Here is a 143226-nt window from a genome sequence, read left to right as displayed (position 1 = left end):
GTTTATACCGTTACCAAAAAAAACAAAAAACATCGGCCCATAAAAATGAAAAATCACCATCGGCCCACCGGGCAAATGCCCGGTATGCCCGATGGCCAGTCCAGCTGGTTGTAACTAAGTTTAAGAATATAATCCACCCACTGTTATCATCTTCAATGCCCTGTACCAACATAGAGCAGAGCAGCTATCTGAACGCTACCCCAACAGAGGTTGATTATCTTGTTAATAATAATTTTACCTCCTCACTACATATGACTCTGGATACTGTAGCTCCTGTGAAAACTAAGGTCTCAAATCAGAAGTACCTGACTCCGTGGTATAATTCTCAAACACGTAGCCTAAAGCAGATGACTCGTAATCTGGAGAGGAAATGGCGTGTCACAAATTTAGAGGATCATCATTTAGCCTGGAGAAATAGTTTGCTGCTTTATAAGAAAGCCCTCCACAAAGCCAGAACATCTTACTATTCGTCACTGATTGAAGAAAATAAGAACAACCCCAGGTTTCTCTTCAGCACTGTAGCCAGGCTGACAAAAAGTCAGAGCTCTTTTGAGCCAACAATCCCTTTAACGTTAACTAGTAATGACTTCATGAACTTCTTCACAAATAAAATTCTTATCATCAGAGAAAAAATTACCAATAATCATCCCACAGATGTAATATTATCTACAGCTACTCTTAGTACCATTGATGTTAAGTTAGACTCTTTTTCTCCAATTGATCTTTCTGAGTTAACTTCAATAATTATTTCCTACAAACCATCAACGTGTCTTTTAGACCCTATTCCTAGAAAACTGCTCAAGAAGTCCTGCCATTAATTAATTCTTCGATCTTAAATATGATCAACCTATCTCTAATAATCAGCTATGTACCACAGGCCTTCAAGCTGGCTGTAGTTAAACCTTTACTTAAAAAGCCATCTCTAGACCCAGCAGTCTTAGCTAATTATAGGCCAATCTCCAACCTTCCTTTCATATCAAAAATCCTTGAAAGAGTAGTTGTCAAACAGCTAACAGGTCATCTGCAGAGGAATGGTTTATTTGAAGAGTTTCAGTCAGGTTTCAGAGCTCATCACAGCACAGAAACTGCTTTAGTGAAGGTTACAAATGATCTTCTTATGGCCTCTGACAGTGGACTCATCTCTGTGCTTGTCCTGCTAGACCTTAGTGCAGCGTTCGATACTGTTGACCATAATATCCTATTAGAGCGATTAGAGCATGCTGTAGGTATTACAGGTACTGCACTGCAGTGGTTTGTATCATATCTATCTAATAGACTCAAATTTGTACATGTAAATGGAGAGTCCTCTTCACCCACTAAGGTCAATTATGGTATTCCACAGGGTTCGGTGCTTGGACCAATTCTATTTACATTATACATGCTTCCCCTAGGCAGCATCATTAGAAGACAGTTAGTTTACGAAAGTGTTTTGTGTGTTTGCTTAAGGTGAAACTACATGTGAAGTTTACAAAGTTCTTCAAGTTAAAGTTCACATATATTAAGAATGAAAGTCAAAGGTGGAAACTAATGTTAAATAAGTAGCTTTAAAATAAACACTGAAATATTTACAGTTTTATACACAAGCGCAAACAGCATGAAAAGATTTTTCTTTTACATTTTTTGTTCTGACAGTGCACTTGTGGCTTGCAATTTAGTTTCCACATGTACACAGTTGAAAGGTGTTGCACCTATAGCACAAAAGCTAGCAGGAGAAAGTAGCATGCAATGCTGGATGGAAAGTCAGCTGGGTGGGGTAGTTTCTTTTTTGGTTTTTCTGAACAAAGAACTCAAGAATAAGACAACTCAATTCTCAGATGTCATTAGGCCAAATACTAATAAAGAAAAATAAACAATGTAATTATTCTTATAGCTGTAAAAGTTTAAATAAGTCATTAAGCCTTTTTATGATTATGAATCTATAACACTAAAATTACAGTACCTTGGTTTAGTAGGTGTAGTAGTCTTTTACAAAACTTCAGATTAAATTAGGTTTATGAGATCCAGTGATAGTGATATTTATGTTGGTATTCTTTTGACGTTATCCAGCACACAGATTCTGTGATAATGGTAGGAAAAGTGGGACTGACTGTCCAGGACAGCAATGGTCAAAAACTTAAATGTAAAAAACTTAAATGTAAAAAAAACCCAATTGAAACAAATTAGTCAAAACCCTTTAGTTATAAAGTGACTGCACACTGAGAGTCTGATATTTCCCAGAGAAAGCAAAATGGGGACATCAAAAAAGAAAAGAAAGAGAAAGCAAACTGAAGGGTGTTAATCTTTAACAACTGACTTCCCACAGTTTGCTTTCTCTCCTTTTGATTTCTTCTAAAAGAAAGGTGAGCAGAGCACAACTAACAAGTTAAGAATGGCTTAACTGTTGTTCAAGACAGTGAACCGAAATCAAATGTGACATTATATCTAGCGAATCTAACATCAGTGTTACAGTTCCATAAAAACAAATATGTTTGGACATTTAATTAATTTTTCACAGTTATGCTGAAAATTGCACTATTTACAATCATTATAGTATGTCTTGATGATCTGTTTTCATTTCTGATGTGCCTTAGCTCCTTGATTTTACGTTTATACTCCACTGAAGTCTTACACTGAGACGTTCAGCTACATGACCCAGTCTTTTAGCATTGAATCAGTTCATATTAAAGTGCACTGCATCATAGATGGATTCATTTCCCACTCAGCAATTCAATCACAATCCCTCTATATCTGCTATGGGAAAGTTTGATTTCTTGATTTGTTTTAATCATTTCTTATACATTCATTCTCAAGAAAGTATATTTACTTTTTGTTTGGACAGAATGTTAATGCTCAATAATGCTAAAAGCTACATCATCTACATCAAGAATTGTATCCAAAATTCCTAAATTCTGTCTGCAGGAAAGTTAATCAGGAGGGAAGAGACATTAGCCCAACCTATGACAACAAGGACAAATAGAGTAGGTGCCTCGGAGGGTTGATAAATTATATTAAACATTTGTCTTTTAAAAAAAGAAACGAGGAATGACTGTGGTTTATTTTTTGTTGTTGTTGTTTGCAAATCTGATTGGGGAAAATAATTGTTAGTAGCATGGTTTTCAAATGTAAGGCCAGTAGTTTAGACGAGTGTTTAAATCCAATTTAATAATTTTAATAATTTAATTTAATAAGCTACTTGGATGATAAGAACAACAACTCAGAGGATCCTTGTTCTTCTTCATCATTAAAGAAATGAACACTTAGTACAGTGTTGGAGGCAGTTTGAGAGACTGAGATGCAAAATCAAACCCAAGACAGATGTGAACAGGTTATAAGGAATAACAGACTCTGAAAAAACACACACAAAGTAATCCATGTGAACACACAGAACTTTTAGGAGAAAGCGATGCTCACCTTCCCTGCCAATTTCTCAAAAAACATTTGTGGTGAACCTAAAAAGTGCCCATGTTGCACTTAAAAGTTGTGCACAGGCAATCATGTTGGGTGCATTATCAGTGATTAAACATGTGATCTTGTTCTGTATCCTCCATGAATGCAGAAGGACTCTCTTGATCTACTTCAGGTGCTAAGCTGTGTGGGTCACAGGAAATTTAGAGAAGCCCCTGCTAATAACGAAGGATGAACCCAAACAGAAAACTGAAGACAGAGCATGTTTTATAAATTAAGACATCAAGTAAGGCTGATACCAGAAAACAAGCCACTACTCTGGTTTTGTGGTGTGAGATGCAGGGCAAAGAGACTCCAGCTGTTTATGAATGGCAAGGTTTTGGGTGGTTTTGAAGTAGGGCTGTGGGTAACTTCCCATCTGTTATAGACCTCCAGCTGCTGATTTAGCTGTGGCTAAACCAAAGACAAACAGAGCTCATATTTTTCAAAACTATCTGGTGGGCCAGTTTGGAGTCTGGGCCAATTCTGGTCTAGATGCCTCGTGCTTGACACCCCTGATCTCGATGATTGATTCCCAAAGTGTGGTCCAAGCCTATTACGAATGTTGTCCTGCTCAGCAGCAGTAATAACAAACCCAATATCGGGGAAAAACGTGTAACAAGCACTTTGGTCAGCTCCATTTGAGGACATGCATGCAGAAGTTGCAGTATGTTGCAGTACACTGCAGTAACAGTAGAGGGAGATATTTTATTTCAAGCCAACATGAAAATAATTAAAGCATTTAATCATACATTATTAACACATTCCCAGCTTAAGAGTGTCAGACACTAAAGACTCTGGATTGCACTCGTTTTTTGCTCACTAGTGAGTTCCTGGCTTTAAACCAATGTCTGTATTGCTTTAAACATATTGTCTCCCCCTGCTGGTAATGCAACATGGTCAAACTAGAAAAAGTTACATTTCCTGAGAAAATGCAGTGTGAATGCCTTGTAGTGGAATCTGCTGAAAACAGCAGAAGAAGTAAAACTATGTGTTGAAAGGAGGTGAAGAAACTGAAAATTCTGCTGAAAACAGGTGAAGAAGCAGAATGATGCTATTCAAAAGGTGTAAAGAAGCAGAACGTTGCTCTGAAAAGAGGTAACAAAGCTGAAGTTTCTGGTAAAAAACAGCTGAAGAATCTGGAATTTTTGCTGAAAAGAGGTGAAAAAAAAGAAAATTCTGCTGAAAAGTGGTGAAGAAGCTGTAATTTGTGTTGAAAAGAGTTTAACCGTTAACTGAAAAAATTGTTTCCATAAGCGGGATTTAAACTCAGGCCTCCCGGCTGCTCATCTCACTGAGCTAAAACACAGCTCAACCCGGCAAGCAAAATCAGTGACCACACTGATAATGTAGCCCATTCATTTCAATGGGCAAAAAATTGCATAAAAAATTCAATATCTCAAAAAGTATAGAAGTTATGAGCACCAAAAGTCATAGCAGAAATAGCAGAACTTTTTACGATTTGAAAATCGGATAAAAACTGCGGAAGTAGTTCCACGGCAAAAAACGTATGGAAGCAACTAGAACAAGAAAAAGTTGCATTTCCTGCGAAAATGCCTTGTAGTGGAATCTGAAAACAGCAGAAGGAGGAGAACAATCTGCTAAAAAAGAGCTGAAGAAGTTGAATTTTGTGCTGAAAACAGCTGAAGAATCTGGAATTTGTGCTGAAAAGAGGTGAAAAACTGAAAATTCTGCTGAAAAGGGGCGAGAAGGCTGAAATTTGTACTGAAAAAAGGTGAAAAAGTTGAACTGTCTGCTTAAAAGAAAAGGCTCAACCAGGCAGCAAAATCAGTGACCACACTGATAATGTGGTCCATTCATATCAATGGAACAAAAAAATTGCATAAAAAATTTAATATCTCAAAAAGTATAGACGTTATGAGCACCAAAAGTCATAGCAGGAAAGAGTAGAAAGAGCGGTGAAAATAGCACAAAAACAGAGGAAGTAGTAAAGTGCCAAAAAACGTACGGAAGCAACCAGAATAATAAAGTAAAGAATAAAGAGAAACAGGAACTCAATAGTGTGAATGCCTGTGAGGCAGGAAACTGAAAAGAGATGGAGAAACTGAAGATTCTGCTTAAATGAGCAGAAGAGGCTGAGATTTGTGCTGATAAGAGGTGAAAAGGCTGAAAGTTATGAGCACCAAAAGTCAAGCCGGCATAAGCAGAAATAGCAGAATTTTTAAAAATTTGAACAGCGAAAATCAGATACAAACTGCGGAAGTAGTTCCATGGTGAAAAACATAAGGAAGCAACTAGAATAATATAGAATAAAGAGAAACAGGAACTCAAAAGTGTGAATGCCTCAGTGGCATTCACACTATTGAGTTCCTGTTTCTCTTTATTGTGTGAATGCCACTGAGGCATTCACACAATAAAGAGAAACAGGAACTCAAAGAGAAACAGGAACTCAATAGTTTGAATGCTACTCACAGGTAGGTAGAGTTACGTATTTTTTTTTATTTTTTATAAATAAATAAAAACTGGTAATAGAAAGTGGTCACTTGTGTCCCAGTAGCAGGTTGGTCAAACATTGGTCTTCCCACTTTACATATGACTTGTCAGCTTATAGCCAACAGCCTGTGCTGTTAATGTTTTTTGAATAAACTTTTACAAAAATGCATCGCTTTCCTGTATATTTTGCTTAGAGTGCAGATTTAAGATTGGGTGAGCCCTATGGGATTTTCATGGGCTTTTTAACTATGTCTAGCCTTTGGGAATAGATAATCTATATAGTTCTTTCGCCCTGCCGCTTCTTCTTTTGCCCAGCATCCTCAAATTTGTTTTGAAGAACACAGTACACAGCTCTTTATGAACCACCTTGTTGGTTAGAATGCCCTGATCACTATACAGTTGTACAATGAGATACAGAGCATCTCAGTGGAAACATTTAGGAAATGTATTTCTTTTCTCATTTTATTGATTATTATTAACGCAAAAAATTATTGAACTCTACCTACCTGTGACTAATTTCCAACTAAATTTCTGTTGTTACAATGCAGTATCACGGAAAATGAACTGTTTACAATCCAAAGTATTTAATTTTTATATTAATATTATATTTTAATGGGAGATTAAGGCGGGATTATAAGTGATTAAATTACAAATTAAATCAACAGAAAAGCCGTTAAGGGGGGAGGGGGGGGAGGGTATTTACTTATTTATTAAAATAAGTAAATAACAAAAGAGTATATCCATTTGCCAATGCAGTTTAAAACCAGAAATAAGTAACTAGATTAACAAATGTAATATTGAACACAGATTTTAATCAGGCATTTTATATGAGACTTGTATTATCTTTTACAGTTAATTATTGTGTGTTGATGTTCTTTTACCCTTTCTATTCTACCTTGCCTTCAATACTTTAGGGAAGTCTAACAGTAATACCTAAATACAAATTATGGCTAATGCACGCTTGGAGATAGGCAGTGGTTGTGCAGTGAGGTGTGTTTTCGTCTCCCGTGGGCTGTTTGCTATAAGAGCTCACATCAAATCTTCCCATCACCAGGTTTCACGTGAACACTGACATCAAACTTCAGGCTGAGAGCTGCGTGATGGCCACGGCCGCGATCAACTCCTTACTGAACTACAAAACAGAAAAATATATTGATACAAAAAACAAGGGAGTCGGAGTTTTGCACAGACTTTTTCAGTTATCTGTTCTTGGTTACATAATAGGGTAAGTGCATTATTACTAGGTATAATTTCCTGTATATGTGATTGCTTAATGGGTTAACTTTGAAAACAGGTCACTGAACAAATATAACAATAGTTTGGCTTTGTCTGTAGCATGTCTTTTGCATTCACAAACAGACTAAAACAATACATATACATTTTTAAATGAGTGGTTCAGTGTTTGGTTGTATTAAATAGTAGGCTATTCGCACATTACACGCATTTATACTTTAAATAAGTAAGCAGACCTAAAAATAAATTGCTTTGAATGTCAGGATCATGACCTGCTGTGCGTTTGAGCAAATACCACAAAAGGTTTCTCTTTCACTTTTTATTCTTTTGCCTGAACCTATGCGCACTTGTGGCATGCGGTTCAGCATCTCGCTTTACCCGACACAATTCAAAGGTGTTACCTGGGACACAACAGGGGCGGAAAACGGAACACAAGGGGTCTATTCCTGGCTTACCGATAACAGCCGAAAACAGCACACAGTAATCTTTAGGGGTCATGTGGGTAGAATGTAGAGAACTGTGCATATAAGTCTGCACAAAACAATTTTTATAAAATTTACTAAATGAAAAGCACAAGGGACAATTAACTATCAAAATGAAGCAGAAAGTGAGAAGCGATAACTAAACTACATCAAGTTCATTGCCCTGGTTTTAGTCACCAAATGTATCTCTAAAATTGAAATGGCTGGAATTTGAAATCTTTTTAAATGTTGTAATGAATTTTACATATTTTATTGTTTCATATTTTTTGGTAAATGTCAATACCTTTATACATTGTTGGGCTATGTGCATGAAGTCTAATTGCCAGTGGCTTAGCAATACAGGAAAATGTTGGTGAGAGCTTGCACAGGTACATTGGTGTGCTCCCCGATTGTGTCATTGTGGTGATATAAACTGCTGTTTCATCAGCCTCAAACACACAGGTGTCCTCCAAACGTTCTCATTGTCTCACAGCACATCCTCTGAGAATCACTGGTCCCACATTCAATAAACCCTAATTTTACTTGAGGTTAGTATTTGTAAGCTTTAAGTTTAAAGTTATACACATTGGTTTGTGGCTGACCTGTAATTCCTCTCCTGCATGGTAACATATTGTTTGCACGGTAGCAGAGAAGTGTTTTCCTCACACCTCTTAACCCATTTTGTCACCTCCATCATCATCATATGAGTGTGTATGTGTGTCAGTATTCATGATTTATTTTCAGCTCACAATATACAGTATGTAAACCCAGAAGACTCTCTGGGTTGCCTGCCTGATAGCCATCAGCTAAGAAGAAGAGCCAAACAAACAGCCATAAAAATGTGCTCTTATAAATATTGACCGAAACCAAGAGCAGGGTCTGACACTTGCAGGGGAGCCTTTTGGTATCATGCAGCATGTGCCATTTTTAACGGTCGAGTTCTAGTAAAATAGAAAAAGCACAGACATGCATCCATTTAACACCCTTGGCTTCATTTGACTTTCATATTCACCATGTTGCTAGAATATAGAAATCTTCTATTTTAGATTAAGATATTCTTGGATGCTAACAAGTTCTGACTGCATTAAATATACTGAAATTTACTTTTTGTGTTATATTTGTAAATTCTGACTTTGTATCCCTTATTTTTGACTTACATTTACATATGTATTTATCATTTAGTTCGATATACTATATCACACTTGGTTCTGTGTTGTGTTTTTTGTTTTGTTTTTTACATTGCCTCTGTCCTTTTTTTGTTCTCAGAGCCACAAAGTGCTTAATGGCCACTGTAGTGTTGACGAGGACTGTAAAAAGGGAAAGATGGTGGAGTCTGGTCATGGTGAGAAAGAAACATCCTGATATTAAATCAGTATTGTGAAACATGTCTGAATCAGAAACTCTTTTCACATGATCATCTAGATGTTTTTAAACAGGTTTTTTTTTGTTGTCTGTTGTCTAAAGGAGTCATGAGCGGCAAATGCATAAGAAACAATGAAAAGTCCAATGGGACCTGTGAAATCTTTGGCTGGTGTCCAACTGAAGAAAACGTCGAATCACAGTGAGGACAAATTTGAAATGACCAATCCTCCTTTCTCTCTGCACTAACATGCACAAACATTCAGGCAAATCACGTGTAGTTGTCATTTATCGGGTCAGCACAACAGGTTTGGCACTAAATCTAAACTAAGGATGTCCTACACTGAGACACTCAGCTTCATGACCCAGTCTTATAATAGTATTGTATCAGCTCACATTAAACAGCACTGGGTCATAGATGGGTTCATTTCCCACTCAGCAATTCAATCACAATCCCTCTCTATCTGCTACAGGAAGGTTTGACTTTGATTTGTTTTTATTGTTGTCTTATACATTTATTCACAAAAATGTATATTTACTTAACATTTTGTTTTCACAGAAAGCCTTTGCTCAAAAATGCTGAAAACTTCACCATCTACATCAAGAATTTCATCCAGTTTCCTAAATTCTCATTTTCAAAGTAAGTCCTCTTTAACATTTACAACAATATCTCCTTGTACTTGCTGACTAGCTGGATATTGCTGTGTGCAATAAGCAGTTCACATCCATAAATATGTGTTTTTCTTAACTCTGAGGTCCAACATCCTCAAAACAACTGATCAATCCTACTTGAAGAAATGCAGATATGATGAGAAGCAATACCCCTACTGCCCCATCTTTCGCCTGGGAGACATTACGAGAAGAGCTGGATGCAACTTCCAAGACATGGCCACACTTGTTAGTATTACATTGTATTTTCTCAAGATTGTGTTAATGTGATATAACCTCAAATGTTACTTTCTAACACACATAGAGTTTATACCCCAAAATAATTATGATGACTGAATCCATGACTTAAAGGTTTTTTTTAGTTACTGTTATTAGTCATGACCTTTGCTCATTGTTCTTGGGAGAAATTGTGAGACAACCGAAACATGTCCCACTGAACAAAGTTTCTCATGTTTCCTACTTCATTAGGTACAACTGTTCAACTGTCCCAAATCATTCCACTTAATGATTTGGGATCATTAAGTGGAATATCTAATCAGCCAATTACAATGCACCAAGTCAATCCATTTAGGAATTAAGACATGATCAAGATTACTTTCTGTAGTTCTATTCCTTGATAGCCACAGTGTACCCATTTTCTGACAGCTTCTTCCAGCAGGATAACGCACCATGTCACAAAACTCTGACAAAACCTGATCTCAAACTGTTTTTGAACATGGCAATGAGCTCACTTAACTATAATGGCCTCCAGTCACAAGAGCTAACAGAGAACCTGTGGAATGTGGTGAAATGGGAAATTAATCCCCTTGATGTGCAGCTGTGTGGTTCTGTCATATCATGTGGACTGTTCTCTGTGGAATGTTCAGTGCCATGAAGAATTAGTTCTTCGTGTTCTGAAGGATTAAAGGGGTCTGATCTGGTACTAGCAGGATGTAGCTAATGTTTAACAAATGTTTTCTATACAGCTGTGAATGAACGCAGGTAAAACACCACTAATGGAATGCATACAAGTATCCAAATTTGAATACATGTATAAAAATAAAAATCTTAGAATAAGCATGTTTTGGCTGTTTTGTTAGGGTGGCGCTATTGGCATTGTGATACAGTGGGACTGTGACCTTGACAAAGGCACCTCTCACTGTAATCCAGAGTACCAGTTCACTCGCCTGGATGCCACTGTCTCCAACAAGAGCATCGCAACAGGATTTAACTTCAGGTGAGGCTCACTGCAGAGCATCTTTGTTGGCATGGTGCACAGACATGTAATCATCTTTACAACTTATGAAAGGAATAAAGAACCATAACCATTCTAAATTACCTAAAGGTTATTTATGTTTATCTTTATTTTATTTTTTATATTTTTGTTTTCTTCTCTAACAGACATGCAAGATACTTTAAAAATGCTGCTGGTGAAAGCTATCGATCTCTATACAAAGTTTATGGCATACGATTTCATATCCTGGTATATGGGAAGGTATGTACAATGCATCAGTGACAGAATGAATGCATAAATGGTGCCAATGCATTACAATAAGATAATTTATGTAATAAAGCCAATACATATAACACCAATGCAAAAATATCATTATTATTAGTAGTAGTAGTATCCTCTCTTCTTAGGAGAGGGGTTATTAGGAATGATTTGAAAAGAGCACTGCAGTCTTTGCTCTTTGAACAAAAATAAATTGTAATAAACTCCTATTTAAAAACATCTCTTGGGTTTCTGATCTCCTCCACAGGCTGGAAAGTTTGCCATAGTCCCCTTGGTCGTCAATATTGGTTCAGGACTGGCTGTGATGGGAGCTGTGAGTATCATTAATAATTAAATCAACATGATATTAAATGAATTGAACAGCATTTTTTTACATATATATCACAGAATTGAATAAAATTCTTTTCAACAGGGAACCTTCTTTTGCGACATTGTCCTCCTTTATTTAACTACGGGGAAGAAGTCTTACAAAGACCAGAAGTTTGAAGTCTTAAAGTATGAAAAGCAACACACGAGTACAGATGTAGACATTTCTTAGGTTTTTTTCCATATTGAAAGGACCACAGTATGTGTGTATAGAGAATAATGAGCTAGGATAACTTCACATTAGATTTTTTAAAATACATATATTTAATGTGATATATAATTTGAATAGTTTGATTGATTTAATAATTGAGTCCAATAACATATGCTATGTAAAATCAAGACATAAGCTTGTGTTTTGGGGTTAATTAAAAGCTATTATGGTCCTCACAGGACATAAAACATGCTTAACCTTAAACATTTCCAGGAGTTATGCTGAGCCCTACAACACTGATAATCACTTTATTACAAGTTCCCAGTTTCATTTGTAGTGAGGTGTTTTCATAGTGGTTTATTACTTGTTGTTAATAAAAGGTTCATCCATTGTTTTCATCTGAAAACGCTCCGCGTCCACACTATCGTTTTCAGTCGTTTTAACAGAGTTCCGTGCCCACATTTAAACGGCCGAAAACGCTGTTCCGGTACTGAGCATGCGTGAAATGCAAGATGATTCGATTCGACCTTCCTTATTTTTGTCTGCCGTTTATTTACTTTCCGGCTCTTTGAAACGTCGCGGCAAAACGATGAGGAAAACCACAGAGTTTTTTTAATGGACTAACAACGAGGTGGAGTTGTTGCTGCGAGTAACACAAAAGTACAAAGTTGCAAAAGCGAGTGAGAATTAAAGAAATTGAAGAAAAGCTATCTGGAGCATGTACAAACTGATATTAATCTTTAATAGGGCCGTCAAAGCTGAGAGCAAACAAAACAAATACTGTATAATGCCCTCCGCTATCTTATTTAATTGGTCACATGACTGCATCACATGACTGAAATGCGCCATCGTTTTTGAAAAGGCTCCGGGTTCGCTGTCCACACTGCGACGCGAAAACGGTGTTTTCAAATGTATCCGCTTTGGAGAGCGTTTTCAAAACACTGTGTTTTCCTTCACAGAAAATGCCGTCTCAGTGTGGACGGAAGGTCAAAACGAAGAGAAAAAGAGGCGTTTTCAAACAAAAACATAGTGTGAACATGGCCTAATACTGCAAGGTCCTTAAAGCACTAGAAAACACCACGTGTAAGGGAAAACTCTCTTTTAACAGGAAAAAGGTTTCTGGCAGGGCCAGGTTTGGGTAGGGGCAGCCATCTGCAGTGACCTGTTGGGGGTGAGAGGAAAGAGAAAATAAGAAAAAGACAGTATAGGACAAAAGGGACAAACACGCACAGGGAAAGAGAAGGCGAAAATCTAATTCTATGCTGCAGTGATATGTAAACACTTGGGGAGTTAAGGAACGTGAGTATTGAAGGAGTTGTACAGCAATCTGAGCCCACTGCAGGATAGCTGAGTCATGGTTCTTAATGTGGTACTTTGAGGCCTTTAAGATATGATTGGGGCCTGATTCTTCAAGATTTTATAAGTCAGAAGGATTTTACATACAATGCTGGATTCACCAGGGAGTCAATGAAAAAAGTTAATATTATAGGATTGTTATCGCTTTTTCTTGTCCCTGTCAGTGCTCTTGCTCCACTGTTTTGGATTAATAGTCCAGCCTACAAAAAAAAAAAAGAATTTATTTCTATTAAATGGAATTGAAGTGAATTGAACAAGAGCTTCAGAGAACACAAATCCCCACAGAAAGAAAGTGGTCATACGAAAAACTTACATCATGCTGGCGCCAGCCCGGCGCCAGCCCGGCGCCAGCGTGATGTAACAGAAATGCTACATCAGCCTGCTTTTATAACAACACACCGATGTCTGACCTTTAACCTATGACCTTGAAATAATATATACTATAATTTTTCTGGGTCAACATTGACCTTGGGTACTAACAGTGAAGGTCAAGGTCAAATGCTTAGCCAACCTAGCTACACATGAAGTTTGAAGAAAAATTGTTTGTAATATCTGAACTGAGCAAAAAAAGAAAAAGAAAGAGAAAGTCTGCAGTCATTCAGAACAGTTGGTCTGTTTATGCTTGATTTTCATTGTTAAATATTGGACACCTCATGTATGAAATGGGCATTCAGTGTCATCTTCTGACACTATTGTTTTTCATACTTTATGTGATTTTGAAAAACTTCAAATAAAGATGTTGAAAAGAAATTATGTGTTGTTTCTATCATACCTTTTAGTTGCTTCCTTGATGTGATCTTTTGTAACACTCCTATGTACACATCTACACACAGTGGAGACACTTGCACAGATGCTGTGTGACAGTTGATCAGTTCTTGTTTATAGATTGTGTAAATATTGCAGCACAGCCAACGTGAAATGCATTCCTTCCTTTTTTTCTCAGATAGGGGATTTAGTCAGCCAGCTGTCGGTTAATATAGTTTGTTTATTCATGGTGACATCATTGATCATCATTGACATCATTTTAAAAAGAACTTTCTGCTGAACAAATAACTTTTAAACCTTAGCTGTGGAAGTGCATTTTTAATGTATACTTCATATAGATGAATGATAAATTAATATATGTGTGTGTTATTTTCATTTAGAAAATGACAATGATTTGATCTGACTTTGTATTTCTATTTTCCTTTATAATTTAAAACATTGTGGATATAATGTAAATAATGCAAATAGTATTACAACTACTGAAACTTCTTATGTTAACATAACTATGATAATGTAACTTTGTTAATGTAATTGTCAGAGTAACAATATTAAATACTTTGTCAATATTAAAAGTAAGAGTGTAATAACACAAACACAACATTAAGGTTTTTGGCCCCAAACAAACCGACTTAGACATAATTTCTCTGATTGAATTAGTGGAAAACACACTAGTTTGCACCTCCTCAGTGTTGCCTACAGATGTCACCAAAGGACAGCTTCACAACTGTAGCTTGCACAGTAGCTCTGTGAAGGTTCTCAGTCATCCAGGTCACGTCCAGGTAAGAAGCTTGGAAAGAAAACCGTCTGGACCTCTTCTTTCCAAGCTCCTTTGACCTTGCACAGTATGCCTAAAAGATAGCAATGGTTGCACAGCTGAATAATGCTTTCTGACAACAAAAGACAAAAAACGCTGTGTCTAAATCTCTTTCAAAAGAATACTGGAAAGCACTGTATAGGAGACTAGTAAAGCAGGACTTTGATTTAATAATAAAAGAACTCTACCTCCCGAACTAACACAAATATTAAAACAAAGAATAGCAGTAGGGCGTGTTTGCACTGAGAAGCCAGATTGTTCAGCTCCTCAGACCTGAGGAGCCCAGATGTCATCCAAAGACCAGGAGGCGCCACCAGGAGCCATTTAACACAGGACACCTTAAATAAACTGTAGGGGGCATCAAATAAATATTAAATAGTGACAATAAAAAACTAGTTGACATAGTTCATTCATTACATCTCGTTTGGGCTACTGTAATTTGTTATTATCAGGAAGCCTGAAACCTACCTGAAAAGTTTGATCCAAAATGCTGTGACAAGATTATTAACAGGAACTAGAAAGAGAGAGCATATTTCTCCTATATTGGCTTCTCTTCATTGGCTCCCTGTTAAATCCTGAATCAAATTAAAAATCCTTCTCATCACATCCAAGGGTCTTGAATAACCAGACCCCATCTTATCCTAATGATCTTATAGTACCATATCACCCCATTAGAGCATTTTGCTCTCAGGCTGCAGCAAGGGCGTAGATTTGGTTTTGGCATTGGTGGGGACGGATAATTCAACCACTGAAGTCTGCCCTGTTTCTTTTTCTATTTTTTCCCTTTTTGTCTTTGCTTCTTGATAGAAAAAAAAAAGGAGTAATATACTTGCCTACATATGCTATTCTACATGCTTTTAAACTATTTAAAATTACAATTCATAGTTTTATATGTGAATTATATAATGTTAAATTACTATTAAACAAATGACTGACTAAGTATTTTAGACTTTAGTTTACTTCAGCCATATTCCATATAAATCAGATATCATACAAAAATAAAAAATAGCTTCAAATACAGTCATGACAATAAAAGAATATGACTTTAAGGACTTAACAACATTACTTCAGTTATAGTACACCAACATCTCTGATACATGAGCACTAAGGGAACACTGAATGACCTGGTGGTTTTTGTCCATAAAACTACTCATCTAAGATTTCCACAAAGTAAAAGATCTCTCAGCAAAATTATGCAACATTTTAGGCGCACTATTGCCCCTGTTACAGCAACAGACATGGACTACTGGTGTCCCACACAACAACTCAATGTCCACTATGTGAAGGAGCCAAACACACGCCTGCTCCTCTCGTTAACTGAGATAAACTGCTGGCATATTTGTTTTACATCTATACTGTCCAGTCTCTCCTGGTGGACATGGCACACCGCAGCATTGTTTAAACTCATTTGTGTCATTGTTGACCTTAGCCATGTTTTTAGTCTTCTGAGAGCACTTAAGCTTCTTTCAGCCTCAGTACATGTGTTTTATCCTCAGATTAAAATTATTATTATGTGCTTGATGTGCCTCACCTTTGGCCCTGGCTCTTCTCCTCTGACTGCACTAGGACATATTGCCACCTGATAAAATAACACATTGATTCGTGCCATATAAAAAGTGAGACATGTCAATTCAGATTCTTTGTCAAATATACACTAATAAATCAATTTACATCAGCAGCCTAACAATTGTCATGATAATAAATACTAGTTAATCTATAGCACCGAATCATCAGTCAGTCACCTGTGACCTCACATCTTCACCTCTGTCTGAGCTACAACATGGCAGAGCTGCCTCTGTCACCTGATAAATAACAGTGAGACATTCCACATACATGCAGTCACACATGTGCTTCAAAAACAGTAATGAACCACCAAGTCATCATCCAATCTCTCCTGTGATCTTGTATCACCATTACTCTCTGAGCTTTGTGTTGGTTCTTCTGTCACCTGACAAATAGGACATACATGACAAGAAGAATAAAATGTGTAGCTGCTTCAGTGTTTCTGTCAATTTGTGCAGATCTTGACTCATCGGTGATGTTTGTAGGGTGAGTGCATTTTTAAAACAATTTGTGCAAACTGCACTACAAGGTGGAATATTTGCAAAATCATGACTACCTCTTGATATTTTGTCTCAAACATTAACTCTATGAATATGTCAGTACCATTAGGATGAAATTATTGTGTCACCAACATTTTAACGTTAGACATGTAATTTTAACAGCCTCTGTAAACTAATATCCTGGCTTGCTCGAGGCTGCCGTTTTCTCTGACAGTTTCAATCAAAATTAGAAATGCTACTCTGAGACTGGGATAACTAATAGTGCTGCCTGTTGTGCAGTTAGTTTCCAAAACACATTATTCATGGTTACATAAAGTTTTAGACTGACGTGGGCCAAAGCCTAGCATAGCCTGTAACGTTATTATGGCGGACACATTTTATGAGTGAACTTGGCTTTAATTGACTTACAGGTTTCTTTGAAAAATATTTTCTTATATCCAGGTTCTTCCTTTTTGCTGCCATCCTCCTTGCCGCTGCTAAAACTAAACAGAGCTCCCTGAAAGGCACAGCCAATCACATTGGCCATATTTGTCACATGATGTAGGACTCCAGTAGAGAACGTAATTTAACTCTTTCTGCTCCACTGGGTGAATGAGACGTTGACAGATCGTTTTTTTCTTTCTGTCGTTTTTCTTTACTGGCAGAGATCAAATTATTGGTGGAGACAATTCAATAATCGCTGGATATTGGTGGGGACATGTCCCTTCCATGCCAAATCTACGCCCTTGGGCTGCAGGCTTACTTGTAGTCCCTAGAGTAGCCTATTTAAAAGTAAAATGGGAGGCAGAACCTTTAGCTTCCAGGCCCCTCTTCTGTGGAACCAGATCCCAGCTCGGATTAAGGAGACAGACTCCTTCTCTAATTTTAAGATTAGGCTTAAAGCTTTCCTTTTTGATCAACCATACAGTTAGGGCTTGATGCTGTTATTTTTAGATCGATGCATGGAAGTCATGATGGTGATCACTCTACCTGTGAGTGGAGTTGTGGAGCTTTTTGATCAAACTCTTATATTGTCTGATACACAATTCTTTGCTAATTTAATAATGTGATAAAAACTTAAATCTCTACATATTCTTAATGTTGATAATGACAACATGACAATCATGAGACAAACCTTTGCACGTGTGTATTTGAGGTAAAACATCTAAGACCGATAAAAGACTTACAAATAGAGAAGTTACCTTTGCCTCGTTCTTTGATATACATAAATAATTTAATTATGCTTTCTATTTACGAAAAAATAAATCTCACGCTCATGTGTTGGTTCTCATATTCTAAGGCCTCAACCCTCTGTTGTCTGTAAGACTTGTTCTTCATAAAGTTGAGAAGGACAAAGACACAAAAATAGGTTCCCTGTTGAACAGAATTTTATTCAGTTCTGTGACTTATGTAATACTGTCAGCCTCTTTTAATAACATGTTTAATTAATTATTAATGTAATTGTCACTCAAATGGCTTTTGTATAAAAGAGATTAATATTTAGGTTTCTGCAGTTAAAATATTTTTGTTGGACCATATTGTTAAGGTGTGTTTTCTCTTGTGTATGACAACAATTTTTGTTGCCCCGCTATTATCGCGAGGTTTGGGCGTGTTTATAAGAAACTGTGAGGCCTGCGGTTCATCCACTAGCTGTACAAGGTATTTGTTATAATTGTGTTGTAATAGTCTGCAAATTTGTAATGTATGGTGTTCACCAGTAGCGGTTTTAGATACGGGCGACACGGGCGGTTGCTCGGGGCGGCATTGTGGTGGGGGGCGGCATCACGGGCATCGGCAAAAAAAAAAAAAAATGCTCGTACTCATGCTGCCCGACGTCAGCCAGCGCATATTGGGAATGGCATAGGCACCGATTGGTTTTCTGTCGCCCATTTCCTGGGAGTAAGGGCGCCCTTCGTCTGCGAGGTGCGCCTGCTGCTTGTGGCGCAGAGAGGAGAGGGCGGGGCGGCGGGGGATTCTCTGACCGGCTGGAGCAGCATCTAATAACCAACTCACAAAATAAAAACAAACCAACAAACACGCCAGAGGGAGTGTTCGCCCAGTGCGCCAAACAAGCTAGGACCGCCAGTGGCGTTCACATTACTTTATATGTTAATTTCAGAACCCACAAGACTATACTATTATTTAGCAGAGTGAAGCTGACCCCCCACCCACTTGAAACGTAAAGGTAAATAGGCGGAGCGGTTAGTGCTACGTTTGTGCAGATTTGTGCAGGTAAAATTAGCGTTTGTGCTGCTACGGTTTTTGAGATATTAAACATTATTTTATAGGTCATTCAAAGGTCACCATCCCCCCAGACTGCTCCAAAACAAACCAAAATGGTCTACTTTTTTAGTGCTACGTTTGTGCTGATTTGTCCAGGTAAAATTAGCGTTTGTGCTGCTACAGTATCTGAGATATAATGATTTTAATTATTGCGGCCTACACTGTATAACACCAGTGTCTGTGGCAGTGAGTTTCAGCAGCTGTGGAGTTTTTCACTTTTTCTAGGCTTGCTGCATATTAACTTTTATTAGTTTACACTTTAGTAACACAATTTATTCAGCGCAAAGGTCAATATTTCTTTTGTTACTAGTGCAGAAACGTACACAAGGTAGGCTAAAGTTTTTATTTTTTCTGTGGCAAAACTGAGTTTCATGTGAAGTGATTCACGTATACCTAAATTATTATTATTTTTTACATACCCAGTTGGCCTCTATGATTTTGTTTTGAATTATATATGTTCATTATTATTATGTAGCTGTCTCAGAAAAAATGAAGTGTTTGCTTTGATAGGTTGTTACCTACGTGTAGAAAACTGAATATTCCACAGCACCTAGGCAACATGTGGCTCACCGGCCCCTCCACTGTGGCTCTTATAAGTCTTATAAGTCCAAGTCCAAGTAAGTCATTTTTTTATTATAAAGACAACAAGAAAGGGTTCTGTTAACAGTTTGTTTTTTTTATGAAATATCTGCATTGACTATTCACTGAATGTACAAGGCTTTTAAAAGTGATTTAATGTTTCTTAGGTTCAAATCTGTTTACTGTAATTTTCAAGTTGGTTGCCCATCTTTCCTAATTTTCAATTATTATGGAAAGGACTCACGTAGCTGGCTTCATTTTAACAAATACTTTTTTCCGATATAAAGCTTTGATGATTCATTGTCTTATCAAATCTAAAAATAAGCATTTTTATTTACATTTCCATAGCTTACACGACACAACAACTCATTTTCTAGATATTTATAGGCTCTTTCTTTTTTTAGGCTCTAGACAGGTTTTGTAGCAGCAGGGGGAAAAGGGGCCCTTTGAAATGAAAAGGATGCTGACACCTGACTTAAGAAGAGTGGTGTGTGACGGTGCAGTGGTGCGACACAAGAGGTCGCTATCACACAAGCTCACCACTCACAAGCAGCCAAGCACAATAGCAACAACGTTATATAACTGGAGTAAATTGGAAATTAACAAAGGGCAGTGTTAAAAGTAGAGTAAGAGTGGTTTAAATCCACAGCGAATTTCTATAACACATCTGTCAAAGGTTACTTAATTTCTACTGTACTTCAAAGTGATGCTTTGTAGTTTATGAAAGTGTTTTGTGTGTTTGTATAAGGTAAAATTACATGTGAAGTTTACAAAGTTCTTCAAGTTAAAGTACACATATATTAAGAATGAAAGTCGTTATAGCTAAAGTATATAGTAACAGTAATGCCAAAGTAATACTCAAGTTACGTATAAGTTACAAATTTAAAGAAGTATTTTGAAATCAAAGCTTAGTGCATTGACTGACATTTAACTAGACTCACAAGATGGCTGACAATGATCATGAAGAGCAATACTGCTGAGCAGATTACAGAACTATATATAATATAACTTCCGGCACCACTCCGAGCTGGCAGCCAGCATCAGCAGCTCCGACCTGACCGAGTCCTTTTTTCTCTTTAATATATGCTTCTTTGTTGTTCTTGTGTTTCTTGTTTTTGTTTTTCTATTGTGGACTGCTGTTCCCCACAATGGAGCTCAGAATTCTATGGACAATCGTGTTCTTTATTACATTTTTTACCGCATCTGTGTCCAGAGAGCGCGTGGAGGTCCGACCTCCCATTGTTTTCAGCAGGGATCAGCTGTTAGCCCTCTGGGCCTCCGCTGCCCTGCCTACCGCCGAGCAAGCCAACATCCCCTGCGAGGTGAGGAGGAAGAGACGCGGTACTCAGGCCGGGATCGGGCGTCGCAGTAAAGTTAGGAGGTACTGGCCAGCAATTCCATCTATTATTATGGGGAATGTGAGATCTCTCCCCAATAAAGTAGACGAGCTGGCGGCTCTTACCCGACATCAGAGGAGCTACAGGGAGTGCAGCCTGATGTGCTTCACAGAGTCGTGGCTAACCGCGCTAACTCCAGACTCACACGTAAACATGGATGGTTTTCATCAGATCCGGGCCGACAGAACAACGGAGAGTGGAAAGAAGAGAGGAGGGGGTCTGGCTGTGTTTGTGAACGATAGATGGTGTAACTCTGGGCATTTATCTATCAAAGAGACGCTATGCTGTAAGGACATTGAGCTGCTAGAGAGAACCGCGAGAGTTTACACACGTTATTGTGATAGCTGTGTATGTCCCGCCCTCTGCTAACGCTGCAGCAGCCTGTGAGGTCCTGCACACTGTAACCAGCAGACTCCAAACACAGCACCCTCAGACCCTTTTCCTGATCTCTGGGGACTTTAATCACATCTCCCTGTCCTCCACTCTCCCCACCTTCACCCAGTATGTCACCTGCCACACCAGAGACAATAAAACATTGGACTTATTGTATGCCAACACCAAGGAGGCATACAGCTCATCACCTCTCCCTCCCCTGGGGGGCTCAGATCACAACCTGGTTCATCTCCAGCCTGTGTATAAACCTCTAGTACACAGAGAACCAGTTGTGAAACGCACAGTAAGGAAATGGTCGGCAGAGACTGAACGGACTGTTTCCGTTCTACTGTGTGGGACAACCTCTGCAGCCCCCTGGAGGATGACCTCAACAGCATCACAGACTGCATTACGGATTACATGAACTTCTGTGTGGACAACACCATACCCAGCATAAAGGTTCGGTGTTTTTCTAACAACAAGCCATGGATAAATCCTGAAATTAAGGCTCTCCTCAAGGACAAGAGGAGAGTCCTTATATCTGGAGAGAAACAGGAGCTGAGAGTTGTCCAGAAGAAGCTGAAATGGAAGATAAGGCAAGGAAAGGAAAACTACAGGAGGAAGATGGAAGAGCAGCTGCAACAGGACAACATCAGAGAGGTTTTGAACAGCCTGAAGACAATCTCAGGACAAAAACCAACCCCACAGGGTGCAGGAGACTTGGGCTGGGTGAATGACCTAAATAAATATTTTAATAGGTTTGATCAACCACCCACCCCTCCCCCAGCATCGTTCCTGGGGAAAGTACCACAGCTGTGGAAGACATCCTGTGTGGTATCGGTACCAAAGACCTCCCATCCCAAGGACCTCAGCAGCTACAGGCCGGTAGCCCTGACATCACATCTGATGAAGACCCTCGAGAGGTTGGTTCTGAACCATCTGTGCCCCCTGGTGAGGTCTTCATTGGAGCCGCTGCAGTTTGCTTACTAGCCTGGCATTAGGGTGGAGGACGCCATCATCTACCTCCTGCACCGAGCTCTGACTCACCCAGAGAAGCCTGGAAGCACTGTGAGGATCATGTTCTTTGATTTCTCCAGTGCTTTCAACACCATCCAGCCACGACTTCTGAGAGACAAGCTGGAGCTATCAGGAGTGGACCGCCACATGTCCAAGTGGATACTGGACTACCTCACAGAACGCCCTCAGTATGTGAGGACAAAGGGCTGTGTCTCTGATATGCTGGTCTGCAGTTCGGGGGCCCCACAGGGAACTGTGCTGGCACCGTTCCTCTTCACCCTCTACACTGCAGACTTCTCCATCAACTCCCCACGCTGTCATCTACAGAAGTTCTCTGACGACTCTGTCATAGTCGGCCTCATCACAGGTGAGGACGACTCAGAATACAGACAGTGGACTCTGGACTTTGTAGACTGGTGTCAGCAGAACCACCTGCTGATCAACTCCAGGAAAACCAAGGAGTAGGTGGTGGACTTCCGGAGATGCAGACTCACCACACTGACACCGGTGAACATCCAGGGAGTGAACATTGAGATAGTGGACTCTTATAGGTACCTGGGTGTTCACCTGAATAATAAACTGGACTGGAGCCACAACACTGACGCCCTTTACAGGAAGGGTCAGAGCAGAGTCTACCTGCTGAGGCGGCTGAGGTCATTTGGAGTACAGGGAGACCTTCTATGACTCTGTGGTGGCATCTGTCATTTTTTATAGTGTAGTATGTTGGAGCAGCAGTTTATCGGCAGCTGAGAGGAAGAGGTTGGATAAACTCATCAGGAAGGCCAGCTCTGTTCTGGGATGCAACCTGGACCCAGTGCAGGTGGTGGGAGACAGAAGGACTCTGGCCAAAATAACATCTCTGATGGACAGAGTCTTCCACCCCATGCATGTAAATGTTGCTGAACTGCAGAGCTCCTTCAGTGACAGACTGCTGCATGCTCGATGCATGAAGGAGCGTTTCCGCGGGTCCTTCCTCCCAGCAGCTGTCAGACTGTACAATCAAAACTGCTCCCAACAAACATAGATGTTTACATCTGCACTGTAACTGCAATAATTTAATCAACCGATTCGCACTACAACCTGGGTTTGCCTCTTATCTGTAGTTAATTTTATTTAATTTAATAATTGTACAGTACTCTGTTTATAGTAACCATTGTCCTTGATGTAAATATGTAAGAAAAAATTGTGTATGTTTCTGTTCCGTGTCCTGTGTACTGTTTATTTGTATATGTGTCTTTCTGGCTGCTGTTACAACCAGATTTCCCCTTGTGGGACAATTAAAGGATTATTCTTCGATTCTAACTACAGACTGTTTGTAAAAGTGAAAGAGTAAGAACACTGAAAAGGGTAAAGAGATCAAGAGGAGAAACATTCAGAGCGCGAATTGAATGAGGTGATTAACAACATAATGTCACCTGCAGAGATGTACAAACCATTTATGAACAAATACGCCAAAGGACACGCTGGAGAGATTGTATCTCTCGGCTGGCCTGGGAATGCCTTGGTGTTCCCCCGGATAAGCTAGAGGAGGTGGCTGGGGAGAGGGAGGTCTGGGCTTCTCTGCTTAGGCTGCTGCCCCCTGCGACCCAGCCCCGGATAAAGCGGAAGAAGATGGATGGATGGATACACCAAATACAAACTGCAGATTCAGACGCAAAGCGCAAAGTAGTGTACTTCACTTTCCTCATTCATTGTTAAAAGAGCTGAAAAACAGCTACAAGGAGACTTTGCAGATAGTGATTAAGAGCCATGGCCAGATGTTGGGTCGTGCTTAGGATCTCAAAGTACCAAATCAAGGTCAAAATCAAGAAGGTCTAAAAGTTGTTCAGGTCAAACTGATGACCCTCTAAAGTTTAAAGTCTGGCAGTTGTCATTTGAAACCATGATTGAAAGAAAAAACATTTCAAAGAATGAAAGACTATTATCTCAGGAAGTAACTCGGTAGACCCACAAAGAGAGCAGTTGAAGGATTTCTCCTAGTGGACAGAGATGAAGCATACAACTCAGCTTGGGAAGTGCTGGAAAAGCTATTTGGAGATCTTTTCACTACAGAAAACGCTTTAGAGACAAACTTCACAGTTAGCCTTAAATAAGCTCCAAGGATGGAAGTGAGTTGAGAAAGTTTGCTGGCTGTGCAGCTGTAATGCCACAAATAAAATCATTAGATGGAAATTCAGAAACTCTTGTTGGTTGACGACAAGATGGAACCGCACAGCTATGAAAATTTGTAATGAATTTTCCATCAGCTAGCCATATGGGAGGTATCTGGGAACGCCAAATTCGGACAGTATGAAGCATACTAACAACAATGCTAGACAAGTCCTCAAATAGGCTTGATACAACTAGTCTAAGAACACTCCTTTACAAGTCAATGGCATCATTAACAGCAGACCGTTAAGTGTGGAGTATCTTAATGATCCCTCGGATCCGAAATCATTAACTCCTACTTACATATTAACGATGAAATCTTCAGTCATTCTCCCCCCTTCCCGGACGGTTTTGCAGGGAGGATTTGTATTTGAACAAAAGATGGAAAAAAGTATGTCAGGTTGGGTGTCAGACGCCACCTCTCTGGGGACATCTCAGGCCCTCCAAGGTTTGGAGGCCTATCTCCCCCTACCACCACTTCCCCTGCCAGTGGCGGACTCCCTCAGACATCGGTGCGTTGGTGGTTCTTTGTGTCCAGGGATGGGCGTCCAGGTACACACCGGCTCACGCCCCGAACCTTTATCGGGGCCTGGAGCCTGGGGCTCGCTCGGGCCACTTCGGAGGTGGGGTGCCCCCGGCCTCTCGGCCTGGGGCTCGGTCACTCAGGCACAGCTGGCTGCTGGCGGAGCTCACGGGCGCGTCACTGCAACTCCCCCTGGCTTCTGCTCCGCGGCTGCTGAGTGAGCCCTCATCTGGGACTCTCCTCAGCTCTTACTGGGACAGTAGCGTGGCTGCCCCTCTGTTGGTCTTCCTTGGTCTCTTGTGTTCTGGGGGCCTCTGGATGTCTGGAGTCTTGATCTCCTCCATACCTGCTTCATGCCCTGGAGGACGGGGCTGTGGCCCCCCCACACCCTCTAGCAGATCATTACATGAAGGAACCTTTTAAAAAAAAACAAGCGCGTCCATGCTCACAGGTGTACACACGGGTGATCACACCCACAAACTACACCCTTTTTGGCTCCTACCTCAAAGCACACTGTGTTCTGTTGATCTTATGTGCTGCACAATAATGTTTAATATTTAGTATTTACTGTCATATTCCCATATATCATTGTGATGTTGTTTATTCTATTACTCTTGTTCTCTTCTGCTTGTTTTCTTTTTTCTTTCTCAGCAGGTGATCCAGGTGATTGATATATGCATTTTTTTTCTTTTTTCTTTTTCTGCCCGTTCTGTTGGTTTTTGTCTTTTGCCCTTCTCCCCCGTCCCTCTTCTCAGCTGTTTCTCTTTCCCTCTTTCTTTCTCCCCTTCTTTCCCCCAGTCAAGTCTGTCCCGTATTCAGTAAGTGAAAATAAAATAAACAATAAAAGGTGAATCAACTGGACCATTACGGCAAGCCTGGGATGGTCAATTTGCTAAAGTAAATCCGTTGGGCATCTTTCTTTGCCTTTAGACAACAATTCTGATGGCAAAAGAGCCAAACGGGACAGGCAAAAAAAACAAAAAAAGATGGAAAAAAGTACAATTTCTAGCAAATGATTTTTGTCCACTTCTAATAGCTAAAGTAGGGGTGAAGAACTCCAGGCCCTTAGGCGAGTGTCCTGCAGGTTTTAGATATCACCCTGGGTCAACACACCAGAGTCAAACGATTAGTTCACTACCAGGCAGCTGGAGAACTTCAAGATATGTTGAGCCATAATTTAGCCATATAAATCAGCTGTGTTGGATCAAGGATACATCTAAAACCTGCAGGACACCAGCCCTTGAGGCCCCCCACACCTGAGCTTAAGTGTGACTTTTAATTGTCACATGCTTCAGTGCATCGAAAGTAAGCTGTACCAACTGGTTAAAACCAACCTTTTTTTGTCCCAGTCCAGCCCTGCTCAAAGAGAATCAGATAGATCATCCTGTTAATATATGTTTTTAATGTTGTAAAACTTTAACATTGGCATGTATGAGGATCGACTCACTTTGAAGCCTTTGAAGCCACTACATGATTTTTTATTTAGCTGTGAAGTTTGCTGCTTGGTGAATTCCTACTGAGACGCAACTCCCCAAATATGGTCACATTTGGCTTATGTTCCTATGGGAACACCTGAAATGCCAAACTAAGTGCTTTAGAACAAACAGACTGGTGATGCTTCTGTTGCTGTGTCCATCGTTTGTGCAGCCTATTGTCTGTTACATATCATAAATGTTGTTTATTGTATGTTGACTCGCGTTTAGCTCACATCACTCTTGTGTTAACCGTTCAAAAAGCCTTACAAAGCAGTTGACATGATTAAACTGAACAGGCTGAAAGCTGAACGATAAAAAGTCCAGTAAAGAAATTGATTTTAAAAATAATCTTTAGAAAATGACCCCCAAATAGTGTGCTCTCATTTCATAGTATGAATGCACTGCAGAGTTACCTTGAGCACTGGGTGATAAGAAAACAAGGACAAAACTGAAAAGGTGTTCTCTCGATGTGGGATATGTGTTTTGAAATACAAATAGATAGATCAAAACTAATCACAGATCTCATCAGAGAAATCGAAAGGTAAATATAGCAACACTGATAATAATTCATAGTAGCAGGTTGAACTAGACTTTAGGAGCTCTTATACACGCTGCAAAAAAAAAAAAAAAATCCACGTTAATCTGTTACTGTAAAAAGTCTTTCGCTTTCTTCTTCTTTGAGACAAAAGAGTTGAAACAAAAACATCAGACATAATTTACTGGCACATTTATCACAAGGAAGTGCATGACTGAGTTGTAGTTTGGTATGTGGTGTTTTAGTATAAAAGTACCTGAGCGGGAGGATTATCCACATACCATCTGACAACATGAAGGTCCTGCTGCTTACGCTGCTCTTCGTGCTGCTGTGTAGCACCCAAGGTGAGGCCTTGTCATTCTAGCTTATATTCCATTTTAAAAGCAAACTTCTGATTGGGCTAGAAAATAGGTTTGATCTGAGGGAATCATTTGATTACACCTGGACTTCCTGACTGAGATGAAGGCTGTTGTCTTAGTATTGTAACATGTTTTGATGGATTTTATCCTTTTTTTTAATTAGTGCTCACTCTCAATTGCTACATCTGTGTGGATGAAAATGACACAAGCTGTAAGACAGAGACAGTTTGTCCACTGTCAGCGCAGTACTGTAAAACCAGCCTGAATGGTGCGTAGGATTTGTTTTCTACTTTCATTTTGTTTGTTCTCATGTTCATGATCTAATATGTGCGCTCATATATCATGTAAAATAATACAATTCCAACAATGGTGTGATGGTATAGTGATTGTATTTTTATTTTTTATTTTTAAACAGGTGACAGAATTTCTCGATCATGTGAGGAGTTCTGTGCTGAGGACTATTTCACAACCTGTTGCAGAGAGGATTTGTGCTAGGCCTGAAGCACCCCTCCCGTTCACTTTCACTTTCTGCTTAATCAAATACAATGAAAAAAATGAAATTACATTAATCTGAATGCAATGTCATTTGTTTATTTACCCAAACGGAATCTATCAAAATCACGCACACTTGATTAGAGTTTGACTTGCTCTCATTCATTATGATCCCAAATACATGACTGGAGATTACGGTCATGGATTTTCTTGTATTTTTTTGTTTTTCTTAATGAATAGATGTGGGAAACAGGGCGAAACACACCCACACCCTCTTAATCCTTTCCTGAGTGACTTAGTGGGTCAGAGCAATAAGCAATGCTATGTGGGTCACTGTCTATCTCCACTGTAATAAAAGTTGGACTATTTTTTTAAACTGCTAAAAAAAAAAAAAAAACATTAAAAGTTGTTGTCTTAATCTATTTGTTCCAGCTGTCTTTTCTTACAGGGCACAAGTGTCTTGCCTGTTTCACACATTAAAATCTTCATACATTTTCACACGGCCCCATGTGGCCACTGTAAGACTCCCTCACTGGTTTCGTTTGGGTGAGGTGAAACTGAGCTGATAACCACGGACCATAAAACGAACATCTCTTTTTAATGGTTCAACATGAGGTCTATAATGATTCGATGCTCAAATGATTTAAGATTTTTCATTTAATCCTTTTTTTTTTACATGCATGTAAACACAGTCACACTTGTGGTTGGCACAGGTCACTCGCCTAGCAGCATTCACGCATCCTGCTTTGTTTTCAGATATGTCAGACCTGTTGTTGTTAAGAACCCACAGTATGCAACAGGCCAGACTTGTTCTCAGAAACAATGCACTGCTGCACTGTGCATTGTTTTGTTGATGGAGAGATAAAAATACTGCAGAACTGTATACAGACTAGAAGGCCATTTTAAAGAGGCTCATTAAATCATGGGAGGTTGGCTGAAGTCAGCCACGAAGTGATTATGTGGTTCATTTAGGACTTGTGCCACATTAAAAACCATTATTACGCTTACCTTGCTGTGCAAAAGGCATAACCACCACAACATCTGACACTAGAAGACAACAGTGACATGACTAATCGAAATGAGCTGAAAGGCAGCAAAATACATTTCAGCATCACGTCGTTTTCTTTGAAGTACTTCTTTTATTTTCATGTTTGTGAAAATATAGGTCATATTTTTTAATCTCTCCAGCTGTTTTCTGCTCTGCATTAGAGGAGCTCAGACAGTATGATTTGTGGATTAAAAGAGCACCAACTTCACACTTCATGTGTTACAACTTAGTGCGCTTTGAACCACTCCAGAGGGATGATCGATTAGTCTCTAGGTAACAAAAAACAACAAGAAGAAATGCATTGCATGCAAAAATAACCTTATATTTTTTGTGCCTCACCACAAACTGATATGTGAAAACTTTCCTACATTTATTGTGGTTTGTCAAAAAGTTACTTTAAATATTTCAAAGCTGTGGAAAAATACTTGCCTGCAACTGTTGCCCACACAGGAAAGAGCTGTTACTGATCACGTGAGAAATTGTGTGCAGCGCGCTCAGTGTAGTGTTTGTTTTATTGTCTAAAAACCTGCCTGAGGGCATGGTTGTCACAGATGAACAGTCTCCTTTCAAGTGCATTTTTTTCCACACATTACATTCCCTTTTGCTATGCTGTCTTTAAATTCCTAACTTGTTAAGCCAAGCACAGATATACACATTGTTTTACCTCACTACATTTATTACCTTCAAGTTCAGATTTTAACACATACAATGCACATGTATTTAAATAATCTCCCCATAACTGTGAAAAATAAACTGCAACTTCAAAACTACTCCAACTGCTACATTAAAGCACAGCTTACATATACTTAAAGCACATATAGTTGCCATCACATCCATGACAGCATACTGTAAATAGTATTTGATGTAACTTTATGTAAACAATCTGTTTATGGGCCTGTGTAATTTGACTAGTATAAAGATGCAGGTGGTTAATTACTACATTACTACTACATTTGGTTTCAATTTTGTATTAATGCTAACTGATTACAGCGTTACAGATAGATATAAAACCTACATTAAATTCCCACTGATGTAAGGAGGAACACATCTTAGCACTTAAAGCTATAGATGATGATGACAGAAAGTATTGAAATTCCACTACTTACCTTGCATCATGGCAGAGATTAATGCCTCAGTTTGCATAATAACAATAAAAAGTCTTGAATCTGGGTTTTTGTGTGTTGCCTCAGAATCACAGGATATGTTTTTTTTTTTTAAATATATGTTTTAAAGATTACCCCAGCAGGTCCAGATGTTTATTCTTGCACTCCGTTAATCAGCTCAGTGTGCCCAGATTTAAACCATGACCTTTATGATCAGTCCAGTGTATACAATGTGCACCGCTGGAGTAAAGTGGATATAAGAAAATGACTTTTCCAATAAAACGCATGAAAACGCTGCTTATACATTCATATATTATTGATCTCAAAAACTAATGTCATCTCTAGTCAATTGTTCTTAATGGAATGATTAATTTTACCTTGATTTTACCAGTGATCCTCATAATTATTGATTAATATTTATGATTGATAATATTATTTAGGCAAAAGACTTTTTAGTCTTAAGTCTTCCTAAGTTGCCTTTAATGAGGAAATTTACCTGTAAATTTTTGTTTTTGTAATTTCACTTAGGTCAGAATAAATAAATAACATGGCTGCTCGCTGCTTCCCTACTGGAAAAAAAAGAAAAGAATCAAAACAAAGACAGAGTCTGCTGATCCACCAATAGTGGGCTTGTTGTCAAGAGTGAATCCTGCTTTAGCTGCTAGAGTAATGGTGGGCCATCTATTGGATTAGTGGAGGGATTTCACTGTGGTATTAATCTGAGAAGACAGCAGGCGACCGAGGCTGGCCTCAGACTGAGCTGTTGTGTCTTTCAGCCTCTGGCTTTCACTCGGCTCGCTGTTTGTCCTCCATCTGACGCACCAAAGCAAACTGAACCCGAGACCTCGCAGCCAACATGAACCTTTTCTGCTTTTCTCTGGTAAGATGCATGCATTTGTCTTCTTTACAGAACAGTCTGTGTGTGAGTCGCAGAGTAAAAGAGAAACTTGAGTTGCAAATCTGAGGTTAGCCACAAGAAATATATCGTGAAGATCAATAAATAACACACTATGCATACCTAAATGTGTGGGAAGCTACAGAGTGTCTATCTAGGTTTTTAATCGCAGTTTTCCTACAAAGAAGCAAAACATGATGCTAAAGCGCGGCACTAATCTAATGAGAATGGTTGCTGCTACATCTTCTCGGTAAATAGATCATTGATAACCTGCTGCAGAAAGTTTGATCATTAGACAAGTCCTCCTGACACCGACCTTGTCTTCTTATCTTCCTTTGTCTGAAAACTTTAAGCTTTGTTTGCCATAAAGTTTTAAGCAACATTTCACAGCAGTTCTTTTATTACAGTATGTATTTTGAAGCCCTGGTTTATGTATTACTGACTAATTTCTTTATGCCTACAAGTGCTGTTAAAAGTGTTTATTAATGAAGCCACAAAAGCTAAGATAAGAAGCAGGAATACACACGTGTGCACAATATACACATGGGTACCTCAGATGCTCCTGCAGCTGTCATGCTGCACGTGGGGATGTGACATGTGGGTTGGATACTTTAAACTTGTCTCTGCACAGATGTTGGGGATGTTTACAAATGATCAGACTGATTCAGCATTGCCTAGAATCTCTAACGGATGTCGCACCTTTTAACCACTCTGCTCAAATAGCACATACAGCAAGTTTTCGTGCTGCCCGTTAACCCAGGTAGAAATCTAGAAAAGAGAAAAAACAAACACAGCAGCAAAGCAGCAGCATCTCAAAATACACACTTGTTCCCCTGCAAATACAGGAACTTACACTTCATTTGGAAGCTTTTTGTTTAAACCATTTTGCACTACATCTTACATTTTGAGTACTCTGTAAAGACCTGTTATTGGCCCACAGTCATATGAGTCAGGGATTGATTTTCTAAAAGATGGAGGACTCCAGTTCTGTCTCAGACCACTCATTAAGAATTTTGTGGTTTGGTTTAACCAGGAATGGTTGAGTAGAGAAAGAATACAAAATCAATACTCTGCACTATCTTTTATCATGTACACCGATGAGACGTCACAGTACAGTCAAGATGAGCTGACGAGAGAAATTGGTTATGCGTTCCTAGAAGGAATCCCAACGAATCAAACAAAATTTAATCCACGCTGAAATCAGTTCTGTCGAAATTCCCTCATCCATGGTTGACAAGCAAATTTAAAGGAGCTTTGGAGCAGCATTGGTGACATTTCCCTGCAGTCATATCAAATCCTCATAACTACAATTTTCATATTTTGCATCTGATTACAATGAAATGCAGATTTATGTGCTGGAAACATGGATGGAAACAGATGAATTTCATATCCGGCTGCCAAACTGCAGCCCTCTAACAACTGTGTGTCTTTTTGTCTGTCCACTGGGCATCAGGAGGGATCTATGGACAGCCTGTACGAGGCGGTGCAGAGCTCCAGCGACGGCCCACCACAGCCTGTCCCGAGCCGCTCCTCCAGCCGCTCGTGCAGCCGCTCCTGCAGCCCGGCAGTCTTGCTGAATGATGGCACAAAGTGGCGAGGCTCTGGAAGATCTATATCCATGGTGTGTGTCATGAAAATCTCGTACATTGAAGCATGTTGTACAGACTGTGAGCGGTGCGGGCTTGTGAACAATCATGACCAGATTGTATGGGGTCACGGCCTTGAGGAGCTGTGACATGTAACCAGATTGAACCTAAAAAAAATAAAGCTGATTATTAAATGATGAGCAGAGCCAGTTGACAGCTGCCTCTGAGGCGAGGCCAAATGTTCAGTTTCAGTGAATCTCTACATGAATCAGCTGGAGGATTTTGTTGAATGTGGCAAGTTGCTCATTTAGTACAGACAGCCTTAAATGCTTTGTTTTCTTTCAGGAGATGCCTCAGACGCAGAGAGCCAACTCGAACAAGAAGAAAAGAAGGTGAGCTCAGACGTAAATTACTCAAGAATGTTAAGATCGTCCTATATGCCCCACATTACAATGCTTTAAGCTCGAAGCTCAATCTGCTCTATCTCCACATATTATGTATGTCACTCCGCTTCGAACGGACAGGAAAATTGTATTAAAAACATCAAGTAATCCTGGAAGGAATTAAGGCTTCTGTTCGTCTAGTGCGTGCTGTGGCCTTATTTCTCTTTCTTTTGTTGGTCGAGCGTGCAGAAAGCATAAAGCTGCCCTGCCAGTGACAGAGCTTTCGCATTGAGTAATAATATGGCTTGAAAGGCTCCCTGTTTATTTTCGCTGTGGGTTAATACTGTAAATCCTTCCTGCAGCAGAGCAGAATAAATTGGAATGCTGCGCTTAAAGAAGAGGGATTGACGTCCGTAAGACACAATAGGAACCAAAAAAATCTATAAATTGTTCAGCTTTGTTGACAGAGAACTGTATTTTGAGAAGAAGGACCCTTCACACTGTTGGGCCAGCAGAAGGCAGATTACGGCTTTGGGCTAGCTGGACTAAGCGGATTCAAGGTCAACACCTTTTACTCCCTTGGCCTTTCTTTGGACAACGTACAACTTTGTTGACGCTGTAAACGCATAGAAAGATTTAACACAGTGGACATCTGCACAGCATGAGTCTGCAGTCTTGTGGTCATGTTTTGTGGTTTATGTGCTCCATAGTTGCCTTTTTGAAGTCCCAGGCTCTTTACTTTGTGTTGTGAAGAAAATAATAATGTCTAATTTGTTTTAAATAAAAATAATAATCCAAGATAATGAAATATTTCTTTGTTATTTTACTTTTAGGACACATATATCCAAATCTGCATCAGATAATGAAACACTAGGTGAGTATAACAATTTCTAAACTTCACTTTTTATTAGTGCTAAAGTGTAACTTGTGCATAATGACTGTTTACAACATGTGTTACAGCCCTGACTCCCTTTCACAAACCCTGAGGTAGACTGCGATGAAATAAATGTGTATTTTGGAAGCTTCTAATATTATTTATATTCAAACTTCCAGCGAGCTACCAGGCTTTATGTCCGTGTCTCATAATGCTGATAATGATTTTACTATCAGTGGCTTCCATTCACCCCAACTTTTCGCTTTAAAACCTCCAACGCTCGTCTCTCTCCACGGCAGACACTCCCGGCTGTAATACTGCAGTGTGGCAGCATGCCAGGAGCAGAGAAGATTTAGTTCACATCGCCAACAATCACAATGAAGGTAAGCAGGAAATAAAGAGGCTAAGCTCATCTAAAGTTTATGCCAGCACTCATCTGGAGTCCCAGCAGGACGCTCAAAGGCAGGGTGGGGATTTCGAACCCAATTCAGCATTAAAAAATGACCCCAGACTATCGGCCACTGTGATCTTAAATGGGCGGGACCATTGAAATTCGCCTTTCTGTTAGTATAAAGTAATTTATCAGCCCATTTAATCTAAACCCTGAGATCTCTTAATATAAGAAGAAGAAGTGCAATTTTAGCAAACTGTCTCAATTTGTCTACATGAAAAAGAAATGCTGATGCAGTAAATGGAAAAAATGCTGTCAGCACAACTCTCTGTGCTCGGGTTTTAGGAAATAAATGAATACAAATAGAGAAAAGGTTCTGGATGCTCATTTGTCCAGACTGTTAATGGAAATACCCAGTTCTTTTTGGAGAGTTTCTATAGTAGATCATTCAATTGTTTACCTATTATTTAGTTACTTTGGTGTAGTATGAACAGCAATGGAGGGAGGTCTCTGTCAGCAGGACAAGCTGTAAAATGTAGCGAAATTCCAAAGATGTCCAGTGGGCCAGATTGGAGTCATTTTAGGGCCTGACTCTGGTCCCCAGGCCTTATGTTTAACATTGGTCGGGACAATATGCAATGATGTTGAAAACAACAAGTGAGAGAATGTTTAATTTAATTCTAAGATTTGCTAATCATTGAGGCAAATTCCTTAAAAAGTCCTCAGGTGTACACATTGTGTTGTTGCAGAGATGCGAAAGACGAAACACAGGACAGAAACCAGAGGTGGGAAAGGAAGTCATCATTCTGGCACCAAGAAAAAGGAGAAACAGACCTCAAGCCAGGTTAGAAGAGTAGTTTCACTTTTAGACTGTTTCACTCAAAACCCTCTCTGCAGACATGTTTCAGTCATGCAATTTGTAAACATTATAAGCACCGACACCACCACCTGATGTGACTTGCTGAGAGATAATACAGTGCAGATGGTTCAAAGAGGGGTGCACCTCTCTGTGTAATCTCTGGACCACATGGCAGAGAGGGATGTGAAAACTCTGTGTGTGCGTGCGTGTTTAGAAAGGTTTAAAGGCCTCATGCCAGGTTTCTCAGTGGCCAATCTACCTATTGCCATCATAGTTAAATGAAAACAAAGCATAGCTTGCCAAAACCGGTTCAGCAGCATTTTTCCTTCCTCAAAACACATTATGACAACACTGACATTGTCACATGATCGCTGAGCGCATATCTGCAAAGACTTATAATGTTTACAAATCTTGCAATCCTGTTATCCTTTGTTAATCTTTGTGGGTACCACAGCGGTATCAGTTTGGTTTTAGGTTTTAAGACCATTTTGTTCATTTGGTTGGCTGGTTTTAATGCCTACTCTGAAGTTTATTGCTCCCAAAAGGCTGATAAATCTGTGCCAGCATCATGTTTGAGCACCTTCAACACACCACAGCAGAGCATTTAACAGCACCGACACCACCACCTGATGTGACTTGCTGAGAGATAATACAGTGCAGATGGTTCAAAGAGGGGTGCACCTCTCTGTGTAATCTCTGGACCACATGGCAGAGAGGGATGTGAAAACTCTGTGTGTGCGTGCGTGTTTAGAAAGGTTTAAAGGCCTCATGCCAGGTTTCTCAGTGGCCAATCTACCTATTGCCATCATAGTTAAATGAAAACAAAGCATAGCTTGCCAAAACCGGTTCAGCAGCATTTTTCCTTCCTCAAAACACATTATGACAACACTGACATTGTCACATGATCGCTGAGCGCATATCTGCAAAGACTTATAATGTTTACAAATCTTGCAATCCTGTTATCCTTTGTTAATCTTTGTGGGTACCACAGCGGTATCAGTTTGGTTTTAGGTTTTAAGACCATTTTGTTCATTTGGTTGGCTGGTTTTAATGCCTACTCTGAAGTTTATTGCTCCCAAAAGGCTGATAAATCTGTGCCAGCATCATGTTTGAGCACCTTCAACACACCACAGCAGAGCATTTAACAGCACCGACACCACCACCTGATGTGACTTGCTGAGAGATAATACAGTGCAGATGGTTCAAAGAGGGGTGCACCTCTCTGTGTAATCTCTGGACCACATGGCAGAGAGGGATGTGAAAACTCTGTGTGTGCGTGCGTGTTTAGAAAGGTTTAAAGGCCTCATGCCAGGTTTCTCAGTGGCCAATCTACCTATTGCCATCATAGTTAAATGAAAACAAAGCATAGCTTGCCAAAACCGGTTCAGCAGCATTTTTCCTTCCTCAAAACACATTATGACAACACTGACATTGTCACATGATCGCTGAGCGCATATCTGCAAAGACTTATAATGTTTACAAATCTTGCAATCCTGTTATCCTTTGTTAATTGAATCTCATTACTATTAATGGTAATGAGATTTTCCTCACCCATTCAACTCTGCCTGTTTGTAGTAGTCCTGCACAGCTCTCCCCTCTAACAGAGAGCAGGCACCCTTGCTATCTGTCTCCTCACAGATCTAAACTAGAAGTCAGTGGACCAGCTGAAAGAATCTAAACTCAACCCCCTAAATTTTCCATTGCTCTCATCAAGCCTGTTAAACACTCCCTGCCAGAAGGTCACACACAATGAATCAATGTTAAGGGGTGTGGGATATTAGAGGTTCTGGAATGAAAGTGTTTAAATGGTGAGTGTGTGTGCATTTGTTTATCTTTTCAGAGTGTCCATGCCAACGGAGTGGCAACAGAGTCCAAAGCAGCTGTCAGGAGAAACCCCAAAAACAGCAAGAAAGCAGGCGGGAAAAGTGGGAAAGAAGGGACAAAGAAAGCAAACAGCTCCAGAGGTAGGAGCTTTCACCAACATTAACCATCATTTCAAACTCTTGGTTGCACCTTTATTCACAGTGGTTAACACAGCAATCAGCTGTTTAATATTTTAGACCGGACACAACCCCAAATGGCTTTGTGTCTCCTTCTAGAATCAAACCAGGTATCTTTAGCTCGTTACGCAAACGTGTAAAGCACTATAGTATATTTAATACAAAAGAATTAATGTCTAGTAATCATCAGTAAATTTAAAATGTATTCACGGTACAAATTACATGTCGGAAGATTGGTGGTTCAATCCATGTCTGCATGCTAAAGTATCCTTGAGCAAGACAGGCTACTGAACCCTGAGCTGCTCAGGATGCATTCATTGCAGTGTGAGTGTGTGTGAATGAGTAAATGAGGCAAGCGCACACTAAATGACAACTTTAACATTTAATATAGTGTTTTATGCATTGACATCATAGCTGATAAAAGTAATACTTGCATTATGATGATGTGAAAACATCTAACACTTCGTGTATCTCTTAATCATGACCAAAGGTTTTTGTGGTTTTGTAGAACAGGTTTCATTCTTGCTGCTGTTTTCATTCCCAGAGGGTCAACTTTAACTGTTTAGTCAAAGTCACTGATAGCGCACCGGACATCCTTTAGTGTCGCCACTGTGACCTGTTGTAACAATAGTGACGTTGCTCCTAACTTGTTGCATTTTAAACCAAACCACAGTCTCTTCCTGAACCTATTTAAAACACTAGTGAATAAAATTCAGTTTTTCAGCATTTACTCTAACCTTCACCTACACCCCGCTGCCTTAAAACAAAGATCAGAAACATTGCTTACAACTTTACAATAGTAAAAGAGTTTTTTTTTTTTTAATGATATTGTTATTTTTAAATCTTGCCTTTGTCCTTCCTGACGTTTCTAGAATTTCTATGACTCTATGACTAAGAAAGATTTTGGCTCAAAATAGCAGAACAGCTACAGTTATGTGGCAACTCCAGTTAATGCCCTTTAAAAAAGTAATCAACTTTAAATTCTACTTCTGCTTTTAAGAGTTGCAGCACCTTCAAATTACGTGTCTGCGGCATCCTCACACCTCTCAGAGGGCCACAGCGGTTCAGGATGTGAGGGTTACAAAAGCCAAGGACATACTACACATACTCTGTTTGGCCAACCTCCTGTTTCCTCCTCTCTTTTCGGTACTGCTTCGACATGTAAAGTGATCCTCACAGTGAACTGTCTCATTTGACTAAGTCATTTCCAGTTCAGTTTAACTCTGATGAGGGTTAAACAGCAAATCATTGCATCATCTAAGTTAAATAAAGTTACACTTGAGTCTGATCCCAGTTTGAGAATGGTGAGAATTGTTGACTGTAAGTCAATTTTTTTCTTGTCCCCTCTCTCAGTGTGCTCCCCACCTGGCATGATGAGCCCACAGATGGGACACCACTTTCCCGAAGTGCCGTACAGATCAGACAGGAGGCCCTACCCGGGTAAATTCTCCACCCTCCCCTCTCAGGAGAACACAACCCCAGGCCGATGCACTGACATGGCCAGCCTTCCCGGTGGAGCGACGCCCACCCACCACCAGCGGTGGAGTAACCCTGCTGACAGCAGTCTAGCCTGGGGGACCGTACAGCACACCTGCCGCAGGCCTCTAACAGAGTATCGCGTCTACTCCCATGACTTCATCACGGCGCACGTGAAGGAGTGGGAAGGAAGACAGGAGCACCGGCAGGTAGTGGCCCAGGATGGTTGCTTGAAGCAGGACTGTAAACCTGAGATTCCCCCAAGGGTTCCGCGATCTATCACTGATGTGGACCTGTCCGAACCAAATGTAAGTTTCATGCTGATTGCCACACAGTACTGAGACTGAACTAAAGAGCAGTGAACTAAAAATGGCAACAGTTTTTCAAGGTACTCAGCAGATTGGTTGTCCCAAGAGAACTTCCTCTGAGTGTTTCAGCTGCCTTTCGACCCAGGCTGACTGGATGACGCTGAGCTGAGGGTTTTGTGGTGGACATGTGATCAGCTGTAGGATTCATATCTGTCTTGTCACTCAAGATAGTTGTCTGTGGTTTGTCAAATGCAGTCGAATGCATTTAAGACCAATTAGGTGCCTTGCTGATGACATTTTGTGGTCTATGAGAATTAATTCTGGTCACTATGTCAGCGCTATTGACATGTCCCCAGCCTCCTCCCATACAGAACATTTTGCATTTTCTTTAAAAACGTCTCCTACAGATGCTAATATTGGTTGAACATTGAGATGTAGGTGTGGAAATTGATGACTTTGTGGATTTTCCTCATTGCGCAGCTCATTGCTAACATCACGCAACGGAGTGCACATTTGCACGCACATGACATCTCTCAAAGCTTTAGACTCTAAGCGATACTCGGTGAGCACGTGTGGCGTGTGAGCCATGTGTTACGCAAAAACAGTTGTCAAAGCCCAGGATGACTAGGGAGAAAATTGTCTGATGAAAACAACCATCCAGTGCAGAGATGACAAAATCCCCATGGATCTGTGGTGTCATTCGTTCTTAGAGTCAGAAAGTCATTTAACAGAGAATAAATCCCCAGAGGACTATAAACAGAGATGGCGCAGGGTGTTAAGACTCTATCTTGTCCTTTTACGAACTTCCCGTGAGATAGTGATAAGAAAAGAAAACAATCAAGTGAAGTGGTTTTAATTTAATTTCCTCTGAATTTGCTTATTTCTTGTTTTGTCACTGGGGAAGTTAACATTAGCTCTGCAGAACTAACAGTGCACACAATGCATGTCAGAACAGTTTTGATATACTTTTGGCATACAACTGTATCTCAACAAAATATTTCAATGAAGATAGGGTGGATTTTTTTTTTTAAATCAGACAGGAAACCACTAAAGTAAGAAATTTAAAATCTTGATCTAGAACAAAATGAGTTTCTTTTGTTGTTGTTGTTGATTGCAAGCAGCAGGATTAGACTGAGGTTTAGGTCTGCAGAATTCCCTTTTCCACAACCGACCGCAGTGTAAACATGACAAATCCCCAATGTGGCGACATGAGAGAGGCAAGGTGGAATCCTGTGGAGGCTAAAAACTCCCTCACCTTTTCTGATTCAGTGGAAACACTATGAGTGTGTGGGTGTGTTTGTAGATAAGAGTTTTGTAACTTTTATCATTCGTCACCGATTTTAGAAAAAGGGTGACTTGTTTTAGTGTATCCAAAAAGACATAAAGCCAAAAAACCCTCAGTTCCACACCAAGAGGGGAGGTCGACCGGAAGGTATTTCGACACACCAAAGTTGCCACTTTCAGCTGTTCCTCTGTCATAAATCCACACTTCCTCAAAAGCGTTCTGCCCCACATTAGGAAATGAACTAAGAAGAATAATTACTCCAGCATCATTTACCGCAACAGAGTTCCCCATTGCTGATAAAAGGGAAAATTTGAGGTATATTGAAAGAAGAATTGAATTAAACAAAAGAGGTTTTGTCTTCTTTTTATTCCTGAACTACATAAAATAGCTTTCACTGTGAAGCTTTTAGCCTCATTGGATAATTGAACCTGAGTTGAGTGGCTACATGTATATGATTGTGGCATACTTATGCACAGTTACAGACCAACATGGTGGTGTGGCTCACCATCAGCGTCTAAAAGACGAGTAGCAGATACAAGACAGATGTTTGAACAAGCAAATGCCACATTTATAAAACTGAAGTGCCGCTATTCCTGGAAGTGGTTCTAGTTGTTTCGCTGAGCCGGCCACAAAATGCACACATAAGCATTCGTATTTTTCCCCTTTCAGAGCTGCACTGAAAGAAACAGTGTGAATTGCCTCACATCCTGTGCGTTCTAAGGAAGTGAGCCAGCCAGCCCATCAGACAGATAATCTGTGTGTCAGTTAACACTTCTCTGTAGAGGAGTACAGCAAAGACAAGAGCAAAGGACTAAGATCCGACTAACACCTTGAAAGAAAAAAAAAGGAGTTAGAAAATGTTACAGAGGGCTGCATCTAATGTGTCAGACAAAGCAAGGAGCAAACCAAAGGTGGGTGAAAATAATTATGATCAAAGCTTCAGGGTCCAAATTTCACTTGTGACATCGACTCCGTTACAAATTTGTAGAAGATGAGGCTCAATCTAACATCACCAATTATTGAATTAAAAACTACAGTCTGCTGGGAGCAGCGCGATGTTTTTGGAGAATATGTCACAGTTCATTTTTTAAATGGTGAAGAAAGTCTTTAAAATAAAACCTTGATTTCTGCCAGTGTATTTTCAGTCAGAGAGTGCACTCAGAGCTGCATTAAATCAGTCTGCACAGGGCTGTCTAGGAGTATGGAGCTCATATTTAACCAGGATTTCCAGGGATTATTCATTTATATGATTATTTTTGGTGCTGTGCTGGGGAGATGATGGAGGCTTGGGAGAGATTAGGCTGACTATTAGTTTTATGAAAACCTGGGGGGGGGGGGGGACTGAAAGAATTAAAATTGAGCCAGAGCAGCAACGACTTGTCGTGTCACCAGTGCGCTGAGGGTAAACTGGTTTTATCAACGTACTTGTGTATTCGTTTAAGTTTAAAACACAAGCTCTCATTTAGTGTGTACTTGACTTAAAATCCTAGATTTTAAAGGAAGGGGTTTTTTTCTTTTCTTGTTGGTTTTTGTCTTGTCCTAGATGTTTTAAGACTGTTAAAAGAAAAACTGATTATATTTGGCCTGTGAAATCTCGGGTCACAGCACGATTGTGCTATTCAGACGTTGTTTAGCCGTCTTTGTGTGACATCTCTTTTTACCCTTCCCCACAGCGCTCCACAAGCTTTGGCAAATTTGAAGGTCTCAGACATCACTCATCACAGGCCAAACCGAAGGAAAATGGAACCGCTATGGTTTGTAGATGTGCTTGTTTTTCACTTTTGTAACCCTGATGTCAGCAAAATTTACTTCAATAGCAATAATAGTGTAACCGATGCATGAGACTGCCATACTTAATGCAGGTTTTTCACTCATACATTAAAAAGCGGACTGAAAGCGACACACTGGATTTTTTGAGAACAGAAAAACATGTTGTCAATACTAAATATAATTGTAGAATTGTAGAAAAGAAAAAGAGTTGGTGTTTTGTTTTTGTTTGTTTTTATTTTAGGTCGTATTCCTTAATATCCCCGTTCAGTTTGTACTAAACCATGTTTCTTCACACAGGTCACAGAAGAATGTGAAAGTTCAGACCCAAACAACTCAGCTGGACTCCGGAAGAAGATGAAGGAGATTTCACTGACCATGCGCAGAAAAATGGGCAAAAAACATGCCAAGTCTTTATCCGAGGAGACAGTGAGTCGCTGAATCACTCACACACACTTTTACATCAATTAACCGAGCACTCTGATAAGGTTTTTGACCGTTCACATACACACATTAATGCTTTAGTTCTCCAGCGCTGTTTTATTCTAAAGAATTTGTGCGCAAGTGATCAAAAAGTCCCTCAGCGTGCAACAAATTCGAGGCCACGGACATCACTTACTGCAAACCTGCTCTGTTTATCACTTTCATCTCCTCTGAAACCACATCCTCAAACTGTGACGCGGTTGTTGGCGATATTTAGATGACTGTTTGCTGTCATCTGCATCGAAAAGTGTCTTCCTGCAGTATCTGTGTTTTTCTCAAACAGCGATTGAAAGATAAGATGTTTTGATTAGCTTTGGAAATTTCATAGCCTACACCTCCACCTCCACTTTTACATGGAGTCGTTCGAATAGTCTGCCTAATTGTGCACACTCCGTCCCTGTTTATCTGTTTATGTAACGTTGCTGCCTTTTAAAACCGTGGGCCTTGTCGTTTTTTTTCTTTCCTTCAGGGCGATGACACAGACAAAGAGCCAGATGCAGAGACAGAAAGCAGCCCTCCAGCTGAGAAAAACTCCACACAGACAAGCAACTCCTTGGAGAGTCTTTACAGTGGCCAGAGCTCCTCCAGTAAGTATCTGCTCATAATGCACACCCAGACATAGTGAATAAATGTGTGGTGTTAACCAGTAATACACTTAGATGAGTGTGTAATCCTCCTGTGCTGTGTTGTGTTTGTGGGTTCAGGTGGTGTGACCAGTGAGTCCAATGGCTCTGGTCAGAGAGACAGTCTGAGGCTGGAGGAGGACGGCTCGTATCACGGACAGTTCTGTGGCCGAGCTCGAGTCCACACGGATTTTGTTCCCAGTCCATATGACACGGACTCCCTCAAACTCAAGGTAACTCTCCATGTCCACGCTTTACATGGACATGGCTGTACTTAGACAGGGAAACATCTGCAGTAACAATGAAGCAGTCTCAACCATCTTTTAATAGATTTTTTTTTCCAAGGTTGGTGACATCATCAACATCATCAGTAAGCCTCCAATGGGCATTTGGACAGGCATGCTCAACAACAAAGTGGGCAACTTCAAGTTCATCTATGTCGACGTTTTGGTGGAGAAAGAAGAAGAAGAGGAGACTCCCAAAATCAGACAGCAGAAGCTGTGCAAAAGACCTCGACCTAAAACACTGCTGGAGTTACTGGAACGCTTGAATCTGGAGGTGAGGACCAGATCTGCTCACCTGGGGTCTTTTGTCTTAGTTTAGGGGACGAATCACAAAGTTTTCAAAGACTTAGTCATGACAGCAAAACATTTAAAGATTTGTGCTTTAGTTTTACAGTCGGTGGTTGCTCTTGTTTTAGGAATATGCTTCTGCACTGATGCTAAATGGCTATGAAACAGTGGAGTCCCTGATGCACCTGCAGGAGAAACATCTTATAGAGCTGAACGTCAAAGACCCAGAGCACAGACAGAAGCTACTCACTGCTGCTGAATACCACTACACAGAAGGTCAGAAACACACCGAGCAATCATTGTGACTGGTTCTAATGCTAACAAGTAACAATATGCAGCACTTAGTCAAGGGAGATACTGCTTCATAAGAGTTCACTCCTGAAAAATGAACATTCTGAAAAATAAAAATAAAGATCCTCTCATGAAGGTTTCAGTATTCAGAAGTGGGCTGCACAGACTGGCTCGCAGCAGAGATGCAGGAGTCAGCAAATGAGACTAACAATTTTGTTAGCAGGCTCAATCGGTGTTATGTTAAGCCTGAAAGTAACACCACACTGAATGTGAAGCAGCTGTAAATACAATACAGTCTTCACAGAGACTGTATATTAAAGAAGCTAATAGCTACCTCACTTATTGTCAATCACAATTTTATTTAATAGCACATTTTATTATACACAAACTAAATGCTTTTAACATAATAGAAAAATACATAAAAACCTAAACCTTTGTTTCCAGTCCTACCCTTTATTTCCTGTCTGTAACCCGTCCCAGCAACCATAAAACAAAGAATAAAAACTGTACAATTGGCTCTCGTCTTTTAACCAGCAGTCATGAGAGTTACATTTTCTGAGTAAATAATAACTCTGTGTGTGTGTGTGTGTGTGTGTGTGTACAGACAGCAAAATCTTTGTCCAGTAATTAAATACAATTACATCCCTAAAGTCTTTTAAGCAGCATGTGGAGCTGCTTTGTTTGATTATGGTTAAAACATGGTAGAATTTACTCATTAGCCAATCAGAAGTGAGCATTCAAACAAACAGCAAGATAAGGTAAAGACTGTATTAAATAAAAACTCTCTTTTTTAAATTAAGAAAAATATTTTATATTTACCATAAATATAAAATGAATGGAAGTGTAATTCTGTCACTTTATTTCTGTGGGACAATAAAAAAGGGTTCACTCTGTAAATATGTGGGTAGAAACAGGTAAAGGCTGAGACATTTGTGCCGTAGAGAATAGAAATACATCATGCACACTGTGAGAAGCTTATTGGTGACTTCCTGTTACTTAGATAGAAAGTGCTTAACATGACAGAAGGTGTTCCTGTAATCTGAAGTCTGGAAGCAGTCTGACTGATTATCAGAAATCCCTGCATGAATGAAAGCAAAACTTTCCAAAACAATCCAATATGACAGTGGAAAAACATCCACAGGCCTTTTTTGTGGCTTCGTTCATGTTTTACTTTGTGTAATTTAAGCAGATGTGCACAAAGTCAAAGTAAATGTCAGTGTAATTTCTTTTTTAGCTCGGCTTGGTTGACAGTGAAACTAAACAGATGGCAGCTGCTGCAGCGTGACCCTGCCAAGCTCACATTAGACACCAGTAATTTAATCAAGCTGAGCTAGATTAGTCGGATTAGCGGCTTCTGTTAGTTAGTTTAAAAAACAATGAGGAAGAATATTTTTGCAGTTTACAGGAAAAAAAATTAGGTGACATATTTTCTTCTAGAGTTTCCTGCTTCAAATCATATGTATTTGGGTCATGTGACAACTCACCAGAACATCCTCTGGTCTGACACCAATAAGCAACATTTGCGATAATGCGTCGCTATCATCGCAATAAATCATATTAAAATTAAACGGTGTCACCCTTCCGCATCTAAATATGGCTTCAATTCTGCAAAGTAGTACAGATTTGAATATTATGACATTTAATTGAATTCAGTTTGGTTTGTGGCTGCAGGTGATGATGTCAGGGATGCGGAGGAGCTCAAATCTTCCCACAGTCTGCAGGAGGAAGACAGCGACTGTCCCAGAGACTCGGGCTGCTTCATCCCGTCAGAGTGTTCAGACAGCAAGGAGGACACAGAGCCCGTCACAGACGCCGTGGAGTCCTAAAGCACATGTTTGTCATTTGTATACTTTGATCAGAGTTTAAGTTGCACATTTTCTTATGACTTTGATGAAAATGGTTTTAAAAGACTCATTCCATAACTTTCTGAAAATGTCACAATTGTATCCCTTGTTCCAGTGAGGGAACAAGGGATACAATTTGCTTTGTATATGCTAAAGCTTTCTAATGTGGAAGCTTTAGCATATACAAAGAAGAGACAATATTCTTAACTTCATATTATCTTTTTGTCACTTTATCACTATGATAGGTATAGGCATTGAGTTTTGGCAGTAAGTTGCCAAAATTTTGTCACATTAATGTCATTTGTATTTATTGCATTCTAAATCTTGAATTGTTTTTGCGTGTAAAGCTTTTATTTATCACAGCTGCATCATTTTGACCTTTCTTGTTACGTCTGATCTCTGTTTAACTTTCGGTCTACTTTCCTTTCCTGTGATTTAACAGCTGTTTGTATATTCAGATCTTGTCTGTAATGCATACTCTACAGATTGACAAGTATACTTTTTTCTGAAAGTGCATTTGAATGAGATTGTGTGTGAGAGAGCCTGTGTGTGAGCATTCCTGTGAAAAGGAGCATTCATTTATTTTCAAAACTTTTTGTAAATAAAGCATTTTAAAAATAGAGTTAAATATGTGGTTTGTGTTTATTTAAAGACTCTAAGTAATACAAGAGTACAGTCTCTGATAGAGCCAAGTCCACAAGTACATCTGTACACACGGATTGCACCTCTACATGAATTTAGCTTAATTACCACTAACACATGACCCTACACTGTGTTCACTGCATCATTCCATGTTTGGCACTGATCACCACCTGCACTCATATCTATCTACTTAGCACTTTTAATTCTTATGCTTATTTTTATTTTCATGTCTATTTTAGCTTAATTTATGACAGTATGTTTGCACTGAAGCACCGCAGCAATTTCCTAATGTTGTAAACCTGCTCAACATTTGGCAATAAAACCCTTTCTGATTCTGATTCTGATTAAATTAAGGTCTACTTTTAATAGTACTATTGCTAATACTACTACTACTAATAATAATAATAATATTTAGTTAATAATTAATTTATTATATTTTACTTTTATTTGTTCATGTTTGTATCGATTGACTAATTTATTTAATTAGTAATTTATAAATAAAAAAATAATTGTTTCGCCTTTCCCTGATTGGTTAACCTCGTGCATACGTTTCAAAATGCTCCCTTTGCGGTTGGCGTTGCTAGCTATATGGGATTTGTAGTACAAAGCGGCCGATTTCTGGGTTTCTGGTAGCGTTTGCGTAAACGACGTAAACTACATTACCCAGCATTCCCCACGAGCCGTGCAAAGTTGACGTGTATTTTGTTGGTGAACTGAAAATTTCCCGTTTGTCGTCATCCAGTTGTCAAAAGCCGGACACGGTTTCGACACAGCTTTTAATACATTTTTTGTGAATTTTAAGCGTCCGTTGACTTCGTAACGGCTTGTGACGATGGCCGGAGAAATCTCCATGATTGGTGAGTAGAAGCATAGCCGTTTTAGGGTGCTAATTCATGAGCTAATAATGGTTTGGTCCACCTGTGATGCGCGTGCTGTTACCGTCCTACAGGTTCGGTGATTCTGGCCCTGTTCTTGGCTGGCTACCTGGGTCAGCAGTACCTGCCTCCCCCAAAACCCAAGGTGATCGGTTTGGACTTGGGCACCACCTTCTGCTCCGTGGGGGTCTTCCACCCGGGCAGCGGGGAGGTGGAGGTGATAGCGGATGAAGAGGGGAGGAAGAGCATCCCTAGCGCGGTCTCTTTCACCACCACCGCGGTGCTGGCCGGACACGAAGCCGTGGACCTAGCTGACATCAACCCCCAAAACACCATCTACGATGCCAAAAGGTTCATCGGGAAGATTTTTGAGCCAGAGGTCCTAGAGAAGGAGAGCGCTAGGTACCCGTTCAAGGTGGGTCATCCTGGGCTGGGTTTGGAAAGTTTTCAGCTCAGACAGGCAACCAATCTAGCCACCTTTCCTAACTATGTGTATGCAGTGATATTAGATCCACACTTTAAAAAAAGCATCCTCTCATCCTTCTCTTGCCATAGGTGATAAACAACAAGGGCAGTGCAGAGTTTGTGATCTCCACCAACCACACCTTCACCGTTACCCCAGAGTTCATCGGCTCCAGGCTGCTGCTGAAGCTGAGGAAGATGGCTGAGCGACAGCTGGGTGTGGTGGTACAGCAGGCCGTCATCTCAGTGCCTGCAGAGTTTGATGAGAGGCAGAGGGACTACACAGCGAGGGCTGCTAACCTTGCTGGTCAGTTTACTAATGAGTCTCAAGACTGCACATAATTAAACTGGGTTTACAGAGAGCTTTACCCAGTCTTTGAATCCATTACAGCACTTCTTCTCAGGCATCATTAAAAACAACTCGTACCCCACATTAATGTTAGAAGTGTGTGCACGCTAACTCTTCCTTCGCTGTCTTCCAGGCTTGGCAGTCTTACGTGTGATCAACGAGCCCACGGCTGCAGCAATGGCCTACGGCCTGCACAAGGTGGACGTGTTTAACGTGCTGGTGGTGGACTTGGGAGGAGGGACTTTGGATGTGTCTTTACTCAGCAAACAGGGAGGCATGTTCCTCACTAGGGCAATGGCAGGTAATGTGCTTCACAGCTCCAGAAATAAAAGTTTGGTATAGTTGTAATAAAGTTGCGATAGACTAGCGACCCTTTCCAGGGTGTACCCTGCCTCTCGATAAACCCCACCATTCCTGACTGTAGAATATAATTTTAAAACACCATGGTAACAAACAAGCAACGTTACATGCTTCTATATACTCTAGAACCTTTTTTTATGTTTGTCACACTTAAGTTTCTGATCATTTCATTTATTTATTTATTTCACACTTGGTTCAACAGTTTCAGCAGTCATCAAACAAATGTAAATATTAGACAAAGATGAGACAAGTAAACAAAAAAATGCAGTTTCTAAATGAAGGTGTTTGTTATTAACGAGGAAAAAATACAAACCTACTTGGACCTTTGTGTAAAAGTGATTCCACCCTAACCTAATAACTGGATGGGCCACCCTTAGCAGCAACAACTGCAATTAGGCGTCTTTTACAGCGCTGTGGAGGAATTCTGGCCCACTCATCTTTGCAGAATTGTTGTAATTCAGTCACATTGGTGGGTTTTTGAGCATGAACCATCTTTTTAAGATCATGCCACAGCATCTCAATCAGATTCAGGTCAGGACTTTGACTAGGCCACTCCAAAGTCTTCATTTTGTTTTTCTTAAGCCATTCAGAAGTGGACTTGTTGGTGTGATTTGAGTCATTGTCCTGCTGCAGAACGCAAGCATGTTTCAGTTTGAGGTCATGAACAGGTGGCTGGACAGGATGTTTTGGTAGACAACAGAATTCATGGTCCCATTTACCACAGCAAGTCTACCAGGCTTCTGAGGCAGCAAAACAGTCCCAGACCATCAAACTACCACCACCATATTTTACTGTTGGCGTTATGTTCCTTTTCTGAAATTGTGTGTTACTTTTACGTCAGATGTAATGGGACACGCACCCTTCAAAAAGTTCAGCTTTTGTCTTGTTAGTCCACAGAGTATTTTTCCAAAAGTCTTGGGGATCATCAAGATGTTTTCTGGCAAAACTGCGACAAGTCTTTTTTTCTTTTGCTCAGCAGTGGTCTTCGTCTTTGAAATATGCCTTGCATGCTAAATGACCTCATGTTTGTGTGTTTATTTTTAAAAAGCTGCATAGCTGCTGCTCTTCTGACTACCAAATAAGTGACTTACTGCATCTTGTGGTTCAAAGTGGTGTTAGGTAAGATTACAGGAGTACTGTGTCACTGTTGTTGTGGTGTCACCTCAGAGAAACGTTACGCTAAGGGTGGGGTGGGGGTGGGATGGGGCATCGATACAGCATAGTATTGCGGTATTTTGTATGGCGACATTGTATTGATACAGGGACATCCATATTCAACATTTTATTAAATAAATGAAAAGAATTTGGGAAGACTGTAAACAAGAGGGCTCACCTCGTGCACTCCTGAGATGATGTTAGCCAAGCAAACTTACATGCAGTCCACTCGAATGTGTTAAAAACTATCCAACTAGCTTTGACAAATCTACCTACTTGTTCAAAGCAAGTTAACAGCTCAGCCACTCAATTAAAAATAGGACAGCAACTTGTTTATGTCTACAAAGAAATTGGTGGCTGCCTGGTGATTATATTGAATATTTTCACATTCTACGACATATTATAACTTGTGGCGACTACATTTTTTGGGTGTTGCACATTCCTGACCACTTTTGAACAAAAGGCAGTTGCACAGGTTGTCTGATAGGAGGCAACCTTTCTGCAAAACAGTTGCAGTCTGACTTGGACGGACTGCAATCACTTTGAGAATGTTAAAGGTTTGCAAATAATTGTATCATTTCTAAATGCAGACAGTCTGGTTGAGTCTTTGGCGATGAGCACAACTCAAGGGGACTTGACTCAACTGGCTGTCTGCTGAATGTAATCTTGTTGTATTTCTGCAGAACAGGATTCCTACTGGCAACCACTTGATACTCAAAAATCCCATCTGTTTCAATCATTACTCGTGAATGGCTGCAGAATGAAAGCACTTACTCTTTTTGATATACTCTGTATTGTGACAGTGTTGTATTGTGTATACTGTACCTCTATACTATCAGTCTATAATGTTAAAGGACTCTTTTGTTTGTTTGCTTTCAGGTAATAATAATTTGGGAGGTCAGGACTTCAGCCAGAGGTTGCTCCAGTACACAACAGAGCGAGTCCGGCAGGAGTTTGGAGTCCCACCCACCCTCAAGGAGGACATCCACCATCTCCGGCAGGCTGTAGAAGCTGCCAAGCTCAACCTGACCCTCCAACCTAGCGTAACCATCCGGGTGCCCCTGCACCTTCGCACTCTCGACAGCTTAGACAGCTCCACTCCGCCTCCAGTTCTCTTCCAGGCCGTAATCACTCGCACGCTTTTCGAGGAGCTCAATGAGGACCTCTTCCAGAAGATTCTGGCACCTGTGGAGACCGTGTTAGCTGAGGGTCACTTGGACAAGGAGGAGGTGGATGAGATCGTTTTGGTTGGAGGCTCCACCAGGATCCCGCGAATTAGGAGGCTAATTAGTGAGTACTTTGGAAAGGAGCCCAACACATCAGTGGACCCTGACCTGGCTGTGGTCACCGGCGTGGCCATACAGGCCGGCATCATGAGCGGCTCCTGGCCTTTACAAGTCAGTGCCATAGAAATACCCAACAAAAATCTGCGCAAGACGAACTTCAGCTAATCTCTGTTCCAGTGTTTTATTAGTATTTCATGCTTCTTTAATGCGCTTCTTTAACATCTGCTGATGGGAGGGAAAATAAACACACACACAATAAACCCGTCACCAAAAAGCTTACGATGCACAGCGGTCCTTCTGCTCGGTTGTGGAAATCGAGTGGACATCAAAGAAAGCAGACGGTGTACTGAAACAACATTCCTCTACAGCGACTTGTAACATCAGAGGTGAACCGTCTGGTTTCACATTCTGAGTAACAGCTGCTTTTGTTGTGCGCAAACTTGCAGTAAGACAGTGTCTCTGTCACGTATCTGCTGCACCGTTCAGCTTCAGCAGTCGAGGCTTAGTGGCATCAGATACTTAACTTGTGTTCAGGGAACAGCCACACCTTTCGAAAACATCAAGACTAGCCAGTACTGCTCTAGCTATTTATTTATTTATGTGTAAATTGTGTGGGTCTGATTGTGTTCGTGTGAGAGAGACAATGCGTGTAGGTGTTTAATTGACCTTTAATTTGAGTTCTTAATTATGGACATGCCTTTCAAAGGAGCTGCTACATTGTTTGACCTGCTCCCTCAGAGGCCTTCGTCCTGTTCATAATTTTGTAGAAGTCACAGCAACTAAGTGAGACCAGTTAAAATGTGTCCATATGCTTTTAAAACACTCAAATGTAGTGTAACTGTGAGGTGCAGAGTTCAGTCAACAGATGAAGGTACGTGCTGTGGAAAGCCTTCGTTTTTTGTTTTTTGTTTTTTTACAGTACTGTAAATCATTAGCATCGTGAGAAAAATCCACATAAGGTTATTTGCCTTTAAAAGGGACTGAGGAAACGTGCTCAGTGTTGCACTTTAAGGACTCCACATGTTGACCAATGAGACTTTTTTGTGCAATAGAGCTGCTTTATTTAAATATTTGGGAGGACGGACTGCTTTTGCTGCTGTAGTTCAAGATGAGGATGACCAAAGCGTCACTCATCGGTGCCTTGTGTGTTTGATGCTGAGAAATGTGTTCCTGTCACATTTGGATATTTAAGAACGTGTTTGAACGAGATACAAGAAATTTTTGGTGTATATCCAATTTGGAAGTTCATCTCTGGAAAACAAACAGAAAAGCCGCTCTGATAGTTTTACTTTATTTCGACCAAGAATTCAGTGTGCCCACATTCCTTTGAAGTATCGCAAACTGTTTTTCCCCCCCTGTTGTAATTCATAAATAGGTGTATTCACACCTGCTTTTGTATTTCACATTTTGATGTGTTAGAGCCTCCAGTAAAGATACTGTATGAATCATTTCAATTCCTAACAGGAATAATACCAGGATCTATTTTTATATTGCAACTTTCACCAAGTTTAAGTGTATTTGCCTGAAAATGTCAACAGTCTGCTTTTTGACCTATTAAAAATGAGTTTCCGTCTTCTTCACTGTCCTTTCCTTTTGCAAAGTCAAACTTTTTTCAGTTTTGTATTTATGACTGTCGGGTACTGAGGTGGGGTGATGCAGATGAAGCTCATGTACTCATCTAAATTTTATCTGAGGCCTCTAATAGAAGGCGGAGAAGTTCAGAGAGTAGATGAGTGAAGCTGTAATACCTCCCATTAACATAAATACATTTAAGCTCTGACATACATGAGTTACTCAAAATAACAGTTTCACTTCTGCCAAGTGACCTTTACCAGATAACTTAAATAACCCTTTTTAAGATCTTAATGAGGACACTGCACCCTTCTGAGAATTATTGAACCTACACGCTTTACACTTATCCAGACAAACATGATTTCAAAAGCTGTGCAAGAGAAAAGGGAAATATAACCCAAAACACTTTGTTTTATTTCATTCCTTAAGACTTTAATTTAGAGTTTATAACATTTGCTTCTGAGGCACAGTAATACCCAACATAAGAAAACACAAAAAGGTAATCATCTCTTGACCTGTTCTGATACCAGTCGTATCCCTTAGATTAACTTGCAGCTTCATTTTCACATTTGGTGCCCACTTCATCTACCTCACAGCGGTCAGTTTCACAACAGCAACCAAGCTTTAGATGCATTTTGTTCGTCTGCACTGAAATACCACAAGACTTGACTGCTGTACTTGAACTCAAAGGCTGTACAGGAAGTGAAATCTAATAGGACCAGACTATTGCTAAACTGTCACGTAAGTTCAGATGCCTTTGTGGGCTAGAGCATCTCACGCATTAATCACCTTTTACATACAATTACACACTCAGCACTGCACACATTTATATACCCAGTCAGAAAACACATAATACACATTAAAAATGTACATTCACCATTTACCATAAAAACAGGAGCACAAGTCTCCCCCCCCCGGACCATTTAAACCAGGTGTACTGGGAGCACAGCTCACATGAGTCAGTAGAAGGGATACTTAGAGTTACATGCATTGGTAGGACAGCAGGGCTCTGAGCCTCTATCAAAATAATTCTCTTACATACACCATGTGAGTTTGTCACCTGGAGGAGAAGGCAGGACTTCTGTAAACAGCTTCTGAATTTTTTTTTTTTCTTTTCTATTTAAATATAAATATTACTGTTGGTAAGTTTACTATAAACTACAGCATAGTGCTGCCAGGAGGCAGGATACAATGGGCTGTAAGCTATTAGCCCCATGCTGCGACAAAGCCACAATAAAAAATAAAATTCATCTGAAGAATATCTGATGGCGCTTAAAAGAATGAACTGCTTTGGGAAATTAGCTCAAAAGAAATAAAGAAAGTTGATCTTTGTAAAGAAACAGGCCATGGGAACTCAGAGGAACATTTGGAAGTGAGAGGAGGAGGAGACAAAATTCAATCAGTACAAAGTGCTCTTTGAAATTGTACAGTATGTGTGAGGGGGAGGAAAAATAGTACTATTTACAGAGTATACACAAGGATACTGCAGTCTGCCGGTTAATCGGGGCAGCAGAGGCAGAGAGACACTTTTACACTGATAAACTGGAATGACGGGATCGCCGAGTAGTGTTGTTTTCATCCTGTGAGGCGAGATCACTGGCTGATGCCCTGATTGGCGTAGTAGTCGTAGCTGTCTCCATAGAGCTCCTCGGCACTGCCAACTCCGTTCCTCACCTCTGGAGGGCGCCAAAGGACAAGAAACAAAACAACTTGTTTCAATGATACATTTCCAGCTCTTTCTGACCTCTTCTCATTTACACAAACATCTTTCCCCAGCAGGTTAACAACACTGAAGGATTGGAAAAATGATAAAGAACCACAAACAGCTGGCACTTACATCACTCACCTTTGACCTCCAGTACCAAGGGCTGTCTACACAGACTGGGACATGATTTTCCCCTGGCAGGATTTTGGGGGAGGACAGATGTGTGAAGGGATGGATGGATGCAGGTATGATGATGGGGAAAAAGGGCAAAGTAGGCAGAGAGGTGGAAGGTAACAAGGGATGCAACGGATGAAGGGAACAAAGGAAGAAGTCACTGCTTGTGAAGGATGAAAAGGTGCTGAACATCACACGGAGGATGTAGGAGGGAGGCTGTTACTGGGGCTGACCTTCAACATGGAAGAGAGGAAGAGGAGGACCAAGAAGATTTACAGACACTCAGATGCATGCTGGGATGGACTGGCATGCTATTTGGGCACCTGAAGTCTAAAAAACAGGTTATGGAGGTTCAAGAGCCCAAATTAATGAAAAATAAATAAATAAAGACTGGTAAATAATTCAATTTTTCTTTATTTCACTGCACGGGCCTTACCAGAGAAAATAAGTTTCTCCTTCATGACGTTGATGTCTCCACTGGACCTCCTGACCGCAGCATTCAGCATGATCTGTTCAGGGTTGTAGCTGCGCATACCGCTCATCCGATACCTGCAGTGTTTGCACAGGCTGCATCAGAAATCACCACGAGACACAAGGACACCCTAAAGACAGCTGCACTGGATTACAGCCTGGACATTTCAAATTGTAATAAGCAACCTGGTCTGTGTGCATGCCTCACTCTGTTAAAATGTACAGATTGGAACAAATTATGTTCAGGAATTGTTTGTTTGATACTTCACATGCTATGATGCAACATCCAACCGATATCGGTCAAGTGTATGAAGTATGGCGTTCAATTTGGAGGAAAAAAAACAAACGAACAAAAAACAACAGACTTCTCATAGTGTGTATATATGTATGTATAGGTACTGATCGGGTTTAATTGTAAGTAATAAGGTAAAAGCATCACTCCTTTATCTTTGGAAACACTTGAACGTATTTCATTAAAGATGTGCATTTTGCTGGCAAAATGATCATTTAATTAATGAGTCAATATTCACCGCTCTACTGTTCTCTTAAAATATACTGTCACTCATAGAAAAAAAAAAACAATGTTTCGTTAACAATTAAAAACATATCAACTATTTTCTTATACAAGTGGTTTATCACTGTTTTGTCTTTGCTAGATTATCGTTGCTGACAGGCCACTGATTTCATTTCCTGCCTGCCACAACTTCATCCTCGTTTTAATGAAAACAGCCCCGATTTCAATTCAATTAACTTGGAAGCATTAGTCACAATGAACTGTGACTAATGCACAGAAGCATTTAGAGACACAAACAAGCCAGGATTCAGAAAGCCAATCCTGAGGCCTTTCCTGGATGAATCGAGAGCTCCAATTCATTTTGGACATTTAGTCGTTAACTTATTAAGACTGATGAGACATTTAAACTCTCACTGTGGACTATTTTTTGTGCTGTGTGGGTAGATTACATTTCATTTGTTTAGCAGAGGAGAATGAGGATGAGAAGTCGTCGCTGTCATAGAGGAAAGCACAGCAGCAGTGCAATACATCCATTCAGGTGAGACAGAGAAGAAGGTGAGAATAAATATAGGAAGTGGAACTAAGGTGGAGAGAAAAAATCTGGATGAGATGGATGATATAGTAACAGCAGAAAAAAAAAAGAAAAAAAAAAAAGAGGAAATCAACGATGCATCAAACAAAGGAATGATGGGTAAAGATTATGAAAGGTAGAAAGGTGGTGAAAGGAGAGAAGACTTTGGGTCAGGAGAGGCGACCCAGTTACCTGATCATGTGATAGCTGAGAGAAGATGCCAGAATGCAGCAGGAGGTGGAGGAAGAAGAGCATGCACGTCAGGCAGAGGAGAAAGGACGAGGAAGAGGCGGAAAGAGAAAAAAGGACAAAAGAAGGCGGGAGACAAGAGATCAGTTTAGAAGCCAGCAGAAGCTATTAAATAGCTCCAATAATCAGAGCAGACTCATTTTGAACCCTTATTGTGGAACAGATTAATAAATAAATCAATGCCCTTGGTGCCAGTGATGACAGGAGGACAGGCCATCTGTCTCTGGGGTCATCAGAGAAACAAACAAACAGCACTTATAACACAGCAGAAACGCAGGGCAGGGAGTGTGAAGGGCTTAGCAAAGAGAAAACACGTTTATATAAAAACATTCACCCTTCTCCAGCCTGGGACACAACAGAAATACACATGACTGCTTATAATGCCACAAAACAAAATGGGTTTTAAAGAGATTCTCATTTGATTAAAAAACAGCATCATTATGTAGGAGCTGCTGATGTGTTCCAGACAGGGAGATGTCTACTGAGTAAATGTGTTTGTCAATTAGCAGTAATGAGTGTATTTAAGTGTGAAAGAGGAATAACACACCTGCAGAAAAATAGAGGAACATTAGCTGTTGTGTAAGAGCTCGCTTTAATGATCTCACTGCTGTGTGTGTACTTACTTTTGGAAAATGAATATGCCTATGACTACAGCGAAGGAGATGAGGTCTGCAGACACCCACGCCAGGCAGTACACATTTGGTCTCTGGAAACACACACACACACACACACACACACACACACACACACACACACACACACACACACACACACGATAGATCTGAGTTTTGTCTTGAAGTAATTTACAGCAGGATCCATCACAGGGTGGCGCTATATGCCAAAGAATACAGTTAATTTCAGCTGAATTGTGCTGAACTGTTTTTTTCTGAATAAACCCACTAAAATAACAGTTTTTTTAAACAAACACTGACACTGTCAACATTATCATTTACTACAAACATAAATGCAAATCTCTACTTCCTTCCCCATTACCTTCTGTTGGTCTTAATGACAACTCATAGCATATTTGAGAGGATATTTTTCACAGTTGGGTTTAACAGACAGCGCCGCAGATGCTACGAAAGCCTAAACTGTCCCTGAGCCGTAGCAGTGAGCTGGAGGTCATGTCCACATGTTGTCATGCAGAGTTCCCGTATGGTGCCACAGATGGGGGGAGCGGTTTGGCGCGCTGCACATATGAGGGCGAGTGGAAGGATAGCAGAGAGGCTGCCCATGTTGAGAAGTTTCAACAGGAAGACTGAACTAGAAAAGAATGACACTACAGCAAACAGGAGTTCAGTTCAAAGCTAGGCTCTCCTTTTGATATCAATCAGTAAAATCTAATTTAGTCAAAGAGAGGATGAAGCTGAAGGAGAGGGAGGTTAAAGAGGGCCCTCGCAGCCTTTACAATAAGCATGTATCTAGTAGCTCCCTTAATTAGGTCCAAATTAAATTAAGATACAGGTGGGCTCCACTCGAGTTGTAGTAGCATCTTAAGGACCACTGGTTGAAGCAGGATAGAGCCAAGCTAATCAGCGATTGCTATAACTGAGTCTCTGAATACAATTTTATTTAATTTTTTATTTGTTTGGCACCAATTAAAAACAGGTAAAGAGCCTTCAATATTAGAGAGAAACCTCAGCAATCAGACATGAGTAAAAGTAAGAATTTTAAACAGTAAGAGATCTACATGATGCCTGCTGGTTGGAAGAAGAGGCTCAAACTTACAGTTTATAAATGGGATGTGTCATTCTCTTTGATTTTCTATAAATTAATAAAACACCTGCTGAATACACATATTTTAAGACACGTCTGCAACAAGATTTGGAGAGCAGAAAAGGTCTGAAAAAATCTCAATGCAGTAAAGGAGCAAGTGGGGGGGGGGGGAAAGGAAATCATTCAAATAGAAGATCAGACCCCCCCCCCAAAACAATTAACTTAAAAGCAAAATGTGAACCCAAAAGACTTATATAAAACTACTGTGTGTGATGAGTCCTTACCATTAACCAGATGGGGTAAGGCACCTTTAGGAGGACATGCGGGGCCTCTGAGGAGACTGATGACACCCCGCTGCACCAGAGCACCGAGTACAGCCAGGGCTCGTTGACTGTGTAGAGGGTGAGATTGATGTGGGCCTCGGAAAAGTTCCTGGGAAAAAAGGGGGAGAAAAAAAAAAAAAAAAAAAAAAAAAAAAGGAAAACATTCAGGCACTTATAAATCTTTGTGCTGAAGCTGCAGACTGATAACACAACATCAGGGCTGTGTGTCTTCCTACCTGATTTCCTCTCTACTGACTTGGTTGTATCTGAGCAGCAGGCTGCTGATGCCGGACTGCTCCAGAACTTGAGGGCTCCGTTTCACCACTGAGGTCTGGATCAGATCAGGTGCTAGCTGTCTCACCTGGGCTCTATTGTCATCAGGCGTCCACATCACCTGGACACGGCACAGTACGTCAAACAGTTACAGCTTTGAAACTCTATCACCAACACAACTATTTTTATAGGATTTGCATTTGAACTCATTCGTTTTGCATGTAGCATGCAAACAAAGAAACACCGGACATCACGCAGTGAAAAAGAGCAAACACACACTGCCATTTAATCCCTATATAACTACCAGGCTTTGAGGAACCCCAGATTGCTGCACAGCTTGTAGTGTATCGTTGATCCAGCTGTCGTAGCAGGGGTGCTTGGGAGGAGGTCTACGCAGCCTGAAAACCACCGTGCTGTTGTGATATGAGGCTAGTTCTAGAAGCTGCTCCAGGCTGCACACGGTCTGGTTGGCGATCCGTTCCTTCTCACGTTGAAGCAGCGTGTTCACGGTCCAGAAGGGGTCATCCTGAAACATCACACACACAAAAAAAGGAAGAAAAAAAAAAAAAGTGATCATCAGGTTTACAGTTTAAATGAAAGAAAAATACAGGTTACAATACAGCTTTATAACACTTTTATCAACATAAAAACTCAAAAGATCATTCAGTACATCGTTGGAGGACGCCACATTTCTCGCTACACTGCTTACACCCTTTGGAGAAGATCCTGAGAAGATTCTTTTAATCTATGATAAGATGCCATTTCACTTTTTTTGACTAGAAAACACTTCATTTCTGCCTTTTATATATTGGAGAATACATATACACTACAGATTAGGTGATGAAAAATCATTGTTGAAATTACATGGAGTGGTGGTACGGCTTTTCTTAGAAATGCAATATCTATCCACACAGTGTGCACACATGCAGTGTAAACACAAGACGGGAAAGTAATGAAGATTCAAACAAATACAGACAGCCACATCTCAGTCTTTGCACATCATGGTCTCACCTCATAAGAGCTAAGCTAAAGAAGGAAACATTTTAAAGCAACAAACCTGCACTTTTAGACATGGACAGATTAATGAAAAAGCAGTCCTCGAGTGACGGCTGTTTCATGTACGAGGATGACAGTGAAACATGGCACTCATCGCACCGCAGCTCCCAGTAAAGCTTTGGTGAGTGTTAACATTTTGATGAAAGCCAACGACATCATGAATGATCTAGAGATGGCACGATACCACTTTTTTATGTCCGATACCGATACCGATATCATGAATTTGGATATCTGCCGATACCGATATGAATCCGATATAGTGTTTTTTAATCAACAAAACTGTTTTTTTAAATATCTTGCTGCATTTTGTATAAGTTCATACTCAAGTTTAAAACAACAACTACACTAAAGCTATTCTGTTATACCTATGCAAAAAAAAAAATTTCATAGTTCAGCAATACTGATCAATCTAATAAACTTAAACCTACACCATCCTCCCTATTCTGGTATTTTAAAGAGTACTTAGCGTAAATATTAAGCAACCTAACTAATAGGGTTCCAACTCCCAGCAACAACAAAAGTAAATAAATAAAAAATAGGGAACCACCCCTCACGCTCCACCTCATGATGCTTAATCAACGTAATCAACCTTAATTTGATGCAGTGTGAAAAAAAATGCACAGAAATCAATTATTTTTCAAGAAATATTAAATAGATTCAACATCTTTCTTCAACAAAATTGCAGACTGCACAGATGGTACCTTCCCAAAGGAAAAAGTACTATAGCTTACTAGGGTATATATATTAGACTTAATAGTCACTATATACAGTAATTGACTTCTATTCATTTTACATCAAATTAAAACTTTGGGTGTAAGATTCGGATAATTATTTATTAAAAGCTAGACATTTTAAATGAAAATAAGAAAGAAAAGTATGTCTTTGTGCCCCCTTTTCCCTGTTAATGCCCTATCGGCCCCCCTGGCTAAACTTTGCTAGATCCGCCCCTGCACAGTTACCAGCGTCAGCTACGTAGAAAAAGATCCTCGAGTAGAAAGTAATATTAAATACGTTCTAACAACAGCTGATCAAGCTTAAACGTGCTGCTGTTGTTCAGCCGCTGGTTTCCTCTTTCTGGTGCAAAGTGGGCCAAAAACAAACCAGAGAGACAGACTCGCGACAGAAAAGCTGATCAGCTGATCATTAAGCAGTTTCATGATTGAAGTAGCAGCCAGAAGAGGCAGTCGCTCCATATATCGTTTGGTAAGCTTAACGCAGGAATGCTTTACAAACATTCAGAGATGGACTTACACACTTGCTTTACTTCTCTCGGGGATAACTTTGTCGGAGATGAAATGCCGGGTTGCTAGCGAAGCTCCAAATGCTATCCAGACCACTGACAGGTCCCGCATGCCACAGCCGCTCTATCACGTGATGCATACTGCTCCGACGTGCTAACGTTCTGAGGTGAGTTACGGCGTGTTGCAAGTTTTGTGAGGTGCTTTCGTGATATTTAATGGATCGGATTACATTTTTTATTTTTCTCCGATATCCGATCCAGTAATTTAGGTCAGTATCGGACCGATACCGATACGTAATATCGGATCGGTCCATCTCTAGAATGATCAATGTGCGATGCCGTATAGCATTTATGGCTCACTGGGATAATGGCTTTTGTTGCACATCAGTGCATCCCGGCACGCTAAAGCTAAGACTACTTTCAAATAAATTCACAGATTTAGTCCTTATTAGAAACCAAGAACTACCTTGAGGAACCAACGTCCAGCGTTGAGCTGCTGCAGATCCGTCCAATTGAAAAGTGAGGCTTCGTCCATCTGTCTATCTGGAAAAACCTTCTCTACGTCTGTGGTCCTTCGCAGGGTAAAGTCACGCATCAGGAAAGGAACACCATCCATGCTAGCAAACAAAAGAATTAAGAAGTAATTAATATTTGCAGCTGATGTGTACGAGAGAGATGAAGGTTCCGAAAATAGCAGAGAAGAGATAAGAGCTGAAATCGTGCCAAAAAAGGAAAATGCTGCTGCTGACCAATATGTGAATTAAAAAAAAAAAAAAAAAAAAAACCTGAGCTCATATCAAGATCATTTCCAAGAAAAGACAAAAGGAAAAAGCCCTTCCATTCTCTGTATTTGTCGTTCAAATACTAATCGGAAAAACAAACTAAGCATTTGACTAACAAATATTCTGCTAACACATATAGGTGGGTGTTTGTCTGTGTTTGAACTGTTAGTTTCCAAAACAGCATCATCATGTGTGGGGAAAAAAATAAATAAATAAAAATCATGTTCTATAGTATGAATGCGTGCACACATGAGCATTTGTCTCCAGTCTGCTTCAGGAGTGGAGTCTCTTTGTGGATCTGGCTGTCATCAGGTCTAATTACTCAGCACCGTTAGGAGCCCACCTGTCAGCAGCCTGAACATCACACACCCATTCACCTCTCTCAGGACCACACACACACACACACACACACACACACACACACACACACACACACACACAGGATTGCTTCAAAAACATCTAATCAAATTAGGATGCACTGACGGTCTTAAAACACTCTGCACTATGAAATGTGGCTCTAAAACACAAACACACACTTTGTGGCCGGCATCACTCTCCACCTCCACACAATCACTCATCCTCCATAGCCGTACATGCATGAGTAGACATGGGCACCCACTATTCATCATATAGTATGGACTATCCACCCACCCAATTTCCTGCCTTCCTCCAAGTGTGCCTCTCTGAGCTCAGCCCGTCTTCATTATGTTGGTAAAATCATGCAGGAATTGATAACTACGGACTGCTACTATACTTAACAGCGGTATGTTCAATGCATAATGCCTAAGATTGTCCCTTTGGTATTTGGAGTACACAATAATAATAAAACAAAAAACAAAAAACAAAATCCCAAGCAGGTCTAAATGTGATACGTGGTCCTGTGTGACGTTAGTCCTGAACTGATTGAGAAATTTTTGAAAAGCCAGTGATTGTGATAATCTATGAAACCCAGTGTGTGTGTGTGTGTGTGTGTGTGTGTGTGTGTGTGTGTGTGTGTGTGTGGGGGGGGGGGTGTCTAAACCTTTTATTTGCTTTGCTTTATCATTCTCTTGTATTGATTGTGTGTACGTACCTGATAGCCACGTCAGCCTCCAACCCAGTGACGTTCATCTGCAGCGCTCGCTGGAAGGACCAAATTGTGTTCTCTGGAGCAAGCTACAAACACACTCACAGTAAAGGACAAGCACAGAATTTTTTTTATTTATTTATTTATTTTAACACATAGCCCCGTAACAATGACCTAACTTCTGACTTTTCTGAAGTTGGAGCTACATCTCTTGATAAGAAAATGACACAGAGAAAACGTTTTTACATGTATTTATAAAGCTTTCACACTCTGTCCTGTTCACAAAATAATACACACTCTGCCCTCTGAACACAAAGGATTGTGTGTAATGAAAAAAGTCACAGCTGCAGCTTGCCCTTTAACTCTTCTGGTCGAGGGTATGATCAATACCATACCATCACTTACTAGAATAGTATCATCCTATGAAAGCCTGTGAGTAAAGCTACTTGCCTGGGAACCACAGGAAAGGAATGATGCTATAATCAATACAGAGTGATTCTGGGACAAAGAGTCCAGTGATGTGATCACTGTTTCCCAGTGGGAGTCTCACAGCCTTCCACAGCCACTCCTAAATTTAGATTCCACAGTGAGAATCAATTGCCTTGCACAAATAGCACAAAAATCTGGGTGTGTTTTTGAGCGTGTGCGTGACTAACTGTTCTGAACAACCATCTTCTCGTTCCTTCTAACAGTTGTGTAATACTCAACAGTACGTTTTGCCAAGGGCTTAAATTTGTCTGCAGGTGATGTTAAGAAGCAATGGCATTAACCCAAGCACATAAATCAATCATGCAAAAATGCACTTTGCTTACAGATCATATGTTAATGTGGCTAACCATTCCAGCTCCAAGTAAGAGTCTAACTGGTGCTTAAAAAAAAAACTACAAACAACACTTTGTCTTTGGCTGGGTTACACCGCAGTCCAGAAGAACATGTAGGTATGGAGCGCTCCCAGCTCACATAGTTTTTCTATTTTTCAGTTGCACACAAGTTAATATGCTGACACAGTCCTTTTGTTTTTCATTCAGAAAAGTGAGAAAAACAAAACAAGGGACTAATATAAAAAAATAACAATATAAAGCAGCACAATTTTTCCTGGGACTCTGGGAGCCTTGCTGCTAAGCCAATATCTGGACTCTGTATGTTACTGTACGAACATGTACATCAATTTATTTATTTATTTCGTTTTAAATTCTCATTCAGAATGGAAGCTGGGCATCAGCTGACTCACCATAGGGGCTCCTTGATGGCCAATAACAGCAGGGCGTGGTTTGAGGGTGGCTGGGTCCATGATGCAGGGAGAGGTGATATGTAGGGGCACCACGTAGAGTGCTAGTAACACACTGACATACAGCAAAACCACCACCACCTGGAACACTGGAAGAAGATATGCAGCATCAACATAGTTACAGTTGTTAGCTGTGATATAATGAAGTCTAGTTTGACTTTGGGGAAATTTGCTTTTATGATGACTACTGTAAGAACACTCCAATAGGAGCATAGCATAATAACTGGAACTGGGGAAATGGGTAACACAAAATCTACCATTCAGCACCTCCAAAGCTCACCAAACAGCTCATTATACACAGTTTGTGAAAGATGCTAGGTGCTAGGAGTGTGCCAAAATCAGTTACCTGTGCAAAGGCAGTAAATATCTGAATGTTCAGCAGTGCTTAAAACTACACAGTGGCCAACAACACATCCATCGGGGCCATAGAGATTACCCTGTGTCCAACTCTGTATGAGTGTGTAATGATGGCTCAAAGTGGGCACCCACACACAGGAATGTATTTGTTTCAAGGTCAGCTCCGGGGCGGGGTTCAGTAGCCAACTCTTGTTACACACAGGAGACTCACACAACCCTCATCCACCCTCTCACTCGCACACACACTCATACCCTCTTTGATATTCAGTTGCTGTTCTGCACTGAATAAGATAAATTTTGCCAAGACCTTTTCACCTCATCAAGTATATATATAAAAAAAAAAACCCTCAAACATAAACATAAAAAATGAAGCCAACAACTAAACAGTCAGGCAAGTTATTTTCCATCTTTCAAAGAGACAAGGGCAAATTCTCTTGAGCAATGATCATTTAGATGTATCAGGTTTTATCACTAAAGACACATTTATCTTTGAAAAAACAATAACTTGTAAGTAATTAGCACTTAATGATATACCATTAATGCATCAGTTTTTTGGTAGCCAACACTGTGGCTCCCCCTTGTTCAAAATCTCAAAATCATAAATCACAAAGACTTTCAAGTTCTTTTTAGGTGTCTGCTTTACAGACACCAGTGGCAGTGAGAGTGAGGACAGAGCACACATTCAGAGCTAACGATCCCCACAAAGAGTCCTGAAATCAAGGACAAACAATTCAAAATGTCCTGGGTGGAAAACATCACATGAGACCGGAGGAATGTTCGTTATCTTGGACACCCTGGGTGGAGGTCTTGGCCTCTTGTCTACATAGTGTTAATCATTCACAACTCCTCCTGTGTATGTGTGTGTTTGATCTGTGGCTGATGGTAACGTCAGGTAAGAATGGACTTGAATGTTGTGTTACAGAAGCACACATACTCATTTTTTCTGCACGGGTGACCTGTCCAGCCACAATCCAAGATAGTGCCGTGACTGCGGCGAGAGCCCCGATGTGCAGGAACGGGCCTGTAGCCTGAACAGAGGTGTGAAACAGAAATGAATGCGGGGGTATGTAGACAGAAAAGGTTAGAGAGAGTTAACGATTGAGTAGAGGAGGAGAGAAACAAAGACAAAGAAGACAGAGAGACATGGAATTACAGATATTATCTGGAGTTGAAGCACTGGCAACACTATTTAGAGATAATAGCTGTAATTTGTACTGGCATTTAATTTTAATGGCCACAGTTGGAGTGAAATCATGTGTCCACTTCAATCACACATTTCTGGTGGTGCAACAATCCCAAACGGACACACTAACTATAAGGTTATTTAAACTTCTCTGATGTAATTTAATTTTAGAGACACTGCAGTTGCTGTAGTACCGCATAGACAGTTTACATGATTACACATTCCTCCAAATGGCAAGCAGCAGAGTATCAACTGCTACAGCAGGCACACAACGATTATTTTAAAGGGACATTAAAAAAAAAAGAAAAAAAAAAAAAAAGCTGTATATGGATGTACAAGATGGACCGATTGTTGTAGACACTGATGTGTAGTGTAGGAATTACACCAGTTTAAATGGGCATGTGCAAACCTCCACAGCACTACAAAGGAGAGACACTTCAGTCCACCCTGGCTGTCTCTGTGAAAGAAAACTGATTATAGCTCCATTACTGAGCCATTATTATATCAAGGCCGACAACCTCTGGTCAAAGTGTTGGTTGTTGTGTGAAAATAACACTGTGCCTCTCGCCTGTGGATCACAACACTCACTTTAGTACGGAACCTAAGCACCAGCTGTGATGTCTACCCATCACAAGTAGTTTAGGGTGATTTAAGTCTGCTGACCTGCAGGGAGATGGGGATGACATCCCACTCTTGCGCCCATGTTTGATTGACAGATATGACCCCAATGATGGTGGTGAGCAAGGCAGCAGTAACTCCTATCTGTGTGGAGAAAGAGGGAGAGACACCAAAAGAGGTTGTTTGTTTAGACACACATATGCACCAGAATAACCCAGAGTAGCTCGCAGCTCTTTCACATCTCAAACAGTGTTTGGTAACTGTATTTGATTTGCTGACAGCATTTCTGAACAGCTTGTTTTCTGGGATTTTGCAACTCTGCTGGGACAACTCCAAACTATAAGTTGGGAAGTTCAGCTGATCAGCAACGATTGGACACAGCGACACACACAAACACTAAGTAAACACATAACAGAGTTAAAAATACATATGTAAAACTCGCCCGCCCCCCTCCCACCACCCATTTTTCACAAACCACACACAGACACATTAACAGTTGCTCAGCTTCACATTTGGCATGTTACCTTATGAAGCCAGTGCAAATTTAACTGCTGCCCAAGTGCAACGTGGCAAAGTGCTAAAACCTGAAGAGAAAGACAGAAAGAAACAAGAACAAGGTTCAGAACAAGCCTGCTGCCTTACAGATCTCAACTTGCTAATCGTTGTTATGTAAGTGGTTACCATATCTGGCAACACATGAAGACAATTTTAAAATCTCTTCAACGATATGTGACTCACAATTAGAAAAGCAATATAGGTGAAGCCAGCAGCGGTGGTGGCTAGGATGGGAACAGTGCCATCACTCCACTCCCCAGAGCGGTTGTACAGGAACCTGCAGAAACAAGGATAACAACATTTCTTGTCTTCATCACACCTAATAAAAAAAGGGTGTGAAGGCTTGTGAGAATAGAGTGTCAGTGTATATATGTGTCCCTATTTTCTCCCACCTATTATCGGCCGTTTTTCTTTCTTACAAAACAAACATGACTGACAAACTACCAACAACATTATGTTAGATTAGCTGCAGAAGTCCACAAAGAAGCAGACTTGTACAAAGAGACAAAATGATGCAATCTACAGTTGAAACATGACATTGATGTAGAAAGCTGAAAATGGAAACTATTGGTTTACTAAAGGTCTCTGATTGACAGGCAGACATCAATAAAGTGCTCTCAAGCTTTGTGTTAGCAACAATAATGCACAGACTCTGCACAGTGACCACAGACACTGTTTCTGTGCCACAGGGAAAATCTGACAAAAATAGATTATGTAACATTATTAATGGATGGTTGGACAAATTATTGAGGACTGGCTTCTGTTTTATGGGATGCTTTACTATAACATGCAACTACATATAGCTATATATAGACATAAAAATATACGCATGCTACTCTGAGTTTAAATCCTCTGAAGAGTGACACTGGGTGTAACACCAGGTCCACAGCTGCAGAGAAAAGACGAAGTGCCTGAATGTATTTGTTTCTGTGCATTTCTTTGGGTGTGGGTGTGCACATTTTTAAATGACAGCTAGGTCCTTTACATTCAAAGCCTTGTGCATGATTCTAGTGGCATAGAGCCACAGCAGGGTCACTTAGTGCAGATGCTCCTCAGCCCTTTGTGAATGCTTTTTATGCTACACATGGACAGAGATACTCCCTGCAGCTAAATCACTCAGTCATAAAGACAGGGATGGCAATTGCTGCGATCATCTCTGGAAATCCCACAAAAGCAGGGTAAAAAGAAGGAAATTTGCTATAAAGAGGGATGGCAAATGTCTATTGGAGATGTAAATGTGGATAAATACACACAACTTAGACAGCAGATAAAACTGGACTGTCTGCAGAACTCCAAAGAGGATGGCAAACATAGCCAAAGGAAAAGGTCAACAGGGGGCATTGTAGTCTACTACAGCTCCATATATTCTTGGATACTACTAGGGTTGTTTTGCATGACTCAAAAATAATTCTTATTTATCCTGCCCTGGGTTTGGTGCAGCCACTCAGTTCAACCACTGTCTGGAACAGCCCGTTTTAGCTCCCTTTCATATAACTTTCTACTGTCTGGCTGCCCCTCGCAGACTCGATCTAAACAGGAAATGGGTGAGCTGTGCACCTAAGATGGTCATTTTAGGGATATTTGCTTTCAGTTAAACTGCAAAGGACCATGAGTGGGGAAAAAAATAATAAAAAAAAATCTACCCAAAACTAGTCTGAGGCCTTTAGGCCCATTTTAAGGCCCAGCTTTGTTACTTATTGTGAATCAAAAGCTGGGCCTTAAATGAAAAAAGAGCTGGGAGATCACTGAAAACTACAGAGGTGAAGAAACGAGGAAAGGTAATGGAAGCAACGGATGATAATAAGAGGAAAAGGTGACATTGTTGCAGAGATCCCTGAGAGGAGAACAGAGAGAGGAGAGGGAGGGGAAAGTTTTCATCACCATCATGTGATGTCTGCATACTCTTTAGAGATTTTGCACTAAAATGGAAACATCAGTGTCGCTAATCAGTTAACATTGCCTTGCATTTAGTATCTTAAAAGGCTCAGTTTCCACAGACATTGATTAAACCCATTCCTCAACCATAAACACAGGAGGCCTTCACTGAATTTTTCTTTTAGTCTAGGATTAAACCGTAGTGTCCGCTCTGTGAGAAGATGTAAGTGGTTGTCCCAAAAAACAGTAGTGGGTTAACAAATACAAATGTATATTGTCAAATATACATTTGTTCGATTAAATGTGGCCCAGGACTGAGTGGTGTACAAAACAGGAAGTTGATGGGTGAGGACCTCTGTGACGTAATGGTGTAATCTGCACAGGGTTGGGTGGTCTCTGTTCAGATTAATAATGCCTTGATTATACTCCATTGCAGACACGGACAGCTGAAGAGTCGAGTGGTCGTTCCTATTTGACTTCTTTGAAGTTCGTGGCCTTTGGTGCATGTGTAGTTGGTGCATTGTAGAATAAATTATTCGCAGACAAGACTGCATAGTCACAAAATGCTAAAATAAATAAATAAAAACCCCAAAAAAACCCAAACAAAAAACAAAAACAAGCAGGCAGATGTCCCTACAGACCCTTGCGCTCACTGCTTTTCACTGATTGTGAAATGTACGTCAGTCAGATCCGAGCGGACCATAGCTGATTGAAGGTGCTGGAAGTATAATTGAGGCTTCTGGCAGAAAACAGGTTAAACTGATTGTTTACAAAAACAACAAGCCAACAAGTAAGGGTTGAATGTGTTTACAGCCAAAACTATATGCTGGCAGCCTCTGACAACACACAGGGGCACTTTTGTACTCACCAGTTGAACTCGCTGTAGTCATTATGTGCCTCCCACCAGAAGTAGAACCAGACAAGCAGGAGACAGAAGGTAAGGAGGAGGATCAGGGACCACAGAAGCTCCCACTGCACACACAGACACACAAACAATTATTTATGTGGCTCCTCCATATTTAATTATAACAGACTTGAGAAGATGACTTAAGTCCTTTTGACAATAATAAAAACAACTGAATTACAAACAATCTGCTGAATTCTACATACAGTAATAGAGACACTCTGTATAAATTATTGGATAGACAGTCACAATTTAAGTACCACAGGAGAGACCAGCAGAGTTCATAATAAGTTAACTTTTCCTAAACTTACCTGAGCACATGGCACCAAACTGACCCGAGTATTCCCTTATACACTTTGCTCATTAGCAAGGAACAGCTTTTAATAAAGTTTGTATGCAAGCTGACTAATTACTGTCCTCATCTCCATGCACTTTGGCACTATGGCAAATATTAAATGGGCTAAATCTTCACAGAGACAGAAAGAGACCCTGAGGACATGCATAAGAGGTGATGCGCACACAGGCATTTCCATCGTTCTCAGCAAACTTTAAATACATCTACGGTTGTGCTATTATCCAGACAAAAACCTTCTGACCTTTTCTTAAAGCAAAGAAGCTTGATTTAAGAAAAGCTCATTGTGCCCTGATGAACTAAGCATCAGCAATGATTGCTCACAAACCCTTAGGTAACGCACACAAAGCTGATTGAATAAACCCCGTGGGCTAAAGAGTAATGCGACTTTAAATGATTTGATACCAGTGACATGCAGTGAGTTTTGTGGAAATCATACACACCGTTTGATCACAGTTATATAAAAAGTCAGAGTTTTGTGTAATCTGGACCAATTGCATGATACACATTTACTAAGAAAATCGATTTTTCAAACCTGCTCCTGGGTCAGAAACAAGTGTCTGTAACTGTAGTGCAACTGTAGTAAATGTGTGGTGAGTCTATAGGAAGTCTGAGACGGTCAGCCAAATATCTGCATGAAGTTTAAAGATGTTGCTTATAGAATCTGGTATGTATAAAAATTATATCCAACTAATAAAATAACTGATTAATAAAAGAAAACTGTTTTTACTAGTTTAAGCTTCTTTATTTGTTGTATTTGTTTATCTTCTGTAAGTAAATTTATATTTGAAGAGCCACTTTGAGTTCCCAGAAACCATTTATGAATATTTTATAACAATAATTAATCTTAAAAAAATGAAAGAATAGGCAAAAACAAAACAGATGAATGTATCCTTGCTTTTGGCCTAAACATCAAAAAACATAAGTATAAAAAAAACTTGTGAGCTTTATGTGGGTTGTAGTGTTAAGATAAAGTCACTTGGTTAAATAGCCTAAGCAGCTAAAATGCACCACTGCTGAGTGCTGAGGATCAGATCATTATCACCTCAACCAGCTGATGTAAGGCAGTATGCCTGACCTGCTTTTATCAGCTCTCATTTTCAAGGTGTGTGGGTGGGTTGGTTTTTTTTTTCCTCTCTCGTTCTTTTTTTTTAATATTCAAAGCTTTCCAAAAGCTGGAGCTAAAGGTTTGTGGATCATGAATAAGCTTTTCAGCTTAAAATGATGTTAAACACAGCATCTAAATGCCATACTTTGACCTCAAACTAGTTTTAAGAGCTTCCTTAAATTTCAGCATGCCGATCATATTCAGACTCTTATGAAATTCCTGATGGAATTATTTCACTAACAAAAAAAAAACACTACAATAATAATGAATAAATAAGCCTCTCAAAAACACTCAGTTATTTTCTGAAAAACAACTACTGCTTAGCTTCCACTGCAAAATAACAAACATTTACCTGGATCCTTCCTAACATTCAGATAACAGCTCAGCGTGGTTACAAAGAGGTTACACTGATCTCTGTGGGAGGAAGAGCTGTGTGTGACAGGCAGGTCTGGCCCGGGTTCCCATGGCCCTTAATGACTACCTGGAGACACCTGGGAGAGCCGACCTTGAGAGGAGCCATTGTTTGGCCTGCCCCCCCTCTCATTAGATGCTCCACCTTCTCCTTTTCTTTGGATGAACCTGAGAGAGCTGCTATGATGCACAAAGTCTTTACTACTAATACGGAATGAATATGAATATGGCACACAAGGAATCAAACAAGACAACCACAAGTCAAGAAGAAAATTCTTAAAAAGATCATCTTGTTGGGTCTGTTAGTCCGTCTTCCTGTTTCCCAGCTCACTCAGCAGCAGAGCTCATTCAGTCAAAGATGACTTGACCTGCCCTCGTAACGTCACATTACCATTCTGCACAGCTGGCTTTTTATCCGGGCAAAAGAACACATGACACAGACCAACAGCGGGCCAACGGAAATCTATGAAAATTCAAAGCAGCTCTGGGAAACAGTGTTTGAAAAGCACTCCAACACTTTTCCAGGCTTTATTATGACAACATTTCCAAGTAGAGTGCTAAGTTGTTTGACTCTTTAGGAAATCACAAGAGCATATTCTCCTGAGGAAGACCAGTTATGTAATCAAACTTAGAATCTAAGTTATGCTTATTTATCTTATATGTATAATCTTGGCTGTGTCTGTGTCTGAAATGACCATATTAAAAGGACAACATGTATGATGCAGTCCATACTGCATAATGAACTAAATCAAATGCATTTCTGAAATGTTGAATAAAAAGTGCAAATATTTGAAAAGCTTGGAAGTGGCAGAGCTAACTGCTAAAAATAGAAGGATCAAATGGATCAAGGAAAATATTGCTGCAGCATATAAACACTCATGTTAAAACCTTAAAAGGATACATTCCAGAAAATCCTCTGCTTGCACTTTGTTCACAAAACTCTGCAAGTAGTGGAGACAAATGCCATAACAAGCTTTTACCTACAATGTTGATATGCTGCTTCTACAAAGCATCGACATCCCTTCAGTCACATAAAGCATTCATCATTTATGAAATGGTACTGTACTTTATGCTCTGTCAAAAAAATATATATACAGGCTGCCTAAGAAAACATTAAATAGTGTCAAAATAATAATATTTGTGATTCTCTATTGCACTCAAGAAAACAACACCAGTGAATTCATATCTGGAAAAGTCAGGTATGGAGCACAAACCGTATGTGGTGTGGAAAAATATACCTTTTGCTCTTTTTCCAAGACAGCTGAAAGCAGAGAAAACATTGCTGTTTTAAATTAAAAAGCTGCACAAAGACTTACTTATGGGGCCAAGGGCTGTGAACAACCCCTGCACAGGATAAAATAAAAGTAATAAAAAGGAAGTCTAAACAAATTTATATGAGTTACTCTTCCCCACCTCCTTCTTCAGCAGCATTTTATTTTTAACTGCTCACAGCAGGGCCAATACAGTGGATTATTACTGCAGCAGCCAACAATATATTAAATAAAGCCTACTGGATTGTTCCTCTGTCTGCAGTAATGTTCTTTTGAATTTTATGGTTTAAAAACAACTCAAAATGTCAGCTCGAATTCAGTGTCTTCCCCTTGTTGCAGCTTAGTAAATATTCCCATTAGAGTGCAGCTAAAGGCATTTGGAATGTTAAGTGGGAATGAATCAACCTAACTCAACCCAACACTTACTGCAGACATAAATAAGGGGTAAAAAAAAAATCCACAAAAACAACAGCAAAGAATCTCAAGAAAGCAAATTCAGCAAATGGTCATGCCCATGGGTTCCATACTTTCAGGCAGCAATTGAATTTGCATTAAAAGGAATCCTTATATTATGAATCCACTTTAGAGCTTGTAAATTTGGATGGACTACCACAAAAGGTCTTTAATTCCCAAACTGTTGATGTGTTACTTTTGTTAGACCCCTGGAATCAAAGTTGAAGGTCTACAGTGAAATCACTCCTTGACCGCATCATTTCGAATCCACTGTGGTAGCTTTTGTGGAGATTTGCTAGCTCCTTCCAGTTGGTACTTTGTGACAGATAATTGGTTCTCAGTCAAATTTAAAGCAAGGAAATCAGGTAAATACTGAACATCATCATATCTAACAAGACGGCACAATCAAGGTATCAGTGGGTAATATGCTACCTATAGCGGTTACAGAGGTTTTGATCTTTTGTCCTTCTTTTCACTGTAAGGGTGACTGCTAACTGCCAATATGGCTGATTCAATCTGTTCTGTGTTCTCCAACAATGCCTCAATATGCCAGACTGGATCGAGTCTACACAGTTTCACACTCAAGATGGTAACTATTTATACCCATGAGCTGTTCTACAACAACACTTGGACAGGGTTGCACAGAAGAAAACACGTGATGTGTGATTATTATACAGAACTGCAAATGGCCTATTGTGTATACTTTCATTTGCATCTGATTTGTAAGTGTAGCCCAGACAGAACTAGGATGTTAAGTTCTGTAGGATGGATAAAATAAATTCACCCATGGAAACCTGTCATCCTGTGGATTCACAAGTCAAGTTGTGTAACTGTGGCCCATCCTGCATAACAACAGCAGTAACAGCAAAGATGTTAATTTCTTCAAGTTGTTCATTTTCATTTCATTTGTCAAATTTTAATTAAGATTTGACAAAACAAGTATTTGAGATCACAATCTAATGTAATCCCTAAAAATTTAATAAATACGAGGAGATGTACCAAAATAACTAACACAAGTTAAAAACTAATTTTGATAATTTGTGACATTAAAATAAATACTGTACAAACACAGAGTGCACACTGTGAGACAGACTGAACTACACATTCTCACAGACTAAATCTTAAATTGACCGAGCTACAAAAAGAAAGACACATTTAAATAATTATTGTGAAAGTAACACAGTCAAAATTCATCATCTTGTCCAAATCTGCTTTGATCACTGAACCTGCTCCTCTGCTCCTCTGTCTGCAGCTTCACCTCCTCAGGCCGGGAACATTTTTGGCTGCTGTGCTCTGATTTCACTCTATTTGCTCAGATTATTTCTGGTGTTAATGACAACTTCTCTTAAGTACACATTTACATTACAGATTGATTAAAAAAAAAAAGAAAAAAGCTAATCCAACTGCCCAATGGTGGAATGTCACAACTTTAATAGTCTTTTGTTTTTTTATGCTTTGGATATATTGCATATTGTGTCACCAAATGTATTCAACAGATATCAGATTTATTTACTTCCTAGACATTGGTCAGGCTCTGCAAGAAACAATTAAATGATACATTTAATTAGACATGGCAGCTTGACACAGTATGCTGCAATTAAACATGCCAACACTGCAGGATGCTGCTTAATTTCCTTCTGCTACCACAGATCAATACAGGCAGAAAAAACCCCCAAAAAACCCTTTTCCTGTAAACTCCAACCTAACATGCTCCGCTCTCCTTGCCTCCATCTTCACTGGACATAACACCTCAGTCACTTGTCACATTCCTGAGCAGATCCAGTTAAGTCTCTGACATTTCACACAAGCCGAGTAAGCATTTTAAAATGCAGCTATATTACCAGCCTGCCAATAGCATGAGTGGGAAAAATAATTCAAGGCCACATTACTACTTTTATCATAAAAAACAAAAGAAAAAAAAAAAAACTAATTCCATACACAAGATTCAGTTCAAGTAATTTTGCATATATGAGAAATGTACACACAGCCAGCATTTCTTCCTGAAACATGAAGCACCGCAGCAATTTCCTAATGTTGTAAACCTGCTCAACATTTGGCAATAAACCCCATTCTGATTCTGATTCTGATTCTGATCTCAACCCTGTAGATCAGTAAACTCTCGGTCAAATGTTCAAACATGTTTCCAACCATAGGAAGGTCTGGATAGGAGACCATGTAAAAAAAAAAAAAAAAAAAAAAAAAAAAATCCTAAAAAACAAAGAATGCACTTCAATTACATGCTGATTGATTTAAAATCCTCTGTGTACAGAAGCAGATATACACTATGTGTCACTGTCCAATAGCTCTAACTTTAGACATTTACTAGATGTTACTTGTTTGAAGGAGGCCACACATTTTAGAATTTGTTGAAAAGTCACTGTTTGGATTACAGGGGTGAGGACGCACACACTGGGAAGAAGTTCAGGGATTTTCTAATCAAAGCAGATAAAGTAAGTATGTTAGCAGAGTTGCGGTACTTTGTTTCACTTCCTTAACAATAATAATTTGCGTCTGCCATAAAAAGAAAAAGAGAAAAAAAAGACTGTAAATGCAGAGGAAAAAAAGATATCTGCAAAATGTTCATGTCCAAGGCAACAGTCCAGAACAGAAATACACTGCACATATATTTAATCCAACAAGTGCGTAGGAGACGGACAAACCGGTCCAATGCTGCAAACAGACTAATGTTAAATGTCTAGTCTGTCAAATCACTGGTCCAAAAACTAAAACTCGTAAAAATAAGCTGCTGTTCATCAGTTCCAAAGAAAAGGAACAACTGTTATAATCTAATACTGTTCAGTCTTCAAATATCTTCCCTTTTTATCTGCTAGCACAAAAATTCAATGTTGCAGAGCAGCAATCGCTTCAAGTAACTGCTAGCTCTAGCTCCTGTCCAGTATTTCACAAGCCAGGGCAAATGTAGACCACAAGATTACCAAAGCTTTGCTTCTATTTTTGAAGCCTTTGTCCCACTGAATTGTAAAGACTGGCTAGATGGAAATACTTTCAATTATTACTGAGAGGCCAGATCGGCTTGCACTGTGTGACGTTGGCAGTCTTCCTACAAAGCACCTTGAACAGACAGGAGGCAGCGTCACTAAGGTAGCCAGTCAACCCGAACGACTCATTAGAGTGAACAAAGATGAAAAAGGGAGAGAAACTACACAACCCACTTGTGGATTATAAATGGGTCTATAGTTGTTGCTTGCTTGTCAAGCTCCTGTGATTCGCTGAGGTCCAGTTACACATACCTGACACCAGCTCCAAGTCGCAGTTTGCTTACAGAGATCAGTGAAGGTGCAGTTTTTTTATGAAATCACCACATTGTAAGCTAAGAAACATTCTCTATGGAAATCAACAGTAATTTTTTTCCAGTATCAGCACTGACAATTTTAAATATTAAATGAATCCAAATGAATTAAAATAGACTGAAGGGTCCATTTTTGCACTGGAGACAAGATAAGTGCTACCCAGCACCACAGGTTCAAAACAAAGGATGAGCACCTTGGGGGAGTGGGGGTGCTGACTTGGTAACATTTATTCATTTGTGCTTGTAACAGGAAACAGAGCTACACTGTGTCCAGGTCCCTCCAAACAGGAGGAAAAAATGAGGTGTATTCCATTTATGAAATGCGGGTAAATATACCCTTTTTGCCTTGCTGTGTTATTTCTGTGTGTTTACTTATACACCTAAACAGGTTTATATAGGTAATTTGCTCACATCAGTGTGTGTGTGTGTGTGTGTGTGTGTGTGTGTGTGTGTGTGTGTGTCCGCTTGTGCCCTTTGTTTCTGCCAGTTTAGAGTATATTATATGGGCATAAATAAATGAATGTAAACAAAGACATGTGCTGTGTGTTTGAGTCTGTTGGAGCAACATAACCCAAGTGTCCTTCCAAAATAGCAGAAAGAAAGGTCACCTTATGCAATACTTTTGGCATCCAGCTAATATTAATGGTGCTGCAATTTTATAAAAATGAGCCAAATGAGCCTTCAAAATTAAATTGTTTAAAAAATTTTTTCCCCCCATGTAGGCATTTATACTTACAAATGACTTGGACCCCAAGGTCTGCTGACCTGTCAGTGATAAATGAGACCCTTCTACAGAATGCTTGCAGGGTTTTCTTTACGTGACAAGCTTGAAGTTCAATAATAACAACACGCGCACAAAATCTAAATCAACCTTTTTTAAAATTTAAAAAAAAAAAGAAGAAAAAAAAAGGGTGCAGAGTGTATGTGATGACATACAGGTAGAAACAATGGAGTATTATAACTTCAAGCTTGACCATAGAAAGCTCAAGGTTATTGAATGAGGGAGAAGCCAGCAAGGACATAATATGGTCACATGTATTTTTCTTAGTATGTAAATTAGGGTATTTGGGGATCATGGTGTGGATATAAAAGCACACCTCTTTGGAAGAATAAGAACAGTTTTATAGGATTTGTGCATTTTTTCAGTAGTATATTCAATAGAAAATGTAAAAACTCCTACACATCCAACTTGTTATTCAGGGCTGTGAGGAAAAAAGAAAGAAAGAAAAAACCCACACCACATTACTGTAGCAATACAATAATAATAGCTTTTAAACTTAGCAATTAAACTTTAAGGAGAAATGCCAACTTTTTAATAAAGATGCTACTCTTAAAAATGTAGGTTGAAGGTCACTGGAAGATCTATAAAAAAGCCAAGTAAGTGAGTTTAATTACTAAGCAATAAATAACAGAAAACCTTGTTTGTGGAAAGGGAGTGAAATTCTCTAAGGACTGTGGGAAACTGACCTTGGTAAAATAAATTGCGCACAGAACAAGATGATCGGATCTCATTCATCCACAACTGTGCGCTGGCACACGTGAGTGCGTGAACAGCTTCAAATTCTCTTGTAACAAAGAATGAGAGCAGGGACAGCACTGACTCCATTTCCTACTGATGTCCTTCTTGTACACAGTGTTATGTAAATCTATACACTAATCCAGCCATCATAAGAGTTTCTATACAAACAAAAGCTCTGTTAGAATGAAAAAAAAAAAAAAAAAAAAAAAATAAAATAAAATCAGGTCAGTCAAATGTCATTCTTTCAATTAACAGACTGGCTGCTAGTGTCGTTAGTATGCATCTCTAAAACAATTAGACAAACCTGAGAATACACTGTAAATAAACAGGTCGCAATTGCTGTGATGGTGTCATTCTATGATCTGTATGGGTTTGAATGCAGGCTATCCCAAAAACTGCAAATTTTTCCTTTCACTTTAATTTCAGTGTAACCTGACTTTTTATAGTCAAAAGAACCTGTGTGAGCAGCAACTCTGTAATAAAATTAGGAAAAAACTGAACTGAATCTGACAACAAAGCCTTTAATTCATGTAGCGTGCTCCTGTCTCAGAGGTTTCCCTAAAGTGTATTAGGAATGTTATGAATGATAACTCTGACTATGTTACATTTAATAGAAAAAATATGGTTCCCAGTCGCATCAGCAGAGTTTTGGTTATGTCAGTCTCGTGTTGTTTGTATGCAGCAGCCCATCTTAACACTCTGAAACAGGTAACGTCAGCTGAATTGTCAGTGCTTAGCTAGCAAACAAAGGTAGTGGATGACAGTCTCTGGGGGTTGCAGCAGTCAAACAGAATCAACCTACTGTGACATTACTGTAATATTTGTTGCTCCAGCTAGGCCAACATAACGACCATGAAGTCAGCCTCTGGGGGCTTCTGCCCAAGTTGTTTCCATTCTTGGCATACAGCAGCGGACTTGCCCCCCACACAATATAAGCAGAGTTGCTAAGTAGTGCAATAAACACTCGGCACCAGATTGACAGTGGACAGTGAAGGTAATGTCAAATAAACCTTGGTTTGCGTGGTACTCGCCAGGTAGGTTGTCCCAATCAACTTCGGAAAGTATTCACGCTTCTATGGATTTATTTTGTCCAAGTTTTATGCAGTTTCTTTACATAATCCCACACTGACAAAGTGATGGTGACTACAAATGATTTTTTAATCCCTTTTTGTTGTTGAACTATGTGCTATGGTACAGTGTGAGGCATTACTCTTTTACAGAAAGGAACTCATGGATAGCAATATGTACTGTACAGAAATGGTAAGGTTTCTGCATTGTTTAATAAGGGGCCTCTCACCTTGGTGGTGTCATCATGGGAGCGTTGATAGCGTTTCCATCTGCAACCATAGATCCCAGTGATGCATGACAAACAAAGCTGGCGCTCATAGACTTGGAGGGGTTGGTGTTTCACCATGCTCCTTCAGTCAGTCCGGCTTCCAGAGCTCTAACATCCCACTGGCTGCGAAGGATCCTGTGAGAAATTACAAACAGCATTAATATTGAAGCAAACAACGCAGCAACAAATTGTTGAAACCACAAAGGCTGTGTTTGACAACCCATGGAACAAATGGAGTAACATGTCTGGCACTTTAATAGAAAACACATGCTGCCTTGAAAAGCTCGTCCTGATAAAAAGCACAGCTTCAAATTAAGACCTTGTGCATGTTTCCAATGACAACTGGGACTGCTAGCAGCTTTTCATCAATATGATCAAGGAAAAAAACATGACAAAGAACATTGGTAAAGTGATTATCTATTGAACATCACATGACCAAGAACATGAATATATCACCCACTTATAATAGGTCTGGGACAAGACAGCGTGCAGGCACCACCTCTCCCATTAATCAGGCCAATACGAGGAAATGCAAAAGCAATACCAACAAGTGTACGTGTAATAATACAACTGACATTTTAGCAAAAACCTTTCAACCTCTGGGAAACTTTAAAAAGGTCAAAATGTCAACTAAACCTCCAGGTAAAGCAACATGATTGTCCTCACTACCACTTTATTTATTTTTTAATAATGTGCAGGGGGTCTCTGCATCATTTGGCACCTTATCTGAAAGTCTTACACTGCCAGCACTCACTATTAATAAGGCTACAAACCATGGTGGAGTAGCAAGGCACATTATACTTCAGAAGAAAAAAAAAGTCTTGATTTTCCTTTCATCCTTGTCTGATGTCGTTTTAGTAAACATGGTAGGCAAGACTAGTCTGTGTTATGTGTGAATAACTAGAGTTATGAGTAATCCTCACCAATGAGCCTGCTGCTGATTCAGCATAAAGACTTTGTAATCAGCTATAATAACAATAATGATATTACAGCGGTGCGGACTGTTATCACAAGTTTACCTCACTCTCCAGGGACACGATGGAGCCTGTTGTGCTGCAGCTGCAAAACACACATCAACCAAATCTGGGGTTGAAAGTGCAACTTTGTGTTTTCAAAGCAGCAAATGATGAATATATAATGGCAGGGTGAACAAGCCGTGTCGATGAGAGGCAAACAAACATGAATAAGAGGCTACAGCAAGATGCAGACTTGCTTCAAGCTAGTTATATTCCTTTTTCCTTGCAGCGGTTGCTAGTGTGTAGCGTACTTGCATCTGATGTTTCAAATGCAAGTACATGCAGTAATTCTGCACTCTTCCTGCTGTAATCAGGCTGTCTCAGTCTCTGGACAGCTGCTCATTAGCATCTACAGCATGGGCCACGTTTCCTGTTATTAGCGAAACTGCTCTGAAAAGGGTGGGCTAGACCCAGGCAATAATGAATCTAGCTCACCCCAGCAGGACCGCAAAGACAGTCAGTCAGTGTGTTATAAATGATTTGTGGGTTAAAATGAAAAGTGTTAAATGTAACTTCTCCAATGCAGCAGCTTTGTTTACAAGCCTTTTGTATAAGTATTATATCTTAACAAGCCAAACATTTTTTCATAAGAAAAAAAAAAAAATCTGTACTCTTACAGGACAGTTAGTCATGCTAAAGGTTATCGACTGTCTGAAGATCTGTACTTGTCAAATTCATTGCTTGTACTGTGTTGAAGAAATGAAAATCAATTCACTGATACTTGCACAGTTAATATAATTACTCAATGACTGATATAAAATTATTGCTGTCAAATAAAACCAGGCACAGAGATCACATGATTACAAAGACTCACTTCTTGTGTCCAACACAATGCACAGGTGTGTTCATTAATCACCTTATACTGCACCAGTATATTGGCCAAAATCAAACTACTTTGTAGCCAGCCTCTCTGCTGCAAAGCAGCCTAAGGGATTTAGACCTTGATCAGACTGAGCACTATTTCATGCTGCCATGGCCATTATAAGTGACATTTCTTCTCAAACCATGTCTGCCAAGTTGAAAGAGATCAGAGCCTTGTAAGGACATGATTAGGAGCATAATTACAGAAAAATATCTACAAATCTGCCAAAACACTAATGGCATAAAAATCCTCATTTTGAGGCAGCAAAGAGTTTGACATGTTTGATCATGACATTAAAAAAAGAAAAAAAAGAAAGTGAATTGCCACCTGCCTGCACATTAAAGCCAATGTGTTGTCATCAGGGGTGCAGCAGAAATGTTAACAGAGAGCCAGAGAGAATACTTGCTATTCTGGCCAGATTCTGGAGGGGTGTACATACAGATAATGTGGCCTTAACGTAAGACGTTTGGCTTCTTCGTGGACCCTCACACAATCTTCACTTGACCACTTGCTACTCTGCGTCATCCTGTGTGTGCGCACAAATACATTGAATTGAAACTGAAAAATGTCTCAGGTTCTTTTACTGGCACGACACACAACACATCAAGTCTGTTTATAAACAAACAAAAGGGTCCTAATTGATAAGCAGTTTTGAAACAAACATTTTCTGTTGAAACATGCAGCCCTAAAAAAAAAAAAAAAAAAAAAAAATAGTAGTGAGAGAGAATGCAAATTGGATTATGTCCCATTGTGTGATACACATGAGAAAGGAACCTCTCACATGCTTCAACTCACTGCCCAAACACTTTCTAAAGTTGATGTGGAAAAATAGCAGTAGTAAGCAGCTTTAGCTGAAATCAGGCACAGTGTAGATTGGTCAAAATGACTAAAAAAAAAAAAAAAAAAAAAAAAAAAAAAAAAAGGCATCGAAATCAAAATTCAGCTCAGCTCTTCAGTGAGGAAAACACACGCACACACTTTTGACATCTTCAAAATGTCAGCTGGGGATTGTAACAAAAACCCACAGCGGTTTGGAGTTTCAGTTCAGTTAGTGGAATTACACAGTTCAAGCGCCAAAGACTCAAAACAAACAAATGATTTTAATTAATATTTTTTTAAATGAACAGAAGTCAAACAATTCGAGATTCTGAAAAGAGCTGCTTTTCACATTTCTGCTGCCGACACTGGAACAAAAAACAAATATGGATTTATGTTTGGGCTTGTCGACCAAGCCTTTAAGACAGGAAAACAAATGTGAAGCTGACACAGCAAAGTTTGGTGTGATCACAAAGGCAAACTAAAAAACACTTTCAGCACTGTCATGCCATCTCTTTGTTGACATAATGTTCCAACCGGTTGCCACAGAAACCCCTCCATGTTGTTACAGGAAAGGCTGATGTCATAACTTGTTTACCCCCAAAAGCTTCCATTCATGAAAGTGTTACATCCACTTGTACTCTCAAAGTCAAAAAAATATTACACGCCATAACTACTTTAGTTGAGATAAACATCAAACGGGCCTTTAGAATTCCACCTATTTGATGAATGATATCATCGTAAGTAGATGGAGCAGCACCGAGAGCACAGATTTGTCACCTTAAAATGGAAGGCTTATGCATTTTTCATTTTGGGGTTAAATACCCCCATCGCTCATCTCCTCAAGCCTGAATAAAAGAAAGAAATGCTCTTCCATTAATCCCTTTATCAGCATAATGTCTAAGCAAAAACTCATCAGCCAAATACAGCCCAGTGGACACAATTAATTCTTAAATAAGATGCAATGAATTAGTGAAGCCTAGTTAATTACAGCACAAGTCGTGATGTTCACCACAGACTGAATACATGTTCAGCCAAGACTGGAGCTACACTATCATATTTTGCCAACATGGATGTGACACCTCTGACCACAGTAGGTGTGGAAATGTAACCAACATAAGCAGTGTGGGCTGCTCTGTCACAGTGACTCACTGAGTCACAGACACAACAACCGAGCCACAAAAACTGAAACTTTGATTAAAATCTTTCAAAAATTACACAGTAAGAAGAACAGAGCTTTCTGCATATTTAGCAACACATCAGAAGAATAGAGCAACTTTTCAGATCCTGTCACCTAAATGGCCTCATTCTGAACTCAAACAGATTAAGCGGCAAAGTCAACAAGTGCTCAAAGCTTTCGTCACACGAGAAGCAGACTTCCTGCCATTACTGTCTGTCATAAGGTGTCTGAACTTGTGTGGAGAGGAGGAGAACATGAGAGGGGTGCATGGAAAAACCCCTAAACAGCTTTTACCATCTTCTTTTCTGCTGCCTCATTTCCTCCAATCAAAAGTACACCCAGAGAAAACAGTCAGCAGGGGAGGAAATGCTTCAGCAGTTTCCCAGCAGAAAACATCGTCTTCCTTTGGTCAGGGAACTGAAAGAGACCGAGCAGCAGAGAACTGCAAGACCAAACGCAAACCTGCTAATTGTGAATAATATATTCTTAAAAAGATACTTCACAAAAACAAAAAAAAAAAAAAAAAAGGGGGGGGGGGGGTTGCCTCTACACATCTGCTGCAAAGTAATCAAGACCATTTAAAAAAAAAAAAAAAAAAAAAAAAAACAAAACAAACCCAAAACAAGATAACTAGTGAGGATGGACCTGCTGAGAATGCAGAGAAAATGCTCACTCAAACTTTTCAGTAGATGACCCAAGGGTTACATACATAATGAAACAAGAGGAGGTCCAGGAAGTTCTGACAGTGCAAAATCTGCAGCTGCATGTCATGTTCCAATACTCTGACATGCTTATTGAGATGTGCAATAGATACCTAGTAGCTGAGCTCCATGGAGACCTTGCTAATGGGTGATAAAGCCTATTATAAGGAGCAAAGGGAGAGCACTGACATCAAAGCTGTTAAAGCCAGTTCATTCTAGAGGTCTTGCATTTAGGCCACGGAAGATCAATTGCACTTCAAACAACATTTCTGACACCCTCCTTTTCTTGTGTTTAATATAAACAAATCATTGTTGCTGCTTACTGTTAAGAAAACCCCATGACTTCCTGTGCACTTTAATGACAGACCTGCATCACAAGATTGCAGTGTTTACCACATCTGATTCACAGGTTAACAGTGCAATGTTGTTCACATTTATATATTTATTAATAATACAAATAATGATTAAAGTAGAAACAATATAACAAAGCCAAATAGTTCCCTGCATTACAATGCATTGAAACCTCTGCAAGTCTTAAATTGCCTAATGTAAAGATCAGCCAGGTTATGTGACATCTGAAAAGACGCGCACGCATGTCAAATTCCTATTACCGTGAGAAAGAGGCTGGTGAGTTTCCTGGGGAACCAAAAATCTGGAGACATGTTAGAACAGGCCAGTTGACTGACTGTTTAATTTCTGTGTTTATGTAAACCAACCTTTCAGGTGACGCAAGGGGAAAATAACTCCAACCAACAGATTCTGGTACATTGTGATTAATGTATAAAGATACTAATTGAGACTGCACAACATGCATTAGTAAGACAATAACAGCACTTGGCTAAGAACAACAGTTACACTTTAGTAATGATTTACAAGTACTTTTCATCCTTAGCACTCCTTAAGATAAAAACGTGTGTGTAGTGTGACAGAAGGTTCACCAATAGCTGGTGAATGTATTTACTTGGTATCATTTAGTAATTGTGGGCAAACATACTAAAATCATAAAAAATAAAAATAAAAAAGGAAGCAGATCTCATTTCAGCTGGGACACAAAAGGTCATTTGAAGTCAGCATGGTGACCTCAAGCCTATTCCTTCATGTATTCATGAGAATTAATGCAGTTTCACCTATAAGCAAAGGCCTATGGCTGTTGCATATTCAGTAACATGCTTCAGTGTTCACGCTCCCCTAGTGCTCTCAAGCTTATATCAAGATGAAGAAACAAAAAACAAAAGCAAAGCTGCATATTCAACACATGAGTAGAGAGTCGCTGACGCCAGAACATTCTGGCCTGAGAAAAGAGGAAAACAGCACAAACAAAGCTCAAATAAAGGCTCTTTGAGGTTTTTCCTGCTCATGACCAACATTTTGAACAAGTCATAATTTGCCCCATAACGTACCCCAATTTTGAAACAGACAGAATTATTAAATTAGGTGAATAGAATTAGGAGGACTTTGGAAAATGCATTATAATCGTATAGCAGTTAAACAGGACATGTTAAACAGCACGACAGTCTGAGAGTTTGTTGTCAAGGTGAAAGCAAAAATTAATGCGCTGACCAGAGATACTGTCAGTAACATTTGGTGATTAGTAATAATGATATGCAATGTGAAGTTGCAGGCGCTTAGGTACACTTATTGCCCTTCACACGCATATGAACTTAAGTCTCTTTTCTTAATCCATAGGGTTTAATATGGTGTGGGCCTACACTTTGCAACTATAACATCTGCAACTCTTCTTATGACTTGCTGTTGTTCCCAGTTCCTTCCATTTTGTTATGCCACCAACAGTCGACTGAGTAGAGGGAAAATTTCACAACTGGACTTGTGGTGGCCTCCTATCACGGCATCATGCTGGAATTCACTGAGCTCCTGTGAGTGACATATTCCTTCGTGATTGGACGCGATTGGAATGAATGGCCAATGATTATTTTTCCACTGTTGTCCAACTGAGTTTAACAGATGAAGACAACACAGCATTTTTCTGCAATAAAGCCTGAGATTTAAAAGACCAGCTCCAGAGCTGAGCTAATTCGGAGTATTACTTTGGCTGAAAGTCAGATAGAGGACGTATTGAAAGAAGGGATGTATTTCAATCATTTCAGCAGCAAATAGAAGAATTAGTAGAGCCAGTGGGGGGTGGGGTGCAAAAACATTCAGACAATGCAGTGCTCTTCAAACTGACAGCTCATCAATCTGCAAAAATATAGGTCAGTAATAATCAGATGAAAAATAATTGATTTAATCACAGTCCATCAGTGTCTCTTAATTAGAACACTGAAAGCGGAAAGAGGAAGCGACATTATTGTCATTACATTATTTGAGCAAAACAAGGGAGCACAAGCACAGAGAAAAATCTCCCCACTCAATTCAGGGCGGGCAAAACAAGGTGTTAAGTGGGTCAAGTGATGCATCAGTAAACGGGTCAAGTAACGTTCCATTTTTTTTTTTTTTTTTTTTTTTTTTTTTTAAAAACGTAGGTAAGAATAAGGAGTGGGCTTCAGCTGCAGTATGAAGCGTTCTACATGGCCTAAAGGTGACCTAATAGTAGAATATATCTGGAAAGCACGCCACCTAAACACCCGTTTTTATCCACACTTTGAAAAGAAACATCTCAGTCAACCTTGTAGGATTTGAACTCCTTCCTGTTGTGATGTGACAGTACCGTCCTCTCATCTGCCTTGCAACTGGTTAGGCAGCTGATTGTTTGTGGGTTTGGATAATTACCACATTAAAATAAAGATCACACCGACTCCTGTCTGCTTAATGTATACATGCACTGTGCTTTCGCATCAACCTTAGGACAGCATGTGATTTCAGATGTTTCGAGGATGAGGAGAAGCATCCAGAATAGGAGGTCAATACCACAGAACAGTGTCAAGCTCTGAAGAGCTATGAGGATGGAGTTTTATGACTATGTCCAGGATACGCACACAAAAATTCACAAGAAGTCCAAACTTCAAAGTTAAATATCGTGGTTTCATGTGGCAAATGGAAAAGTGCTGAAATGCTTTTAACAACTATCAAGTAGACGTACCATCTACCACATTCCCCATCTCAGTTTAACATATTAGCATGCTAACATCTACCAATAAGTAAAAAACAAAGCATGACTCAGTGTAATGCTAACATAATGATGGTATGCTAAATGAGTCAGAGAATAGCTAAAGTGACTATATTGCATCTTGGGGAGAACGAGAACATGTAAGCTAGACTAAAGTGGCTTTACACTTGAAGAAAAGTGTCAGCATTTTGGTGGCTCAAAAAGAGAACAAGAAAAGAACAAGTAGGTAAAACATCTCTACAAAAACACAGCTTGTGTGTTTTAAAAAAGGAAAGAAAGCAGCAACAAAATTGCAGAACTACAAAGGATGCTTTGGGAAAGGCAAAGGAAAAGAACAAGAGCGTGTTGTTTCTTTTGTCAAAGTTTGCTTGCAGTGTATGACATCTGGATCCCATCTTATATGAAGCAGAGTGACTTATAAGCAGCTTTACAGTCTCACTTTCATCTGGATTTAATCTAGGGCTGAACGATTATGGAAAATAATCTAATTGCGATTTTTTGCCCCAATATTGCGATTGCGATGCGATATGCGATTATTTTTTAAGGTATTTGTCTTCTGTATTATTAAACAAAGACAAGCAATACATCATATAGTATGGCCAATACTATATTACATTAATTTTAAACTGTTCTTTCCTGGAAGACAGACCTCTGTTATGATGACATGAGGTGATGCATGAATTGATGACTGACATTTTTATTTAACTTCTTCAATCACAACAGTATATTTGAACATACACAATAGTTTATTTTTAGCTTACAAACATCTGAGCATAAAGTGCTGACAAGGAACCCTGGTGTAAACATTAAAATGAAAGTCAGTACAATGTGCAGATTGCAGAAATATACATAAAAAAAAAAATCAGTGGCTTTACCACACTCAGTTTTTCGACATCTGTGAACTACTAGACAGTCATTCAATTAAAAAAATAATATTAAATAAATAAAACTAATAAATAAAAAATACACACATCTTACTGATCTCTGCAGTCAGTAACATTACACATAAAGTGCAAACATAATAGCAATTGTATAAACACACACACAAACACGCCTTTAAAGTTTAAAGGCGTGAAATTGGACGGTCTAGCCTTCTGATTAGCTAATCAGAAGGCTAGTTCTGATTAGCGTCACCGCTGTCTCGGTGGAGTTTAATAAACTCGGCCGTCTGCTTCTTGCTATCTAAAATATAACCAGACACTGGTGTAAATTCTCGACTGTCTCATATTTCTGTTTAATAAGTTTTCTGTTTGACGTTTAGTCAGCTGTGTGAAAACCAAGGAGGAACCCACCCGGGGGATTAATAAAGTTTTATTTTATCTAATCTAATAACTTTAATCTCAGCCAAACCGATTTACTCACGAACAAACAAAACACTGAAAAAAGCCCAACAATAACATTTTTAGGTTGTCTAAGTGACTTATATATTACGTTTAACCCGAGCAGCGAAACTCCGCGGTGATCTGAAAATGATGTGCCGGGAGTTGTGCCGTTCTCGGCCGCATCAGTAACCCTCGAGCTCCCGGCTAGCTGTCGAGCTGGTGGGTAGCAGACGCCTCTGAAAACGTCGAAGCACTTTTGCAAATATGGGATATCTTGATAAACAGAGCAGATATTTGATGTTTACACAACTACTTTCTCGCCTGAAAATATGTTAAAAGTTTATTTTGTGACCCAGAAAGATTAGTATGAGTAATTTTAAAACTTAGTAGCGGCCGCCATTGCTGGAAACTGGAGTTTGGCTGGGCCGCGCTATGAATTCTGGGATATGGTAGTAATTTGGACAGCCTTCGGCGCGTCGCTGTGACGTAATCGGTCTACAAATGCGGCCTCAGGAGGATGCAGCCCATGAATTGTATAATATAATCGCAGTATAATCGCAGCCTTTGCGGTTAGAAAATTGCACTTGATCATGTCGCGATATTATCGCAAATGCGATATATCGTTCAGCCCTAATTTAATCAAAGCTTCGATATTGAATGAAAGCCAGGCTTTAAGGTTCTGTGCCCAGCATGTAGAAGCTTCCATTAAATAGAATGTTTCAGCTTTCAAAGATAACATTAATTCATTAAAATGACCCGTGAGCCTATTATTGAAAAAGGAAAATATATAAAGTTATCCTTGAATAACTCTCCTCTAATGCCTAGTGATAAGGTAATAGTCCATTTACTGCATCTGCGAAATGTACTGTGAGAAAGGAGCCAAAGGCAACAGACATGCAGTTGTGACGAGCACTTTTCAGCCTGGGAATTAGAGCAGGGCGATATGGCCAAAAATATTTATCACGATATATATTTGAAAATTTGCGATAACGATATAACCGACGATATAATTGATGCGAGACAAAATACAACTCCACAACATTACTAGCGCAAAAAGACAACCTTCCATTTATTTTCACTTAAACAAGAAGCTGGTTTTTATGTACATTAAAGCTTTATAAAAATGTAACAGTGCAAATGCAAATTCCTTGCTGAAAGTTTAACCAAAAGGCATTTCCAGTAGAAATGGGCTGACATATCCTGAGCATAACCATGTATAATATCCACTGAAGTTAAAAAGAGGTGCTTTGCAACATTAAACTGCAGTGTGCAGTACGCATTTTTCGGACCATAAGGTGCACGGGATTATAAGGCACATTAAGCGAAACAAAGCAGTCAGATAAATCAAACTTTATTAAACTCATTCTTCTTGCTTCCTCCACTTCTGTACCATTGATTCATTAATGTTGAATTCTCTGGCAGCTGCTCTATTCCCATGTTGTTGCAGTATAGTAATGACTAACCTCGTATTGTGGATGGATTATCTCAGTTGTTCACCTGACTGAAGTTTGGTCCGTTTACAGCATCCTGCCATGCGATTGCATTTGTTTCTAACCATGAAGAACCTTCACGTTAACTTTTATAAGTGGAAAAGTGTTAGTGTTCGTCCTCCAGCTTCACTGTTTATGTTATGCTAACATAGCTGTGTCGCTAGCGATCACGTAGCACATCATTATATACCAGCTAGCCCAACTTCAGTAACCCTACAAACGTCACTGCTGTTTAGTTTCCTGTCTTCATTTATGTTGGAAGTGATAGCAGAGCTGTACGTTTGATTTTTTTCAGAAATCTCTCAGTCAGAACATGCAATATCATGCTTAGGTAACTAGCGAAACTAGCGAGCTAACTTCCGCTAGCTTCCTGCTAACTTCTAACTCCGTTAAATGTAATAACTTTTGTTTTCATGGATGCCTGGAAGTTAAACTTTATAGTTACACCTGGTAAAGCAGCAATGCTGATCGTTTTATTAAAGATGAAAGAATTTAGACAGTTTTTAACTCTAAGTGATGCTGCAGTGTTGTTTGACCTGAAGTATACGGAGTTTAGGACCCAGATTACTCCCAGATTTAAGAGCATCTTAGTCCGACAAATACGACAATAACAACGGCCGCTTGCATGTTCTGCAAAAAAATGTGCTTTGTTGTGTATCTGACGGACAAACACCAAACCAGTTCCACATCATGGAAGTTGCACCATTTTTACAAACCAATTCTGGTTCATCTGTTTCACTCAACAATCGGCCATGTGCGTATGAAAACAAAGGCACTGCGCATGCGCGTTTTACTCCCATTCTATCGCGATATTTCATTTTCCTATCGTTGCCTAACATTATACCGGTATTACCGTGAACGGTATAATATGGCCCAGCCCTACTGGGAATATTTCTTTTATGCTTTCTTTTTTTCTTAACAATTTATAATATTATTCAGCTTGCAGTATCACCACTTTAAAGGTTTCAGAACTGATACCGTGACCTGGAACATAAACAGCTAACAAGGATGTCCATACCATGCCGAGATAATACTCTTGTTTGGTGGTACAGACCACACAATTAGCTTAGTTCACTCAGACCTCTTCAGTCACTTTGTTTTTCCACAGGGAAGCAGGAAAAGAAAAAAAAAAAAAAGTAGTTGGACTACAATGTGGTATCAAGGTGCCATCTGTAAGTCTGCACGGGGCCCTTCTCCACCATCTGTGTGTTGACATCACACCCGTCTCTGTCCTCCACTGTGACTGCCATCTGAAGCTGAGAGGCAGGAACAAGCAAGCCAATGCCGCCATGGTGGTGAACATTTAGCTGCTTTAATTTGGGATGATTAAACATAGGTGACATAACTACTTTGCAACAAGAAATAAATGGAAAACACTACTGAACTGAGTTTTCAGCCAATAAGATTAGATGATAATTTTAGATTAGATGATAACCTGAGGCACTAAAGATATGAAAAGAAATGTACATTTTGTTTTTGCTTGCACATGACAAAACAGACTTCCGTCAAGAAACTACAATTGCCTTTTTCAAGGGGAACATTCAGCTCTGATAAAATAACGTGCCGTTTTGGGCTTTGAACAGAGTTCAAGTTGTAAACTAGGAAAGACGGTGCACCAAAGCCCCCAGTCTTCCTCTGGGAGTTAAGGCCAGGATAAAATTCACTTGATGAGTAGTTCTCGTCTTAATTTCTCGTCTGTTGGGAATTGGAGGATGCAAACACAGTTAGTCCCATCAAGAAGTTGGAGAATTCACAGAAAGCCGTTATTGAGACCTACACAGATCCTTCCATACTTGTGTATGTTCAAAGCTTAACGATGGTGAGAAATTTTCTCCGGAAATAAGATGACACGTAGGAAAGCAGAAGTTTTCTGAATTTTCTGGCGGGCCCTTTAGCAGCCTCTTATTTAACCAGAATTCATCAAAAGCTATAGTTAATGAAGTGGCTTCATGACATGTCCATGTAACAACAGGATGTTGCTACTTGCATTCCAAATATCAATGCTTGATTTGACTTTTCTGCAAATGCAAATCTGCTAAATAGGTAATCTGACTATGTCACCATCCAGAGCTGGTACAAACCATGTTCATGTCTAAATATAAGGGAAACAACTACAGATTCTTGTGATGCTTGTGCATTTCAAACTTGTTTAAAAAAAAATACATTTTTATTACCAGTCAACTACAGTTCCATAGCAAGCTACAACAGGCAAAAACCTCAAACTTCCAACTCAGCAGATTCAAAACTCTTCAGCACAAATTCCACCCTTGGGTTTGCCAACATCTGCTCCATTACAGACAGCAAGTCTGTTCAACAATTGGGGAAAAACACCCAGAAATTTGAGGAAAAATTGGTTGCAATATGAAGTGCTATGGAAATTATAGTCTTCTGGATGTATCATCACATACAGCTTTGTACAAACAGTGTTTCATTTTCCCCCTAAATCTAAATCCTAATCCAACTTAGTTATCTATTACATTTGCATTAAACATTTGCTATAGCTTCAGTGAGTAAACAAATGAATGACAACATTTTTCCCTATGGGTACTATGAGTTCAGAGCATACACTTTGATATGTGGTTTCCTTCTAGCTTTACAGCACCAATGACATTTTCCTTTCTTCTCTCATATCAGCTATTGATGATATTTGGCATATTTTCTGACAGGGAAATATAACCAACACTACACTCAAACAGACAAAGTGTTTAGCTTTTCACTGCAACTTTACACAGAGCAGAGCTCCAACACATAAAGCTTCTTTTAAAAGCTCTAAATATTTCTAACTAACTGTGTGTGTGTGTGTGTGTGTGTGTGTGTGTGTGTGTGTGTGTGTGTGTGTGTGTGTGTGTACGTGTACACAAGAAAAGGGTAAACAAGTGAATCACTGCAATGAACACTTCACTGTTCTTAGACCCAGTATGTCACCAGTTCTTCTGAACCGATTACCTTCAGTTGTAAAGTAGACCATTTTATCTTTCATTGTAAAAGTAAGGCACTGGATTAAAATTAGACCCTGTGTATAAAAACCAGGAAATAGTAAGAATATTTGCTGTCATATATAAATATGTAATTTATGTTGGAAAAATGAGAAAGGAAAAGTCATCATTTGGATATATTAAAATGAATTATTTAGTTCATCGTCTCATTTCCAAAGCACATTAAAGATGGATAAAATGTTTTCCCCTTATTGGAATGTTATAAAGAATATTATGTCCTTTGTATGAGAAACTGGAAATAAAATATCAGTCCACGACCAGCAAAAATGTTGTTTCTACAGGCCTTTAGATCTGCTGTTAGAGATCGGACATTCAAATAATTTAGGTACAAGCCTAACAACTATATAAGACAAACTGTTGCACAGTTGATGATCTGTGCACATTTTTCACATATCACAGAGTGCAAGTTCAGGAAGTACAAGCAACATTTCCCAACATGCCACCCTGCCAACAACTTTTCAGAACTGGCATCCATTGTTAATCAGTCACCTGAAGCATCAAACAATTGAATAAATATTTGCAGTTAAAATTCAGTTCATAAGGAAAATGTATACTACATAAATAAAACTAGACTCTGGTTCACAAGACAGAACAATGACAAGCAACTGACAGCAACATGGTGACCACAGACATTGATGAAGGAGGCAGAGGGGGAAAAAAATAAAAAAAAATCTTTTACAGCTTCAGAAAAAATATTTTGGTTTTAGTTTTATTTTTTGTGCTGCAAAATTAAATTTTCCTCCATATAACACTCAAACCTGCCATAAGACAGATTCAGACTGCTAGAAATCCACAACTGAGTGGGATCCGGTTGGCAATTGCCTCTCATCAGGCAACCTGTGCAATTGCCTTCTCAACAGGACTATCTGTGAGGAACACTATTGATCTCTGGGCAACCATTTAGTCAAAACAAGTTGCAATGGTTAAGATCATCCCAAGGTGGTATTGCATGAGATATTCATAGTATTCCTAAAGAATTTAAATATATTTAATAAAACATCAATATCTGGATTGATACAATGTCACAATAGGCTGCTGTATTGATTTTTCCCCCACCCCAACCAGTGGCCAACCATCAAGCTGTTTCCACATCAAAACCAGTCGCTCATTGCAGACAGCTATGGAGCTGATTGCTGGTGTCTTGCAGACATTTAAGGTTCTGGTTGCCTAGGTGATCAACTGATACAACTACTACCAAGTCATATGTCTACCAGCAGTATCCTGGGTTCTCATTAGTAGTCAATTTAATTGTTCACCTGGAAGTTAAAGAAAGAGCTTTCTTGAGTCCCACCCACTTCCCTTGACCAGTGGTCATTTCGCTAAAAGTCGGCAAATATGGCTTCCTTTGATCTCGGGTCAACACGTCATATCAAATGGCTTCCAGTGTGAATCAAAGTGAATCACTCCCTTTTTGCACACAGCTCATAGTGAAACTTTTATAATCTGTCCAACTGTAACTAAATGCAGCGAATATGTGCATCTACTGTGGAGGGGCTGATTTAACAGTCACATTGACTGGGCCCTGATGCACTTAGGTACTGAAAGACACACGTTTGATTTAAGGACTTCAAGCATTCTCTGATTTTTTTTTTTTTTTAACTTATAAATTTATTTTTTGTAAGTAAAGAAGAAGAAAAACAACCTGGGAATTATGTGAAATTTCACGTCCCTATTAAGAAGTATATCTTTCCCCGCCCAGACAAACCTGAGACAGTCAGCTGAGAGGCATTTGATAAACTTTAAACATAAAAAAAAAGAAGAAAAAGAAAAAAAACCCAGCTCTACCCTTTTATACTTAAAAATTTCAAAAGAAACAACAGTACAGGTTATTGTATTTATGTCTAAATTTTTACACTTTTTACACATAGCTTTAAAATCCTTTTGCTCAGTTGAAAGAGGAGCAATAACTTTGCCTCAAGGTAATAGAGAAATAAATAAAAATAATGTTCTGGCTGCCATCAAAAAAGGAGCTCCCCTACACTGTGCCATCCCATAGAGGTTCAAAAATACAGGATCAGCATACTCCACTCCAAAGACAGTTAATCCATAAGAGACCAAAAAGCTTGCATAGTCACTTTGAAAGTCTTTACTCAGTCTCAGTCATTGATTTTACTGAAACTCCGTCTAAGCAAGCTCCAAGTCCTTCAAAAGTAATAGGTAGCCTGTGAGACATAAATAAATACCATCTGTTAACACTTTCTGAACAGAAAGTGTTAGTTTGTTTTGTTTTTTACTAAAGTGTAATTAGTAGCAGATGGGGAAGTGTTAAAGCTGCCACGAAGGTTATTAACAGTTGACCAAATGGATGCTGTCCAATGGACAAAGTCTGAAGATGAATAAACTTCCTCCGATAAAGTGCTTCATAAAACAAATCTAGAGGGTAATCTTGTATTCTTGTAGTACACCAGGGAAATCCAAACAGCAATCATCCTCTCCAAACAGAAAAAAAATAATAGTGCCATGAATTATGCAAGTGGTAACCTAAGAGCAGTCCACAACACATCAGCAAACGCACATTGGGCATATGGATGGAGGACCCCGTGTTCAGCTTCCTTAGTTCCACTTGCATTATGAACCTTACTGTCCAATAGATAATGAAGAGAGTGCAGCTGATGTATGATTCGAGCCCCTCCAATGGGAAAACATCACCATGGGCGTATCCACCAATATGCCGTAAGTGATGCGTAAATGCACATGGTCATAGCTAATGGACTGCATGTACTTCTAACCTCTGCATGTGAAAAAGGACACTTGACTTGCCTCATATTTAACCGCCGACACGTTACGGGACTGATGGCTAGTGGTCAAGAGTCTCTGGAACATATTTTAATGAGGTGTGTAACTGCAAATAAACTAAAACAGGTTAAAGATAGATACACTCACCTTTCTGGGTGCCTTTATTTGTTATCAGCTGGCTCGAAGGTTCCGTGTAAAAAGTTTCGTTTCCTTTGAAAAAGAAAAAAAAGCCCCCGACTCAACAGTCAAACGGGGACACCCCGTGCCAGCGGTAACGGATGAGGAGCCGAAGTTTCACCAAGAAAACTAAGGAGAAAAATGCCGGCTGAGTGCGGACGCTGTGACCGGTATATGTCCTAGCTAAAATAACTCCTGTCTCCTTTATCTTTGAACCGCTCCGTCCGGGTTTTTCTTTCCCCCTCTCTTCTCTGTTAACTCAGCCTCCCCTGCGTGAATACGGATACTTACACCGACAAAGTAATTCAATGTACTGGCTAGTGGGAGGAGTGAGTGTCGGTCCTTTTATCTCCAGCCCTCTGTTACAGTGAGGAGGCGTCACCGGGCTGACTTTACTCCCGGCCTGCGCGTTCATGACACATCAAAAAGACAGCCCCCAAACCCTCCAGTTTGTTTGAATTAACCAAAAAGAAAAAAAGTGACAAGTTTTCTGCTAAATTTGGACACATCATGCCGCCGAAATAAATTTCTTTCAGCACTAACACCTCTGACGTCAAACGGTACCCTCATTACCATCAGCTGAGATGTAAACCGAAAATTCGAGGCGACACGAATGCATCAGTACTCAAATACAGTAGTTTATAAACCAAAGAGCACTGGTTTAATCTGTTATCTTAACTGCATAACTAATTCACCAAGCTGACATTAAGAAATCTTGATCAAAAGCTGACCTTTGTTTGACAAGTGCAACAAAAGCCATCTGAGCTTGAAATTATTTTTTATCTGCTTTATACGTGACATCATAACTGCCTTAGCATAGATTTTAAATGTTTTGTTTTTGCTGTCACTGATTAAGGTACAATGTCTTTCCATTTAGCCAAATTCCATTTTAAACATAATTTCTTGATGTCCATATTTTCTGTGATTCTCTTTACCAAGTGAATAGCTAAAGCTCTGTTTTATAGGACTTTTAAAACCAATACCGATGCCAATATTTTGTCATTTAAAATTCGGTATTCAAATCAAATCAAATCACTTTTATTGTCACATCACATGTGCAGATACATTGGTACAGCACATGTGAGTGAAATTCTTGTGTGCGAGCTTCACAAGCAACAGAGTTGTGCAAAATACAATAATGTAAACAAGCAAAATACAAGAATGGCTACATCTGAAACTAATAAATATATGTACAATATATAATAGTATATGCATTTCTGGATGTGTATACTAGATATTTTTCTACGTGTGTGTGTGTGTGTGTACATGTGTGTGTATTCCGATATATCAGCTGATACTTTTTTCTTTCAGCCATATGAACACATTTCTCTCACGTTTATTATCTGTAGTTTGTTTGGGGGGTTTTTTGTTGGTTTTTTTTAATGTATTAGTTTATACTCTTCCTAACAGCTCAGATCAGCTGCTTGTTGTGTTTGTGGCTCTAAAGACATTTGCAGAGTGCCCTCTAGTGGGCAACTTATTCAGCATTAACACTTATAACATGATTGAATATCTCCCATGTCATCTTTACTTTTAATATTTTATTTATCAGCCATAATAAATAGTAATCTTGACAGATCGACAAACAGCAAATATCGGCCCAAGAATAAATTGCTTGGGCTCTGGATCAGTGTACCTTCTTGCACCACTTGAAAGCATTATATCTGATTACATTCATTTAGAAAAATCACAATAATCCACCACTCATTTGTCTGTGCACTCAGCCTTTTTTTCAGTTCAGACTTGATATGCAGACACATGTCTATGACTCATCAAACGAAAGCGATTTATTGATTTCTGTCAAACAAACACCATCTGCAGTTATAATCAGAGACAGCATGTAATGGCAGCAGTCCCTCATGATCGACCGCTGGACGCACTGTGAAATGTTTAGTACTCATGTGCAAAAATTGACCACATGTGGAGAAACCATGCAGAATTTCTCTGCACATAAAGCTTCTTGTGATAAAAGTAAAACTTATTCTCACGGTGATGATCTGGTTGTCTTAGAAAATGGAAGTTCACGAGTGGGAGAAATGACTCATCTGCAGATAGAGCATTTGAAATTTTCAAACGTTTTCAAGATGAGTTGCATTTAATTGCTTTGCCTGAACTTTGGGTGTTCCTTATGTCAAGAGATGTGGGAGTTGTGGTTAAACCAAATCAGGTTTATCACCAAGGAAACAGTCAGTGCCAGTGATTCTCAGCTAATGGAGATGAAGAGCTGAAGCTATCTTACATAAAACAGTAAAAAATAATGCAGTCTGCTTTCACAGAGAGATGATCAGCGGGAGCAGATGTAGTGTCACATGACAAAGAAAAGGTCAGGTGGGAGAACTCATGGGGTAAGGGTAGGTGTTGGTTGTCAAACAGCACATTAGTTTCCTGGCACAAGTAATTCAGATACATGGCCTGCATGGTAAATGGCCTGCATTTGTATAGCGCTTTTCTAGTCCATAGGACCCCAAAGCGCTTTACACTACATTCAGTCATTCACCCATTCACACACACATTCACACACTGGTGATACATGTTGTCAGCCACCTCGGATACTCACATACATGGAGTCACCAGAGGCACACACACCTTGACATTACCTCTCTATGTGCCTCTGTGCATGAGGATGCAAGAGATCCTATGACAAATCCCCATTTGATGTGGCTGGCCCGGGCTTCCCTGGTCCTCTCACCACAGGTTGGCATTAGTCAGCAGCTCCAGCTGCTGTGCATGCTTTTGAACCCCACCCATTTTAAAATGCCAGCCAGCATGCACAGACAGGAAGGGCAGGATGGCTGGTGGGGGTCTCCCCTCCAGGTATTATTATGTAATATGGCAGAGCTTGTGACTGATGCTCACTAGAATGAGACAAAATTTGAAAAGAGCAGGAAAGATTTGAATATGGATGAAATGGTGAAATGCACAGACAGTCTAGACTGAGTGACTAAAAAGCCAACACTGCGGCTTTCTTCTGACTTTGTAGGTTTGCTGGAATTTCACAGCTGGGTATGATGTTTTCATAGTTCTCACATCAACTCAGAGAGGAGCTAGCATGGCAGCAACTCAGTAAAATATCTTGTAGAGGAGCTGATGAAGTTATTGGACGGATTTAAGCGATTTCATCATATATTCAACCACAGTCCAAGAGGTGTCTCCTGACGTTGGCAGCCAGCAGTCAGCTCTTGAAGGTTTATGCTTTTGGGAGGATTTTTCAGTTTCCCTTTGGTTTTGATATGTAAAAAATATTGGGACAGAAAGTGCTACTCCTTGACTATCAAACTCACAGCTTTGCATAATTATATGTTTCAGATCAAACAAATTTAAACCTGAGTAAATAGAAAAAGCTCTTACCTGTTTGCTGCCAACTTGTTTGACAAATTAAAGCAGGCTTAAAAAGCTCCAAAAGGAACACTTCATGAAATAGTCTAAAGAAAGTCAAGAACAGCTGAAAAACAAAGTCAGTGACATCAATCAATCGAGCTACAACGCCATTTCTAAGGTGTTGTGAACCAGGTGAGAGCTATTATAATTATTAATTAATTATACATGTAATTATTATAATGTGGAAAACTAAACCTTCTCATGAATGGCTGGTCTACAAAAATTTCCCCAAGAGTGCATTGATTACTCATCCAGGGGTTCACAAAAGAACTCAGAATATAATTTAAGGAACTGCAGGCTTCACTTGCCTTAGTTAACGTCCGACTTCATTATTCAGCAATGAGAAAGAGACTGAATAAAATTGGCATCCATGGGAAAGTTCAAAGCTCATCTCACATTTTCCAAAAAAACAACTTGATGGTTACCAAGACTTCTGGGAAAATATTCTGTGGACTGACGAGACAAAGGCTGAACGTTTTGGAAGCTTCGAGTCCTGTTACAGCTGCATAAAACGAACACAGCATTTCATAAAAAAGAACATCATACAAACAGTTAAATATGGTGGTGGTATTGTAACAGTCTGAGGCTGCTTTGCTGCTTCAAGTCATGGATGACCTGATGTAATTAAAGGAACAATGAACTCTACTCCCTGTCAGAAAGCCCAAAAGGAGAATGTCGGGCCATCAGTTTAAAGTTTAAGCCCACTTGGGTTTTGCAGCAGGAGAATGATCCAAACCACAGCAGCAATTCCAGCTCAGAATGGCTTAAAAAAAGAAAAGACAAAATTAAGCTTTTGGCCTAATCAAAGTCCAGACTCAAATCAGGTTGAGATGCTGTGGCTTGACCTTAAACAGACTGTTCATGTTCAAAAACTGTCCAGTGCGATTGAATTAAAACAATTCTGCAAAGAAGAACAGGTCAAAATTCCTCTACAGTGATGTGAAAGGCTCATTGCCAAGGGTGCTCAAACTATTTATTTGGTTTTGGGGGGCAATTATTTTTCCCACACAGGACCAGGTTAGAATAGCTATTTTTTTCTCATTTAAAACATGCATTTTATATTCATTCAGGTTATCTTTGTTTAGAATGAAAATGGGTCTGATGATCTGAAACATGTAAGTGTGACCAATATGCAGAAAACAAAGAAATCAAGAAGCAGGCAAATAGTTTCCCACAACACTGTACACAAAGGGCCTTGAGGTGACTGTTGTTGTGATTTGGTGCTATATAAATAAAAGTGAGTCCAATAAAACTAAACTGAATTGAACTGAACTATATATAGCATGTGTACGCATGGTTATACATGATATGTAATGAATCAAAAATGAAAGAAAGTAAGGAAAATATTTTGTATATAGTGTATTTGATTCCAGGTCGAAGCACATTTTGCTGCTTAAAATGCAGAGAAGCATGCAGGTTGGATTCATAAAACAAAATAAATAATGCAAGACTAAATATTAAATGTAAGCAGGTACAGTTTAAAGCATGTAAATAATGCATGCAAGTTACTAACCCTAAACAAAATAAAAGAATAGATTGAACGACAATTAATGTATGACACATCAAACCAGTTTTAAAGATAACAATAAAAAAGGGGTGGGGTTAAGTATAATAATAATACAAATAGAGACAAGTTATCTGTCTGCCATGGTCACAGAATACGGTCAGAACATTATGTGCAAAATATGGTTGTGTATATCAGGCACTGAAAGATTGTATGAGAACAGAATATGATACTATGGAGTCCTTCATTCAGCCAGGTCAGCTTGACACAGAGAAAAGCAGAGAAAATAATTACTTAAGAGTAAGTTTTAGGCTTTTTAAATTAGTTTTATAAATGATTCAGATGATTTCATTACAAATTAAAACTAAAAAATTCACTAATAAACAAAGTCTGCAACATGCACCACAATCACTATCACATCTAAATAAGTTAATTATCAGAGAAGAAGAGTAGTGTGGGGAAGCTCAAAATTAATTTGGGATAATATGCGGTAATTATGTAAATAAAGAACGGATTAAAAACAGAGCTCAGATTTTTTTAATGGCTTCACATTGGCAACAAATAACTAACGAAATAAATAAATAAATTAGGAAGACATTTTAATAATTAAATTACAGTAAAAATATGACAGTAAAAGTGTGTCCACAGCCTGGTGTTGTTCCGAAACATGAGTGCCAGTGCTTTTGCAATCTCCAACATTTTTGGTTATATTGATAAATAGGCTTTAATAAAGATGAGTTATGAAGTTAAAAATAACCTGTTTTGCAAGTATCTTTATGACCCTGCCTTATTGTATTGTACATAGGCTAAATGTTCATTCTGGCTCAAAACAACTTGATACCTTTCATGAGATACAAGTTTGAGATATGGTTGCGGTATGGCTGCTCTGCTCTGAGCATCACCCTGCAGTTCCCCCACTTCTCTGCACAGACATGACAAAAAAACTATGTTACCTTTGGCAGTTCTGGGTAAGAATATACCCATTTTCTTACAGATATAATATATGAGATGATGGGGCTTTGATTTAACAGTTACATCATTTTAAAATGATCTAACAATAAAACCCCGATGGTTTTATTGTTTTATTGTTAAGATCAGTAGCACTTCCAAAAACTGGCCCATGAATTAAAATGCATAAAAGAGGCAAAAGTTAAATATAACAACAACTACAGCTTTGGCAATTTATTTCTGAGGATGCTGCCAAAAACTGCAGTGGTGTAATGGTGTCATGTAGTAAGTTGTGTTTTTGCGCCATCTAGTGGTTGTTGATTCACATCACACATTTTATCTGTGGGTCTGATTAGCATTTGTTTCAAATTTGAAATGATTGCCAGTGGCTGGGCTGGCTGGGCCTTGGGTCCTGGTTGGTTTGTCGCCAGGGGTTGTTGGTTGTGGGTGCGTGCGCGGAGGCTAACAGAGATGGAAGATGAACTCATCCTGGGTGTCTGTTGTCTTATGTAGTGTGGGAGTTCACTGAATGTTGGGGTGGGTGTTTTTTCCTCTGCAATGGGGTCAGCTGGGCCACCCCAAGCTCTGTAGGGCTTGGCGGTGCTGCTTCTGTGGGCCCCATTCTGGATGGGCCCGGGCTCCCTCGCCTTGCTGGATTTCGGGGAACAGGGGTGCCTACCAGGGTCAGTGGCTGGCTCCAGGATGTGTGCATGAGAGTGGGAATGGATCTCTGTGTCTGTGTGTGCCTGTTTGTCTGTGTCTGTGCGTCAGGTTGGGTCTTAGACTGCACCTCTCTCAGTACATCTCAGCCCCCACACCCAGGTATGGAGGCCTAGCTCTCCCCACCACACTTCGTGCCAGTGGCTGATGCCCCCACCTGTCATTGTATTGGTGGTTCTCTGTGTCTGGGGATGGATGCCCAGGTATGTATTGCTCACTCTCAGTGGCTGCTTGGCAGGGCCTCACCCCCGTGGCTTGGCCAGGTCCCTTCTGGGGTGTGGAGGGCCCTCAGTTCTTCTTGTGCTCTTGCGCTCTGGGGGGCCTCTAGATGTCTGGGGCCCAGATCTTCTTCATGCCTGCTTCATGTCTTGGGGGGAAGGGATATGGCTCTGTGCAAATCTTCTTTTAATGTCCGTAGTGCCAAAGTGCAATAACGTTATTGCAATTCAGTACATTGCCTTTATTTTAAGAAAAAGATTTTTAAATAATTTAAAGTAATTTCTCCAGAAAGAATTCAAACCTGAAAATAATCTCCTACTTTTATTACAGTAAAAAACAATAACACACAAAACAAAATGGTCATGTTTTAAGGGAGCATTCCATTTGTCCCACCAGGGGGCATATTCATGCTATATAGGCCCTCTGAAGAGAAAGCCATGACTGGTGATGACCTTAGCCCTAAATTTAACCCTATAGGATATGTATTCTGTTTCCCTACAAAAAAATTATTTCTGTTTGCTTGGTTGAAAAGGAATTTACAAATTTAGGGTTAATGTTTGGAACTTGGGTTGGGATCGTCACCAATTATGACTGTAAAGCCTTAAAACAATAGTGGCTACACAGTCACATCATGAAACTCGTTTTTTTAATAGAATTTACCTCATATGCGACCAAAGCATGCAAGTAGAGCTGGGCCATATCATACCATTCACAGTAATACTGGTATAATGTTGGGCAACGATAAGAAAATTAAATATGGCGATAGAATACGGGTAAGACACGCATGCGCAGTGCCTTTGTTTTCATACACACATGGCGGAAAAAGCATGGCGGTGACGGAGAATAAGAAGGGCGAAAGCGGATCGTTGAATGAAACAGATGAACCAGAATTGCTTTGTTAAAATGCTGCAACTTCAGTGGTGTGAAACTGGTTTAGCTTTCGTCCGTCAGATACACAACAAAGCACATTTTCTGGTAGAGCATGCTAGCGGGCCGTTGTTGTTACCGTGTTTTTTGGAAAATACGGCACACTTAAAATCAATCCTTTAATTTTTCGGAAAATCGACAGTGCCCCTTATAGTCCCATGTGCCTTATGTATGAATTCTGGTTGTGTTTACTGACCTCGAAACGATTTTATGTGGTACACGGTGCTCAAAAATCTGTCAAATGTTTTAGTAAGACTTTGCTAAGCTACGAAGCCGCACCGCTTGTAGTGATGTGTCGGTCGCAAACGAAACGGCTCTTAGAGCCGGGTCTTTGAAGTGAACGACGCGAGCCGGCTCCTTATCGCGAGCTGTGGGGTTTTTTTTCTTTCTCTCACCCTCTCTCTCGCACTTTTTTCCTGCTATACTCTGCACGCCTTTGCGCTGGGAAGAGGGGGGAGGGGCGGTAGTTACACTTGCAGTAGCACAGGAACAGAGCGGGAGGGAAAGAGAGAGAAAGAGAGCCAGGGACAAAGGTATAGTAATCATCCACAACTATTTTGATAAAGGATTCAGAAAGTTTATTCATGCAGGCCCATATGACAGAGAATATGCATGTCCTTTTCGTTTTCATATTTTAATTTATATTTAATTGTGTTGTGGTTTGCAGTGTTTTGTGTTGTTTTACTTTAAATTTGTTTAAAAGGAAAAAGCTGAAAATTTAAATATTTAAAAGTTGAAATCAAAGGAGTTTGCAAAGAAAAGCGTCTGGACTTCTTTAAGTTACTTGAAGACGTTTCACCTCTCTTCCGAGAAGCTTCTTCAGTTCTAAGGTCAAATGGTGGGGAGTCCCAGATTTAAACTCAGTGGGAGTTTCCCCCCACAGAGGGACAAAAGGACCCCCTGATGATCCTCTAATCGCCTGAGCCAAGGTGTGAAACTGGGTGTGGGTCCCAATCAGGGTGTAAAGGGGGTAAAGGGGTAAAAGGGTAAAAGTTGAAATGTGAATAGTTGGTTTTTGTATTATGATTTATTTATTATTGTATGTGGGGTGAATAAATAAAAGTATATTTACGGTCGCCCGTACAGACAAAGCACGTACAAATTTCAAAACACGTAAAAACTCAGAAGCACGTAAAAACTCCAAAACATGTACAAAAGACAACAGAAGTGCTCCAGAATGCTAGGGGCAGTGTTGAGTTTTTGTTACCTAGAGGCTACACAAGCCAGCAAGTACCAACGACGGTATTTGGTGTGTGGTAGTAACAGGTAAATGAACATTTTTTTTAAATTATTTGAATATATATATGAGTGCTTGTGTGTAACTTGTGTGTAACTGCACACAATAGAATTTTAGGTCTCTACGTCCATCCCATGGGGAATGGGAGCGAAAACAAAAGTGTTGCGTTTATATTTTTGTTCAGTGTATATATATATAATTTTTTTTTTCCTGGACTTGCACCAGGAGAAAAAAGGGTCAGTAATTCTATTAATGCAGCTGAACAGGTGGATCATTTTAAAAGTTTACAGTGATCGGGGGATGGCTCTGAAGTTTAACTTCTAGATCAGGGTGAGTTAAAAGCTCATGTAACTCTCCAGTTTACTTAAAAATCATTAAATCATTTTCTCATTTAGCATTCGATTGCAAAAAATATTTTATCTGTCATTAATATGAGTCATTTCAGACTTACAAACCAAGGACCGATTAAAAAGCCTGTATGTATTTTTATAAAAGTGGACTAAACTGGCTGATTGACAAATTTTATACATTAACTGAAGGTTTGATTATTGTTTGTACCAAAAAAAAGTTGGATCCAGAAATGATGAATATATCTATGAATATATTTATGTAAAGATACACGCACACCATCAAATGTATGTGTGTTTAACTTAGTTCTGTAACATGACCGGTAGTATACTAAGATACCAACAGTAAGATGTGTGATTGGTGTTTACTGTAAAAAGCACTCCAAAAGCACTCCATTTTACAGTTGTAAATCTGACCAAGAACAAAACTGCTCAAAAGACAAAGGACATTTCAGCTCATAGAGACTACCAAGCAGATGAAGTCCTTTATTAGATGTGAGGAATAGTGATGTGCGATACCACCGATTTCCTTTCTGATCCGATACCAAGTAAAATTCAGGGTGGTATCGGCGATACTGATCTGATACCGATACTCTGTACAAAAACTTAATGTTTCATTGCATTTCATAATACAATATATAATTGTATTATGTAATTGTAATAATAACATAACCATATTGCTTCATAATGATTAGAGGACATTAGACAACTTGTTTTTATCACTTAATAATGCAGAATAATCATATAGAAACAAAAAAAACTGACGTTGTACGCTATTTGAGCATGTTGCCTGCCTGCAGCACTAAAGGACTCTGCGAGAGACGTCTGTCTCGCCCTAGCAGCACCTGTCCCTGTCCTCCTCTTCAGTTCGCCTCAACATAAGCTTATCATATTCTGTGATGTGATTTACTCCGAGGTGTTTGACAAGGTCAGTGGTGTTGCCACAACAACGTGTCCACACAGGACTCTGTTTGCGCTCAGCCATTGTTGTGAGTGTGCACGCCAGGGGCTGCGACACATTTATACGGCCGGAAGAATCGATGTTTCAGTATCGATCCGCACACCACTAGTGAGGAACCTGGACCTGAGAAGGAGAATGTAAAAAGCAGGCCCAACCACTGATACTGACCGTGAGCTTAGGCCCGTCACAGTTACATCATACAGTTGAGCTGAAACATTTCTTTGGTCTTGCGTCATCTTCTTGCAGCTGTGCTTTAAGTTCTTCACTGACAACTTTGTGTTTCTCAGTTTGGAGTCCTACCTTTAGTAGTTTGCGTGGATATCATCTTGAAATTGTTTAAAACTTTATACTTTGATGTGGGAACTTTGAATCATGCAGAAAACTTTTTATGCATTTTTACTTTTCTTAGGTAAATTACTTTTTTTTTTTTGTAACAAAAAGGTTCCTCTTCTCTCTATTCCACCTGGATGGAGTATATATTGGAATCCATAAACAGATTTTCAGGCCCTATTAAGTACGTTTGGAGGAAACCAAACAGGCATATATCTTAAAATGATAAACAGGAAGCTCACCATTGAGAAAGCCTCTCTTAGGTTTTGTTTTGTTTGATAAACTAACACAGATGTCAGGAGTGACTGAAGAGACTGAACTCTGTTCACAACCTCCATATATATATATATATATATATATATATATATATATATTATCCAAGAGAAGAGTTTACTGAAGAAACTCCAGAAAGCAAAGAAGTTGCCGTCGTTGCTGATGGCTGGTGCAATGACGTCCAGATGTTGCATAGGCTCCTTGTCCTCGAATAGCAATTCTTCCCTGGAGTTATGTAAGAGTTGCTCCACCCTCTGAAGACTATTCCCACCCTTGCATCAGATTCTGCAGAAGAGAAAACGTGTCTGGCACGTGCCTGCATCCTTACTTTTGCTTATTTTTATAAAACGCAATCTGCAGATGGTCTTTTAATTTTCTAATGGTGAAAAATTGCATCATGTTGCGGTTAGGCATCTTCTATCTGATGAACGTGATTATGTCACAGTTATTCAGTTGTGTGTTTGATGTTGGTTGGGAAAAGCTCTGGAAGCTTCTGCATGCTCACACAGACACGTACACACACGTGGTGTATATTTAGACCACACAGATGAGGCACTGTGAGGGGAACAGCAGGTAACTGTTTCCTCCCCACATCATTTCTTATGCATGTCCCTTTATACCACACAAGGCAGAGAGTAAAAGCATTTTTATCTTAATGATTTAGTCTCGATTAATTGGCATCTGGTTGAACTCGAGTCTGCACATGCTGAGGAATCTCAGTGTAAACTGTCACTCCTGGGCCTTCAGAAGGACAAACAAACATGGGGGTGGGGTGGGTTGTAAAAACTGTTAATGAGCTCATTTGTTGGGTAGTCATGTATGTAACTCAGCTTCAGGTACTTGTGAGTTCTAAACATGGCTATGAGTGGGTTGTGGACTTTTTTTGTCTCTCAAAATTTCATAGAAAGTTCTAGATGCCTCCCCCAACACATCACTAAAAAAGTCAAGCCACTCATCAGCTGGCATGTCAGGGCAATTTGTAGAGAGCAGTAAAAGAAAAGCACTGGGAGGGGGGTCAAGAGATAGATGGAAATACTTTAGTTGGAGAACACCTAGTCCTGCAGTGTCAGACACCCAGATCAATATTTTATTATCTGCATAAGTAAAGCTATAGCATGAAATGTCTCTCTTTGTACTGGAGGCAGGTTTCGGTCTCTTTATATACATCAGAGATGAAACAGGAGACAGATAATCTTGTGAATGTAAATGTGCGATTTTGAGATCACAATACCAACAATAACATTAATCTGTGTGCTAAAGAAAAGGCTCAGCAGTTTTATGAAACTTTTCTTTCCGAAGAAAGCAGATCCTGCTTTTCTTTTTTTTTTTTAAACATCAGTGGTCTTCCAGACAACCCCCATCGTTTAGTAGCTACCCTGCAATCAGCAGCTGAGTTGGACAGACGTGGCAGTGTGGGTGTGGGGGTAGGGCTGAGGCTCCTGCAACTTCTGGGGAGGCATGAATACTGCTGCATGAAACTTTCTGGATGTTTCCATGTGAAGTTAAGCAGCAGTTTAACAACAGCCAGGGAACAAGTTACAGCTTTTATTCTGGAGTAAAAATGCTTTCTGAGTAACATCCTGCCTGCGGAGACTGTTTTGATGCATGGTGGTGTTCCACACTTGAAGAGAAGCTCATACACACAAATGCCAAAGAGTGCAAAAAGAACTTTAACACTGTATTTATATGCATGCAAAGCAATCATTTAATTCACAGTCAGTGGCAGCTTAATCTTTATCTCCAATCATGTGATGAAACCAGAGTTTAAGATTGAGTCAGCAAGCAGTGTTAAAAACCGAGGGGACTGAGGCAGAAACTTAAGACTGACCAGGATTCAGATTTTCTATTCAGGAGCCTTTTGTGGGAAAGTTTTAACGCTGATCCAGGACCAGCACTTACTTCAGTCGGCACAGCTTTCATCCCACCCTGTGATTTCAAGAGGGGGATGTCCCAGCTCCCAGCTTCCTGAGGAAACACAGACACCCTCATTTGAATATCCCATTCCCAACTTCTAGAAAATTCTCTTTTAGGATATATAGAGCCAGGGAAGTCTGTCACAGCCACGCTATCCACCGGACACAGCTCGGAGAAGCAACCCTGCGATAATCTGTGCCAGGTAAGGATCAGAAGATAACGGTCTTTGTTTCACAGGGAGGAATGCGGCGACTGAATGAACTGCTTTGTTATCATGTGTTACAGCTGCAGTTCAGCTACCCTCCATTTTACCCAGTTTGAAAGCTGCAGCTGAGATTCCTCTGTCTGTCAGAGAATACTTCTTGTATTTCTTCTGTTTCCAGTAGGGAACAAATCCTGACCTGTTATCAGAGCTGAAAGTTGTCATGCAGCTGGCAGGGTGGCGCAGGCTTTCTGCTGCTTCCATGTCAGAACTTTGACAACAGTTTAAATGCATTCAGTTCAAACAAATAAAAAAAAGGTTTGCAGGAAAGTAGCGTGCCTGCACCCAGTTTAGCTTGTCTTTCCACTAGGAAGAGTATCACTTTGACTCATTGGAGCTCATTGGATCAAAGTATTTCCCCCCCTCCAGGGTCGGGAAACAAACAGTGAAAAGTGCCTCATCTTGAATGAGTGGTGGGTTGACTAGATTGGCAGCTTAATATTTAATGTTTAAATTCTAGTGGTTGAAAACTTGAAACTAGAACAGAGACGTTAGACTTCGTACTGTGCATAGAGTTTCTCTCCATGAGAATCTGCCTATATGTTCTCACTGCCTGCTCCACAGAGATTACTACATACACCTCTTGTCTTTCAGAATGAAAATCGCAGAAATGAAAACATCTCAAGGTATCACAAACATGCAATCACAGAGGAACAGATGCAGTGTGAGTCTGCATGAGAAACAGTATGCCAGTGCAGCTGGTTATTCAGAGCCATTGTTTGAACCAGAGATGGGATGATTTGGGTGCAGCCTACAGGCATACGCCCTTTTCTTTCTCTGCAGGCAACATGAAAAAAGTCTGCACTGTATGTCTCGCAAGACTGTTGCAAAGGGATTTCTGATCCTCGCATCTGAGGAGACACTATTAACCATTTGTATCACTTAAAATGTGTCCGGAGAAGCGAGATCCAGCTCAATCCAAGTAAACGTCGAGTTTCAGCTGTTCAGCTCAGGCGGCGGTCGCTGCTGACGTGGCACGAAACATGTCTCCCTCAAACTCGGGACATTCCAGAGCTCCTGAGTGGGCTGGGTCAACTCTGCCCTTCCTCCACAGCCCAAGTGTAGTCGGCTCCCTGGCATTTTCTTTCTGAGATATATTTTAATAAATGAATATATTTCTGAATATCACAAACATGCTCTTCTTTTTCTTTTTCTTCTTGTTCTTTTTAAGGAATAATGTCATCATCGTTCTCTTTGCTTCCTTTTCACAGAGTGCAGCTGCTGTTGGAGACAGACAGGATGTGGATGACTAACATTGTAGGCCTTTGTCTGCTGGCCTTGGTGGCCTCTGCAGAGGATGTGAAGCTGAGCACCCACGCCACCGCGCTGGCTGATAAAAGCACCAACTTGGCCTTCAGGTTTGTATATTATTGATTCTGGCGCACTTGTAACATAAAGTAATATTCTCTGTGTTTATATATAAATATATGCATTTTTTTTATTTCACTTTAGCCTCTACCACACCATGGCAAAGGAGAAAGACACAGAGAACATCATCATTTCTCCTGTGGTGGTGGCCTCCTCTCTGGGGCTGGTGGCTCTTGGTGGCAAAGCCTCCACTGCCTCCCAGGTGAAAACAGTCCTCAGCGCTGAAAAACTCAAGGATGAGCATCTGCACGCAGGCCTGTCAGAGCTCCTCACTGAGGTAAGGAGTTTCCCTTGTTTCATAATTCCACCATCATCACCACAGGCCATAGACTCCGAGTTGTCTTTATATCACAAATTAATGGCGTACATGTGCCACTTCTTCTCAGGTGAGCAACGCCAAGACACGCAACACCACCTGGAAAATCAACAACCGCCTCTACGGCCCCAGCTCTGTGTCCTTCGCTGACGAGTTTGTGAAGAACAGCAAGAAGCACTACAACTACGACCACTCCAAAATCAATTTCAGGGACAAGAGGAGCGCAGTGAACTCCATCAACGAGTGGGCGGCCAAGTCCACAGGCGGCAAGCTGCCTGAGGTCACCAAGGACGTGCAAAACCCAGACGGAGCCATGATCGTCAACGCCATGTTCTTTAAGCGTGAGTATGGCGTTAACGCCTGACTGAAGCTCTTTGTGAGGCCAGACGCCTGTGCAGAGTTGTGACCTCGTGTCTTTTTCCCCCCTCACAGCTCACTGGGAGGAGAAATTCCACGATAAAATGGTGGACACCCGTGGTTTCCTGGTTACTCGCTCATTTACTGTCGGAGTTCCCATGATGCACCGCACAGGTGAGTTTCTCTCTCATCTTTCTTTTTGATCTTATTATGTCTCCAGAAGCTGATAAGCCACCCCGCCTTCCAGTACACACATGTGATAAGATCTGCTTTGTCTGCCCCTCTCTCAGGTCTTTATGATTTCTACGAGGACACAGAAAATAAAGTCTTTGTGCTGAACATGCCTCTGGGCCAGAAACAGGCCTCCATGATCCTTATCATGCCCTATCACCTGGAGCCCCTGGAGCGCCTGGAGAAACTCTTGACAAGGAAGCAGGTGGACACTTGGCTCAGCAAGATGGAGAACAGAGCCGTAGCCATCTCCCTGCCTAAGATCTCAGTGGAAGTCAGCCACAACCTGCAGGTAAATGTTTGCACACTGGATGGCTCAAATGGAGTGTAACTTTAAGAGTGTTAGAAAATATTACTGTGAACCCAGAGCGCTGAGCAACTTCATCTGTGTTTTGCAGAAACACCTGGCTGAGCTGGGCTTGACAGAAGCTGTGGACAAAGCCAAGGCTGACCTGTCCAACATCTCTGGAAAGAAGGATCTCTACCTTTCCAGCGTCTTCCACGCATCAGCCCTGGAGCTTGACATCGAAGGAAACCCATACGACACAAGCATCTTCGGTACTGAGAAGCTGAGGAACCCCAAACTCTTCTACGTAGATCACCCCTTCATTTTCCTGGTAAAGGACAACAAGACCAACTCCATCCTGTACATCGGCAGAGTGGTTAAACCTAAAGGGGACAAAATGCGTGATGAGCTATAATGTTTAAAGTTATAAATTGTGGTGGGTAGCTTTATTATTTGTGAAATTATGGCAGGAAACTGTGCACGTGTGTAATTGTGTGTGATTTTATGCACGCGCATGTTTTGTTTTTGGTATGATTGTTACCTCAGTAGCACATTCCAATTGACAATCTGTGGACTGAATATCCGAGCTTAGAAACATTCGACTTTCCCAGGGAACAAATCTGTTTACATGGCTTCGTCTTAAGAACATGCTGGTTTGAATAATCTAAAAAAAAAGTGCCTTTTTTAAGACTTCCACAAACAAACAGCAGTCGGCACAGCAGACAGCATGCTTATATTAAGTACGAGTCCTCTTTCACATCCTGTTTTTGCCTGCGTGTGTTCGGCTACGACCTGTGTGTGCGTTTTTGTTTTTTTTGCAATATCTTTAATGTTTAAAGAGAAAAAAGATCGATGCACAAGCTGTTTTACAGTGCTGTCTCATTCCCCCTCTCATTTTGCCTCCAGCCTGCACTGAACTGTTCCCCTGCACGAGCTGAGCTTGCAGGGGGAAGGTGGCAAATCGTCTGGTGCTTAATTTAAGTTGCAAACCATCTTCTGTGTCGTTTTCTTGCTGTAGGTATTTTCCACAAAGAATCTGTTGGAATGGTGTGATTTATGTGATTAATGTGGACCTTTTTCAATAAAAAAAATGAAGAGAACATATTTGTGCGTGGCTCTTTTCTTTGTTGAGAATCTCCTGAATGAATACCACGTGAATGCCATTCAAATACGGATGATAGAGTGCTATAGGGAGCTGAACTGGAGAATGTGTGCACGCTAGTGTTAACATCTCTAAAGGATAACAATTTTTCCAGCTGGCTGAAGGTCAAACAGTCTTCCCAGGTCTGGAATGCAGTGATAACCCTCAAGGGAATTTGGTGGACCATTTCTCTAAACACTACCAGCCTAAATAATAACACCAGTGGGATCTTTTGTTGGGATCTTCCTGACAATGCAGACTCTACATTGTTTAAAAACTGGAGTGCGGGGTTCTCATGGTGAGTGGGAAATCTAATCTCCAGATGTTTGCGCATAGCAGGATGTAGCTGCAAGACAACAGCACACCGACAAAAGAATAAACATCTATAAATGAGCGCCTCATAGACTCTCAGTATTCCTGTAGGGCTTCTGTTTCATGCACGTCAAATACGCATTGGGACAGAAATAAAAATAAAGAATGCTACAATAAAAATCACCAGAACCTCTCATACGAGAGGACGTAATCTCATTGTGAGACACAAGTGCGTCTTCTACAGAGAAGCATGCCGCCACCTTGTGGTTGCTGAGAATAAGAGAGAGCGAGCTTTTTAAGGTGTTACAAATGAGTGATTTAGTTACTTTATATTTACACAGATCTTACACATTGCATTACAGTTACATAATATACAAGACAAATAAACATCATATAAGTTACACAATATACATTACAATATATTGCTGACTGACTTAGCTGTTGATTTGTATACTGAGCATGAATAATGCTTCTATTTTCAAAAATAACATGATGTGATCAGTGGGAGAATTTGCAAAATTTATAATCGGCTAAAATATGTTTCATTGTTCAGCGCGTGAATATAAGATTACTTCATACTTAGGGCTGAGTCCAAAACATGCATCAAAAAAAGGTACGTTTCTACTAAACGACATTTTGTATCTATTTCAGTTTTTTACTTTGTAAAGGTTTTACCTTATGCAATCCGCAATGAAACTACAGTGCACAGGGACATTTCTTGTATTGTTGTATTACTTTACTTTTTAATCTAAAAAGAAGTAGATAAGAGGTTAAAAAGCAAAACAAACAAAAAAAAAAACCAAAATCTGCTCAGCGCTCATTCCCAAATTTTTTTTGTGAAAATTTTGTGTTTTAATTGTTGTACAGGGCTTTCTAGCTCTTATGTCTGTGACAAGCACTAATATATATATATATATATATATATATATATATATATATATATATATATATATATATATATATATATATATATATAACATTGTATTTACTTGCTAATTTACTTTGAACCGGAAGGTGGTGCTGTTCATCTGTTACTCCTTGCTGTCCTGGATATATATGTGTAAGTTATATACATGGGACCATTATCTTTTAAAGAAACCATGTGACACTTGACACACGATTACAAATTCACGTGTGTTAATAATAATTAAATAATAATAAAAGTTTGGTTGGAATTTTGGTTGATGTGAATAAAAACATAATGTTTTCTCTACATTTTTGATTTTTTCCCCGTAAAGCCTGATGTATATACAGTCGACACACATACAGTGTGACTGTGAGCAATAAATTTCACAAAAACGCCCTATGTATTAAACATGATACAAGTTAAAGCTCGTATATGCAAACTGATATTCAATGTCTTCTATTAATTCATCGGAAGGTTGAATAATCTCTCCAGTTTTATTTATTGATGTTTTTCATTATTCAGGCTTTACAGGTTTAAAATGTCTGACATCATTGAGAATTTTTCACTGGGTCTGTTATAGATTTTCAACATGTATCTTATTTGTATCGTCTTACTGAGCACCTCATCAGAAACAGAACATTAAGGCGGATTCATTTAACTAGAGTTTTGAGTGCTGACAATAGATGTTAAAATGACACTGAGCACATTAGAAACAGTGACATGTTTCACTAAAGGAAGTGGCCATTTTCCTCCTCATGACCGAAATAAAAATGAGTCGTACTTTTCCTTATTTATACTTGTTAAATATTTCAAGAAAAAAAACTGTAGGCATGGGCTTAAATGTACTTTGTCATGTGCTTCAAGACAGTAGAAAAAAAACTGATCGACCCCTTTCTTTTTTTCCTCTCATCTTGTTATTTTCATACAGTAGCAGCTTTTGCCTCAAACTTTGAATGGCTAACCAGTTTTAGAATTCAGCCACAGCTAAGTAACAGTCTCGACAACTATATTATGAGCTTTATAACAAACTAAAAACAGATAAAATCACCAGAAAAAAAGATAACATTTCATTTTGAAATAGGCGTTTGGGGCACTCAAATTTTCCAGCAAGTGAGCTTCTGATTGCCCTGTAATAGGTGACCACGCAGTGGCCGGTGAGTGCAGAGAGGAGTGAGCGAGTGCATCCATCATGAAGGAGTGGTGCACTTTCCCCGTGATTCTGGCAGCAGGTACGTAGGCAGGTAACTCTCATTACATTAGCACCGTTGTGTTTTGCTGCGCTGGCTGCAGGCAGATTAGCCGGTCGATGGACAATCCTCTTAAAGAAGTCTGCCTTAAGCCACAGTGAGAAGCTGGGTGGTGCTCTCTGTCCTCTGCGTGCCCCTCCCAGCTCTTTGTCTCTATTTGGATGGATGCTTACTCCTCCTGATGCTTTCTCCTCTCCTTTCCTCTCCTCTAGTTTTGCTTGTTCCACATTTCTCCTTCTCTTCCTTGCCTTCACAACTTTTTGTCCACCTGCCTGTTGGCCTTGCGGAAATGAGTCTTGATCTCCTCTGTCACCATCTCTTGCCAGTTGTCCCTAGTTGACACAGAGTAAGGTGTTAAAATCATGGCTGTAATTTGTGCAGTTGTCAATTTTAGGGAGTACTCTAGGATCCACAAAACCACAACGAGAGCTGCTACAAACACAGTAAATTTAAAAAAACAAAAACAAACCACCAGCCAGCCACAATGAAAACGAATGCACTAAACAAAGAGGGCTTTCCCCAATCTGCTTAAGAAGATACGACAAGATCAAAAGATTAATGTGGCACTGCCAGACCACAAGCAATTTGTGAGATCCAGATATCTATAAGGGAAATTTATGCGCACAATCTCATCACGGTAGCACTTTACAGCACAACACCAGCTGGCATGCAGGTCTATACCTCCTGTGTATGGACTAAGAAGGTCAAGCCTTTTTCTCGGCTTTGTTTTTCCTGTATGCAGCTATCTCCTCAGGGTTCAGCCCGTGATTGTCTTGCCTGAAGCAACATGTGGATAGTTGCAGTTTGCATGAGTGGCAGGACACAAGTTACATGTGTGCATCACACTAATGAAAAGCAACATTTCTGAAAATATATCTGAAAAAAAAAAGATGTTTACAAGTGACTCATGAATCTGACTTCAATGGCAAATTGTGACAATCGCACACATTTCATTATTTCCCTTTAAATTCAGCTGTTGTGACGGTGCAGTGAGCGAATGAAAAGCGAGACTCTGTCTCTTACCCTGGTTTAATCTCTGGTGGTTTTGGCAAAGGCTTTGTAAAGTTGGTTTTCCCCACAAGCCAGTATGTCTCCTCAATACCTTTACCCTGCAACAAAAAGAACAACTCAGAGCTGTGCAGTCGGTCTTTTAGTAAATAAGTAAGTCCTTCCCAAAGTGTTACCTTAAGCTCTGTCTTTCCTCGGACTTCTATTTTATAACCATCGTTAAGAGAGCGGAGGATCTTCACTGTGCTCATATTTACATGGATTCTATAAGCTGAGGATAGGATAAAGCGCATATAAAGACAATATACAGACAACAGAGTCAACCTAAACATGCCACGATGCAGCAAAGATCGCACGTACGCAGGCCAGTGGATTCCATACGAGAGGCAGTGTTCACGGTGTCTCCAAAAAGGCAATACCGAGGCATAGTCAGACCCACCACGCCTGCAACGCAGGGCCCTGCAAAATACACAACAGAAGTCCAATCATTCCATTCACTCATGGAAAAATGTCCGTTACTAGTGGTGTTTTCATTTAAAGGTGAAACCCATGGTTTCAATTAGGAAAGTTTTAGTATCTGAGGTGTTTTACATCACTCACTTGGAGAGAAGCATTAAGAGTCCCACCTCATAACAGAGCATGCATCAATAACAACAAATACGAGAGAGATTAAACATGAAATTGAGCGGCTGAGCCAGAGGTGGGTTGCAGTGGAGTGGACTGCAGATGTGCAGCAACTGTGGGCAAACTAAAGTAGCTTAAACCATGCACTATAATGCCTGAGTTGTGCTTTAGCAGCAAATAACTTAATAACATACCCGGAAATGCCTCTTAACCCTGCGGGGTAACTTTAACCTGATGCACACCTCCAAGGAAATGCAACTACTAATCAGGCTGATGCAGCCCGCAGCACCTCTGATTGGTGTGGAAGGTTACAGCGTAGGGTTTGGAGGGGTTATGTTGTAAGCTATGACGTGGATTTCCTGCTAAAGGATAATTCAAGCATACAATGAGATGTCAGCTGATGTGGGCTGGCATGGCAATGAGCTGTGACTGCCTGTGTCTACCTGAACTAATGCTTGTCCATTGACTCTGCATCAAGCCGAAAGCACTGCAAAGTCCACTGCCAAGACTGCAACTCTTATACTTACTACACAGTATATTTATCTGTGTCATAGTCTTGTTATGTTTTTTTTAGTTCTTGTGTTATTTTGTACGATGCACCACAGTAGCCAACATATACTGTTTCTAAATGAATAAATACGATCGGACTACTATGTGGATTCCTGTTCTAAAATCTCTTTCAGCGACGCACATTCATCTTTGGATTCTACCTGATAAGCTTGTCAGGCTGATAATGACTCCAAAGACTGCCACGCCCACCTGAGTGGATTCCTATTCGTATCCTGACGGGCACGTCCGGCATGTGTCGCATGTGGAAGGTTCCCACTGAGCTGAGGATGTTCAAAGACATGTTGGCGATCTCAGCAGCGTGCTTGTTGCCATTTTTCTTAGGCAGGCCTGATGCTACCATGTAAGCATCACCGATGGTCTCCACCTGGACAAATCAAGAAGTTTATTCAGTGAAAGGGCAAATCAAGTGGAAGTCAAAGGTTTCAGACCAGTAACCTCTGAAACTGGGTGTTTATCAGGCGATATTATTCCCTGACCTTATAGACATCATGGTTAGAGAGCACAGCATCGAATAGTGTGTAGAGGTCATTCAGGAGGTCGACCACCTCAATGGGATCACTGAGCGAGGAGATGGTGGTGAAACCCACAATGTCGCTGAAGTAGATTGTCACCTGATCAAAGAACTCTGGCTCCACTGTGGCACCAGTTTTCAGGGCCTCTGCCACAGAACTGGACAGAAATAGAAAAAAAAAAAAGGACGAATGAGATGATCATGGAGTAGGGGTACATTTATTTTCCAAACTTCATGCTGGCAGGATTGTGTGAGAGTGTTGACTGACGGTGGAAGCATTTCAGACAGCAGCTTCTCCGTTCTCTGCTTTTCCACCTCCAGCTCCTCTGTTCTCTCTCTGATGAGTTCCTCGAGGTTGGAGCTGTACTGCTCCAGCATCCTCAGCATGGAGTCGATGATATTGGTCTTCTTACCCTTGTTGATTAGCTTGAACTATTGGAAAAAGTACGGCGTCATGTTAAACAAATATGTATAGAGCTCTTTAAATAGTTTAGATGAAGTAAAGAAATGAGGCCACGAGGTCGTCTGCAAAAACGAACCCGGTCAAAGATCTCATCAAAGGTCGGTCTGCGGTCAGGCTGTTCGCTCCAGCACTGCTTCATCAGCTGGATGCATTCAAGCGGAGCCTGGTCTGGAGCCACAGTAGGACGGCACATGGGAGGAGGTTTTTTCACCTTACGGATAATCTCTGGAGAACACGGGATGAATAAATACCAAAGTTATTACAGGTGCCTAAAGCAAAACTAAAAACTAAAGCTGTTTGTAAAACAAACATTTTAATTAAGTGAAATAAAAATAATGCAACTAAATAAAACCTTAAACAAAAATTTTAAAATAATTGAAACAGTTTTGTGAACTTGGAAAACTAACTTAAGTAAAAATATACAGGTAATATAATTTTACTGTTTGCTAGTTTGATAAAATTATATGAATTTCCCTGATAAACCTTTGAGGGATTGTTAATTGAGACTGTGGGGGTCTACGATACTGTGAATCAAATGTACGGTGTCCTTGAGAGGCCAAAAGGACTGCAACTTAAGAAAACAACAGTAATAAGAAAAACGCTGCAAAAGCACACAAAACACAACGGAAATAGGAAAAACGAAAACAGAAATAGGAAAAAACACAAGGGAAGTGTTTCTGGGGAGACAATAACCTGACGGACCAGTTGCAGGAACCCAAAACACTGTAGGCGTGTTTTATCATGATTCATATAATACTAATGATGGATTTTTAGGCTAATAGTTAGGTTAACACACTTACCTCATCTTTTCTTTCCTCACAAAACCGATAGATCCTCCACTTCTTCTAAGTGTCTCCCAGCGCAATTCTTGGTTCCTGCAACTGGTCTGTCGGGTTATTGTCTCCCCAGCAACACTTCCCTTGTGCTTTTGGAAATCTGTTTTTTCCTATTTCTGTTTTCATTTTTCCTATTTCCGTTGTATTTTGTGTGCTTTTGCAGCGTTTTTCTTATTGCTGGTGTTTTCTTAAGTTGCAGTCCGTTTGGCCTCTCAGGGCCACCGTACAAATGCTTTCAAAAACTTCTGTGGATTTTCCGAAATCTAACGTCTGACACATGCCCTCCATACAATAATAATTAAAAAACAGATCTAACACTAAAACTAATGAACATTAAACTAAAACAAGAAAGAAATCAAACGGGAGACTAACTGACACTAAGCAGAATTAAAAACAAATGACAGAATACAAAACTATTATTACTTTTATCTCTGTACTGACACTCTGTTAACTGAATTTGAAGTGGAAAGACAGCTTTTGGTGGCAGCCAAACCAAAATCAGATATCTCCATCTTCTCCTTACTAAATAAGTAAATAACTCATTGTTTGAGTATTCTGTGATGAATACACACCTTCAGGTGGCAGTCCCAGCATACAGTACGGTGGCCCTCTCACCACCACCTCTTGAAGAATGATAGAAAAACCGTACACGTCTCCCTTAAATGTCCCTTTGCGAGAATTTGCAAGGTCGCGTAGAAACTCTGGTGCTGTCCAAAACAGATCTAAGTACAACAAAGGAAACATTTAGATTCTGGCATTGTTTCAGTAAAGTATATTGAGTGTAAAACACAGCACAGCAAACAGTACCTTCAGGTGGGGGCTCTTCTAAAGGAGCTTTCTGAGACTCCAGCAGCTCATTGAAGCCATAGTCAGTAATCTTGAGGACAAAACGGCCGTCTACCACACAGTTTCGGGATTTTAGCCTGCCGTGGGGGAAGTCCCTGTGGTGAAGATATTTTATACCCTAGAAAGATTCAGATGCAAATAACACTTTGATTCAATCATAAAGAAACAACTAAAAACACTTAATAAAACTCTTGCTGTTTTCTTCCCTTCAAAAAATGGCAAGCGGTTCTTTTCTAAAAGACTTTTTTTTTTATCACCTTGATGAGATCGAGCATGAGGGAGGACTTGAACATCCAGTCTAGTTTAACGTCCTCGTTCCTCAGCAGGTCCTGCAGACTGCCCCTCGAGCAGTGCTCCGTCACCATCGCAAACATGGAGCAGTCCAGAAAGAAGCCCAGGAACGGATTTACGTTCTCGTTTCTCAGGTCCTTCATCTGAGAAAAGTAGCTGCAGTTTGTTAAGATGACCAAAAAATCATACACATTTTTCAGTCTGAATATTTGCAGGAATTACACATTCAGGTTTTTTTTCTCATTCATCATTGGGTCACACAGGAGAGCACATGTCACCTAAATATTGTGTTGAAATGACACATGACAATAACACTGTATAGTTTATATTTGTATTTGTACCATTTGATAACACAGTATTTTGCATTTATATTTTGTATATTTGTATACACTGTATTTTGTATTGTATATATATATATATATATAGTGGTGTCAGAGCACAATGTCTTGCTATTTGCCCTCTGTGTATGCTGTTGACCAGGAGCGTCACATTTCATCTCTCTGTATATCCATACTGGGCTGAGACAACAATAGAGTTCACTCTGACTCTAACCCTAACTTGCTCTCAGATCACTCTCTTCCACAAATTGTCATAAAAATCTGAAGACACAGAAAGCAGAAAATGTCTCCTGAAGCATATTAATATGCATTTACGTGACATCAAGTTGGACATGCTGCTCTACCTTCATGAAAATCCTGGAGGTGCTTTGTTTTACTTCCTTGAAGTGGCCCTCTTCGAATTTCTTCAGCCAAACCCAGTCGCCCTAAATGCAAAAGCATGATATTATTGTTATATGAAATTAAACTCTCCATTGATAGAGTCATAAAGGGTTCTTATTTAGTCAACCTCCTTCCACTGAAATGTGTTAATTTTGTATATAAAGCATCTTGAGTCACTGGCCCAGACATTATGTTACACAAGGATCTCCCTTACCTTCCTCACTTACTCACCAGCTTATGTTAAGAAGCTTTAGTGAATATTTGATGTAAACTCAGCTTACCTCGTACACAGCTACATTAGTGGTCTCATGAGTTTCTGTTTGCATGCTATTCACAGAGTGTGAGGGGTCTGCAGATTTCTCCTCCAGAGCGCTCCTGGACTCGCTCAGATCTTCTAAAGTGATTTTCTGCATGACATCAAACACCATTTAAAGATTTATTAGAAATGAGAGCCATGCTGTGCTTGGCAGACATTAAATGTGACGATGTGGAAAACGCACAGATGATGGAACGGTGTGCTTTAGTCTAATTTAATGATGACTTACCTTTTTGCTAAGCTGAGGGTTGATAAAAGTGAGATCCTCTAAGGTCAGGAGGATCCGATTGGGACCTCTGACCAGCTGGATCTGATGAAGTCTCCTCCTGCCAAAGTGATTTTACAATAGGTAAACAGCACACATACAACAAATTCCCTGAATCTCAGAAACGATACGGGGGAAGTAGTGATGTCTCCCTCAAATGTCTACATCTGGAAAAACGCTTTTTTTCTTCTGTTTTGCTACAAATTTATATTCCCTGCTGTCATGATTTAATAAGTAAAAATAATAGTGGCTTGAACAAACCCAAATTTTCACCATTTTATCTAAAAAAAGGAGAATGCTTATAGTTCTTCGAGTAGATTCTTCTGGTGTGTCTGACTGTCTTTAATCCAGAGATGAGCTCTAAGTTAAAAGTACATTTCTAATTCTCAAGCTTTTATACATGAGACATGTCTTCTCAAGCAAAGAGGCATAATATGTGATTCTGGAGATGATATTAGTTATTACCCACATCATACCACATGGTATAGATCACACTACTTCAAATCTCTGAATATAGGCTTGGAAGCGGGAGGCATCGTTGGAAAAAAAAAAGACTTTGCATATTTACCTGATATAGAGAATTACTGTGAGCCCCGCAACAGCCAGGGAGAAGATGACTGCTAACGCTATTATGATGTAGGTGACCTCCACACCTAAGGACCATAGTGGTATGCATTAGACTGATGGATAAATGACAAAATGTAGACTTGGCTAAACTCACACCTCTTTACACAAACACACCAGAGCCTCATACCTCCTGTGCAGATGGTGCCTTGGTCAAACCAGCAGCTGGAGTCAGAGGGAGGAGGGGACCCTCCGGGGAAATTTATGGACCTCCCCGCAAAACGGAGTGCCCCTGATGTTAGGTCCACTACATAGGTCTGGTACAGCTTGCTGCCCCTGTTGTCAGAGTCCAGGATGATGTAGTTGGTCTTAACACTCCCAGAGGTGTCCACTTTGACCTCCTGGTTGAAGCCATTAAAAGTGATGTTCCGCTTGAAATAGGCCAAGTTCGACCCTGACAGCTGCATGCCTGCTTTCCTGACATTTTGGATGGACTTGGCCAGCAGGTAGATGCTGTTATAGATGGTCCCAAACAGCGGATGAACCTGCAGGTTCAAGCGAAGGCTTAGCAAGGTTGTAACAGAAAACATGACGGGGTTCCTATTTCAGTCATTTACAGCTGCTAAAAAGGATATTTTATAATTAATATAGAAAGTCATATATTATTATTAAAAGCATGTGATTATGTTTTTCTATAATATGCGTGTGGAGACAGCAGGAAACATTATAACTGTCTAATGACTCAGCCTTTGCACCAATATATGTCATGATATGCAACAATGTGTGATGGAATAACAAACAAGGAGGACATTGTGAGTGAAATCAGTTGAATTGGCTTCCTACCTGCTCTGGCTCCATGGGCAGCGTCACTTCTTTGCTCCTCTTGGCCGCAGCAAACGCCTCGTTGAAGGACAGTGGCTCCGAGGCCACTGTGATAGTGAGCACGGCGTCGTAGGCCTCTCTCAGGTTGCTGCTGTTTTGCAGAGGGAGGTAGGAGACGTTCATATAGGGCACGCTGTAGAGCAGAGCGTCGTAGGGCACAAACACATACTTCCCTGAAGTCAGACCCATCTTGCGTGCTGTGAGGAGGAAAGTAGCTTGCTGCTGACCTCCAACCAAGACTGAGTGCATGCACATAACGATGACTGAAATGAAGAGCAAAGACACAAAGCATTACAAATTCCTTATGAATATATGTGGTGCACTAACAGGACTATTATGAACAAATGCTGTGTTGGGAAAAGCACCTTATTTTTTATTGAATGGAGAGAGTGTGAAATATCTTAACTGCAGTAAAAGTGCCAGAAATTTAAGAGGAAATGTTTGAAACCTTTGCAGCTTCTTATTGTCAAAATAAAAGTCTTTAAAAAAAAAAAAGCAGATTAATTAAATTGGTGCCGTTCTTCGCTTTAAGCACAAGGTCAAACCTGAGTTATCTAAATGGCATCCGGCTCAGGTGTTGGAGAACAGCTGAGGTGTGGCAGTACTCTGGTTGGGTGATCTATTGGTTTGGCATTTGCCATTCTGCAAGTTGCTTTAATGTCAAATGATGTTTGCTCCCAGTGTTTTGTAACAGAAGTTGGTCAAAGAAGGGGTCATTTGATTGTTAGGGGTTTCTCTGTGTTATTGTAGGGACTTTGCCTTACAATATAAAGTGCCTCGAGGTGTCTGCTGTTGTGATTTAATAATAAAATTGAACTGAAAATAAATAAATATATAAATCAGTGGCCACTGTTATTTTGAGACCTCGTTTGACTAAACTGAGCACACGAAATGTCCTTTTTTTTTTAGAAAATCTCCCCTTTGGGCAAGAATATTGGCAGTAAGCGACAGATAACAGATAGAGGTCCATTACCAGAGAAAGAGAAGGGTATGCTACTTATTTACACTGCTGTGTTTTACTGCTGATTTTATGTAACAAATATAAATGCATGGCCAAAATATCAGAGCCTTTGCGCGTTAGAACCATACCACAATTTCACAACTTTAACACAGCACAGATTGTACCTTGGGTGCTTTTCTCCTGTCCCTCCACAGACTGCATATAATCATCTATGGAGCACTGTTTTTCTCACACACTCACCCCTGACACCTCCTGCATCCTGGATCTTCCTCATCGTGCTCTCCACCTCCGTCTCATTCACGCCCATAGATCCGACGAGTCTAACGGGAAGCCCCTTGCTCCTGAGAGCAGAAGCAACCCTCACAGCCGTGTCAATCCAGATGTCCTCATTGGATGACACTACCAGGACGCTGGCCCATCTGAAGTGTTTCAACACTACGAACAACACGTCGGTGGGAAACGGCACTGTCCTGGTAAAAGTTGGGTATGCCGTGGCGCTCTCCAGCTCGTAGGCGACACAACCATATGAGAAGAGAGCCTTGTCCCAGTTCCTGGCGAGCAGAGACGCTGCGACACAGTATCCGGGGTTGGTGGGGCCAACGAGTCCGTCTGCTATGCCCTCGTAGTAAATATATGCCGTGAGCGCTTTCGAGGTTTCGCACGGCTCTTGGACGATGATGAAGTCCATTTTCAGGCCCAGATCTAGAGCGGCGTCCCCGTTTATCCTGCTCACGGCGAGCCTGGCCGCCGCAGCAGGCAGGGCCTTGTAAAAAACAGGGTCGCAGTTCCAGGGCCCCAGGACCCCCACTTTGAATATCAAACAGCGGACGCAGCAAGGGAACGTCAGCACTCCCAGCAGGACCCATAACAGAAAGTTGTAAAAGGGCAGAGCCGGTAAGGTGTGTCTGTTTTTAATTACGGGCACACACGAATGGCTGGACTCCCACAGCGGCCATCTGAAATTTGGAGCAATATGTTGCATTGTCCTCCCACGGTGACCAAGATAGTGAAGCCTTGCGTTCACTATCAGTTATCAGTCACACCTCTGACACCTGCAAACCGGGGTACAGACACAAGTCTCCATTTTGCCCAGTATTATTTGAACGTTCACAGATGTTTAAGTACAACTGAAGCACTCACCACATGTCTGTAACGGCATCAGGACAGGGTCCGATGAGACAATCTTACAGATACCCACTCGGATCTGCGTTCTTTCTTTTCTTTTTTCTTTGTTCTGTCTTCACACACACTCGCCAACTAACCATCCCCGATACCTTTACCTGTTCGCCCCGGTGTCGCTCTGATGAAGACACAGGCCGGTCATCGTGTGGGGATTACGGGCTGAAAGTGTCACGAAAAGCGCCTAGATGGGGGTGTGGAGACAACTTTAGCACCCTGGAGAGCTACTTACGTCCTGCAGTCAGCGTCTCTGAGGGCTCCTGCGCGTTTCCACAAACAGCTCTGTTCACAGGCAACATGTCTCTTAAAAAAGGACGCAAAACCACTCGTGTCTTTTTTTCTTTAGCGTGTAAATGTGAAAAGAAAATTAGATGTATTCCAGATCGAAGTTTTTTTTTAAATCATGCACTCCTCCTTTCGATAAAAAATAAAAAATAAAGCGCAATTTCCCTCCCCCAAACATTACAACTCTTTGGTTTTGTAATAATTTGAAGGGGAAATGATTTAGTATGTTAGTATAGGAGGTCAGTATCAGCTACAGGCCCAATCAATCAAATCCCTCCAAAGTGACCCGGGACCAGTGTTACTCACTAATCCATTTTCAGTGAGGCACAATATAAGAGGATTGACAGCAGGCCTTAGCGCACTCTGAAAGCCTTGCTGTGGTCCAGGTTAGGCCTTTTTGCCTAGAAGTGTAATAACAAATTCATTTTTCCTCATTCTTCGTATAAAAGAGAAAAAGAAGGTCCTCCGTGTGCACACAGAGACAAACATTTAGCAAGCAAACGGGTCATTATCAAGACAACTCAGCCAAGGTGCACCGAGGCAAGTGAACAGCGCTTTAATTGGCCTAATGTGCGCACGGTGCAGCTTGGATTAAATGAATTTGAACTCTAGCGAAGTGGGAGTAATTAGAGTTAACAAGGGCTTTCCCTGCAGGTCTCACGAATTCTGCCTGCGTCAGTCTTTTTTCGGTCTTCTATGACTGGTGAAGCAGCCTGTGCCTGGCAGAAGCAGCTGGTTGTCACCACATCCACACACGAAATATGGAGAGGGTGGATGAATGAATACAAACAAACAAACAAACAAACCAACGGTGGTGGTACATAAGACATCATCACATGACTTTTCATGAACATATATATATATATATATATATATATATATATGAATTGTGCACACACACACATGGAGCTGCAAAGTTGAGTCCACCTTTGTTGACCCATATCCCACATAAGCTGGAGAGCCTCTTAAACGTAACACCTTGACAACGCTGTCCTCCATCCAGGAATAGAGAGTAGAAATGATGACACAGCGCAAAGTCCGTCCAATGAACAGCGAGCACAGGTCTGCTTCTGAGTGCAGCTCTGTGGGGACACAGTGAAGCATCTGCAAGACAATAAACTGACAACCAAGTCAAAATACATAAATACACACGTAAATAAATATCAGCACAGTCAGACGATACGTTTCCTCACGAAAGATTCTCACAATATGCAGTCTGTGCAGAGAAAAACGGAAATGCAGTGTGGGCACGAAGGAGAAGGATGAATAAACATGCCTTTGGACCGATAAAATAGAATAAGGAGGAGACAAGTAATGGAGACACCAGGGAGGAGAGTATTTTCAAAGGCCTTGGACTTTTTGCGTCGTCCAAGGCACAGAAACTCCCACTAACAAGCCAAACACTTATGCTAAAGAAGTTGTTCTGAGTTTTAGGAGCTCTGTTCTGTCATGCCAAAGTCTTCATTTAGCAAGGTAAAGTACAATTCTCTTTTTAAGGGAGCCAAGTTATATTTAAGTGACGGGGTCAGCAAAACTGCAGCTGTTATTTTCTGTGATTAAAGTGAGAAAAAAATGAATAAATAAAATAATAATAAAAAAGTAATAATATATATATTTTTTAAACTTAAGCGCATAGTGTTTTTTTTTAATGAGCTCTGGTGTCATCTAGTGGACAAGTCCTCCACTGCTTTTTCATATTTCCCCCCATTGACGTCAAAAGACTTTCTGGCTAATATAACCTAATATAATTAACCCGCTCAGTAAAGAAAATTATTGTTTCCCTCACAGTTAAACCCTCCTTAAAGGGAAAACCACGGACATTTGAAACACGGGCTGGTTTATAACACTTAACACTAAAAGGCAAAATCAAGCCCGAGCATTGCACTTCCTCTGCACATGCTCAGTTAGACGCATATGCAGTACAAATTTATTAAACCACCTATTCAAAAAAATAAATAAATAAAATAAAAATCAGGAAAACTCAAATATTTTAGTTCTTTATGATGATGATGATTATTACTTTAGCCAAAGCACAACATTCAACCACTTAAACTACTGTCTTTGTTCACGAATTCAAGTAAATATGTATTATAAGTAATATAAAAATAATACTAATGTGGCTTACTATTTTTTCTTTTCCCTTTTTTTGTAACTCAGTGAATTTGACAATAAGTATATGATTTCAATCAAAGAGCTTGTGTATACTGGTGAATTAACTATTAACCAAACCTCACACTCAGTGGTGCTCTGATGAATGTATTAAGCACTTTAAAGCTGTCAGAATAACTTAACAGTAAATGGATTTTTTAAAATCTCCTTTCTTTATTTTATTTAAAAATGTGTCATATGTAACTTTTTTCTCAGATGTCTTTACTGGACACTGCTAAAATTGGATTGATTTGAACTTCTAACAGGTATAACTGGAATAGACTAACAGAAGAAATGAGCAAGATCTCTAACTTTTGGTAATGCCTTGTTACAACTGCCTCTGAGTCCTTGTACTTTTATTACTATTTTTCGAAAAACCTAAATGGTTGGCCTTTGCAGCACGTTGCTCTGAATAAACCTAACTGGGCGTTTGTTCTTTTCAAACATCTGAGCAGCGATGTTGGTTTTACCCTTCTGGTTTATTCCTCTGCAAACATTATTCAGGAGGTTTAATCTCCACCTGCTTAATCATTTGCCTACCCCATAATCTATTATTTGAATTTTGCCACATGAATAAAGGTTTTTCTTGTTATCTTAAAAAAAAAAATCCCAATAGCATGAATGATAAGTAATGTTTTTCAGTTTCAGATACTGTAACACGCCCCTGAACACTGGGATTGTAACCAAGGAGGATTTTACAGCCTGTACTGTTTCCACAGTTGACACTGACATTGAAATAACAGAACGACCCAGCGATCACAAACTTGTTGTTAGGTTCACTCTGGCTGTTATGACTGTTGTAGAATGGACAGATTATGAAACAATGCTCCCTGAGCACAAAAGGCACCCACTCATATTACCCAAACACCTGAACTCGCAGTGGGAGCAAACCACACAGAAGTGATTTCTATTTCCTTTGTGTCTCCAATGATGTGTCCTGCAGACACTTAGTGTGATTTTGTATCACTTTGTGTGTCCTTGTTTGAAATCTCTTTGCAGCGACTGTGTGGCTCGGCTTTGGCTATATTGCACTTTTGCTTGTGTTTATCTCACATTCATGTTCCATTTCGGTCTTTTTGAACTATTCTGTGTATCTTTGGGGTCGTTTTGTCTCTTATTGCAGATGTTTTTGTCTCAGTTTGGTACATGTTGCATCTCTTCATTGGTTGGTGTATGTTTCATTTTCATTTCAAGCAGTACTCAAGGCCTCCCTCGACCAACTGGGCCTAGGGGGCTGTGTTCAGCAGGCTTCTAATCCTTTGGTGGCATTTTTAATAAGCAGTATGCCATAGCAGGAGAAAAACAAGAAGAAAGAGAGCTGGTTTACTGGTTTGATTTCATTAGACTAGGATTAGTGTTAGGGTCTTGAGCAAGTTCTGATCTTTTGACAAACCTGAAGACCCTTTTATTGCCAAAAAAAGATGCAAGAGGTCTATGCGTGTGACAGTGTTTGCACAAAACACGCAAAAAATATGACCAGCTTTCCTGCAGAACTTACTGTACTGCGTGCCTTTTTGTTTGCGGGGAAAAAACAATAGTTACAGTTCCTCAATGCTGGCCTCAGTTTGTGTGCACCCCTGGGAGTGCTGGTGCATGTGTGTGTGTGGGTAACCGTATGGGTGTGTGCCATGGTGCTGTAATGCTCTCACGAGGAAAACAATGGACCTTAAGGGTGCAGATAGAGAGAGCCGGGGGCCCTTCAGCATTGTTTGCATACCAACAGATGTTCATTATCACACTTGACCTCTGTGTTTTTGCTCCTGCATTATGAGAGAAGTGTTCCATGTCAGGATAACAGGGTGTAACACAAAATCTCCACAGATTTGGCCTGTGTAGGATGGTTGACTTAGTTATTTATTTAGTTGTCATGCTTGTATTTGGACGATGAGACTTCCCCTGTCAATATGTTCAAATTAAACAGATAACCGTTTCTGTAGGCATTGTCTTATACGCCTCAAACTTATTTGCCTGCACACCAGGCAAAAAAAGCGCGACAGGAAAGGTCTGGGTTTCTGTTCACATGAACTATTATTCTTTATTTATTTATTTTTTTTATCAGTTTCATCAAGACGTGTGGCTGAAGACAAATGAAATAAACCGCCTTGTTGCGCAACCATGCTTTCAGCGTTTCTTTCCGCGCGTGTTAGTTTTTCTCCACTGCTACTAGAGGGCGCACAGAGCTCGGCATCGAGAAAGCGGAAACTCGTACTAGCGATCCTTTCAAAATAAAAACGTGAGCTTTTTTTTTTTAAATTTCTTTCAGAGCGAGCCTGGGTGAGACCTCTGAAACAGTTTCAGTGTGTAAATTCTCCCCGTTTCTAATACGAAATGGGTAAATAGATTTATTAAGATGATTATGATATGTTGCTGTATAGAGATTAGCTAGCTAAGGGCACATCTTAACCTGTACAGGAACCATGGCTACAGGAGCCGAGATAACCTAGCTGACTATCCGCTATTAAAAAATTGCTAATAAAAACTAATAATAAAAAGCCATCCTGAAGGCCCGTGCTTCTAATATAGTCGATAAAATGTAATAAATTCTTCTGTAAGCTCTATTTGAAACATTTTGTTTTGGCGGTAACAAACAGGAAGAGTGCTGTTTTTTTCTAGCTAGCTTTTTTTTTTAAGTGGGCGCTAAAGCGGAATGGAGGAGGATGGGAACAGACGAGTGTGTCCCGGTGTTTCCAGCTCCTGATAGTTTACTGCGGCGGAGCAGAGCATACTGTCAGAGGGGTTTTGCAGAGCTCATGACGACTAGCAGACAGACGAGCCAGCGGGACACGAGAGAGCGGCGGGGGGCTGGAAAATGGGAGCGGTGAAGTGAAAAAAAGCAGCCGAAAAGCGGACTGCCTGGATGGAAGGCACCAAAGTAAGTTCCTGGAAACACAGAGTAATGAGAAAAGTAACAATGTCGCGTTTTCCCCCTCTTCTTTTTTACCCTCTCCCTTCTTCGTCTGCTTATTTTTTGTCTTCCAAGCTGTTAAATGTTGTCGGACAGAGAGCCCTGAGCAGAGGAGGGTGAGACATCTGGCCAGCTCAGATTTCACGTTTGCCTCTGTTTAAGAAACCGCCCCTGGTGTCCCGACTGACCCGACCGGGCTCTTGCGTGTCGTTAGCTCATGCTGTCCGGACACAGAGGGAGAAATAAACTTTATGGTGCTTGTCTGCTGTGAACGATGCGCGCTGAGGTGACACGCAGAGCTGCAGTGACAGCTGAGAGGGGCGGGGTTGGCAATAAAAGTATGTAAACTGTTCTTGGAAATGAGCATGTGAGGCTTTTTTTTTAAAAAGTTATTCTAGTGTATTTAAGCAAAAGACCCCCCCAACCCACCCCACCCCCAGCTCTGCCACGTACAGCTGCAGGAAATTTGATCTGCAGACAGAGGTGTCCGTGCAGTGCGTGGGTACCCGCCTCCCCTCTCGCAGGGCATGGCACGACGGTTTAAGTTGTGGCAATGCTGACAGAGCTGCGGCACTTTTTGCGAGCGTTTGGTCGGCTTTTTACGATGAAAAAGAGGAAGAGAAACTCTGACACTGACACAAAGCCATAAATGAGAGAGAAGAGGATATATAGATGAAAATAGAAGCAAATAAAAGCTCTGCACTCACATTTTCTTCACATTTACTGATGCAGTCCAAATCCCCTCCTTTGAGCTTGACCAATATTTTTTTTTGGAGCCGATATTGATTATGTCCCCTCCAACAATACTGTCATTGTTAAATCGGTGAGTATTCTTTATTTTTATTATTTTTATTTTTTTTCTATATATACACAAAAAATGAACAAACAGTATATTGAAGTTGCATTAGAAAGGTGGAAATGATTGGGCTAGTGCTGGGGAAATATTGGCCTGTTTGACAGATTTCAGCTTCAGGCCAAAACAAGATTAAATCTGGACAGCGTTGGAGAAATTTGGCCTTTCTCGCTCAGGATGGGCAATTGAAGAAACAGCACTGTTTGGCCAACAGTGCACAGTTGTAGCAGAGTTTGGGGTTTTTATGCTAGCGCTACCCAGCAGTAAGGTTTGTGCTAGATCGCCTATTTGTTATTATTAGTAGTTTTTTTTTCTCAAAATTCCTTTGCTGTAATTGTGTTTGGCTTTGCCTGTTTTTCCTCTTTGTGTTTTCATCTTCTTCTTTTGGTTATGGCTCATCTGCCTCCATCTCACCCTGTCCTTAGCATCCTCTTCTGGCACACCAACCCTTTGCATGTCCTCCTGCATGGTTGTACTATTTGTATAGCAGCAACAAATCCACAGGCGGTATCAAAGACGTAGCCTTTTAGGTTTGTGAAATTCCATACTGACGTTATTGTCCTAGGTTTTTTTTTCCATTTTTTTTTCTTAATTTCTTTATTCATTATTGCCATCTTCTGGCTGTATAGAAGTGTTATATCTTATCAGGCAGAGGTAATGTGATGCAGTGAATTCAACTTTTTGTAGCATTTTTCTAATCACACTGACAGCTAAAAGCAGTAAAAGCACTACAAAAAGACCATGTGATGTGGTGACCTGTTGGGGGGGAAAGGGGTAGCAGCTTAAATTACCTTCTCCAAATAGTCAGGATGGTCTAGGAGAGGATACCACCTGGGGAGTACATGCAGGGGGAGTACATGCAGGGGAGGAGTTATCTGGTGTTTTTTTTTTTCTTTCCTCCATATTTGTGTTATCAAATATAAAACCGACCTTGTAAGGAGCTGGCAAGATAAAGACTATTTTAGTGTTTAGTACCTGCTTAGTCAAGAGATGTAAACCTATGAAAATTGCAGAATGACACTACTTCTAAACTACCCAGAGTTAATCTTTCCTGGTTGAATGGGCTGATACTAACTGACTGATGTCTCAGGCAGCTAGTTTTGGCTACAGTACTAGATTACTATTACTGCTGCATGGCTATGTAAGCAGCATTTTCATGCTGTACCTGCTGATGATTATTCTACCAGCCTTGTAAACTTTTTGGTAATTTCTACTAATATATATGTGTATAAAATGATCACATACTACAATTACCTGTGTAAAGAGGCCATCCAGATAAACATCCAGCGAGTTATTTTTATTCTGAAGTACTGTCCTGCTAGCTTTTCAGAGTGCATTGGGATGAATGTGATTAGTCTCTTTGCCTCAGATTTTATTTATTCGCCAGAACTGCTGGCGTTTCATTGGCACCTAATTGTTTTAAAACACTTAAGCAGTGCTGGTTTAATTCAAACTTCTCGTCTCCACCTCATTGTCATGCATTAATTTGGCTTAAAAGGATTAGTGCAGCATCCATCTTCTAATTACACACTTTTTAGTCTTCAGCTTGAAGATTAAATTGGGACAGAGAAGTCTCAGTGACATAACGAATACATCAGAGTAGAGCAGGGCGATATGGCCAAAAATATTTATCACGATATATATTTGAAAATTTGCGATAACGATATAACCGACGATATAATTGATGCGAGACAAAATACAACTCCACAACATTACTAGCGCAAAAAGACAACCTTCCATTTATTTTCACTTAAACAAGAAGCTGGTTTTTATGTACATTAAAGCTTTATAAAAATGTAACAGTGCAAATGCAAATTCCTTGCTGAAAGTTTAACCAAAAGGCATTTCCAGTAGAAATGGGCTGACATATCCTGAGCATAACCATGTATAATATCCACTGAAGTTAAAAAGAGGTGCTTTGCAACATTAAACTGCAGTGTGCAGTACGCATTTTTCGGACCATAAGGTGCACGGGATTATAAGGCACATTAAGCGAAACAAAGCAGTCAGATAAATCAAACTTTATTAAACTCATTCTTCTTGCTTCCTCCACTTCTGTACCATTGATTCATTAATGTTGAATTCTCTGGCAGCTGCTCTATTCCCATGTTGTTGCAGTATAGTAATGACTAACCTCGTATTGTGGATGGATTATCTCAGTTGTTCACCTGACTGAAGTTTGGTCCGTTTACAGCATCCTGCCATGCGATTGCATTTGTTTCTAACCATGAAGAACCTTCACGTTAACTTTTATAAGTGGAAAAGTGTTAGTGTTCGTCCTCCAGCTTCACTGTTTATGTTATGCTAACATAGCTGTGTCGCTAGCGATCACGTAGCACATCATTATATACCAGCTAGCCCAACTTCAGTAACCCTACAAACGTCACTGCTGTTTAGTTTCCTGTCTTCATTTATGTTGGAAGTGATAGCAGAGCTGTACGTTTGATTTTTTTCAGAAATCTCTCAGTCAGAACATGCTATATCATGCTTAGGTAACTAGCGAAACTAGCGAGCTAACTTCCGCTAGCTTCCTGCTAACTTCTAACTCCGTTAAATGTAATAACTTTTGTTTTCATGGATGCCTGGAAGTTAAACTTTATAGTTACACCTGGTAAAGCAGCAATGCTGATCGTTTTATTAAAGATGAAAGAATTTAGACAGTTTTTAACTCTAAGTGATGCTGCAGTGTTGTTTGACCTGAAGTATACGGAGTTTAGGACCCAGATTACTCCCAGATTTAAGAGCATCTTAGTCCGACAAATACGACAATAACAACGGCCGCTTGCATGTTCTGCAAAAAAATGTGCTTTGTTGTGTATCTGACGGACAAACACCAAACCAGTTCCACATCACGGAAGTTGCACCATTTTTACAAACCAATTCTGGTTCATCTGTTTCACTCAACAATCGGCCATGTGCGTATGAAAACAAAGGCACTGCGCATGCGCGTTTTACTCCCATTCTATCGCGATATTTAATTTTCCTATCGTTGCCTAACATTATACCGGTATTACCGTGAACGGTATAATATGGCCCAGCCCTACATCAGAGCACTGGAGGATGCTAAACGCATTGGGGGCTCAAAGAGGTCTGACTCAGATGGAAATGAATACATTTTAAATGGGAGGACTAAATAGAGAGATAGTTAGATAAGTAACGCTTTAAAATGTGCCTGCAGTATATTTGTATTCTACAAATTTGGTTACATTTAGATAAAGAAGACACAGTAGAAAATCTTTTATTTGAACTTGCACAAGGATTTTGCTTGCAGGCAAATAAAAGCGATGCTTTTCGATTGACTTTTGACACATTTATCTGATAAGTCTGATCACACTACAGCAAATTGAGCAACAGTGTGATAATATTTTGCAAAACTCTTGCAAAGATAAGATTGATCACATAAAAATAATCACTGTGCATGTGTTCATATATAACTAATGGCTGATAAATCCTCAGGGGCCAGCAGAGGTTAATGTGCGGCTTTCACGGGATGAAGAGGTGTGAGAAGACCTCTGAAAGCGAGAACATGTCGGAGGCTGATTTCACAGTCCTTTGCCAATTGCCCTCTCAGGGGGGCTTTTGTAGTTCGTGCTGCTGTTGGATAATTGCAGCAGTTAGAATGTGTCTGATCTGGAGGCGCTGCCTGCAGTGGTTTGCTGTTAGCTGAGATTTATTGGCAAGAAGCTGGGAAGCACACCTGGCGCAGAAAGTTCAGCACTAATGTGGAGGGAGCGAACAGTGGAGGAGGGGGAGAAGGGTTGATGAAAGTGGCTGGATAACCACAGAAGTGACAAACTGCTGAAGAGCACTTGGTTTTACAGTTTTCCACATATAGGCTACGTCCACACTAGCCCGGATAGATTTGAAAATGACGTTTTCGTCTGAAAACGCTCCGCATCCACACTAGCGTTTTCAGTCATTTTCACAGAGTTGTGCGTCCACATTGAAATAGCCAAAAACGCTTACTTTCCAGCATTGCGCATGCGTGAAACGCAAGAAGATTCGGCCTGCCTCATTTCTGTCTGCCGTTTATTTACTTTCTGGCTCGTTGAAACGTCGTGGCAAAAGTTTTTTTTAAATGGACTAACAATGAGGTGGAGTTGTTGCTGCGAGTAACACAAAAGTACAAAGTTGCAAAAGAGTGAGAATTAAATTATTTGAAGCATGTACAAACTGATATCAATCTTTAATAGGGCTGTCAAAATTGAGAGCAAACAAAACAACTGCTGTATAATGTTCTCCGCTATCTTTGTTGAATTGGTCACATGACTGCATCACATGACTAAAATTCGTCATCGTTTTCGAAAGTCTCCATTTTCGCTGTCAACACTGCGACGCGAAGCACCGTCTTCAAGTGTATTCGTTTTCGAGAGCGTTTTCAAAACGCAGTCTCAGTGTGGACGGGAGGCCAAAACGGAGAGAAAACGATGAGAAAACGATTTTCAAACGAAAACGCATTAGTGTGGACGTAGCCATAGTCTGCCTATAGCATTCCTCTCTGTAGTTCCAGGTTGGGCTGAAGTAAAAGTTCTGTGTCCGTGTGCCTACGTAGAGCCTACATCTAGGGGTGTTCAATGTGCTCCTGTAAACTCATAAAAAAAACCTGTATAATTGAGCTTATTGGAAAAAAAACATTGAATATCAAAAATACAGCTGGGATAGGCTCCAGCGCCCCCCGCGACCCTGAAAAAAAGGATAAGCGGAAGCGAATGGATGGATGGACAGTATGAAAAGTACAGACGGTGGCAGCAGTGCTTTCATTGCTTCTAACACTCACTTGAGGACTTTATGTGTTATAACCTCACTGTTTTCCACGCCTGGCTGGTGAACCAGCAACAGCACAAGCACGAGTAGCCCACAGACCGGTTGTACCACATACTTTGGTCACTGCCTCCATCTGACAACAGACCAAGGTCATTTTAGTTTACTAAAACTGGATGTGAAAAACATTTTAGGTAACTAAAATAAATATAAAAGACCTTTTGAAAAAAATTGAAATAAACTGAAAGGATTCTGTGAACTACAAAAATTTGGAAGAAATTTAAATTTGATCAAAACTTGCCTTATGAGACATTCATGGACTTGCTTTTTGAGACTTTAGATGTCTACAAGACTGAGAGTCAACTGCTTTCATTGTTTTTTGTTTTTTTTTTGTAATACCTGTGCTGAAATCTTGCCTCTGACATATGTCCTCCACACAATCATAAATAATAAAAACTAAATCCAAGTCTGAAACTAATAGAAACTAGCTCTCTATGGTCTGCTAACCAGTGTTAATGAATTTTGATTCGGTTTTAGTCCTAGTCTTATTTTCCTTGATATTAAATGTGAATTTTGTCCTTATGTCTGCGCTTCTCTTCCGCCCACACATGGGTGGAGCCAGCTGTACCATTTCCCATTTAAAAAAAAAAAAAAAAAAAAAAAAAAAAAAAAGATATTCTGATTGGATTTTGTATCTCCAAAATATTTTCATCTAGTTTTTATTTGATGACAAAAGTGTCGTACATTTCATCAAAGTTTTTTCATTTTTTTTCTTGTGTTCATCTGGGGGAAAAAAAGCCATTGATAAAAAACAATGATAAAAATTGTTTGTCGTGAAAGTAAACAGTGTTGCTAATGCACTTCAACTGGGAAATCAGTAGACCTAAACCATTCTTTATGACAATCAGTTTTCATACATAAGATTTTAAATGTAGACTCAGAGAGATCTTTCTTGAATGAATTCATTAGCAGCTGTGGCTTAGGAGGTAAATTGTCTACCAATTGGAAAGTTGGATGAACAAATTTGTGGCTACTTGCATCTGCATGTTGAACTGTTGGGCAAAATACTGAACTCCCAAGTTGCTCCTGATGCATCTATGTGAGTGTGTGTGATTGGGTGAATGAGCCTTTTAGTTTAAAAAAAATAAAGTTGCATGTGAACTGTGCTGCTTGTAAAGAACTCAGCGTTCCAACGTGCCCCTTCATGTCTGGTCAAAACGTGCAGCTCGGGGGACGTGCACAGTCCGCACTTGGAACGCACAGTCACGGCTTTCTATCGCTTTTACAGATTAACCAATAGCAGTGTGTACAGGGGTCAAAACAGCCAAACACTGCACAGAGGTGAGCGGCTTTGGCTGAGCAGACTTTGAGCCCGTTGTAATCGGCACGCATATGTTAAACAGCAAGTAATGTGTAACTACGCTCCTCACGCTCATACATAATGTAAGGGAAATAAATTTTAACTCTTTCTAGGTGTTACTGAAAATGCATTTTGCATTTATTGGAAAGCCTTAAAATTAAATGCATTCATACTGAATTTTGTGCTCTTGGTAATGTCCAATAAAAAAGTGGAACTTCTAAGAGTTTTTTTTTTTTTTTTTTTTTTAAATTTGTAACAACATGACAGTTATTCTAGTTTACTTATTTAAAAACAGGAGGGCAAGGGTGTCATTTTCTCATAGCTATACTGGTGCAAAGCTGCAGGTTTTATCTTTTAACACATACTCTTCTGTGTAATGCATGCAACAACTTCACCATGACTTTTCACTTCTAACTATTACACAACTCTTAACCTCTGTCCATTTTCTGTGTGTGTGTGTGTGTGTGTGTGTGTGTGTGTGTGTGTGTGTGTGTGTGTGTGTGTGTGTGTGTGTGTGAGTGTACTTGTTGCCTTAGTTGAACTGCGTGACTAGACACTGTTAAGCTCCCATTCATTCCGATACACACAGAGGGAGCACACAAGAGCTGAATATAGGTATGACTGGCTATTCTCTGGTTTGGTCTTGGTTCAGTTTTGCAGTATTTTTATTGGATGATTATATATTTATTCTGCAATTTATTCTCTTTTTAAAGCTTTCTAAAATTGTGGAGCAATTTTTAAATTTCAGTCATTTCATTTATAAAGTTTCTTTCCGTATTTGCTGTGCTTTACAGTGCAGTCACATAGAAATAGCATTTCAGAAGGAGAAATTGTTTCTGACTGTGTCTTCTTAATACACCGAGGCTCAGAGGATGTGGGCACATCTCTCTTATTTTTTTTTCTCCCTAATTTCAAAATGGATCAAAGATTTACGATACACTCAGTTTTATAACTATGCGTATGCATTCTAGTGAGTTGACTAAGAAAGTGCAAATGAACTCATTGATCAAAGAAATTAGGTCACACCCATTGGGAAGCCAAAAGAGAGAGGGAGAGAGACAGAGAAGGGGGAAATTGGGGCTACTCAAGTTGCACAAATAAAAGCGTGAAGTCTTTTTCTCAGAGCTATACAAAAGCATTCACAGCTCCTCAAATTTCTAAAATCCAGGTACTCTGTTCGGTAGTTCATGCAAGGTTGGATTTGATGGTGAGTGAGAGGTGCAGTTTCTCCAGATGGCAACTGTGCCCAGGAACCGTTTTTAACCTGGCAGGCAGGAGTGTTGTTAAGAGGGCTGTTAATGTAAATAGTGAATTTGTTCTCTCTCCAGAGAATAATGGCTCTCTTGCTGTGGCTCGGTCTCTCGCTGCTGGCGGACGCCCAGTCCAGCGGCGTTAAGAACTGCCATCCTGGTTGCCATTGTGAAGTGGAAAGCTTTGGTCTCTTCGACAGCTTCAGCTTGACCAAAGTGGACTGCCGAGGGCTGGGACCCAGCGCCTCCATGCCCATACCAATCCCGCTGGACACTGCTCACTTGGACCTGTCCTCCAATGAAATGGGCCCACTCAGTGACACTATGTTGGCTGGTCCAGGCTACACCACCCTCATCAGTTTGGACCTCAGCAGCAACCACATTACAAAGGTAAGTAGTTTAAAGAACTCCTATATATGTCCTTGACCCACTAAAGACTAAACTTTTACTGGTGGTTTTTCAGGCATTTGGGTTCTTTTTACTGTTTTTTTTTTTTTTTTTTTTAAATTGTTTTGTTTTTGTCATTTGCTGTGTTGCTTTCTGTGTTATTTGCCCAGATTTTGATGTGGCATCTTGCCTGGGATTACCGTAATGACCCTTATATCACTGAAAAGCACAGAGTTGCTGCTTTCAGGAGCCATTGGAAGTTTTGTTATTGAGCCAGTAGTTCAAGAGTTACAATAGTTTGACCTAAAAGTTTAACCTAAACCCATCGAGCACGCCAACGCTCCAATTGGGAGGATTATAGTACTAGTGTAATAATCTTCTGGTACAGTGCTGTAAAAAAAGTATTTTCCTCATTTCTGATTTCTTATTTTTTCTTTCAGATCATCAAACAAATTTTTAATATTAGTAAAATATAACCAGGGTAAATACAAAATGAAGTTTTTAAATGAATGTTTCTTATGGGAAAAAAAGCTGTCCAAACCTACCTGGCTTTGTGTAACAAGGGATTTGTCCCCTGTTAAATCATGATTTGCCAAAGATTCCAAAGAAGGAGAATGTCCGGCTATCAGTTCAAGCCTTGAAGTTCAAACACACTTGTGTTTTGCAGCAGGGCAATAATCTGAAACACACCAGCAAGTCAGCCTCTAAATGGCTAAAAAAAAAACCCAAAATGAAGGTTTTTGGCCTAGTCAAAGTCAAATTTTTTATGCCTGTTTTTTAAACAAAGATTTATAACTTGGGCTGAATCTGCAGTGTTTTGTAAATTCTACCAGCTTATTCTCACTTAGATTCAGACATACGCAGCTCAGACCTGCTCCCTACTGCCAGCTAGTTTGGAGTGTTATCTCAAGTTTTTAAGGACACAAAATTGATGGAGCCTGATACACAGAGCGGGGTGTTGAGAGAGATAGACGAAGCCAGTTAAAACCTTTTTCACAGTTCACTGGACCGCTAATGGAGCACAATGGACATGCAGCTCTGTAGCTAACACCTCTTCTAGCGTCAGAGATAACAGCTCAAGTATTTGCCCTTTCTGGTCCCATTATGGTGCAGGCTCCACCAGTCTCACAAAATAAATGAAAATATTTACTTGCAGCTTACTGCTCAGTGTTTATTCCTTCTTTTTATCTTTGTTAACTTGTTTCCTTCCTTCATACTTCCAGATAAGCCCCAGCGCACTGTCCAAGCTGCGTTATCTGGAGTCTTTGGATCTGAGCCACAACAGCTTGGAGAGCCTCTCGCCGAGCTGTTTCTCTGGGCTCCCCCTGGTTGAAGTTGACCTCAGCCACAACAGCTTCCGGGAGTTTGACTTGGAGGTGTTTGCTTCCAAGGTTCACAGTGAACCTGTTAGTGTGGATCTGTCTCAAAACAAGCTTGTTTCAGTCTCTGCTGCTTTGTACGGCCGAGTTTTACACATCCAGAGCTTAACTCTGTCGTCAAACCAGCTGTCGAGCGTGCCGAGCCTGGCGGGACTTCTTCTGAGGTATCTCAATCTGGATGGAAACCCCATCAGACAAATCACAGAGGGAGCCTTTGCTCAGCTGAAAGATCTGGTTTATTTATCTCTGAGTGGCCTCCCCGAACTCGAACACATCAGGCCAATGGGCTTCAAAGGTCTCCAGAGCCTGCAAGTTCTGGATCTCTCAAACAACCCGAAGCTCAAGAGCCTGAGCCCCACAGTGTTTAGTGGGCTAGACTCTCTGCAGGAGCTGAATTTGACCGGTTCTGGCGTAGCATCCTTGCCAGCTAACATGCTGACCCATCTGCCCAGCATTAAGAGTATCACACTGGGACGAAACAACCATTGCTGGAGGACCCAGAAACAGGGACTGTTCCACCGGCAGATGGGGCAGGTCCAGCATAACGAGGTGCTGACCTGTAACACAGACGGCATTGTGCTGTGAGGGAATGGACTGCTTCTTGGAGCCTTGATACCAGAGCTGTGCCTTCATTTGCTTAGAGATGAAAACACTTTTATTTGTGTGTGTGTGTGTGTGTGTGTGTGTGTTGCTCTTATTAAGTCACAGGGATATTTTGGAGCGTCTTTTAAAGATCTGAGGTAGCCTTCATGAAGTATCATACATGCTGTATCTTTTTAAAACGCAGTCTCTTTTTATGTAGCACATTTTCTTTAAAATGCAGTGTTGTCTAAACTGGTAGAGAACCTGTCATGAAGTCACAACTTAAGCAATGTTTATACATTACTTAAAGTACTGGAGTGTACTTCATGTACGCTCAAGGGATTTTACACCACACCACTGCATTTCTTTGTAAATTTGCTGGTGTAGTTTGAGTGGTATGCAAATGTCCACTCACATATTGCTTCCCATTAGCTTTTAATGGATATCCTAACTTAATAATGACCAAATGAACAAAAAAAGCCAAAAAATATAAGCACCATACTTTGCTGAAGTGACATAACTGCAGGTATGAAAAAAGACAGTCCATAATGAATGTGCCATCTGCATTGATTGTGGCACTAGTACACCTCTTCATGGACAGGAACACTGTGGGAAGGCAGCCCACTCTTCAGTCAGTGCAGCCCAGAGTTGCTGCTGAATCTGTGGAGAGGAACTCCACAGGTTTCATGTGGTTGAGATCAGGGCTCATTGCTCATTGGCATCTTGTCTGGCGGTCCGCCCTGCCTCTGTCATTCTAATGGGACGATCATGGTCAGGTTGCCCCAGATGGGATTTTTTCCAAACCTATGATGGCTTTTTCATAGGGTTGGGTGTGTTTGATAGAGGAGTGGCCATCTGGGGTACTTTGGGTAAAGGCATTGTGACACTCTTTGCTAAAATAAAATGTTGGGAATTATCAAAAAAGCAACCCCACAATAGAGAAAAACTCTTCCCAAATTGGGCCAAAAGTAGAGTGGTGTGTTATTAAATCCCTTGAGTGTACTTCAAAGCGGACCACATTACGATTTAATTGCACTTATTAGATTTGCGGTATTGTTTTATAATAATGCACTTAAACCTTTGGAAAATATCATTCCTTCAAAGTGTTGCTGAGAACGACAGCACTGAGGGACTTTTGTTGACCGGTGACCACTAAGATTTTTCATGTGATATTGAATGTGACGCTTGACAGAAAAGGTTAGGGGAGGGTTTTCTTTAGAAGACTGATACCACTCTTATGTTTTTAGAATGAAGTTTATCTTTGCTCAAAGACTGGACGCAGAGAAAGCAGACTAGCTCTGTTGGAAGAACCAGCTTTCCACCGACAAGCCACCGGTGCCTGATCCGAAAACTGGTTCCACGCACTCCCACCGAAATGAGACTGATACCAAGAAAAACTGCTTTTCTTACCGCTGTTGATGACATCAGATGCTACAAATTCTTAGATCATTCACAGATTCTGTCAGTATCCCACGGATTATTGCTCAACTTTTCCTGCGTAGCACTAACAATCTCCAGCGCTCAAACCTATTTAATCGTCAGCCGGTGATTAAGAATCACAAGCACCATCATTGCAGCACTTGAAGTAAGGTTTATTTAACATGTCCTTGCCTGCTTTGCTTATTCCATGGAAACACAGTCCACCTACAAGAGATACAACCCGTTCATTTGCTGGATTTTCTCACTTTTTTGTACAGAACCAGGCTGTCTTCGTATAACCCTGTATTCAGTCTTAATGTTAAGCTACGCCAACAGTGGCTGCTGGTTAACGCAAGTATTTCACACAAAAACAACTCCCCCAAAAAACATTGAACTCTAGAATCCAGGGAGCAGATTCCTTTAAGTGCGTGGGAAACAAAGTCAAGTCTTGCTACACATGCTGAGGGTAAAATTCTTTTCCTTGTTACACCCACAAAATGACCATTTCATTACTTGATTTTTTTGTTTGCTTGTTTGTTTGCTTGTTTTTTGTGCCCATTGAGCCCGAGCTGAACTGTTCCTTTCCACAGCTACACTACAAAACAGGACGTAAGCGTCCTCGACCGTGCAGACCTGGAGTTGCTGTTACTCCTGGTCACATTGTCCTCCATCTGAGCGGGATGGTTTTCATAGCAGATTGGCTCATATCCAGTATTATTATCACTTGTTATCACATACTTGGTGATGAAAAGATGCCAGTATGTGTTAATGTTTAAACATCGAGCAGCGCTGTGCTTACCTTGGCATTCCTGTGGCATTCAGTGCAGCCTCAAGACTGCACATTAGGGTTTTATTGATGTCTGCAATCTGTAAAGGCGCGATATTTGAAAGCATATCCAATCTTTTCAGTTTAAGTGGAGGAGACTTTATATTTGTATGTATGTAACTATGCTGTATATAACTTTATATAAAATGTGACTATTCTTACATCCTTTGACTGCTTTAATTCTTTGTGACGTAAGAATGGGAACAATTATTCTGTGTACCGGCCGAGGAAATGAAACGCATTCAAAACTGAATCACATGCGAGGAAATATTGTGTCAGTGTCTGTGCCGCATTTAACATTTTGCTCCAGTTTTTCATAGAAAGTGTGTGCAATATGTGCCTGACTCACAGCAAAGGGTGTGTCTCTGCAGGACACGAGGAAAAGCTTAGATCTCTGCGGTTTGTGTCGCTTTCACAACTCAGAAACTTTATTTACACGCATGCACAGACCCATACGGGCACGCTTGTGCTCCTGAATAGCTTTTAAAAAAAAATTGGGACACGCACAAAGGTTTGTCAGGCTTATATGCCACAGTGCGCTGGTAACCTGCCAAGGA

General features: G+C 40.1%; 8 protein-coding genes across 17 annotated transcripts; 6 read left to right on the top strand and 2 right to left on the bottom strand.

The window, feature by feature from the left end:
• The first annotated feature begins 7705 nt into the window (after positions 1 to 7705).
• On the top strand, positions 7706 to 11629 carry LOC146618716 (P2X purinoceptor 5-like). Its single transcript, XM_085370106.1, has 9 exons — positions 7706 to 7717; positions 8754 to 8913; positions 9036 to 9132; positions 9490 to 9570; positions 9686 to 9827; positions 10679 to 10815; positions 10980 to 11073; positions 11339 to 11404; positions 11504 to 11629. The coding sequence occupies exons 1-9, from the start codon at positions 7706 to 7708 to the stop codon at positions 11627 to 11629; spliced, it is 915 nt and encodes a 304-aa protein (XP_085226232.1).
• A 15577-nt stretch (positions 11630 to 27206) lies between these two features.
• On the top strand, positions 27207 to 27768 carry LOC146618715 (uncharacterized). Its single transcript, XM_085369997.1, has 3 exons — positions 27207 to 27258; positions 27437 to 27541; positions 27689 to 27768. Exons 1-3 carry the CDS (start codon positions 27207 to 27209, stop codon positions 27766 to 27768), a joined length of 237 nt encoding a protein of 78 aa, XP_085226123.1.
• Positions 27769 to 30772: 3004 nt separating this feature from the next.
• Positions 30773 to 45614, top strand: samsn1a (SAM domain, SH3 domain and nuclear localisation signals 1a). Of its 2 annotated transcripts, XM_085370825.1 has the most exons (15): positions 30773 to 30796; positions 32265 to 32432; positions 32743 to 32789; positions 33614 to 33654; positions 33954 to 34037; positions 34795 to 34889; positions 36745 to 36868; positions 38258 to 38688; positions 41647 to 41727; positions 42041 to 42169; positions 42693 to 42810; positions 42928 to 43079; positions 43192 to 43404; positions 43547 to 43694; positions 45381 to 45614. In XM_085370825.1, exons 1-15 carry the CDS (start codon positions 30773 to 30775, stop codon positions 45533 to 45535), a joined length of 2010 nt encoding a protein of 669 aa, XP_085226951.1. In that variant the 3' UTR covers positions 45536 to 45614. The 2 variants fall into 2 exon arrangements, with proteins under 2 accessions (XP_085226951.1, XP_085226953.1); XM_085370827.1 differs by lacking the exons at positions 30773 to 30796; positions 32265 to 32432; positions 32743 to 32789; ... (3 more) ...; positions 36745 to 36868; positions 38258 to 38688 and adding an exon at positions 40766 to 40884.
• Positions 45615 to 46915: 1301 nt separating this feature from the next.
• Positions 46916 to 52040, top strand: hspa13 (heat shock protein family A (Hsp70) member 13). Its single transcript, XM_085370284.1, has 5 exons — positions 46916 to 47052; positions 47145 to 47485; positions 47626 to 47839; positions 48015 to 48182; positions 50276 to 52040. Exons 1-5 carry the CDS (start codon positions 47028 to 47030, stop codon positions 50845 to 50847), a joined length of 1320 nt encoding a protein of 439 aa, XP_085226410.1. The 5' UTR covers positions 46916 to 47027; the 3' UTR covers positions 50848 to 52040.
• A 644-nt stretch (positions 52041 to 52684) lies between these two features.
• On the bottom strand, positions 52685 to 95599 carry gdpd5b (glycerophosphodiester phosphodiesterase domain containing 5b). 3 transcript variants are annotated; one of them, XR_014906777.1, is made up of 17 exons: positions 95265 to 95599; positions 78896 to 79069; positions 69139 to 69242; positions 66579 to 66672; positions 66365 to 66424; positions 65886 to 65984; positions 64974 to 65067; positions 63626 to 63771; positions 62401 to 62483; positions 61013 to 61163; positions 58555 to 58776; positions 58214 to 58371; positions 57939 to 58086; positions 56562 to 56644; positions 54570 to 54682; positions 54092 to 54366; positions 53869 to 53930 (listed from the first exon to the last, which is right to left on the bottom strand). XR_014906777.1 is itself a non-coding variant. In XM_085370297.1 (16 exons), the coding sequence occupies exons 2-16, from the start codon at positions 79010 to 79012 to the stop codon at positions 53848 to 53850; spliced, it is 1755 nt and encodes a 584-aa protein (XP_085226423.1). In that variant the 5' UTR covers positions 79013 to 79069; positions 95265 to 95599; the 3' UTR covers positions 52685 to 53847. The 3 variants fall into 3 exon arrangements, 1 of the variants encoding a protein (XP_085226423.1); XR_014906776.1 differs by having other exon boundaries at positions 54101 to 54366; XM_085370297.1 differs by lacking the exon at positions 54092 to 54366 and having other exon boundaries at positions 52685 to 53930.
• Positions 95600 to 108133: 12534 nt separating this feature from the next.
• On the top strand, positions 108134 to 111967 carry serpinh1b (serpin peptidase inhibitor, clade H (heat shock protein 47), member 1b). Of its 5 annotated transcripts, XM_085370023.1 has the most exons (8): positions 108134 to 108254; positions 108909 to 108940; positions 109526 to 109672; positions 109767 to 109959; positions 110069 to 110339; positions 110431 to 110529; positions 110646 to 110878; positions 110985 to 111967. In XM_085370023.1, exons 3-8 carry the CDS (start codon positions 109554 to 109556, stop codon positions 111285 to 111287), a joined length of 1218 nt encoding a protein of 405 aa, XP_085226149.1. In that variant the 5' UTR covers positions 108134 to 108254; positions 108909 to 108940; positions 109526 to 109553; the 3' UTR covers positions 111288 to 111967. The 5 variants fall into 5 exon arrangements, with proteins under 5 accessions (XP_085226149.1, XP_085226150.1, XP_085226145.1 ...); XM_085370024.1 differs by lacking the exon at positions 108909 to 108940 and having other exon boundaries at positions 108183 to 108254; XM_085370019.1 differs by having other exon boundaries at positions 108202 to 108940.
• A 2762-nt stretch (positions 111968 to 114729) lies between these two features.
• gucy2f (guanylate cyclase 2F, retinal) lies at positions 114730 to 124317 on the bottom strand. Its single transcript, XM_085371679.1, has 18 exons — positions 123576 to 124317; positions 122336 to 122637; positions 121683 to 122037; positions 121497 to 121581; positions 120893 to 120989; positions 120629 to 120754; positions 120311 to 120391; positions 119595 to 119771; positions 119299 to 119455; positions 119064 to 119213; positions 117732 to 117880; positions 117461 to 117624; positions 117158 to 117350; positions 116871 to 117045; positions 115848 to 115946; positions 115664 to 115758; positions 115503 to 115588; positions 114730 to 114811 (listed from the first exon to the last, which is right to left on the bottom strand). Exons 1-18 carry the CDS (start codon positions 124315 to 124317, stop codon positions 114730 to 114732), a joined length of 3315 nt encoding a protein of 1104 aa, XP_085227805.1.
• A 5285-nt stretch (positions 124318 to 129602) lies between these two features.
• tsku (tsukushi small leucine rich proteoglycan homolog (Xenopus laevis)) lies at positions 129603 to 142816 on the top strand. Of its 3 annotated transcripts, none has more exons than XM_085371277.1 (3): positions 129603 to 129819; positions 138155 to 138466; positions 139687 to 142816. In XM_085371277.1, the coding sequence occupies exons 1-3, from the start codon at positions 129805 to 129807 to the stop codon at positions 140425 to 140427; spliced, it is 1068 nt and encodes a 355-aa protein (XP_085227403.1). In that variant the 5' UTR covers positions 129603 to 129804; the 3' UTR covers positions 140428 to 142816. The 3 variants fall into 3 exon arrangements, with proteins under 3 accessions (XP_085227403.1, XP_085227405.1, XP_085227404.1); XM_085371279.1 differs by lacking the exon at positions 129603 to 129819 and adding an exon at positions 129827 to 130675; XM_085371278.1 differs by lacking the exon at positions 129603 to 129819 and adding an exon at positions 137401 to 137441.
• The last annotated feature ends 410 nt before the right edge of the window (positions 142817 to 143226 follow it).

Source organism: Diplotaxodon limnothrissa, linkage group LG14 (assembly GCF_057381915.1).
Source record: "Diplotaxodon limnothrissa isolate DT_005_m linkage group LG14, D_limnothrissa_male_GT1.1, whole genome shotgun sequence".
Taxonomy (NCBI): Eukaryota; Metazoa; Chordata; class Actinopteri; order Cichliformes; family Cichlidae; genus Diplotaxodon; species Diplotaxodon limnothrissa.
Note: the sequence above shows the minus strand (reverse complement) of the source record. Positions and strands in the feature narration are given on the sequence as shown.

Excerpts from the sequence above, each read along its gene's own strand:
- LOC146618716 (XM_085370106.1), top strand. Across the intron at positions 9,133-9,489 it reads GAAGAAAACGTCGAATCACA|AAAGCCTTTGCTCAAAAATG; the intron begins GTGAGGACAAAT and ends TTGTTTTCACAG. Across the intron at positions 11,074-11,338 it reads ATATCCTGGTATATGGGAAG|GCTGGAAAGTTTGCCATAGT; the intron begins GTATGTACAATG and ends TCTCCTCCACAG.
- LOC146618715 (XM_085369997.1), top strand. The coding sequence starts at position 27,207 with ATGAAGGTCCTGCTGCTTACGCTGCTCTTCGTGCTGCTGTGTAGCACC. Across the intron at positions 27,259-27,436 it reads GCTGCTGTGTAGCACCCAAG|TGCTCACTCTCAATTGCTAC; the intron begins GTGAGGCCTTGT and ends TTTTTTAATTAG. Across the intron at positions 27,542-27,688 it reads CTGTAAAACCAGCCTGAATG|GTGACAGAATTTCTCGATCA; the intron begins GTGCGTAGGATT and ends ATTTTTAAACAG.
- samsn1a (XM_085370825.1), top strand. The coding sequence starts at position 30,773 with ATGAACCTTTTCTGCTTTTCTCTG. Across the intron at positions 33,655-33,953 it reads ATCAGATAATGAAACACTAG|ACACTCCCGGCTGTAATACT; the intron begins GTGAGTATAACA and ends TCTCCACGGCAG. Across the intron at positions 42,170-42,692 it reads AGTCTTTATCCGAGGAGACA|GGCGATGACACAGACAAAGA; the intron begins GTGAGTCGCTGA and ends TCTTTCCTTCAG.
- hspa13 (XM_085370284.1), top strand. The coding sequence starts at position 47,028 with ATGGCCGGAGAAATCTCCATGATTG. Across the intron at positions 47,053-47,144 it reads CGGAGAAATCTCCATGATTG|GTTCGGTGATTCTGGCCCTG; the intron begins GTGAGTAGAAGC and ends ACCGTCCTACAG. Across the intron at positions 48,183-50,275 it reads CCTCACTAGGGCAATGGCAG|GTAATAATAATTTGGGAGGT; the intron begins GTAATGTGCTTC and ends GTTTGCTTTCAG.
- gdpd5b (XM_085370297.1), bottom strand. The coding sequence starts at position 79,012 with ATGGTGAAACACCAACCCCTCCAAGTCTATGAGCGCCAGCTTTGTTTG. Across the intron at positions 65,985-66,364 it reads ATTTGCACTGGCTTCATAAG|ATAGGAGTTACTGCTGCCTT; the intron begins GTAACATGCCAA and ends TTCTCCACACAG. Across the intron at positions 58,372-58,554 it reads CTGGGGTTCCTCAAAGCCTG|GTGATGTGGACGCCTGATGA; the intron begins GTAGTTATATAG and ends TGCCGTGTCCAG.
- serpinh1b (XM_085370019.1), top strand. The coding sequence starts at position 108,855 with ATGTTCTCACTGCCTGCTCCACAGAGATTACTACATACACCTCTTGTC. Across the intron at positions 109,960-110,068 it reads TGTCAGAGCTCCTCACTGAG|GTGAGCAACGCCAAGACACG; the intron begins GTAAGGAGTTTC and ends ACTTCTTCTCAG. Across the intron at positions 110,530-110,645 it reads TCCCATGATGCACCGCACAG|GTCTTTATGATTTCTACGAG; the intron begins GTGAGTTTCTCT and ends CCCCTCTCTCAG.
- gucy2f (XM_085371679.1), bottom strand. The coding sequence starts at position 124,317 with ATGCAACATATTGCTCCAAATTTCAGATGGCCGCTGTGGGAGTCCAGC. Across the intron at positions 120,392-120,628 it reads CTAATGTAGCTGTGTACGAG|GGCGACTGGGTTTGGCTGAA; the intron begins GTAAGCTGAGTT and ends TTTTGCATTTAG. Across the intron at positions 114,812-115,502 it reads CCACCAGAGATTAAACCAGG|GGACAACTGGCAAGAGATGG; the intron begins GTAAGAGACAGA and ends TGTGTCAACTAG.
- tsku (XM_085371277.1), top strand. Across the intron at positions 138,467-139,686 it reads GCAGCAACCACATTACAAAG|ATAAGCCCCAGCGCACTGTC; the intron begins GTAAGTAGTTTA and ends TCATACTTCCAG.